At 43.5% G+C, this 142,121-nt stretch overlaps 6 protein-coding genes across 12 annotated transcripts; 3 read left to right on the top strand and 3 right to left on the bottom strand.

The window, feature by feature from the left end:
- Positions 1-3,131: 3,131 nt before the first annotated feature.
- On the bottom strand, positions 3,132-9,533 carry BATF3 (basic leucine zipper ATF-like transcription factor 3). The gene is made up of 3 exons (XM_030557551.1): positions 9,189-9,533; positions 6,262-6,366; positions 3,132-3,777 (listed from the first exon to the last, which is right to left on the bottom strand). Exons 1-3 carry the CDS (start codon positions 9,258-9,260, stop codon positions 3,592-3,594), a joined length of 363 nt encoding a protein of 120 aa, XP_030413411.1. The 5' UTR covers positions 9,261-9,533; the 3' UTR covers positions 3,132-3,591.
- A 20,652-nt stretch (positions 9,534-30,185) lies between these two features.
- NSL1 (NSL1 component of MIS12 kinetochore complex) lies at positions 30,186-50,822 on the bottom strand. Its single transcript, XM_030557547.1, has 6 exons — positions 50,557-50,822; positions 45,280-45,364; positions 39,927-40,057; positions 36,321-36,375; positions 32,584-32,651; positions 30,186-31,880 (listed from the first exon to the last, which is right to left on the bottom strand). The coding sequence occupies exons 1-6, from the start codon at positions 50,788-50,790 to the stop codon at positions 31,605-31,607; spliced, it is 849 nt and encodes a 282-aa protein (XP_030413407.1). The 5' UTR covers positions 50,791-50,822; the 3' UTR covers positions 30,186-31,604.
- Positions 50,823-50,840: 18 nt separating this feature from the next.
- LOC115649042 (putative deoxyribonuclease TATDN3) lies at positions 50,841-64,276 on the top strand. Of its 3 annotated transcripts, none has more exons than XM_030557549.1 (10): positions 50,842-50,972; positions 53,384-53,416; positions 55,899-55,972; positions 57,741-57,825; positions 58,486-58,548; positions 60,572-60,681; positions 61,079-61,134; positions 62,251-62,363; positions 63,429-63,506; positions 63,886-64,276. In XM_030557549.1, the coding sequence occupies exons 1-10, from the start codon at positions 50,913-50,915 to the stop codon at positions 64,027-64,029; spliced, it is 816 nt and encodes a 271-aa protein (XP_030413409.1). In that variant the 5' UTR covers positions 50,842-50,912; the 3' UTR covers positions 64,030-64,276. The 3 variants fall into 3 exon arrangements, with proteins under 3 accessions (XP_030413410.1, XP_030413409.1, XP_030413408.1); XM_030557548.1 differs by having other exon boundaries at positions 63,426-63,506; XM_030557550.1 differs by lacking the exon at positions 63,429-63,506 and having other exon boundaries at positions 50,841-50,972.
- Positions 64,277-69,002: 4,726 nt separating this feature from the next.
- Positions 69,003-96,550, top strand: LOC115649039 (putative deoxyribonuclease tatdn3-A). 2 transcript variants are annotated; one of them, XM_030557545.1, is made up of 10 exons: positions 69,003-69,144; positions 73,914-73,946; positions 77,063-77,136; positions 79,148-79,229; positions 82,352-82,414; positions 83,219-83,328; positions 85,272-85,348; positions 86,747-86,859; positions 90,666-90,751; positions 95,059-96,550. In XM_030557545.1, the coding sequence occupies exons 1-10, from the start codon at positions 69,085-69,087 to the stop codon at positions 95,168-95,170; spliced, it is 810 nt and encodes a 269-aa protein (XP_030413405.1). In that variant the 5' UTR covers positions 69,003-69,084; the 3' UTR covers positions 95,171-96,550. The 2 variants fall into 2 exon arrangements, with proteins under 2 accessions (XP_030413405.1, XP_030413404.1); XM_030557544.1 differs by lacking the exons at positions 69,003-69,144; positions 95,059-96,550 and adding exons at positions 70,267-70,565; positions 92,489-92,816 and having other exon boundaries at positions 85,293-85,348; positions 90,666-90,746.
- On the bottom strand, positions 95,633-99,396 carry SPATA45 (spermatogenesis associated 45). Its single transcript, XM_030557546.1, has 2 exons — positions 97,804-99,396; positions 95,633-95,712 (listed from the first exon to the last, which is right to left on the bottom strand). Exons 1-2 carry the CDS (start codon positions 98,042-98,044, stop codon positions 95,633-95,635), a joined length of 321 nt encoding a protein of 106 aa, XP_030413406.1. The 5' UTR covers positions 98,045-99,396.
- Positions 99,397-109,826: 10,430 nt separating this feature from the next.
- FLVCR1 (feline leukemia virus subgroup C cellular receptor 1) lies at positions 109,827-141,609 on the top strand. Of its 4 annotated transcripts, XR_003999732.1 has the most exons (11): positions 109,827-110,198; positions 125,368-125,512; positions 130,425-130,565; positions 131,887-131,954; positions 132,209-132,312; positions 133,592-133,702; positions 135,770-135,875; positions 136,127-136,238; positions 138,884-138,951; positions 139,783-139,867; positions 140,261-140,351. XR_003999732.1 is itself a non-coding variant. In XM_030557543.1 (10 exons), exons 2-10 carry the CDS (start codon positions 125,437-125,439, stop codon positions 140,333-140,335), a joined length of 861 nt encoding a protein of 286 aa, XP_030413403.1. In that variant the 5' UTR covers positions 112,013-112,142; positions 125,368-125,436; the 3' UTR covers positions 140,336-141,609. The 4 variants fall into 4 exon arrangements, 3 of the variants coding, with proteins under 3 accessions (XP_030413403.1, XP_030413402.1, XP_030413401.1); XM_030557543.1 differs by lacking the exons at positions 109,827-110,198; positions 139,783-139,867 and adding an exon at positions 112,013-112,142 and having other exon boundaries at positions 140,261-141,609; XM_030557542.1 differs by lacking the exons at positions 109,827-110,198; positions 139,783-139,867 and adding an exon at positions 120,607-121,339 and having other exon boundaries at positions 140,261-141,609.
- Positions 141,610-142,121: the final 512 nt, after the last annotated feature.

The raw sequence follows: 142,121 nt of genomic DNA, 5'->3' as shown, positions 1-142,121 counted from the left end.
TAACACTCATATATGCCATACAACTGAAGACAACACAGCTCCCACTTACTACGCATCCCTCACATATACCGTACATCAGAAAAAAAATAGCTCAAATTCAGAAGGAACAAATGAAGTTTTTTGGAAGTTTTTGAAAGCTAAGACATGAGTAGCTAGGACAGGACATTTTAGCACATACACAGATTTAGAATATATATTGCAATGGTGCGTCAGTCTGCTCCAAAGTGGGAGGTTTGGATTTGATAACGATATTTTTGTTGCTTAGTTTACAAAGGAACCTTTTACTTTCTGTTCGTCTTTCTTGTTGTAACAATCCGATTATCCCAGCCTTTAGAATAAACGTCTATTTTTAAATACATTACAACCCTATACCTCACGAACTGTTCATTTGGTTTTTGTAATTGGTGTAGCCCGAATGTTGATCTTTTTATTTATCCCATGTGAGACTCCGCTATATTAGCTCAGCTCCCTTCTTGCCATGTGTGGACTCAAACGTCAAACTAACTATAAACAGACAGCAATGTTGAATTTATTTGTGGAATGTTGATCATTTTAACTAATTATTTTTAAGATGCCCAAAGGCCTTTGAGTATATATTGGTAAGTTACCACTCTATTATTAAATATGAGGATGATGCATCAACACCAATGTCAACAATATCATACACACTTTAGTGACAGAGCTGGAAAAATAGTTCATTTGGTCTGCCACTTATTGTGCCTTTTGCTCTTTACATAATGAACATAGTTCCAAGGAGATTGTGGAATCCCCATCACTGGAGGCTTTTAAGAACAGTTTGGACAAACACCTGTCAGGGACAGTCTAAGTATACTTGGACATGCCTCAGCACATGGGATATTGTGGATGACCTGTTGAGGTCCTTTCCAGCCCTACATTTGTATGAGACCATTATTCTATTTCTGGATTCCATAGTAAAATAAACACCAAAGGAAGCCTAAAATGTTCAATTATAATGCCCTTTTATAAACCTCTCTCCTTTTTGACAGTGTATCAAAGAGAAACAATAAAGCAGCCATTACTACTTCACTGTTATTCAAATTAGCAGAAACAATTCAATAAATGATGCCTTGATCTATTTTGGTGTGTGTGGATGAGCTAGATCCATGGCCTGACTCTTTAATTTGGCTTTTAAAATCAGAGTTCCTGCTTGAACTGGATGATTACTGAACACAAGCTAGTGTTGCTGGGGAGCAAGAGTGGGGGTGGGGCTTTACTCGGGCATAGGGTTACCATATTTCAAGTTCCCAGCTAGAGAACACTGTTGGGGGATGGGGAGGGAAAGGAGGAGCTGGAGGGGGATTTACGAATGCTGGATAGAGCGTGTGTGTACTGGGAGGGGGTATTTGGCGGTGCTGGAGGGGTGTGTTTACTGGGAGGGGGATGAGGGGATGCTGGAGGGGTGTGTTTACTGGGAGGGGGATTTGGGGATGCTGAAGGGTGTATTTAGGAGTGTTGGAGGGGTATGTGTGTACTGAGAGGGAGGGCGCTGGAGGGGTGTGTGTGTTCTGGGACGGGGGATTTGGGGGTGCTGGAGAGATGTATGTGTACTGGGAGGGAGGGTGCTGGAGGGGTGTATGCATATGGGTAGGGGGCGTGGGCAGGTGCTGGAGAGGTGTGTATGTCCTGGGAAGGGTACCTGGGAGATCCTGAAGAGGGTACCTGAGGCCTCACTGTCGAGGTGGGGGGCAGTGTCCTGCTCCCTATCACAGTGGCGGGGAGGCTGGCCCAGGCCTGGGACCTCTCCCCCTCTCTATGACAGGGAACCAAAGCCTGGTCCTGTCACCCCTCCCAGACAGGCTCTGAGGCCCCGTGGCGGGGTAGGTGGCCCGGCTGGGAGGCACTCGGCGGCTCCACTTACCTGGCAGGCTGGGCTAGGGCAGGCAGGATCTGGCGTCTGTGATGCAGGGGATGGACCAGTCGGGGCGTGGAGATGGCTCTCTCTGAGCTGCAACGTCTGCTCCACAACGAAAAATCCTGGACACTGCCTCTTGTTTGAAAAATCTGCCCAGACAGAGGGTGGGCTACCAAAAAAGAGTTCACGTCCAGGAAAACCTGGGCATCAGGCAGCTTCAGCTCTACACCTCTTACTCCTCAGCTGCCAACTCCCTCCCAAGCAGTGCCCTGTTCTAGATACCTGTAATTCTGGTCAGACTGTACAAGAGATCCCCTGCTGGAAGGAGGCTCACATTGCAGCCAGCTGGTTGTTCAGCGGCTGAAAAGTCAGGCAGGTCTCCTTCATCCTGTAGCCAAGCTTTTATCTACCGACCATACCACCAACTTTCCTGTGGAGACAGGAGGCAGTACAGCAGTGATTTGAACCTAGGTCTCCCACATCCTGGGTGAGTGCTCTAACCACTGGGCTACTGGGCAAAAGGGGGACACCACCACCATCTCCTCTGGCATCTTTTGTGCAGGTTTAGGCATGCTATCAGTACACCTATGGGATCAGGCCCCAAAGGCAACAGACAGAGGAATGCCTAGTTGATAAATCCTGCTGGGGCTTAGATGAAAGTTAAGCACCAAGCTGCTGGATGGGGGCAGAATTGAGGCAGCTATGCAAACCAGGTGCCAAAATGTAGGCACCTTGGGGATTTGGTGAATGCTAGTGGCACCTAAATGTTGGGCTTAGGCATCTAAGTCTCCCTGGTGAGTCTAACTCTAGATGTGTAATGGATAATGGGGAAAAGCACAACTAGTAAATTACAAAACATACAAACAAACCACAAAACAAAAAAACCCAAAGGGAATTCCCCCGGTAGAATTCCACTGGCTACAATGGCTTAGCTCCTGGGATGAATCTGGACCCAAACTGCCTGTTCTGCATTTATTCCCTGGAAAGTGGGCACACTTCATGCAAGAATGAGAACAAAACTCTTTGAGGATTGATGCTTTGGACGATTAGGGAAGTAAAGATGATCTACACTCAGTTGTTACACAAGCTTCAGAAGGGAAGCCAATAAAGCTTTCCAAACATCCTGAAGCTGGTGATAAGCAAATATTAAGGCACGCTGAAATCAGGGAGATTAGAATTAGACTTTGGATTTGACAAATGAGCAAATGTAAAGGTGTTTGAAAGGCACTGGATATCGAAGAAGGTGGGGGACACCATAAAGATAAAAAGAGCACATTGATTTTATTAGCCAAACCCCAGTGTAAACAAAAAATGAGCTGCCAGGATATTATATATATAAGATCTATGGATGACAATCTAATAATTCAGAAATAATAGCCAGCAGAGTGTGGGGTAAATCATATTCTAGCCTATACCGCTATTTTTCTCTAGAGTTTCCATCCTGTAAAAGCAGATTGTATCATATTTTGCCATTTATGAAGACGGAACAGTGTATTACAGGTTCTAGAAAATAAATTGTAGCTTAGTCTTGTTCTCCCCACACTGACCTTTTTGATATTCAGAGGATTTAGAGATGTAAAGGCCTATTAGATAAAGTCCATCCCTCTGCAAGAGGGAGGATATACCTGCATTGTGGTGAAAAAAAGAAGCTGGATCTTTAAATCTCTCCCATTTACGTGCAACAATAACCAGCATTTAAAGGCAATAAGGAGGAGCTCTCATCTTGGCAGACAACTGGTGAGGGCATCAGGCCTAGGTATGGTCACAAAGTTCATGGAGCAGTGCAATAAAGGGCAGATCTTTTCATGGTCCTTCAACACCTCGCTCAGGTGTTTCATCTCATCTGTTAGCTTCCCAATCTCTTTTTTCAGGGAGGTATTTTCCTGTTCAAGGCACTCATATTCCTGCAATGAAAAAAGGAAGCCCACTGCTAATAAAAACGTTCCTTTCAGTGCCTTCACCTGTTTTTAATCAAATGATGGCAGAATAAATTGTTGTTTCTGCTTATTTAATGTTTTTGAAATCTAATATAAGAATCAAAATATTGAACTAGCCTAATAAATACAGATGCTTGTAACAATGCAGCTGTTACTATTCACGTTCTTATTGAGCTATAGTTGTGGGCCCAGATCCTGAGCTGTGGCCGTGAAGCATGTAGTTCCACTCAGGAGAGGATTGCGAAGGTAGCATTTAGCCACCTTTGCATTCTCCTGATCCTGGGCTAATCTATGTTGTTCTGGTTCCCCCATCACAAATTGTTGTAGCCTAAGGGTGCTCTAGGTTGTGCTCGCTGGCAATGGCCCAAAGGGACCATTCTGGCAACCAGTGATTGCAAGAGTGTGGGCTGTGACCAGAACACCCAGCTTCTTTCCCCAGCCATGTCCTCTGCACAGGTTGAAGGGATGGGGGTGGTTTAGGAGTTCCACACCATCCAAAGATCCTTCCTTTCAGGATACATCCTCTGCAGACTGCAAAAGGTATTGTATTGCCTAAAAAATCAAAAATTCCCAAGTTAGGCTGGGCAGAGTCCTGGTTTGCTTTGGGAAACATGAGTAGCTGGGCAACTGCCTAAGTGCTAAATCTGTGCCTGGGGTTTCTTTCCTTTCGGGTTGTACAATGACTTATGTGGTCGCAAAGCCCAGATTGGCCGTGTAATACCATGGAAGCTACTGAGCCCAAAGTCTGGCCCTGATAGCAGCTAACTCAACTCTACATCTGCATTTATGTTTCAGAAAGAAACTAAGCACTACTTTCCTTCTGCATTATCTACTAGATGAATTAATGATTACAAAATTGAAAACATTCTGTGAGCCCCTCATTTTCTGCTATCATCTGCTACTCATCTGGAACTTCAGTAACTTGCTAGAGACCTTGTAATATAAACTGAATTGGTATATATGCTGGGGGGCATTATTATTAACTAAATATTATTATTTGTATCAGTATAGCACCTAGGAACCCCACTCATGGACCAGTATCCCCACTATGCTAGGTGTTGTACAGACACACAACACTAACACAGTCCCTACCCCAAAGAGCTTACAACCTAAATATAAGATGAGACAACAGATGGATGCAGACAGATGGGGGAATACAAGGAAACAATGAGATTATATTGATCGGTGTGAAAAGGCTCTGGGACCAGTGTTCCAGTGTAACTTCAGTTATTCTCTGGTTTTCACTTTCAACTGAATGTGGGTTAGCAAACACTTCCACAGAAGTTCCCATCTAGATCAACACACAAGCTGTCCAATCACCATGACCAGTGTGCTTATACAGCAAGAAAATAACCACAATCCAGCAAATGTAACAAACTGTTTCCCTCTGAAGTTATCCTTATTATTCCTCCTTTAAAATGTATTTGAATGTAATGCTCACAAGAGCACTATGAAGAATCAAATATGCAGGCAGGTTCTATGCTGGTTTCTAAACACCGCTCTGCTTTGCACCCACATCAATCCTGACCCACACCTTTGTTATTCCAGTCCTGCTTCTTACCTGAGCAGAGACTGCCTATGGGAATGAATTAACTGAACTGAACTGTAGAAGAGTTTGGAGGCCTTCTGTAGTAGACACCAGGGGAAGAAAAGTGCAGAAATTTGGCATTTCATCACTAGAAGTTGGTATCATGGAACCCAGTTATGGCGACACCATTACAAGTATTTCTTGCACTTCACAGTGTTTTGCAAGGACAAAAGACATCATGAAAAATTGTCTTCTGTGGATACATTTTATTTTCACAATGTAGAAGACAGAGATAATTCTGTGCTGAATTGGGCCCTGAGAGCTGCGTCATTTACATAAAGGTATTAGTAGCATAGTCGTAAATATTTACAGTATGGTGGTGCCCAAAGCCTCAGTCAAGCTAGAGGCCTCATTGTGCTGGCTGCTGTACAAACACAGAAAAGAGACAATGCCTGCCCTGTCAGATTTACAGCTGAACAGACAGTAGGGCTACCATATTATATTATTGATGCTGAGGATTTGTAAATAGGATTTCAAAAAGGATCAGACATTTATATGCACAACCGGAACATCCACAGTTTAAGATAGGATAAAATATATACAACATGTCTAAACCCTCATACTTCAGTGACTTATTGGAGTTAGGAGAAGCTTCCCCATTGGAAGCTTATTCCTTAATTGTTCAGTATAAGGATCTAGCACCACTGGCAAGTTCCAGATGTTTCAATGTAGGCAAAATATTGGACTAGACAGCTCACCAGCATGGTCCAGTATGGTAATTCATATGTTTTTATACCAAACCAAACTTCCTCATGCTGGATTAGTACGAAAACCACCCCATATCTGTTTAAGAAATGCACAGTATTGTTAAATTCTGCACACAACGCTCAAAAGGCAATGCAATATATGAAGTACCCATTCACCTCATGGAGTTTGTCTGCTTTCTGCGTTTGTTTCTTCCGGCTTCTCTGGGCAGCGACTCTGTTTTTTTCTCTCCGTCTTATCTTCCTATCATCCTCTTCAGGACTCTGAAAAAGCAAACCAAACACCTTGTTGTTGTTGTTTTTTAAAGTGCGCTGAGATTCAAAAAGCAAGGAAATAACTTTTAGTGAAAATAAGCAAACAATCTGATGTGTTTCATAATAATAGTATTTCATTCCTACATAATCCTCTCCATCCACAGATCTTAAAGCACTTTGCAAAGGTCAGTAAGTAGCATTACCTCCATTACACAGACAGGGAAACTGAGGCATGGAGAGATTTGTGGCCTGATTTTCAAAAGTGCTGAGCTGCTCCTATTGACATCAAAAGTGCTCCTTCGATTGACATCAGTGGGAGCTGGGGTTGTTAAGCAAGTCAGTGGCACAACAAGGACTAAAAACTAGAGAGGCCTGATTCTCATAGACTCATAGACTCATAGACTCTAGGACTGGAAGGGACCTCGAGAGGTCATCGAGTCCAGTCCCCTGCCCTCATGGCAGGACCAAATACTGTCTAGACCATCCCTGATAGACATTTATCTAACCTACTCTTAAATATCTCCAGCGATGGAGATTCCACAACTTCCCTAGGCAATCTATTCCAGTGTTTAACTACCCTGACAGTTAGGAACTTTTTCCTAATGTCCAACCTAAATGTCCCTTGCTGCAGTTTAAGCCCATTGCTTCTTGTTCTATCATTGGAGGCTAAGGTGAACAAGTTACCCTGCATCAAGGGGGCTGGAACTAGGGGTGCTGAAGGTGCACCCCTGGCTTGAAGTAGTAATAACAACCAAAAGCAGGGTTTCCCCACTACAAAAATTATTCCAGTATCCCTGCCTGTATCTTGTAGCCACTTATACGAGTGTATGAAAAGTAGATATAAAACTCTACCAATCAGAATAATAGTGTTTTATGTCCACTTAATCCAGAAGACCAGGTAGTTTTCCGGAAACAAGCTTGTTGATTACATAAATAGCATATAATAAACATGGCAGGGTATCTTTGAAATTTACACAATCACAGATGGTTTTGGCTTTTTAGAGAAGAAAATCTCCTATATAAAATATCTTAGTAAGAGATCCTATTTTGGATTAACGTTTTCCTGTATTGTTCACACCCAAAATCCACTCACAACCTAGAAAATAACTTTCTGTTTTCATTATGGAGTTTTGATCATGGTTTGTGGAGGCTTTGGGAGGCTTTCCATTATAAATCCAACGATTAACTCTCCCTTGCATACCGGAAAAATTCTCCGTCAGGTCGGAAATGTCATTTGCTTCATCTCAGGCTGGAGCAGAATTTTATATATATTAAAGGAATCGGGGAAATAAGCTTGCCTGCTAGCTAACAATGCCCAGCAACAGTGGTCTGCAGATATAAGTCACATTCGACTTAGACAACAATAAGATTTTTATAGTCCAGAGAAAGCACATTCATCACCAAGCTGCAGCATATTCTGCAGAAGAGTGAGCTGGGATTGGGGAGCAGGGGGAGGAATTCCCTAAGCATGCTGCAAGTATTCCCCCACAGCTCTGTAACAGGACATGATCACTTGCCTTTCATCTTGGTTTGGAAAGAAGACACGAATTCATCCCAGCGTGTCAACGACAGCATTAAGGCTGCTGGCGGTGGCTGCTGTTGCTCCTAGCAATGTTTACTCCGTCAAGTTAACCACTGTTTCCTCTCTTACAAGGAAGATTTATACAACAGAGCAGAAAGTATTTAAAACTGCATGTCCTCGATTGAAGAAGCTGTCCTGGTAGGTGCTGTAATGCACTGCTACCCAGACTGCTGAAGTCTGGGAACTGAACTCATCTCTGAGGTAACACTATTGAAATCAATGGAGTCACATCAGTGATGAATTCCATCCCACGTGTCAGACATGCACAGGAGAGACATATGTCTGTGTGTGGTTTCATGAAAGAAAGGGCTAGAGTGGGCAAAAGGAGCGCCCATGGTAATTAAGATCCATGGAAAGAGGGCATCTCTTCTGCATCTTCTGTTCTCTTCTGCATCTTCCCTACGGGGTTAGAGATTACAGCACAGGCATGTCTAGGCAGGAGTTGGTGTCCCAAGACAAGGTCAGGACAACCAATACCAGCATCAAAGAGATGCTGCTCTTTAGCTTGGGAAGCATGGAAGCAGCCATTTCTCTTAGGGTTGCCAACTCACCAGGATTGTCCTGAAGTCTCCAGGAATTCAAGATTAATCTTGAACTATAGGTTATATCATGTGATGAAACCTCCAGGAATATGTCCAGCCAAAACTGGCAGTTCTGATCATCCTGTCTCCTACCTGTACATCCTGATCCTGGCTCCATGCTGCAAATCTGCCCTGCCAAGAGGAGGAGAAAAGCCTTCTCCGCCTGCACCTCCCACCTGACTCCAGTCACTATGTTATAGGGGACTCAGCATTATGTATTTGTGACCCAATTCCTGCTTGGCCCTAGATCAGGACATGGTCCTGTCAAAAGTGATCTCCATGCTGGACTCCTGATCTACAGTCTCAGGAAGGTAGAGGTGAAGGATGCTATCTATGGCGGTGAGGAAAACATTTCCTTATGTGATGTCATTTGCAGGGAGTCCATAAAGAATAAGCAGCAACTGCTCAAATTAAAATGGAGGGGGGGAGACCCCAGACGAGTCGGTGCCAAATTGAAGACTAGCACTAAGCGCTCACAACGCACTTTGAGGGGCATCGGCGACCTTTGTACAGGAGCGGGAAATGGGATGAGAACAGGGAAAGGCTGCCGAGTTCCCTGCCCACGCCCCGTGCTTCTCCATAGCCTGCTCCTGCCCTGCTGGTGTCCCGCCCCACGCCCCGGCTGCTGCGCCACTCGACCCCTGATTCACCCGGCCCCGGCCCGGTACCTGCGGCTGATTCCCATCGGAAGAGGCGCTTCGCTGCAGAACGCTGCCCGAAGCCGGGACACCGTGCGACATCCCGGGAGCTGCTGAGCGGCCGGGGCCGCGGCGGGAGCCCAAAGAGCAGCCACGCTCCCCGCACCCCGGCCCCTGCCAGCGCACTCCTGTCCCCAGCCTCGCTAGGGGGAAACTCCGGCCCGGGGCATCCCGGCAGCCTGCACCTGGCTGCAGCGGCTCGCGCGCTCTCTGTGCTTCCCCAGCCCCCGGGGAGGAGCCGCCCCCTCTGCCCGGATCTGGCCGCGGCCGCAGCCTCCGGGAGGCAGAGCCTGGGAGTCCCGCACTCGCGGCGGCGGCGGCAGCAGCAGCTCACTTGTCAATTTCATGGAAGTCACGTGGCGCCCTTTGAAACTTAGGAGGGAACTAGTTGCTAAACCGCAAGAGTGGCTGCGTGGGGAAGCGAGAGGGGCTGCGGACCAGGCCAGGCGGGGGGAGGCCAGAGCTCCCTTCCCCCGCACGCCTCGGGGGGCTCGTGAGAGCGATACTCCGAGCCATAGATACCCTAGCACGGGGGCAATTTGGGAAATAAGAACGGAAGGCTACGACGGGCACCTTAAAGCGATTCCTTGGCGATGGGAGCCAAACTCCGCCCCCCTCCCTAGCAAAGAGAGACCATGTCAGAGGGGGCTGGACAGAAGAGTTTAGTTCAGCTCCTTAGAGAGAAAACTCAGGTCCCGCTCTGAGGGGGGGCAGAGATTTAGGGGCTGCTCAGATCCGAGGTTTGGTTTTAGCCCCATTTCTACAATGACATATTTTAAGGGCTAGGAGGAGGAGTGTAAGGAGGAAGAGGAAACAGGATCACAGTCCTTAATACGCTCCCTCCTGCACAGCTATACAATACGGGATTAGATGGATTCTCTTGTGGGACAGTGAAACCAACCATTTCCCGTATTTAAAAAGGGTCTGTCCTACCAACAGGACAGTGATGAGAACAGTATAAATGCTTAGCAAGAAGGATGCTAGCTACTAAAAATCATGGAATAGACACACTGGATTTGTACCTTATTATAAGAATGTACAAGGCACTAACAACCCTCCCAACTGCCTGCCTTCTCCCCCGCTTTCCTTCCCTCTCAGGGGAAGGATGTTAACAGGCCAATTCACTTTGAAGGGGCCCTTGCAATGTGTTAACTACATATACTAAACAATCTGTTCAACTGCGATATTTAGCTGTGACACTTTGAGTTAGGCCTTGTCTAGACTACAAGGTTTTGCTGACAAAAGGCAGCTTTTGTCTACAAAACAGTGAGTGCTTACATACTGCAATATGACTTTTGGTGGCAAAAATGCCCCGTTTTGGTAACAAAATACAACTACCCCAACGAAAGATTAAGGGTATGTCTACACTGCCCACATTACAGTGCAGCCGCAGCAGCACTGTGACATGGGCAGTGTAGTGATGCTTTATTGCTGGGGGGAGAGCTCAGTGATAAAAAATAACCACCCCCACAGCTCCCAGCGTCTATACTGTGCTGTCTATACTGGCACTTTTCAGCACTAAAACTTTTGTCACTCAGGGAGGTATTTTTTCACACCTCTGAACAACCAAAATTTTAGTGCAGAAAGTGGCAGTGTAGACACAGCCTTACATATTTTTCCTCTAAATTTTTGTTGACAAAGTGCCAGTTTAGATATCACATTTAATTTTATCGCTTTAATTGGCTTCCAGGAGGTGTTCCGTAATGCTCATCGGGGTCTGCTCTGGTCAGAAGTTTGAACTCTGCTGTGCTGCAGCCAGGAAAACAACCATCTGCCCCTTCCCCTTAGAAGTCCTGAGAATTTTTGAAATTCCATTTCCTGTTTGCTCAGCCTGGAGAGCTCTCATTGCATCTTCCCAGGTGCCCATGGCCGGTTATCGCAGCAACCGCTCTCCTGCTTCCATTTGGACCACTGCGGAGCTGTTGGATGGGGAGAGGAGCAGTGCAGTCCCAGCTGCACGTGAGCCACAGGAATAGGGATACCTATGTAGGGTGATCCAATGTCCTGATTTTATAGGGGCTTTTTTTCTATAGGCTCCTATTACCCTCCACCTCCGTCCTAATTTTTTCACACTTGCTATCTGGTCACTCTATACCTACGGGCACATTTCTCGAGGCTTGTGTGAAAAGGGCTGGGATTGGGACACGCTGCAGTGCAGAGCGATGATAAAGTTGCTGAGGCAGGCATACCATAAGGCGAGGGAGGCAAACCGTCACTTCGGTACTTCACTTAAGACCTGCCAGTTCTATAAGGCGCTGGACGCTATTCTCGGTGGTGACTCCACCTTCACCGCCAAGAGCCCCATGGATACTTCGGCGGGCCTGGAGGAGGTGGAAAGACAAACTAACCCAGAGAACAAAGTCACTGATGAAGAGAAAAGTTAGATGAGGATGTGGAGCTCCCGGCGAAGTCTGCTGGAGGGGCAGGCAGCCAGGAACTGTTCACCACTCCAGAGGTGTCTAGCCAATCTCAGCAGCTGCTCTCCAGTGAGCAAGAAGCAGGAGAAGAGACACCTGATAAGTGGCTTGGTTTGTGTAGTGCAGAGGTGGTTTCAAGGCATAGAAATGTGAGAGGCTGGCTGTGTTTCCATGAGCTGGACATTTCCCTGTATAGCTAATCAGTATGGCAGAACAGGGTGTTGATGCATGCTGAGATCTCATGGGAATCCTCCAGAGAGATCTCTAGGAAAGTTTCCTGGAGGTACTCAGTAATCTCCTGCCCAAGGTTCCGTGGCAGAGCAGCTTTGTTCCTTCCCCCATTGTAGGAAACTTTCCTGCACTATTCGGCAATCACTTGTGCAGGGACCAAAGTGGCACACTGGTGAGCAACGTAGGGAGCAGGGTGGAAGTCACAAGCATGTAGCAGATGTACCATCCTTTCCCTGCTTACCCTTAGCAGTGAGATATCTGCTAGAATGACCCCTGCTGGTGGAAAAGTGAGAGAAAATTTTAGAATTTTTTCCCTAGTTGGCTGCACCACAACCCCTGCAGAGTGAGTGCTCTTTTCCCCATGTGGAGCACCTCCGCCCACATTCACCATGCTTTGGCTGTTCACAGAGATGTGTGCTTGCCAAGGGTCAGTCAGAAAGTGATTGAATGTTGCAAAAGGTGTATTTTACTGAAATGTTTCAATGTTGTGCATGAATTTAACAATCATGCTTCTGTGCACTGTTCCTTGTGCTTCACCAGATGTGGCCTTCAGGAACATCCCTCCACCCCCGACACACACCGGCCAAGCATCTCCGCTGGATAAGAAAGTGCCCAAGACAGAGTAAAGAAGCCATGTTCCGGCAGGTACTGCAGTCCTCCAATGCAGAGAAAGGGGAACACAAGGAGTGGTGAGAAGCCAAAAGGCAGGACAGAAAAGAAAATGAGGAGTTTGTTAAGGATACTAGTAAGTGGATGATTAAAGTCATGGAGAAGCAAACACAGATGCTGAAGTCCTTAATAATGCTGCAGAGTGAGCAGATCTGTGCCCGCTCTCCCCTGCAGCACATTCAGAATTCTTTTCCATGCCCCCTCCCCCAACTCTTCCCACACAGTCCTTTCCAATTGCTGAGGCTTCTTGGTTTTGCCTTCGCTCCACCCCCTCAGACAACTTTCAGAGCTGTGTGTAGGTCCAACTTTTATTATGAAACTCCGCCCTTCCCTAGTACCTCCTTTGCCACAAAGCATCTTCCTGTGTTTGTGTGTGTTGTTTCTTGTGCAATAAAAGCAAAGTTTTTGAATGGTAACTCATCTTTATTTGTTTTCTACAAAATGAGATAGCAGGCACTTCCAATATATACATGGGCAGTTTATTCATGTGCTTGCTGGACCGTAAGGCCCCAAATGTCACCATTGCTTCCTAGGAAAACTACATGTAATATAACATTACAGCACCAATCAGAGATATACATTACTGGTTTTCATTTTCAAAATGTTACCTCAAAGCCTCTCTGATTTGAATCCCCGCCCCCCACATTTGGGGTCCTCTAACAGCCCTGGTATCTGGCTGCTCAAAATCAGCAGCCAAGCAGTCTGCCTCAATACTCCACCATTGAGCAAACCTTTCACCCTTATCTTCACAAACAGTATGCAACGTACAGCACGTGGCTATGACCATGGGAACATTATCCTCATTAAGGTATAACCTTCCATAAATGCATCACCAACGCAGCTTTAATCTGGAAAAGGCACATTCTCCTGTCATCCGTCCCCTACTCAGCCTGTTGTTGAACCACTCCTTACTGCTGTCCAGGTTTCCTGTGTAAGCTTTCACAAGTCATGGCTGTAGGGTACGCTGAATTTCCCAGGATCACTATGACATTTCAATATCTCTGAATGTAATCTTCTGGTTTGGAAAGAAAGTGCCTGCTTGTAGTTTTCTGTACTGGCTGGTGTTCCTGAAGATACATGCATCATGCACCTTTCCAGAACACCCCATGTTGATGTCAGTGAAACTCTCATGGTGAGCCACAAGCATCCGCAACACCACAGAGAAGCACCCCTTCCTATTGATGTACTGTGTTGCAGGGTGGTCTGGTGCCAAAATTGGAATGTGTGCCATCTATCGCCCCTCCACAGTTAGGGAAATCCATTTCTGCAAAGCCATCCACTGTTTCACACATTTCCCAAAATCATGGTTGTTTGTAGCAGGATGCGATTAATTGCCTTGCACATTGCATTAACACAGCACCAACAGTTGACTTCACGACTCCAAATTGATTCGAGACCAATCAGTAGCAGTCTGGAGTCATCAGCTGTCATAAACAGACAGCTAAGGGTTAATGTCTCTTTCACCTGAAGCACCTGACCAGAGGACCAATCAGGAAACCGGATTTTTTCAACTCTGGGTGGAGGGAAGTTGGTGTCTGAGTCTTTGTTTTTCTGTCTGCCTGCTTTCTCTGAGCTTTGAAGAAGTAGTTCTGTTTTCTAATCTTCTGTTTCTAAGTGTAAGGCAAAGAGATCAGATAGTAAGTTATATGGTTTCTTTTCTTTGGTATTTGCATGAATATAAGTGCTGGAGTGCTTTGATTTGTATTCTTTTTGAATAAGGCTGTTTATTCAATATTCTTTTAAGCAATTAGCCCTGTATTGTATCACCTTAATACAGAGAGACCATTTGTATGTATTTTTCTTTTTATATAAAGCTTTCTTTTAAGACCTGTTGGAGTTTTTCTTTACTTCAGGGAAATTGAGTCTGTACTCACTAGGGAATTGGTGGGAGGAAGGAATCAGGGGAGATCGGTGTGTGTTGAATTTGCTAGCCTGATTTTGCATTTCCTCCGGGTGAATAGGAAAGTGCTTTTGTTTCTAGGACTGGAAACGGAGAGGGGGAGTCACTCTGTTTGGATTCACAGAGCTTGTGTCTGTGTATCTCTCCAGGAGCACCTGGAGGGGGGAAGGGAAAAAGGATTATTTCCCTTTGTTGTGAGACTCAAGGGATTTGGGTCTTGGGGTCCCCAGGGAAGGTTTTTCAGGGGGACCAGAGTGCCCCAAAACACTCTAATTTTTTGGGTGGTGGCAGCAAGTACCAGGTCCAAGCTGGTCATGCTAACCCCCATATTTTGGATGCTAAGGTCCAAATCTGGGACTAAAGTTATGACATCAGCTTCCACACAGTGATTGCCACACGCTTCTCTACTGAGAGGGCAGCTCTCATTCTGGGGTACTTGCGCCACAGTGCTGGGCAGGGCCGGTGCAAGGATATTTCATGCCCTACGTGAAACTTCCACCTTGCGCCCCCGCTCCAGCCCTGGGATCCAGGGCCATCCCTAGCTAGTTTGGTGCCCCACACAAACCCCCCACCCCAGGCCTCCGCGGGGGGTGGGGTAACCCAAGACCTCCACAGGGGACAGGGGCTAGCTACTTCCTGCGGGAAGTGGAGTGACCCGACCCCAGCCTGCTCTGCTCCCCTGGCTCCCAGGCTTCAGGAGAGGAGGGAACCACCCCCCAGCACTCGCCGGCGGCGCAGCTGGGAGCCAGGGGAGCAGATCAGCCTGGGGCTGGGTCGCTCCACTTACCATGTGGTGAATGCAGGATCAGGTCTAGCTGCAGATTTCAGGAGAGTGGGGATGGAGTAGGAGCAGGAGCTGGGCCCCCCGCAGCAACTCCCAGCCTCAGCTCACTTCCGCTCCACCTTCTCCCCTGAGCACGCCGGTGCCGCTCCACTTCTCCCGCCTCTTAGGCTTGCAGCGCTAAACAGCTGTGCAGAGGCAGCGTGCTCAGGGGAGAAGGCGAAGCAGAGGTGAGCTACGGCTGGGAGCGGTTCCCCTGCACACACACCCCTGTTACTTGCTGCAGGCAGCCCTTCCTGTGCCTCCCTGCCCCAGTTCACCTCCAACTCCACCGCCTCCCCTGAGCGTGCTTTTTGGTGCCCCCAACCACTTGGCACCCTAAGCGGCTGCCTCATTGTTGCACCAGCCCTAGTGCTGGGGCAAGCTCCGCACACAGTTCCAGGAAGATGGCTTTCTGCATCCGAAAGTTCTGTAGCCACTGCTCATCATCCCACACCTGCATGATGATATGATCCCACCATTCAGTGCTTGTTTCCCAAGCCCAAAAGCGATGGTGTACCCTATGCAGCTGTTCTGTAAATGCCAAAAGTTGCTCCTATCCATATCACACAGCATGTCAGGCAACTGGGAGTCTTCTTCAGTTAGGAACTTTGCAATTAACTGCACTGCCATCTGCAACATCTTCACGACAGTTAACAGAGCATATGCGGGATCCATCCCTTCTCATAAACATACCCAGGTGCACAGCAAAGAAGAGCCGTTGAAAAATGCTGTGAAAGAATGCCAGAAGCCCATGGGACAGAAAGCAACGAATCACGGGACATTGAGCCCGGTCCCAAGATGTGCCAAGGTCGGCTCTGCCTTCCCACAACACCTAGCGACAGAAGGCATGAAGCTGGACTGTGGGATAGGTACCGATAGTGCATTGCTCACACTGTCAATGATAGTGCCCCAACTATTGATGAGCTGTGCTGACAGAGGGAGTGAGTGTGACTATGATATTCTGATTTTTCTTATGCCGACTTTTGAGCATCAGCATCACTTTTTTCAACAAAACTTGATAGTGTAGACAAGGCCTCAGTTTCCCAGACAAGAAGAGATCAAAAGCTTGTTTCTTGCACCAACAGAACTTGGTCCAATACAAGACACTACCTCTTGCACCTCGTCTAGCTAGAAAGACAAAGATGATGTAGGGACAATCGATATCTTGCTATGCCCAGAAGCTACCTCTGGCCTCATTATTCATAAGGATCTCCTTTCAACACATGCATTGCTATAGCTCCCTGAATGTTTTTCTTGAAAAATTATTAGTACAAGTCAAAACTTCAAGAGGTTAAATTTAACATATCTTCATAGTGACATATATGAAAGTTGATGATATGATACTACAGATGCAAAATGTTCCAATGCCACTTAAAAGGAAGGTACATTGGTTTTACATTCCAAACTCCTCCCTGAACATGTGAGTCAACAGTTTTGCTTCTCTTTTAAAAATAACCAGAAGAAGAATGTTTCTCTGTTTTCCCCAAATTCTTTCCCCCACAAAATACACTGAGCCCAGGCTCAGGATGGGCAATATTAATTCTTGAACTTCTGACAAGTATGAGGTCTGATATTCTGTGATCCCTCAAGTTTACATGGAAGCTTGGTATGACTGAAAGGGAAGATTCTCAGCTTTGCAAAAAGAAACCTACATTTGTTTCTATTTTCAGTAGGTTCAGAGATATATATAGAAAAGCTATTTTAGGACACTTTTAAAGGTTTCCAAAATACATTACTAATTTTCTCATTTCTCAGAGAACAGTGCAGTTAGTCTCATAGTACCTAAGGCAGACTGGCTTTATGAGTGGAGGAATATGAAACAACTCAAATATTTCTAAAGTAGTTTTTCTAAACATGAGGGGTCAATACTGAGGATATGGACATGCAACGTGATATTTACCTTTGTATGGACTGTTATTTGGGATAATCTGAATGATTTACTTGTGGCTTCACCCCTCATGGGTAATACAGCCATTTCAAACTCATCCCAGCTAAACCTCCCATGTTATCACATATTCTCTATGGAGAGGATTCCATTGACATCAGTGAACTTTGGATCAGACCCCCTGTGCATAGTGGAATAAATTCATTCCTGGTGTACCAACACTGATGTCAGAAGTGGAGTGGACTTCAGTGCAGTTATACCAGAGATAAATGTGGGCCAGATACTATGCATGTATTGTCTAAGGATCATGAAGTGAGATGTTTGAAAAGCTATTTTTCACATGCACTAGTCATTGTATTCCTTTATACGAAGTACTTAGCACATTTTTCATTTAGATTCAAATTGAGTCTGATTGCTGAAAACATGCAATCCTTTTGTTTCAAGATTAAAAGGTTAATCCATGTTTATTATCCAAATAATATTTTAACAACATTATGGAGCACTAGTCTTTAACACTTACACTTTTCATCTACAAATTATTTTTCAGACATTAACATATTGATTCTTCCCATACCTCTTTAAACTAGGCAATGGATATTTGTATTGGTTAAAATGTCTATGCACATCCAGTGCACATTTAGATGAAATATCTAAATAGCTTACTAATAGCATACATTATTTTGTTCAGCTGTGAAATTCATAGACTCAAGCCCAAGAAAACACCCAATAAATGCTGCAGTTGTAAAGCATCAGCTAATCTATCATAAATGATCTAATTGGGCATGTCTACATTTTTAATTGGGTACTTCTGCATTTTTCTGGTATTCCCAGATCTTTTCATGTGATTCATACAATTTAAATTAATGTCAAGTAATACAGCTCAGAAATTAATGTAAAATATTAATTCATTTACATGGAATATAAAGCATTAAGGCCAGGGACTTGATCCAGAACTCAGGGAAGTCCATGGGAGTCAGATGAAGGCTGGTCCAGTGGTTAATGCATTAGCCTGGGACCCTGGAAACCCAGACTCAACTCCTTGTTCTACGCAAGTCACTTTGACCCAGTTCCTCAAGAGTATTTAGACACCTAACTAAATTGATTTCAATGGGAGTTAAGTAGACTTTGGGAGAGAAAATTCCTGTGTTCTAGGCCCAGCTCTTACTGTATTGCTCAGGCAAGCATCTTAAACATCCCCTGTCTCATTTTACCCAACTGCAAAATGGGTATTGCAACAGCACATAGCTATATCAAAGAGCCTAAGAGGTGTCACAACATTTGAACCTCAGATGACTGATGCTAGAAGTATTGAGCTGCAGTAGCCAAATGCAAGGTGATGTACAGTAGTTGACACAGAACCAATTTCATTATTTGTTTCTCCCTGTGAACACACAAGTTCCATTGCCATCGCTGGAAGACACAAGAGCATAAGAGGAGAGTAGATGTATCTATAATTGAGAAATTACACACATTTGAGGCTATGTCTGCACTGCAGCTAGAAAGTGTAATTGCCAGCTCAGGTAGACCTACAACCCCAACTATAGTTGACCTAGCACCTAAAATTATCAGAGTGGCCACAACGGCACAAGCGTTGGCTTGGGCTAGCTGTCCAAGTACAACTCCATCTGCGATTCTAGGTACTTGGGAGGCTAGCAGCTAGAGCCACTGTAGCCACACTGCTATTTTTAACATGCTAACTCATGCAGAACTAGGGCACATCTGTCTACCTGAGCTGGGAATTACATGTCCCAGCTGCAGTGCAGACATATCCTTAATTGCACTGAAGAATTTGGTTTGGTTAAATTTGTGGGAAAACTTCTATATCACATACCTAGTACACTGTAAATTCTAGGAGCAATTGTCAATGTAGACATATTCAATCCTCTTTCTTTAGGAGTTCTGGATAAGCACACAAGAATCCCGTGGCTTCGTAAGTCAGTTTAAAACTTCCATTGACCGACCTGAGAGTAGGATCAAGGCCCAAATCATAACAGAAATGCTCCTGAATTATACGGTGCCCAACTATAATCCAGTTCAGATTTATAGTTTCAAATCCCAATTTGAAAATACTTGATTTTATTTTGTAATATTTCAAAATCAAAAACTGAGAAATAAAGATCAGACAAGACCTTCAGATTTCACTTAAAATCATGCAACAGGGGAACTAATTGTGGCTCTAAGAAGGAAAAACAGAAAACCTATTTTAATAATTGTGGAAATCAATGTCGTTCTTCAGAATGACCTTTTAAAAGATTCTTCCACAACGTGGTGGGATATTCTGAATGTCAATGATATGGAACACGTTCATGCTCCCCTAGCTTTACTCAAATGGGCAGAGCTGTTCAGATCTTGCTTATGTACACATTGTATAGAGACTGCAGGCCAATAGCAGATTTGGTGGGCAGGATGGATTTTTTAAATTTGGCTGATAGACTGAAGCAAAGAACCACATTATAGTAATGGAGACAAACTTTGTCGCAGATGTTTACTTGTTAAAAGAGCATCCAGCCCTTTGTAAGCCAACATCAATATAAACACATGGATAGATTAGCAAATGTAGGAAAAAGTTGTGCGTAATGCCGTATGCAGATTGTCATAAAGGCAATTGGCAGCAGGACTGATTTCTCAGCACTGCCAATCTGCTGCTGTTTGCCAAAGAGCTTTACAATTAGCCTTCAAAAAGGATGAGCTAGAGAACATTTGTTTGGTGAGCAGCTAAACACTACATGGATTGCGTTCCTGGTTTGACGTCCAGTGACCTGTTATGGAGATTCTTAACAGTTAAATTACAGGGGGTGGTAAAATGGATTAAACAGTAGTTTTGGGTTTTCTGCAGAAAATATTGGGTGTGGTTCTTTGGCTTGTATGATGCATGTTCTGGACTTAAAATCCATGAATCTAAGATAATCAACGATGCCAACAGTCCTCCTGAGAAGTGTGTTCAACTGTCAATGTTTTACTAGCTTTACTTTTAAAATGCTCATACTTTAGAGAGCACACAAGTAATTATCTCATGCTGATGCAGCCTGCGAGACGATGTGCACTGTAGGATGAAGGGCTCAACGATCTGTAATTGCTGTTTGGGAATTACCAAACCCATGATGAAGGCTGCTTTACTGAATGAAGAGATCAGAGGGTTGACTTTAAAATAATTCTATTCTCACCCCCTGCTCTCCACTGCAACTGCTGCTCGTGAAAGCAAGGGGCTCGTAGTAGACATGAAACATGCTTGTTTCAAGCAAGCAGGGCTTATGCTTCACACATGTAACTGCGTCAATGTACCTTCACAGACATTGGCTATACTAGTGCCATGGTAGTCAGGGACTCCAAGTTTGAGCAGAGAATACCAGCTATGCCAGACTATGACGGTTTTCTGAGCGACAGATACAAGAATGAGATCAAACACACTGAAGCATTATTATAGGTGCACTCGTTTTAGTATTGTCTTAAAACAGAGGACAAACTTATCCCTTCCTTTGAAGAAATCCACATAGGTTATTTGGGCAGAGAACCCTGAGGAGTTTCCATGGGATTGTCCTGGTGTGTGTGCAGGGGGTGGGGGAGAGAGGAGGAATGTGGGGGGGGGAGGGAGGGAATTGGACTCTAATATCTGTGGGTCTGCAGGGGAAAATGCCCCATTTAATGAGGATGCAGAGAAACATTGGACTGCTCCCTCTGTGGAGCTTTCCTGCTTCTCCACCAACACATCTTTTCCAGGAGTTATGCTTTCATTGATTTTGGTCCTCCCTGGGGGGTAGAGATGTAGTTGCAGAGGGGATCCAGCAAAAGTTAGCACTGCACTAATACCCGGTCTGTTTATCAGAGACAATAGTGCTGGGGCATGTGGTGTCAAAATTGCAAGCTATCACTTTAAGTGTAAGTGGTTTCCTGATCCTACTTGCAGGCTAGGGGGCTCAGTAAGAAGTGTGAAGTCTGCATCACTCTTGTGCAGCCAGTCCACAGATAGCCAGCCTAGAGTATGGCGGGGTAAGCTGTTTTGGGGTTCTTATGGGTTAGGGTTCTGAGTTATAAGAAAGAGCAGTGTTATGGTACAAACTTTCAGCAAGAGCCTTTTGTGTGTTTATCTAACCTCTGTGTATATATGCTGTGAACAGGGCCCTCCCTAGGGGCCTGCGGGGCCCAAGGCAGAAGTGACAGATTCGTCTCTTCCGGGACGGACCGCACTGGCCAATCGCACCGGCTCACAGGGTCCCAAAGCGGTTGCCCTGATTTGCCCTACCCAAGGGATGGCTCTAGCTGTGAACATAATAGGGAGAGAAGTTAGTCCCCTGCTACAGCCAACCTATACCAAATCTGGCAGACTACCAATCCTTTGCAGCTCTGACAATGGAGAGTTTCCAAGAGGTTCCAAAAGGACAGACAATACTGCAAGAGACAATCCCCTTGAGCAATCTGGCTACATAAGGTCTCCTTTGTTCACAGTAACAAAGGAAATGAAGGGTGTAAAACTTCCTTAGAGAGCAAGCTTCTGTTTAGTGCGTAAGAAAATACATAAGGAACTTCTGCTGTGGATTGGAAGTATTATTTGAGCAGAAGCACATGTGCATGAGAAATTTTGTCAAAGAGAAATTGAATCCAGAAAGCAAAGACTAGTCATTTGGGTTTACAACACAACATACAAAATTTTGTTGTGAAAGTTTAGCAGCAATTTGTTTATAAAGTTAAATTGCAAACTATTCACGCTACAGTATTCAGAGAGAAATACTGAAGCATCATAGGCAACGCACATGCAACGGTTGCTCTGCAGGGAGGCAGAATTAAGTTGAACATAATTCCATATTTTCAGACTTACTTTTAAAATTACTATAAACTTTGTAAAAAAATTTCAATTTTACACCTTATTTCAAACATCAAAATTCCAGTAATGTTTTTATACTTACATACACACAAAAATTCTATATCTTTATAACCTTAACTTCATTTTAGTGACATGTTTGTTTTGCTATTTTTTAAAGAATGTTTTCAATGAAAAATACTGGTATTCCTGCTATATGAAAGTATTGTTAAGACACCAGAACACCAGATGGCATTGTTAATGGTCTTACAAATTCTTTTTCTAATGACTTGTCTATAAAAGATCCATAATGTATTTGACCTAAAAGTACAGAAAGCATGTTACGGGAGAAATGGTTACTTACTGTAACTGTGGGTCTTTGAGATGTGATGCAAATGTGTGTTCCACTTAGGGGTGTGTGCACTCAGCACATGGAGTTGGGGAATTTTGCCTCTGCATAAACATGCGGTGCTTGTGCCTCATGGCCATATCCCTTCCCCTGGCTATATGGGGCGGCAGTGCCCCGACCCCACTCAGTTCCTTCGCACACTAGAGTCCGATACAGAGGGGATGGAAGGTCATGGAATATGTCTGCATTACATGTCTGCATCACACCACTGTTAAGAAATGGTTACTTACTGTCTTGTTTGAGTAGATGCAGCTATGTATTTCACTTAGGTGACTCACAAGGAATAGACTCTGAGCCCCGCCTCCTTAGGGTATCTACACGGGGATGGCAGAATTGCCCTCCCAAATTTTGCATCAGCTCTGGAAGATGCAGTAATGGCATAGTGGTTTGTAAAAGTACATGGCAGCCCCGGAAATATGCAATATTGAGACGTCACTAAGGAACGCTATTGACGTAGCTTGCGCTCTTGTAGAATGAGCTCGCGCCTGCTGAGGAGGTGTGATTGAGGCTATTTTATATGCAGACTTGATATAGCATGTCATCCATTTAGAGATTGTTTGGGAAGAGACCACTTGTCCCTTCATAAGATCTGCATATGACACAGAGGAGGTAAAGCACAAAATGGTTTAGTCCTGTCCAGATAAGAGGCTAATGCATAAAGACGCTGCTCCTCTGAAGATGAATGTGGCTTTGGAAAGACCACAAGTAAATATACCATCTGGTTCTAATGAAACCCAGACCACTTTAGATACAAATTTTGGGTGTGGCCATAAAGTCACTTTGTACTGAGAGAATTGTGTACCAGGAGGCTCTGCGTTCACAGCCTTCAATTCACAGATTCTCCCAGCAGATGTTATTGCAACCAGGAATGCAGTTTTCTGACATAAAAGCAGAAAGGGACAAGATGACAGAGGCTTGAACGGAGGTCCCATTATTCCAACACTATTAAGATTTCACAGAGGAACTGGTTCTCAGACTAGAAGGTGGAGACAAAGAAGCCCTTTTAAGACTCTTGCTACACTGGCATTGGAAAAGACTGATCTTCCATCAACGGGGAGATGAAATGCTGAAGTTTCTGCCAGATGCACCCTCAATGAGCTAAGTGCAAGGCCCAAAGACTGAAGATGCAACTAGTACTCCAGGATGTCCTGAACAGCGGCCAGTGTCAGTTGAATTCCGCAGGCCGCTGACCAGTAGAAACTGTTGAACGGTCACCAAACAACACACTTCCTCCACCTCATTAAATTATGAAGCAGCCATGCAGCAAGATGCAAGGTGTGATGATGATTCTGCTTAAGTAGGTCAGGAGGGAGAGGAAGGAACATGGGAGGCTGAATCAACAGTGGAAGAAGATTGGAGAACCAGCAAGCCGTCAGTCATGCTGGGGGCAACGAGGATGAGCTTGGCCTGATCCACTTTCAACTTGAGGATGACCCATAGAATAATCAGGATTGGAAGAAATGTATACAGAAGAGTCGACTGCTGGTTGAGATGGAAGGTGTGTGAGGGAGCCCAGACTGAGCACCCCTTGAGAGCAGAACAGATGGCATTTTTGTTCTCTCGCAGAGAACAGGCTGATCATCAGAATGGCCCAAGCTGCAAAGATAACCCACAGGATGCTTGTCTTCAGGGACCACACATGACTCAGGGAAAAATTCCTGCTGAGATGGTCCATGAGATAATTCTGGGCCCCAGGCAAGGGGTCAGCTATTGGAGTGATACTTTCGTCAATGCAGAACTGCCACAACCTGATCACCTCTTGGCGGAGCACCCTGGGGGTGTGCGCCCTCTTGCCTGTTCACATAATACATCACAGTGGTATCATCAGTAAGTATGTGAATCACTCAGCCCCTAATGTGGTTCAGAAAAGCATGACAAAAGCATTGTAAGTGGCCTGAAGCGCCAGCACTTTGATATGCAGTGAGATTGTCTGCTCCGACCACAGACCCTGAACTTTCAGTGACTCCAGATGTGCTTTCCAGCCTATCAGGGAGGCAACAGTGACAACAGACTTGGTTGGTAGGGGCTAGACAAAGGGAACACCCTGACATACAGTTTCCAGAAACATCTATCACTGCAAGGAGTCCAGGACCAACTGAGGGATATGGACCAATCTGTCCAAGGAGTGAAGAATTGGACAGTAAATTGTCCTAAGCCACATTGGAAGGGGGCAAAGCTGCAACCTTGCAAATGGACCACCTGCGTGCAAGTACACGTGGCCCAAGAGCAGTGTCAGATTAGCCACTGGGCCAATGGGGCCCATGCCCAGGGCCCTGGCCAATTGCGGGGCCCTTGGAAAAATGGGCGCTCCTGCCAGGGAGCAGGGTTAGGGCATGGGGGCTTGCCCTGCCCCATCGGCACTCCTGCCAGGGAGTGGAGTCGGGGCATGGGAGCTTGCACTGCTCCACCTTGAGCTCCTGCCAGGGAGCAGGGGAAGCCCCCACAACCCTACCCTGCTCCCACGTAGGAATGCCGGGTGGGCAAGAGAAGCCCCTGCACCCCACCCAGCTCCCCAGCAGGAGCGCCAGACGGGGGGGGGGGCAAGCCCCTGCACCCAGACCTCATTTCCCTGGCAGGAGTGTGGGGTGGGAGGGACTGAAGGTGGAAGTGGGAGGGGCCCCCACTTGTTCTGGCCCAAGGCCCAACAAACCCCTAATCCTCCTCTGCCCAAGAGCCTCAGGCATATCTGAGCTGTCGTGGAATGCTGGACTGCAGATCAAGGCAAAGGTGTCCAATCATCTGAAAATGGTAGGTTGGCAAAAATGCTTTCAAACTTGTAGAGTCTATTAGGGCCCCAATGAACTTGATTTTCTGAGTTTGAACCAACACTGACTTCCCGGTTGTTAGGATGAATCACAGACAGTCAAGTATGCATACTTGAGAAAGAAAGAACTTCCTTTCTGGACCTGTCCCTTAGCAGCCAGTCATCCAGATATGAATACCCTTCTTTCTGAGATCATCACTACAACCATAAGCTTGGTAAAAACCTGGGGGGAGGGGGGGAAAAAAGAGGGCAGAAGGGAGGCCAAAAGGAAGCACTGTGTACTGAAAATAGCACTCTGCCATGACAAACTGGAGTTTTCTGTGGTTCAGCAAACCTGCCACATGAAAATAGGCATTCTGAAAGTCCAGAGCAGCAAACCAGTCGTTCTGAGACGTGGGGAGTCTAGTTGATAGGGTGACCATTCCAAACTTCATGTACCTGACATATTTATTGAGTCTGCACAGGTCGAGAATGGGTCTCATCCCGCCTTTGGATTTGGGGACCAGTAGGTACTGGGAATAGAAGCCCTGATCTTGGTGTTCCAGAGGAACTTCCTCCACCACTCCCAAAGCCAGTAGAGAATGGACATGCTTGAGGAGTAGAATCTTGTGAGAAAGGTTTCTGAAGAGGGGTGGAGAGGGGGAGGAGGAGGAGGAGTAGAGAGGAACTGGATAGCATAGACTGAACTGACGGTGCTTAGGACCCAGCTGTTGGTTGTAACTGAGTCCCAAACATCATGAAAGCAAAGCCATCCTGTCCTTGAATAGAGGTGGGGTAAAGGGAGGGATGGCTGGGACACTGCTCTGAACCAAGGAATCAAAATGGGTGCTTGGGGGACATTGGGGGAGGGCATGTGGACTGTCTAAACCCTTCTCCTCTGGGCCCTATGCCCCTTTCTGGGGTAGTCCCACTGTCTTGGGAGAGGAAAAGGCTGCCCAAAGATGCATTGCAGATGTCATTGCATCTGTTGTTGACCACCATAGTGACGCCTTTGCAGTGACAGTGCATATGCCCCCATGGAAGAGAGGATAGCTCTGGAATCCCTGAAGTAGTACAGTCTCAGTCTTGTCCAAAAAAAGCACCCAGCCATTGAAGGGCAGATATTCTACAGCCTGTGGCACATTGGGAACAATCCCCGAATTCTGCATCCAGGACTTCCTTTTAATGGTCACCATGGAGGCCATAACTCTGGATGAAGGAATTGTGACATCTTTTCCACCAAGCAGCCTTCAGTGATTAACACCCAAAATTCCTCTGTGGAGGTTTCAGGCAGCCTCTCTGCAAACTGAGGCACGGCAGTCCATTTTACGAAGTTGTATTTGGACAAACAGTGCCTGCTGGTTCACAATCTGTATTTGCAGGGAGAAGTGGTGTAAATTTTCCTAACCATTAAGTCCATCTTTTAGACTTCTTGTCTGCTGGGCTCTATCATTCACTGTGGGTACTATCAGGGAATTTGGAACTGGTTGGGAGTAAAAGCCCTCCAATTCCTGCACCAGGACTAAGCAGTGTTTCTTCATGTGCTTCACAATAGGTGGTACTGAAGCTGGCATGCTCCAAAGAACCTTTGCAGGATCTAGGAGCACATCATTTATAGAGAGGGCCACTTTCCCAGGAGCAGACGGCTGCAGAATATCCAACAACTTATGGGTGTTCTGCAGGAACTCTGCTTAAATGCTCAGTGCAGTCTTGGAGATCACTAGGCATAAGGATTCAGGGCCAGAAGGTGCTGGGCCAGGGCCCCCCATCCCAACAGTGAGATGAATGCCAATCCTGGTACCCATTGTGCTCCATAAACAGCTCCTGATGAGGGCCAGGCAGTGGAGAATGAGAGGAAGAGCTCAGCCTCGATGCCAAGTAGTTTTGAGTTTCTGGGGATAATGGTGGAGCCAGCCCTGAAGGGGCAAGTAACTGGTCTGACTATCCGTTCCCCCAAAAGAAGGAGCCCGCTGGCGCTGACAGTGGAAATGGTACTGTCAGCACTGAGTACACTTCCTTTGTTCCCAGTGCTGGGAGTGGCACTGACCCCAAAGTCAGCAGTAGCATCAAGGTATGTTGACGATGCCGAAATGGAGTGTGGGGAGAGTCACCACAGTAATATTAATGATGCCTAATGCAATGGTGCCAAGGCAGTCCCTTGCACCAAGCCCAGCACCAGCTCTGCTTCCAGACTGTGGAAAGTGTACATTGGGGGGTGGTGCCAACAGACCCAAAAGTTCAGCAGCCCATAAAACAATGAGACTATAAACTACGTAGCATTGGCAAAGTCCTGGGCCAAGGGAGAGGTTGGGATGGAAAGGCAAAGATGGCCAGCTAGCATGAAAACAGCCAATGCCAGCATCACTCATTAGTACTGGAATCGGGTTCCCTCCTAACTACATACAACTAGGAAATACACTAAGCAATAGTTCTTAATCTCACAATTTTTCACTGCACAGAGCTTCAACTCCAACCATGAGTGGTAAGAAGGCACTGGGGTCGGGGGGGTCAGGACAGTGCTGCCTCATATAGCCAGGGCAGGGGATATGGCCACTCCTCTATCAGAACTGCTACACAAATTTCTCCAGCTTCAGTGCACACACCTAAGCTGCATCTACTTAAAGAAGAATCTTTACTGTGCTCCAGCAGGACCCACACAATGAATTAGCAGTATGATGTAGATTCACACTCTGGCTTGCCACACACTTCACCATGTAGACAAGCGTTTAGTGTGCAAGCAGTACACAGTCCTTGCAGAAATGCTGTATTGTTAATTTGATGGTATAGGTTTCTTTGGGGGAGCTGTGGCAATCAGCAAGAGTTTGTTCTCTTTCTTATTCTCTCCAACTAGAGTAAATTCTTGGGGAAGTGTTGCTTCTTAGAAACTGGGCATGGAGTAGAGATTTCTGAAAAAGGAATTTACTTACATGCTCTTTGTGATCATCTCTGTTCAAGAACCAGTATATAAAATGTAAATAAAATAAGTTACAACAAAAAGAAACCCAGACTATGCATCACCGATTTCTCCTCCAATGGGAGCGGATCTGTAGAGCCCCAACATCTGCTGCTGCTTGAGAGAGTGGCAACAATGTAAGATATATTACATCTAAAATGAAAAATGTAATGGGTCAAAAATCCAATTTATAATGAAAATGTGGCTGGGAACTTTAACTATCAAGAACAGTCTTTCCTTTATGGAGTAGGCAGCTCTTGCAGAATTCAGAGGCTATATTAAGAACTACCAGACGTCTCCTGACGCAATACCAATTTACGCTGTTAAAAATAAAAGTTTGCCTGCTGTGCCATTTCAGTAAGTGCACACTTCCGACACTTGCTTTGCCGATTTCTATGGAAAGTTCATTGAAGGGGAAAAGTATCTTAGAAAGAAAAACGAAGCGCTTTGCATATTCAGACCAAGAAAGAAAAAAAAACAAAAGAGAGAACGCTTGAGGCCATGCACAAGGAACATTGCAAATGTACATGAAGGGTCACTCTTTGGTTTGCATTAAAAAGCTTTCCATATTTATAAACAGCAACATATGTACCACATAGTTCATCTTACCACATCTGCTCCAAAGAGAAGCCTTTTGGGACGTTCTGCCTGTCATGTTCTCTGCCAGTAGATCTGGTTCATGGTTGTCATCAGATATCCTGAACTTCATAAGAGTGTCCCTGTTCCGACACAGAGCCTACACCAGGGGTCAGCAACTTTTCAGAAGTGGTGTGCTGAATCTTCATTTATTCACTCTAATTTAAGGTTTCGCGTGCCAGTAATAACATTAGTTTTAAATTATAGATTTATAGAAAGACCTTCTAAAAACATTAAACTATTGTTGTATGTAAAATAAATTAGGTTTTAAAAATGTTTAAGAAACTTCATTTAAAATTAAATTAAAATGCAGTGCCCCCTGGACCGGTGGCTAGGACCCGGGTAGTTTGAGTGCCACTGAAAATCAGCTTGTGTGCCGCCTTTGGCACGTGTGCCATAGGTTGCCTATCCATGCCCTATGCATAAGACTTAGTGATATTTTTGTTTCTTACCAAGTTTCCCTTTGACCACTTTGCTTAACCTGGCAGCCTCACCTCTTTTTCCCCTACCACTCAGGTTTGTGTCTTCTTCCATATCACATCCTGTGTTTGGAATGTTCTCCCTGCTGCAGAACACCAAACATCCATACTCACTTCATTCATATCCCTCTTGAAATCCCACCTTTCATGGAGCCTTAAAAAATTGTCAATATGATGCCATCTTCAGCTCTTTATAAAAGTAGCTCCAAGATGTCTTGCTCAGGTTCTATTAAGGTGTTTACCTGATTTTTGCCTTTTGGAATTCTTGTTCCTTGGGTCAGGAGTCAAGTCTGCTGATTTGTACAAATCAAACACACTGTTGGTGCTTAACTACAACTGTTAAGGAAGAAGAGCCAAACGCTCCCTGAAACCAACTAGAGACTTTCTTATGCCATTCTATTAACTTAGGAGATGCTTAGATACTAGTGATAGATGCCAGTAAAAAATCCTAAAACAAATAGCACTCACATATTGGTTTTACAAGTAGAAGAGGAGGAGTTTTATCTGTGGGGTTGAGGGAAAAGGGGCAGAAGGAACTGAGAAGAATGTGTGTGGATCAACATTTGGGTGAAGGAATGGGGTGGTTGGTGTCTTCTCATCCTCACCAATAAAAAAAAAGCACACAACCGTACATAATGCAGGTGGATTGTGTTCTTCCTTCCTATCTATATTCTATATGCTACAATAATCCCACCATTCTGGCAACCCCAATCTTGGGCCTCTCAAGTAGATATTTCTGTTCATACTGAGTTATGCAGTGGTTTGGAGAGGACACATAAGAACCAGAATGGGACCAGTACCTAGGGTATTATTGGGACTGTCCTGACGTTAGGGACTGTGTCTTAGGATCCTATTTTACCCCCTGCACCCATGTCCCACTTTTTCATACTTGCTATCTGGTCACCCTACTAGTACCCAAGAGAACATCTGAAAGTGGTTTCCAAAGGTAACCCACTAGAGTCACTACATATTCCCAGATTAGATAGTTACTCTTGAAGTGGTAAATAAACTAAATTGAGATTTCATATAGTATTTTTTAATTATTTTTATTTGCTTTGTATAACAGCACAAATGTCTATTTACAAATATACAAGTCATAAAACAATATTTATGTACAAATATTCAACATACATATTCTCACTCTGTACTAGTTTATATTTATTAGTCACAATATTTTAAACTAAAATTTGCCACACATTTTTCTTAAAGATTTTCAGTCTCTGAAAGGTTTAAGTGGGACCTATTCTTTCCCTCTTACTGAGTCTTTTTGATCTGTGAAATTCTCCAATAAAGAGTAATTAAAGTTATTCAGTATGAGAAAGCAGTTCACATGTTATAGAGATAAGTTTATATTGCAAGTGTATGTAATCAGAAGCCAGGAAAAAAGATATATTAATAGCTTTGACTTCTGAAACATTTGAAATATAAATTATTGAGGCAAGCTGCTCAATTTAATATTTTGCAATCTTCTAGTTATTCGGTTATAATATGAAGAAACTCAGATGTTGGATAGTTCAGCTTGATATTAAATTAATTTTACTCTATATTGATTTAAAAGTCTAGTCAAAAATATTTTACTTACAGATATATATACACATACAACATTGCCTGGAGATCCTCTAACATGGAGAAGTGTCCTCTAGGGTTGCCAAAGTGGTTGCACTTAGATACTTGTAGTTAGGATGACAAGAAAATGCTGATATGTTATAGATTACAAGCCTGAAAAAGCCTGGTTTTGTTCAAAAACTATACTACAGGTAAATATATAAACATTTTATTAAAATTCCATATTTACATAAAAACATGGACTATAAAAAAAATAAGCCAAATCCACCCAAATTTAGAATAAAAATAATGGTACTAAAAAAGGCCAGTTTTGCAATTGCACACAAATTTCATAAATGAAAACTATATCTGCTATATAGAGACTGACGTGTTTTAAAATTACTTTTCCTCAACAATTAAAGAAACCAACAGCTATCCAGCTAGCTATATTTAAGGGAGCAATATGATAGGTTCATCCTCCAATCCTTTTATACACATGCTTTATGCATGAAAAATCCAATTGAACACAACAGATCTACTCACATGCATAAAGTTGTGCACTTGTGCAAGCAACTGAAGGATCAAAACCAGAGTTTATCCCTACAATAAAAGAATATAGAAAGAATTATAGGCTAATCTATAGAGTTTACTATTTTGAAGGACAGAGAAAAATTTGTTGGGATATATGTGCACTCTGATGATCACTGCTAATGCACATACTTTCACATGACTAGGCTGTAACAGTAAAGAGAAAAAATATAAAAACATTAAAGGCTACACAGCCACTAAATTCTCTTTTTAAAAAACCTGTAATTCACTGTCAGAAAGAACACAGTTAAACTATACTGTGGAAATGGGGAGAGTAGATTTTCAAGCTTGAAAGTAAGCGTAAGAAAAACTTTCATGTATTCAACGTAATTCTTCGTCGCAGCGGGTAGTATTTCATCTGTGGTGAATCTGTGGTTCTCTTTCTTTTCAGGATAGCATTAGAATTTTTACTAGCAGCAGTCTCTGCTGGTGTGACTTCCACTTGCGTTAGAAAGCTTTGGATTTTATTTTCTTCCTTAGCCTCACAGCCAGCAAAGACTTCTTGGCGAAGCTTGCATAGTTCTAAGATGGGCTGCAAAGCTAACGCTTGGGAAAATCCCTCTGCTCTTTCTATCAATGCTGGTAGGGACTACAAAGAAAAAAAAACAGAGCATCTCCAATCCCAAGTTACATAACTAAACTAACATTATCAATATTAATTATGAGTAGAAAAGACATGTTAACTAGAATTTGACATCCATAAAACCCCCACCTAACACAATCTTTTGGAATTATAGTTCTGAGTTACCAATACTAACTCATAGACCAATAGTATCAAGAGTCTGCATTAGCAGCTCATGTAAAGAAATTTCAGTGCAAGTTTAAAGACTAAGCAGAAGAACATATGAACAGTTTATCAAGAATAAATATGGTGGAAATATTACAGCTCATTTCAAATTTCTTACCAAAGTGATAAAATGCCATTTAGTATATAGAGGCAGTACCATTCTTCTAATATGACGGTTTAATCTTCCAAACACTGCACGTACAGAAATCTTTACAACACTGCGGATATTCCAAATTACAAAAATCCTTTACAGGTCTTTCACTGTGAATCTTAAAGAAAACTTAGTCCAAAGCAAGGGTTCTACTGCAATTATGTCTGATAAAGATGCAGAATCAGTAATTTTACAAATAGAGGTGGCAAATTTTTGTACAAAAAGGATATATTGGCTAGTTAGAATATTTGCTTCATACGGCTGTTTTACAGCATTGATGGAAAATGTGTTAAATGTTATGTGACAAAAATCACAATGAAAGATTTCCTCCCAACAGGCACACAGAAATCTTACCTTCATTGCTTCACTAATCTGCTTGGATGTGACCTCTGTTACCTGCCTAAGATTTGCCATGTGAGAAGCTGCAAAGAAACACAAACATCAAAAATTTTAGATTCCCCCAGAATTATGAAGTGATCAAAAAACACTTTTTCTTTTAAAATAAAGAGCAGGAGAATATTATCAACTAAAAATACCCCTAAAAATGATTAGAAAGCAACAAAATCGATATTTAAGGCATTTTGTGATTCAGTATTTTATGCAACAGGAAACTAAAAGAATACACTGATTTGTAAACTGAGTGATTCCCATTAATAATAGTTTGATACTATCCAGTAGTGGGAAAAAAATAAGCAGCCCTCAGGTTTCCTGTCACTTAAAGACTGGGGCAATATATCAAGCCAGTACTGCCTCATGTCATATTATACAACCCATTTTTCTCATTTAGCGTTTATAGAAGAATATTGTTTCCACATTCAAAGGGTTGCCACAAGCCAGTCACAGCTTTATTCACTTAGGAAAAATATACAACAAATGTTTACAAGTAATCTTCCCACAATCCCATGAGCTGTTATTTATATACATTTGCAGATGTTGTAATTGAACTAATTTTGAACTGAACTGAAGATTTTAAGGGCTCTGGTTCTAGGGTCTTTGAATATGAGCATACAAAATGAGAAATATTTTTCTATTTATTGCTCTTTATACTTATTACTCCTATCTGTTCACTTTTTATGCTACTTTATGAGAAATAACCAACACACCCCATGTTCTCAAAGTCTCCTTGACTGAAGCCTCCTAAATATTTTTTAAAAGACCAGAGAAGGCTAAGTAATGGTATGCATCTTAGGATTTCTTGACAAACATGTGTAAGCAAATGTGCTCCATGAAAACACAAAGTCCAGAGGCACTTTCTATTGTTTCTTATTCACCAGTATAGATAGGCTGCTGTTTACCATACATGCAGCACAATACTTGTAAGCAACTTGTATAAAGTTAGACCTACTAACTGAAAATACAGCATGAACTTGCACAAATGTCTTTAAACTCACCTATAGCATAGGCCTTACTCTCTAAAAACCTGGATGTGGATGGTAATTTACCAACTTCCACCCCTAAAATTACGAATCTCTGTGCTAAGTTTTATATGTTGCCATTATTATTCCTAGTCATTTATGTTGCCTAGAGGCCTTATCAAGGTGCAGACAGGAAAAGCAAGATACAAGATCCTTATCCCAAAGGTCTTCAACCTAAGTTAAATAAACACAGGAAACAACAACAACTAGATGGTGAAGGAGGGAAGACAGTTACAACAAACAAAACCTCAAGACTTGTTTATGAAGCTTGAAAGATTTCATTATATAAGACAATAAGATAGGGCAGAAGACAAATGTGAAGAGGACATTAATGGAAAGTTAAACAAAAGCAGCAGGTTTGAGGGAAGGTTTTGTTGTTGATATACAACTGGACTTGCTGCCCTCAGCATTCAGAGTTACAGTTAACCTTTCCCACTCAGCAAAACTGGAGTGATAAGTGTTACTCCAGAAAAATTAAGAACTCACTATAAACAAAATGGGAAGATGTTCTATTAGATCAATTTGGAAAGGAGAGAGAAGTTTGGAAGAAATTACATTGCGCAGTAGATGCAGAATGAAGGAAATACTTTCATTTTACTGTACTGTGGCAATAACAGGATGAGAGTCTCTATGCAAAATTAGTTCTTGTGATCACTTTGATGAGTAGGAAAATTGGGAATAGTTTGCAAGTTAAAATAATAGACCTATTATGCTTCTCATCAAACAGTCTACCAAAAGCAATCCTGCACTTGTCTCCTATAGCAGGAAAATGAGCACTCTGTCCTGGGAAGGGTTTTACTAGTAGAGACCTAATCTGATTTCCTATCCAGGTGTTAGGCAGCATAATTCAGGAATGGCAAAGCATGTTAAAAAGGCAGGATTATTCAGACCTTGGGAGGAAAAATATTTGCACAGCAATCCCTCTAACTAAAGAAAGAGCGGTGGACTATGAATGGACACTCATCCAAAAGGACAGTATATCTGCGATAGGAAGTTTTGATGACAGGATACAAAGTGATGGAAGGCTGAGTAAAGTAAGGACTCCCTCAAATTGTGAGGGAGAAGACAAAAGCAGTTACTTGAGACCCCACTAGGTAATCAGAAACAATGGCACATTGAGTACATTTAACGTCACTATCGGTTAAAGTTTAGGTTTACATGGAGAGCATTATATTCCTCACTGGTCTAGGCTTTCCAAAACATAGGGAAATGAAAAAAGGATATGAAAGGTATTGAGTAATCTAAACATTTTTGGTTTCTGGCCACTGCACTTATTAAACTGGAATGCATTAACTTCCCAGAGACTATGCAAATACTAAAATTCAGCACAAATTATATGCTTTTTGTTAATAACTTGATGTTGTTTTGTTTAAAAAAAGCAACAAAATAAAGACTATGTTCCAAAAGTTAATCTATGCTTAAACCTGCAGATGTGGACACTAACCCCATCACTGAAAAAAACCCTCAACTATCAAGTGAGGTTCTTTACAGCTCCTGCCGGCACCTTAGCTACAAAAGCTGGCATTCCTCAGAGCAGTTTACTCTCAGTTACAGAAAGGAAACATTGCCTAAAGTAAAGTCAGATCAGCAATTTGAGAATTGAAAGCTTCTATCAAAACTTCACCTCAGTTCTATTTAATGTTTCTATTTGTTTAAATATTTTTATATTGTGTGAATGACATTGCGCCGCCAACGTACACCGAGGACCTTGAAACCACAGGGTATGAATTTACTACATTAAAAATGCTAGAAATAAACCAACACCCTTTTAAAATAGGGTAGTGAAGATAATGCATCTTGTAAAGACAAGCTTTGAAAGACTGCATCCTACTCAAGCCCTTAATGTTTTATTTGTTCTTAACTGTAAGATCCTTAGGACAGAGACAGTGTCCTGTTTACAAAGCACCTAGTAAACTTAGCACACTGATTAAATAGTTTCTGCTTTAACAGTTGCAATTTATATATCATGTGTGTCCCATTGATGATGTACTTTAAAAGGTGACATGAGTGCTGATTTTCTTATAAATTATAATAAACTGTGCCACTCCATACTGAATGATAAAGCATGTCCAAAAATGTGTACTTTATGCTTCTTTATCAGGTCAGCCAGTTCTTAGCAATTGCTTGCCTACTGACTGATGTTGAGAATCAAGTGGTATTCTCATAAAACATGATTAGGAACACAGGAATTGCCATAAATGGATGAAGCCAGTGATTCATTGAGTTTGTTATCTTGTCTACAACAGTGGACAGAGCAAGATTCAAGAAACTCTGCCACAGACAGTTATTGGATAACCTGATCCACAGGAAATATTTGCCAACCCCCTATCATTTGTTAGTGGCCGATTTTTGCCCTGAAGCACAGCCTGTAATAACATGAAGGTTTCAGGACAAGAGAACTAGATGTGTGCAAATAAAGCAATGTAACAGTATGCCCAGCTACCTCAAGGTTCTATGTCTGCACAGTTATATCCAGAATAGAAGTGTATTCAAATAACCCAGTTCTCACTTGTATAACTATGCCAACAGAATGAACAGGTTAAAAATCTTTGTCTGAAAGTCACACTTGGAAGAGAACAATTTTATTGGCATTTCTTTAAAAATTTGCGTTCAGTGATTCCGTTAGGTAATGTTATCTCTATACATTTGCATTGTCATGACAAACAAAACACTTACCTTGAGAGGGCTCAGGCTTTATCTCTTTTTGCTTTACAACAGGCTGGTAGAGCTTCTGCATATACAAAAATAAATTCAAAATATTTTTCACTCTGAAATACTTCCTTGGTTTAAGTAGTGTCCTAATCTATGTTTTTCACAGTACCTAGCACAATGGGTTACCACTGTAATAAAAATGGTTAGTGGGATTAGTGCTCTACATCCAATACAGACAACGTCTAGAAAGAGTGACCTAATTAGCTCTGTCAGTCCATTTCTTGTTTAAATGTATATAGATACCATATTAAGCTTTATTTTCCAAAACTCTAAACTCAGTTGTTAGTCCAGAGGAAAGCAAGATTTTTAGCTAAAATCTAGATATTTTGGGAGAAGCATTGCCATCTGCTACATAGATTCATAGACACTAGGACTGGAAGGGACCTCAAGAGGTCATTGAGTCCAGTTCCCTGCCCTCATGGCAGGACCAAATACTGTCTAGACCATCCTTGATAGACATTTATCTAACCTACTCTTAAATATCTCCAGAGATGGAGATTCTACAACCTCCCTAGGCAATTTATTCCAGTGTTTAACCACACTGACAGTTAGGAACTTTTTCCTAATGTCCAACCTAAACCTCCCTTGCTGCAGTTTAAGCCCATTGCTTCTTGTTCTATCCTTAGAGGCTAAGATGAACAACTTTTCTCCTTCCTCCTTATGACGCCCTTTAGATACCTGAAAACTGCTATCACGTCCCCTCTCAGTCCTCTCTTTTCCAAACTAAACAAACCCAATTCTTTAAGCCTTCCTTCATAGGTCATGTTCTCAAGACCTTTAACCATTCTTGTTGCTCTTCTCTGGACCCTCTCCAATTTCTCCACATCTTTCTTGAAATGTGATGCCCAGAACTGGACACAATACTCCAGTTGAGGCCCAATTAGCATAGAGTAGAGCAGAAGAATGACTTCTCATGTCTTGTTTACAACACACTTGTTAATGCATCCCAGAATCATGTTTGCTTTTTTGGCTACAGTATCACACTGCTGACTCATATTTAGCTTGTGGTCCACTATAACCCCTAGATCCGTTTCTGCCGTATGCCTTCCTAGACAGTTTCTTCCCATTCTGTATGTGTGAAACTGAGTGTTACTTCCTAAGTGAGCACTTTGCATTTGTCTTTATTAAACTTCATCCTGTTTACCTCAGACCATTTCTCCAATTTGTCCAGATCATTTTGAATTATGACCCTATCCTCCAAAGCAGTTGCAATCCCTCCCAGTTTGGTATCATCTGCAAACTTAATAAGCGTTCTTTCTATGCCAATATCTAAGTCGTTGTTGAAGATATTGAACAGAGCCAGTCCCAAAACAGACCCATACAGTACCCCACTTGTTATACCTTTCCAGCAGGATTGGGAACCATTAATAACTACTCTCTGAGTATGGTTATCCAGCCAGTTATGCACCCACCTTATAGTAGCCAGTCAGAAACAGATAGTTAAGTTAATGTCTCTTTTACCTGTAAAGGGTTACAAGCAGTGAACCTGGACCACCTGACCAGAGGACCAATCAAAAAACAAAATACTTTCAAATCTCGGTGAAGGGAAGTCTTTGTTTTGTATTGTTTGTTTGTCCGTTGTTCTCTCTGGGTTCTGAGAGTAACCAGATGTACCTACAGGCTCTCTAATTTTCTGTTCAAATAGTGAGTACAAGTACAAAGCAGTTTAGTCTTTTTTGATTGTTTTCTTTATTTGCAAATGTGTATTTTGCTGGAATGATTTTAATGTGTATTTGTGCTGGGGGGAAGGCTCCTCTCTAGTGTCTATAAGGTGAAAGACCCTGTAACATTTACCATCTAAATTACAGAAATCATTTTTTTTTTTTTTTTATTAAAAGTCTTTCTTTTTAAGACCTGATTGATTTTTTTCCCCTTGTTGAGGCTCAAGGGAATTGAGTCTGTACTCACCAGGGAATTGGTGGGAGACAGGGAGAGAAAAGGGAGGGGGGGAAGGTGGAATCCCTCTGTTTTAGATTCACGGAGCTTGAATCTGTATTACCTCTTGGGGAGGGGGAAAGAGGAGGGGGCAAGGTGCACTCCTCTCTGCTTTTAGATTCAAGGAGTTTGAACCACAGGGATCTTCCAGGGTAACCCAGGGAGGGAAAGCTTGGGAGAGGCAATGGTAGGGGAAAGGGTTTACTTTCCTTGTGTAAGATCCAGGAGGTCTGGGTCTTGGGGTCCTCTGAGAAGGTTTTGGGGGGACCAGAGTGTACCAGGCACTGCAAGCCCTGGTTGGTGGCAGCACTACAAGATCTAAGCTGGTAATTAAGCTTAGGGGGATTCATGCTGGTACCCCATCTTTTGGACGCTAAGGTTCAGAGTGGGGATTTATACCATGACACAGCCCCATCTAAGTTGTATTTGCCTAATATCAAATGCCTTACTAAAGTCTAGGTATACCACATCCACTCCTTCTCCCTTATCCACAAGACTTGTTATCTTATCAAAGAAAGCTATCAGATTGGTTTGACATGATTTTTTCTTTACAAATCCATGCTGGCTATTCCCTATCACCTTACCACCTTCCAAGTGTTTGCAGATGATTTCCTTAATTACATGCTCCATTATCTTACCTGGCACAGAAGTGAAACTGGTCTGTAGCTTCCTGGGTTGTTTTTATTTCCCTTTTTGTAGGTGGGCACTATATTTGCCCTTTCCAGGAAAGAAACTTATTTCAATACCAACATCTTCAACAGTTAGAAAATGTTTTTAGTTTTTATAATACAAGGGAAAGGTGAGTAACATTTATATTCAAGTCTGACCCATAAAATATTTTCTCCACTACAAGTCACCTCTCAAATTTGTGAGCAGACCAGGATAAGAGAGTCACTTCTTTCTGTCATTAGTCACTATTGGAACAAAATTCTTGTGGCTCACACAATTTGTTAGCAAGTCTGGAAATACAGAAGGCAACTGTCCCAACTGAGGGAAGTATACAACTTACACTGATCAAGCATTTTTAATGGCTTGAGGAGGCAGCCTTCCTTTGGCAGATGTAGGGAGATTGACACACTTGGGCAGAGCAGGTATAGCTGTTCTTCAGGAGTGTTTTTTGGAGAAAAAAGTGTAAGGAAGCCCTGGAACTTCACTGTTATGGGCTATTATATGAAGCCACTGCCTTGAGAGAGATATATTGAGACAGGGGTGGTATTGGGATTTGTGCTACTCATGAGGACTCCTTACAGCCAAAGATGAGGAAAATATAAAAAACTATTGCTCAAAAGTGACTGAAAGTGATGTATAGTGATGCCACATTTTAACAACTTTGTAATTTTTGCTGAACAATTTAGGTAGAACAGAATAATCTAATTAGTATTACTGCAAAATCTGAAAGGACCATCAGTAACAAAAGCAAGAGAAGAGGTCTCTGGGGAAATTACTTTAGAACTACTGTCAATCATAATTAACATTCACTTTGTAACCTGAAAGTACATTAACTATTGCAAATAAATAAATAAATAAATAAAATCGAACAGTCTTGTCGCACATCTCAACAAAGATTTAATAATAGAGTGTGATAAAGTCTTATTACTACTTCATCTTTACAAAGTGCTAAATAAAGATACTTACCAACATTTCTTGCTCTGCTTTCATGGTTTTGATTACATGTACTAATATCTTTCTGGGACACTGCTTACGCTTTGTAGCTGTCTCTACTATAAGTTCATCAAACTGATCCTCGAGGATTTTGATGTCAGAACCTAAATTCAGAAGAAAAACAAGGTGACATGGTACACACAGTTATTTTAAGAGTGTCTTTAAAAAATACTAAAATTATTACAGGAAACTAAAGAAAAAATAAAGCAAAATTTTGGTCAGTCCTTCCCCCTTAACAGCAGGCATTGACATTTCTCATGACAATTAGTCTCCTTACCCCCTGTTTCAGGGTAGCTGGTGTTATTTGTACGGAACAGTGCTTAGAGAACCCAATCAAGGATCAGGCCCCACTGCACTAGGCACTGTACACATGTAAAATGAAAAGATGATCTCTCTCTCTATCCCAAACTGCTTACAATCGAAGTAAATTTAGTTAGCTGGAGAGAGAGAGGGTGGGGTCAGGTTTGTGTTTCCTGTTTTTTGGAGAAATGAGCATCCATCAGTCTAAATCATGTAAAGTGAGCCTACATGAAGGATGCCCCATCCCCTCATAAATGTACACAATACAGTGAGGCCATACTAAAGTGTAAAGCTGCTAAGAGTACACGTAGTAAGTGCTCAGATTCCACACTGAATATTGCTATTCTTCACTAAATAAGAGATTGATTCACAGACAGACATGACATGGCACTGTCCAAAAGTAACTGCTTTCTAGAACTCCAACACTGAAAGTCAGCTTAATATTATAACTGTATATAGACGAGATCTCACACGATACTAATTTCCTGGATTCCTTGAATCCTTCTGAGCAGCTTCAGATTTATGAAAGCATTGGTTGTTTTTAAGAGATGGGCTACACATTTTAGTTTTATACTAATATAACTATTTCAGTCAAGGCTGGGATTTTATTCGGAAGTAGTTATAGCAAGGCAACCCCTAGTTATTCCCTTTTGTGAGTAAGTTCGCTTAATATAAGCTCCTTTGTACCACTATAATTGTATCTACCTAGGGGGACTGTTCTGCTATAACTATACTAGTATAGTTAACGGTATAACTTCTGTGAGTGGAAAAGTCCTAAGAGGCTAGTTTTCATCAGCTCTCTTCAGCAAAGATAGTATATGTTGGAGCAAACTAGCCATTAGAAGTGACTACTGATCCAAAGCCCATTAAATCAAATGGAAAAACTCCCATGGACTTCACTGGGCACTGAATCAGGCCCTCAAGCTTGACAAGTATTGTGTCAGATCTACTAAACCCCATTACTTTGATATTTGTGGCAGAATTTTCAGACATGGATTCAGCCTGGAGATACATGCTAGACTTCAGACAAACTTTGCACTCCTTGAGAATTAATACAAGGTGTGCCGTAACTATACTATGACTTAGAATACACACTGGCTATTTTGAGACAATGCTCTTCTTCCAGCAGTAATGGCTGCTATTCTTCACTACATAAAAAAAAACAACTACATTTTCTGAGGGAATGAAGAGTGGTAATCCTGACACTGAGCTATGCAATTAAAAATATAAAAATTATATTTTCCCTCTGTATTTATACAGACACCACACACATATGAGTTGATCTTTCTGTAATATATAATTTTTTTTTCTAAGAGCAAATTTTTAAAAGTATCAGACAAAATATGCAAGCCATTTTTCCTTTGGCTGTAAAATAAGGAGAGAAGTATTTTGTGAGTAGTGTTTGCAGTATGTGTGTCCTATAATAAGTTCTTAGCTTCCCAAATATTGCAATTAAACTTGACAATTTTTAAAACTAAATACTATTAGATTTGTCTGGGGTTTCAAACAAACTTTAACCAGCTGTCTATGTTATTTAAAGTCATATAATCTATCATTACATACGATAAAAATTAGAGTTACCCTAACCCCATTTCCTTCTGTTTTGTAACCGTTACAGTCCTGTATTCTAGAATGCATGTGATCCAAAGGCTGAGTACATTTTAGATGTTAGAGTATCAGGGAAAAATGGATATTCAGCACCCTCTACTGGTCAATCTGCGCAGCATCAATGGATGCGGAAGAAATGCCAATAAGCAAAACAATAGAGTTGGGTAGGAAACTGTTTTCCCATTCATGAAAATTTATGAGATTTCAAAATATTTCCTGTTCTGCACCAGGACAAAACCAAGTCCTTCCAAACGTTTTCACAAAATAACCGACACCTCCCCGTCAGGCGAGTGCCCTGACCACCAGGCTGACGACTATTTGGGGTACAAGAGGGAATTCCTCTTTCCAGCTTTCCTGTTGGAACTGTTCTACTTTGGCTATATAATCAGTTTATGTCTGGTACAATAAATATGTACTATTTATACAAAGTGGAATAGCTCTAAATCTGACCCTGAAGTTTTGATTTGTTGAGAGCAACCAATGTTGTGCTCTAACCTTGCATTCCCATCAAAATAATTGGGTTGTTTACACACACACACACACATACACAATTCACAAGACTTATAAAATAATAATTTTTTTAACAGATTTTGCATTACTGTAATGAAAATCAATAGTTTACATTTTAAAATAAATATTTTTCCTAGAAGTGTATTAACTGCAAACTTAAATGCTGACTTGAGTACTTCTGCCATGTTTCCACTGATATTCCAATAAGAAATTAAAATTGACATTAGTTCAAGATGATCCAAAGTGGGTAAGAATTTTACAATTTTTTTTAATTCAAACTTTTTTGTTTTTTTTTAAGACAGGGAAAAAGTTTTCCATAAAGAAAAATGTATTCCAATAAAAAGTGATCCACATTAAAATAGAAACAAAAATATCCTTCCATAAAGAAAGTTCCCAAGATGATGCAAACTTGAAAAATACGTTTTACAATGGCTTAAGTCAGAATCCATTTTCTCAGATTCAAACTTTCTGCCAAGAGGTAGTGATTCTGGAACATAGCTTGGAGTGTTTCCTCAGCCTAGGTCATCAGTTGCAGAGTATATAGAGCTTGCAGACCAAGCAGCAGCTCAGAGAACTCTTCTTCCACATTCAAGTCCATACCTGTGTTTTCAATTTCACTCAACCAAAGGTAGTAGTTGCATGTGAGGAAGAATACCTGACACTCACTAACAGGTATATGCAACCGAACCACACTGACTATTTTCTGTGAACACTAGAGAATACTAAGAATCCCCATTATTACAAATTAAAAGATATTAAAAGCAGTAACTGCATGTGACAGGGTGGACTGGGCCTGAGGGCCCCTGCTGGAGGCCTTGTGATCCTGCCACATCCCACCCTAGAAAAGGGCAGTATTGAGGTCCTCCAAGCTGCCTAGAATGGCTGTGTGGGAAGCTGCCACTCAGGGTCCAACAGGTCAGTATAAGAAGAACTGCAGGGCCACAGCAAAGTTCAGTTCCTTGCTGGAGCTGTAGGAGTGTGGATAGTGTGTGGCTGGCTAATAGAGCTATAGGACCTCAGATGAGGTAGTGCTACAAGAAGCCAGGGAGAGCAAGAAGGAGCCCTGAGCTGATTGCAGGGACTCCATCAGGACAAGATCCTGATGTAAGGGTGAAGATGGCACAGGGCTGTGGGGAAGTGGCCAAGAGAATCAGAGCAGCAACGTGACTTAGGGCAGGACTACACTATGGCCGGGATCCATGCTCTGATATTGATCCACTGGCGGTTGATTTAGCAAGTCTAGTGAAGACCCGTCAAATGGACAGCAGATCGCTCTCCAGTAGACCCCCGTACGCTGTGCCCAATGAGAAGAGTAAGGTAAAGTCAACAGGAGAACTTCTCCCACCAACCCCCTGTGATAACTTGATGTAAGATACATATTCACCTAGCTAGAGTTGCATAGCGTAGGTCGACTTACTGCGGTTGTATAGACATAGCTATCTACAGGATCCCTGGGCTGGGGCCCGGAGTAGTGGACAGCCCCTTCTCGCCCCTCCCAACAGCCACTGGGGGAAGCAGCTTGGACAATGAGGCACTACAGAGGGGGATCTAAACTATAGTGACCCAGCTGGAGAGCTGTAGCCAGGAAGCCCCAAGAGGGTGAACACACTGCCTCCAGGGAAGGAGCCGTGAGGCACTGCTCTATTCTGGAGCAGGGACAAACTGAGAAACATGAGAGGGCACTGAGAGAGGCCCCTGTTGAACATGTACCCCAAAAGGGGTTTGTGTTGCTTTTATCTCACAGACAGAATAGGTATGACCTGGCTGGATGGCTGAGTCAGTGAAGACCCACAATAAACTGAAAGAATGCAGGCTTTTGCACTCTACAAGGGGTGCTTGCAAGAGGTGAGTGCAACACTGTTACACTGCAAAATAAACATTTTTCTGATTCATCTATTCCTTACATCCACTCTTGTGTCTCTGGATATACTCAAGGATGCCAATCCCTGTGATGTAAACATACTTTTCTTACAAGAACTGGCTTGAGATACCACCAAACAACCATCAAGATAGTATAGGAAATTACAGTAGTACTACCTAGCATTAATTTTGCTCATCTAGGATACACAAGGAATTTAACTTGTCATTAATCTTTGGCTGGTGGTTTTGCAGGGGTGGGCCTTTCATTACTTTGCAGCCATTGGAACTCTATTATATGTTAACTGTTACTGTATTCCTCTTTACTATCATTGTGAGGGAGTTACTCATAGGCTGGGGTGCCTTGATTTAAAAAAATTGTGAAATAAAAAAAGGCTGAGAGTTTACTAGGAAGAATATTAGTTTCATTTTTTTGTTAAATCTGATTTATTTCGTATTACAGCTTTAAAAATAATATCCCTTCCATTTGTTCTATTCAATTTAAATAGTAAGAATAAGAGAAGAAAAAAGACTAAGTGAATGGGACTATAATAAGTGATCATGTAAAATTATTCTTTTTTCAAACTAAATCTAATTTTGTAAATATTGCACTAGTCCTTTTGTTATAAACCCTTCTGCAGGATAATTACCCTGGACATTGGTTATATAAACTTCTTTAATTTGAAATGTCATTTACCTATTATTTATAAATCACCCATCCTCTTGATAACTGATTATCGAACAAATCTGAAGTGTCAGAACAAACTGAGTTCTCTCCCACACCCCGTTTGTTTCCAAGTCACAGGGGTATAGGAATTTATATGTTCAAGGATTATTCTTCCTCCTTTAATTTATATATGGAGGTTGTTTTAGGGGAAAGGTTTTATTGAAAAGGTGTAACTCATTAATCTGAACACACACAGGCTTGGGTTCAGTTTGATCTCTTCCTTCAGCACTACATATATTAGCAACAACAGCAGGAACAATTGCTTGATTAGTCTAAGCACTTAACGTATTAAAATGAAGACATTATTAAAAACCAAACACACACCATTCTGAAGCTCAGCTTCATCTGAAGTTTCCTGCCACGGGTGTCCATTAATGGTAATATTCTCTTGAACTGCTGTTTCAAAGTTCTGTAAAAAATTCAGAACAATCAAAATATTTGAAATAATATGCTTACTAGCCGACCAATGTAATATAACACAGCTGACAACTGAATTTAAATAACTTGTTCAGCATTTTCATTCAGGCAAGGACTCCATCCATGTTCCCTTGAGTTATTTTGTGTGTGTGACACACACCCATGTGGTACCTTAACACAAGTTTAAAACATATGAATGTGGTCTCTTGGTTTAGGATGGTCATTTGTTCCAAACATCCAGGAAGAGGGGACTGGCAAGAAAAAAATAGAAAGTAGAAGGAAAGGATAATGGGAAAGGAAATATGAGACCATGCTGTAGCCCATCCCCATGTCTGGCAGGGGCAGAAGCTGCTGCAGAGTAAGGAGAAGTGCTGGCCTCCTCTTCTGGACTTAGTGAGGATAAGGAGGAAGCTATGCAGCTACTTTTGTCTACAGGAGGGGTTCTCAAACTGGGGGTCGGGATCCCTCAAGGGGTAGTGAGATTAATACATAGGGTGTCACAAACGGTCAACCTCCACCCCAAACTCCGCTTTGCCTCCAGCATTTATAATGGTGTTAAATATATAAAAAAGTGTTTTTAATTTATAAGGGGGGGGGTCATACTCAGTTGCTTGCTATGTGAAAGGGGTCACCAGTACAAAAGTTTCAGAACCACTGGTCTATAGGTTATCCTACACTTCCCATTACAAGATCCTCTTTTCAGTTGCATATAAGTTTGTCAAACAAGCTGTCTGGAATGAAAATTTTCATTCCAGGTGTCTGACTCAGGCTGAATTTTTTTTATATGTTTCAGCTAAAATGGCTCAGCCATTTCCAAGAACAAGGTTAGGGAAAAACATATGCTTTGTCCATTTAAAAAAAAAGTACCACAACTGTTTTGTTGAGCTTTGGCACAGAATATTGGTAGGTAGGTAACCATGGTGTCAAGGACATATCTTTTGCTATTCCTGTGAAAACCCAATCAAATCCAGCCAAATTACAGCTTGTGCAACCTTAAATCAGCCTACTTGTGCATATGCGTTATGATACAGCCATTAGGTACAGGATCCCCTACTTTACACAGAGCCCATCTCTTTCACTGCACAGAATGGATGGTGCATACTAAATGGGTAGCTTTTCAATACTTTTGTTTTTAATCTTCATCATTCAAAGTGTGCCCCCCAACCTTATTTACTGCACACCATCCAAACACTGAATACAGAATAAATTAATGTCCTCTTGAGCTTTTCTATGGTGCTCTCACTATAGTAATTTAACTATTCACATACATCTTAACACAGTATTATCATCCCCTTTTTACATCTATCAGTCTCAGGTACAAAAATTAAAGCCCAAGGGATCAACTAATTTTGGGTGCCCAAACTGAGACACCTAGGACCTAATTTTTATAGCACTTCATATGGTCAGAACAGAACTTCCACTGATTTCGGTGGTAGTTCTGAGTGCTTGATACTACTTCAAATCCAACTCTTGATGTCTCAAGTTGGGTGTCCAGAAAATGAGGAGCAACAAATTAGTGCCCACCTGTGAAAAGTTTCGTTTAAGTGTCTTGCCCTGTATGATGTAGGAACTATGTGACAGACATAGGGGGTTCACAGGACTCTCCTTTCTCTTCCTGCAGCCCTCTGCCACATTCACTACACACTTTACAATTTCTGCAACAAATAGGGGATGAGGTGTCATTCGTTATGCAAACCTGATTCATTCCCAGAGCATAGTCCATCCCATGCACTGAATGAGATAGGGTCCTATAGAAAAATTAGTATATGTTTGTATGATAGACTGTATCATAATGTGTATACACAAGACTAGAGCCCTACAACAGGACCCAATAAGTGTCAGGTCTGGGTCTAGCTGGGTAAGAAAAAAACAGACCCTTTTGGACTCAGGCCAGGTTGGCTCTCCTCCTGCCAGTGGGGCTGGTACATAGGCAGCAGCATGTCCTGCTCTTGCTGCCACATCCCTGCACAGCATATGCTGCAGAGTGAGTATGCCGAGGAGTTGCAACCCCTCATGTTCTGCTGCACAGCAGGGAGTGGTGGACAGCAGAAGCAGGGCACACCGCTGTGCTGACCCCACAGGCAGAAGTGGGAAGTGATGACACTGTTGACCTGGATATGGAGGGGAAGAGTTGGGGTCAGGTCAGAAAACTATTTGACCTTCTTGGGTTCAGGTTGGCTGGGCTTGGGTCCAATTTTTAAGCCTGAGCAGAAGTCTACACAAAGAGGGCTGAAGCAGAGAGAGGAAAGATGGTCAACAGGTGCTAGCCTCAGACCAAGCAAGCATGATGGGCTGCACAGGCAACCTTAATTTAGCATTACCTAATTTCTGAGCACTTGACTTTGTTATCTTAATGTTCTTTTAATGTAGTGTTATTAATGAGCCACAGAAGATCAGTATGAAGAAGCTCATTCAGAACCCATACAAATTCAACAATGAAGCCAGGTTTTCTTTTCCATGTGAGACAATTACAAATTCACATGAGAATATTGCTTCTGTTGTGGAGCTGGGTACTCGACACTTCTTTATGGTCTATGACAGTGGTTGTCAACTGGGGTCCACGAGCCCTTTCAAAAGGGAAGCGGGGCCCCACCACTGACTCAGGGGGCACCCCCACACAGGGCTGAAGCTGGGAGCAGCACAGGGCTGGAACCCCGAGCTCTCCTCTCCCCACACCTGAAGTCAGAGCAGCAGGGAGCTGAAACCTCAAGCTCTGCCCCCTCCCCCGCTGAGGCCAGGAGCAGCGCGGCTGAAGCCCTGATGCAGGCAGAAGCCCTGAGCCCATGGGCAGAGTTGAAGGGGCACGAGTGTGTTTCCCTTCCCCCCCCCCCCCCGAAACTGTAGTGCCTTACCCAGAGTGGGGCAGTCCTGGGAGCAGCTCTCTCAGCCCCCTTTTTGTCAGCCCCCTTTTTGTCAGCTCCCCTCAGGCCCCACCTTCTGGCCAGATCCTGGGCAGGAAGCCAGAGCCAAGCAGTGTGGGGAAGCTGCTCTTCTGGCTGGTGGTGTCATGGAGTGGGCAGCTGTGGCATTTCCCCGTCTGCTGCTGGTGCCCAGGGTTGCGGCTGCTCCTCAGCTCCCAGCCCTCTTTGTCTGCTTACACAGCTGGTCAGAGCTGCCCAGGTGGGGAGCCAGCTCCAGGGCCGGCAGAGCGCTTGGGGAGCAGCCACCTGCACACAGACCCAGACAGGTGGGTGGTCTGCTGAGGTGAGTCAGGGTGTGGGGGTGGTGTTCCCTTCACGGACCTCACTGTGCGGAGCTGGCCCAAGCCCTGCCGGCCCTTGCCTCCCCAAAACAGAAGTCAAACACCACCTATGCCCATGGGTCCCACCCCAGCCCAGAGCCTTGAGTCCTCTCTTCCCCCCAACATGCTATAAAAACTCCAGGGCCTGGGGGAGGGAGGTCTCTGAAAGAAAAAGGTTGAGAACCCCTGGTCTATGACATTTTTCAGAACATGAAAACCCACAAAAATAAAAAAAGCTGGATGTTTTTTCTGTTTCATTAACCTATTTAAGGGGATACCAACAATGTAGACTAGAGTTTAAAAAAAAAAGTGAGTTCAATTAGTTTCAGGTACTAGATGTTCCCCTGTATTCTTCTGACAAGTTTTTAGGGACTTACAATCACATTCTCCTTTTTTATTTGTTCTTCTCCTGACCCTGCATGAAAGACCCATAGAAGCAATAGGGGAAACAAGACCAATCCTGAAATGTGAGCCACACAGGCATATTCCCAAGCATGTTTGGAGCCACAAAGAAGTCAATTGTCTGTGTGCACACAGCTGGTTGGATGGCAGGATCAGGGCCTGACTGCACAAGAACAACAGTGACACTGACTATATACAAAGCACACTAAAATGTACAAGACAAAGGCTGAAACACAGAGACATTTCCCCCTCTAGTCTTTAAAAGCAGCTGAGATCAAGGGATGCAAAGCACTGAAGCAGTGCCTAGTATCATCATTCTTAGATTAGAATTCAAAATGGAGTTGACAAATTTAAGATTTGGTCCAAAATCAACAAGATGAAATAGTCAAGACACGTGCAACAATGTCAAGCAGTTGCAAAAAAGGCTAATATTCTGAGGTGCATTATAATAGGAGTGCTGTATGGAAGGGTAGGTCTACACTATCGCTTAAGTCAACCCAATGTATGTCGCTCAGGGGTGTGAAAAAGACACCACAAGTAATGCAAGTTACAGCAACCTAAACACTGTTCATATGGGTGCTATGTTAGCAGGAGACACTCTCCCACCGACATAGTTTTCACCTCTTGCAGAGGTGGAGTAATTATGCTGATAGGAGAGCGCTCTCCTGTCAGCGCAGAGCGTCTTCACCAGACACGCTACTCTGGAGTCTCTCTGGTTTGTGTATACCTTTCCTGAGAGACAGAAGTTAATTGTAGCGCTCTACTTGGCACTGGGGAGGCATCAGCTAGAGTACTGTGTCCAGTTCTGGACTCCACACTTCAGGAAAGATGTACACAAACCAGAGAGACTCCAGAGAAGAGCAATAAAAATGATAAAAGGTATAGAAAACCTGACCTGTGGGAAAACATTGCAGAAAACCTTATGTTTAAGTCCTGAGAAAAGAAGACTGAGAAAGAACCTGCTAAGTTTTCAAATACCTCAAGGGCTGTTCTAAAGAGGACTGAAAACAATTGTTCTCCAGGGCCACTCAAGGCAGAGCAAAAAGTAATGGGCGTAATCTGCTGCAAGGAAGATTTAGATTAAATGGTAGGAACAACTTTGTAACTATAAGGGTAGTTAAACTCTGCAACAGGCTTCCAAGGGAGGTTGTGGAATCCACATCCTTGTCCCAACCTGTTCTTATAAACCTCCCCACCCCTGTCAGGGATGGGCCAGGGTATATCTGGCGCTGCCTCAGCGCAGGGGCCCGGACTAGGCGGTCGCTGGAGTCCCTTCCAAGGCTCCATGTCTGTGACTCTATGGCTGCTCTCACCAACTCGTCCCCCAGGTCGGAGGCGGCTCGCACAGAGATGGACTCTAATTGCGGGACTGTGGCCTTCGGGGCTGGCTGAGGCCTGGGCCTCCCCAGGGGCATCTGCCCGCCGCTTGGCTTTGCCCGAGGGGACGGGACGGGGCGGGGCTCCAGTCTCTACGCCAGGGGTCGGGGCCGTCCCAGCCCCCCAAGCAGGCGGCTCCCGTTCACCCCCGCGGCGGCTCTTACCCACAGCGCGTCCCGCAGCGCCTGCTCCCGGCTCTCGGCCCCGAGCTCGCCGGGCTGCCCGTCGGCCAGCGCCCGCACGTAGGGGGCGCACAGCCCCAGCACCTCGCCCACCCAGCGCTTCGAGCAGCAGCGGACGCGCGTTTCCTGGAGGGCCGGGGATGGCGATAGCGGCGGCGGTTCCGGCTCCTTCGCCGCCGCCTCCATCGCTCCGGGCCGGGCCGGATTCGCCGCCATTTCCCGCTTTCCAAACCGCCGGAAGCGGAACCCGTCCGAGCCCTGCGTGAACCGGCGCCTCAGGTCACGTGTCCGGGCGGAAACCCGGCACCACTCGGCCGGGCTGGCCTGGGGCGCTCGGGATGGAGGCCGCGGGGCCGGTGGATTGTCACTGCCACCTCGCGGCGCCGGACTTTGAGCGGGTGCGGCCTTTGCTCACCCCCGCCTCATCGGGACCCCCTCCCGCCCCTGCGTCACCCGCTGCCTGCCCCGCCGGACCCTGCCCCTTGGTCACCCCTTCCCCACTCCACCAGCACCCCGCGCCCCTATGTCACCCGCTCCCTGCCCCATCGCGCCCTGCCCCTTGGTCACCCCCTCCCCACTCCACCCGCTGCCTGCCCCACCGCACCCTGCCCCTTGGTCACCCCACCCACTCCCCGCGCCCCTACGTCACCCGCTGCCTGCCCCGCCGGACCCTGCCCCTTGGTCACCCCCTCCCCACTGCACCCGCTCCCTGCCCCACCGGACCCTGCCCCTTGGCCACCCCCCCCCTCCACCAGCACCCCGCGCCCCTGCGTCACCCGCTCCCTGCCCCTTGGTCACCCCCCCCCTCCACCAGAACCCCGCGCCCCTGCGTCACCCGCTCCCTGCCCCACCGGACCCTGCCCCTTGGCCACCCCCCTCCACTCCACCAGCACCCCGCGCCCCTGCGTCACCCGCTCCCTGCCCCTTGGTCACCCCCCCCCTCCACCAGAACCCCGCGCCCCTGCGTCACCCGCTCCCTGCCCCACCGGACCCTGCCCCTTGGCCACCCCCCTCCACTCCACCAGCACCCCGCGCCCCTGCGTCACCCGCTCCCTGCCCCTTGGTCACCCCCCCCCCTCCACCAGCACCCCGCGCCCCTGCGTCACCCGCTCCCTGCCCCACCGCACCCTGCCCCTTGGTCACCCCCTCCCCACCCCACCAGCACCCCGCGCCCCTGCGTCACCCGCTCCCTGCCCCTTGGTCACCCCCTTCCCACTCCACCAGCACCCCGCGCCCCTGCGTCACCCGCTCCCTGCCCCACCGGACCCTGCCCCTTGGTCACCCCCTTCCCACTCCACCAGCACCCCGCGCCCCTGCCGCACCGGACCCTGCCCCTTGGTCACCCCTTCCCCACTCCACCAGCACCCCGCGCCCCTATGTCACCCGCTCCGTGCCCCACCGGACCCTGTACCTTGGTCACCCCCTCCCCACTGCACCAGCACCCCGCGCCCCTACGTCACCTGCTCCGTGCCCCACCGGACCCTGTACCTTGGTCACCCCCTCCCCACTCCACCAGCATCCTGTGCCCCTACGTCACCTGCTCCGTGCCCCACCTGACCCTGTACCTTGGTCACCCCCTCCCCACTCCACCAGCACCCCGCGCCCCTGCGTCACCCGCTCCGTGCCCCACCGGACCCTGCCCCTTGGTCACCCCCTCCCCACTCCACCAGCACCCTGTGCCCCTACGTCACCCGCACCGTGCCCCACTGAACCCTGCGCCTTGTTCACCCCAGGACCGGCGCTAGGGGTTTAAGCGCCCTAGGCGCACGGCAATTTCGCTGCCCCACGCGCTGGTCCCGTGGCTCCGGTGGAGCTGCCGCAGTTGTGGCTGCGGACGGTCAGACGGTCAGCTGCTCTGTGGCTCTGGTGGAGCTGCCGCAGTCGTGCCTGCAGGAGGTCCACCGGAGCCGCGCGACCAGCCGACCGTCCGCCCGCCCGCAGGCATGACTGCGGTAGGTCCACCAGAGCTGCCTGCCGCCCCCTCCGGCAAAACGCAGCCCACCAATAATTCTGGCGCCCTAGGCGATTGCCTAGGCCGCCTAAATGGAAGCACCGGCCCTGGGTCAGCCACTCCACCAGCACCCTGTGCCCCTACGTCACCCGCTCTGTGCCCCACTGGACCCTGCCCCTTGGTCACCCCCTCCCCACTCCACCAGCACCCCGCGCCCCAACGTCACCCACTCCGTGCCCCACTGGACCCTGCCCCTTGGTCACCCCCTCCCCACTCCACCAGCACCCTGCGCCCCTACGTCACCCGCTCTGTGCCCCACTGGACCATGCACCTTGGTCACCCCCTCCTCACTCCACCAGCACCCTGCACCCCTACGTCACCCGCTCTGTGCCCCACCGGACCCTGTACCCTGGTCACCCGTGCCCCTACGTCACCCCCCCCGCCCCTTGATCACCCCCGTCCCCATTCTACCAGCACCCCCCATCCCATAGCGACCCTCTCTCCTGCCTCTTGGTCACCTTCCCTTTGTGCCCTTTTGGGACCCCGCCCCATCAGCCCCCTTGTCCTGCCCCTTGGTCACCCCTTCCACCTTGCTCCCCACCCCCAGTGCTTTACACCAGGGACCCTTGCTTTGGGGTTGAGGGGCTGGTCAGGGACTGCTTTTCCCTCAAGTGGAAGTTTTGCACTGACAGATGGGTGTTTTCCAGCCCTGTGGCATCACTGTGTGACTTTTCCACTGTAGCCCTTCAGCTCTCACTCTATTTGCAGATCCCTTAAAAGAGTAGACACTTGTCATTTTAAAAGTCTTGTTCCCCTCTCTGATTCAGGTTTCCAGTAAAATATTATAATCTCTTTCAGGATATTGAGGCTGTATTGAAAGAAGCAAAGAAGGTGGGTAACTATACTATTTACTAAACATTGGTCTTGCTCCTGTCAACACTTACACACATGCTTAAGTTTAGGCATATGAATGGCCTCATTGAGGTCAATAAGGCTACCCCCATTTCTAAAGTTATGCATGAGCTTGTGTGTTTGCAGGAACTGGGTCTTATACTGAAAAAAGTTCAATTCTGCTAATGTTGCACATTTCCTGTTAGCTGGGCACAAAGTTTTATACTTTAAAATACAGGATTGCAACACAAGATTTAGTTAAATGTGGAATTTATATGAAGCCTAATGAAGCCTGAATATTCAGCACTTTCAAACTCTGTACAAACATGAAGTAATCTTCACAATAAGAGTCCGTGTTAGAACTGAGATTAGAATTTGGGAGATTCTGACTTACAGATGTGTGCTTACATCACAGCTCTCAAGTCATCTGTGACAGTGACTGTGTTGTCTGACAAGGACAAGCTAGACAACAGCCTGGCTTAGGGACTGTTAGGAATAAAGTAAAAACCTCCCCTGGCTGTGCTTTGTCCAGGAACTTTAGTGACTTGGGGACTGATCCTGCAAACTGCACAGCTGGGCCACTGTACCCCCATAGAGCCCCACTGACTTCTCTACTATTCTTTGTGGGCCAACTCATGCCTGAATGGAGCCCTATAATTGCATGTATTCACTTCAAGGTTTCCCCCTCATGTCTGGATGATGGGAGACTGGGGTCTTCATCTCTAGCACCTCCTGGTGATCACTTCCTTGGCCCCACCCTTTTGGGGTAACAGGAGGTCCAATTCAGTCCATATAAATATTTTCACTAATAATACTTTGCACCTCTTAGGTTACACTGAAGTTCTCTGCCTTTTTGCCACTATTCCTGGGCCCTACAGAGTTTCTCCTATATTACATCTCAGCAGGCTTCCTCACACTGCCTTGCATTGTTAGATATTCTGGCAGCGCCAGGACATCTCAGGAATCTCCCTGCTCTTTACAGGCCCTATCCAAGGGCCTCTGCTCACCCCCACAAGAGCCTGACCTACTTCCTGTAGATCTTTTCCAGCTTGACTTCCCCAGAGAGGAAATCCCTTTTCCTCCTCTCCAGACTGAGTTCCCAGATCTAAGTAGTCCTCTCTCTGGTTCCCCTCCTTCCTTGCAGCTCAGCTTAGTCATAATTAAGTCTCCATCACACTCATCTTGAGGATAGTTGTTTGGTTAGAGGCAAGGCTGAGCCCAGCTTGCCTTAAAGGACCACTCAGTTTGTACCCAGCCCCAGTGAAGTTAACCGACTCTGGGCAGGTGCAGTGGTTTCTCCATCTGAAGCAGCTTGCAGGATCAAGGTCTAGTCTTTTGCAGACAGAGTCTTTTGCAGACAGGGGTTATATTTTGAGAAAGACAAATCTGGTTGAATACATTATATTTTTCTGAAGCCATAAATCTGCATGTAGCATATGGTTCTTAAAGGAACTATTTATGGTTAAGCTACTTTTGCTACCATTATATGGACAGGAAAATCAGCTGTCATTTCTGTTTCTTCATGGATCCTATGAAAAAATCCTTATTAGAAGGGCAGGGTTTCTAATTCACCTATTTTTTCTTATTTCATTCTCTTATTAGTCAATATTGTGTTTCATTTAATAATGGTTTTCTAATATCATTAATATAAATGTTGGTACAGGTTGCTTTCGTGCTAGTGTAGTAAACTGAAATCCTTTATCACAGAAGAGTTACAGTAGGAGCAGCAACCATGCAAACTTCCCTGTAGTATGATGCTAGCATTTCTCATCCTGACTTCAGAGCTGCCAATTCTTGGAGCAATATGGTACTTCAGTTTCCATGGCTATTCAGTCCTTGGTGCTGAGATTGCCACAAGGCTGTAAATAAGTAATAAATGTGTTGGTTTACTTGTCCATTTGGCTATTCCGTAGACCACAATGAAAGCCATCAGATAGAATAAACTTTCACTTACTGTTGACCTAGCTCTTATTGACATAAACTGGAGTCTTTTCATCGACTTTACGGGCATGATTTTGCTTCCATCTAGTTGTATTTGAGACAGTGGTGTAGAGTTGAAATGTTCCATAGCCCATTACCAAAACTTGGAGATGTCACGTCCCTCCTGTTTAACCTACACTAGATGTGCCAAAAAGCATAAGGCTCATTGATTTGTTTTGGACTCTTAAATACCTAACCTACCCTATCCTTTAAAAATGCCCTGTTGTCTTAAAAAAAATTCTGAATTCATTGACATTTCTGAAAACTATTCTGATTATTTTTTTCAAGACTTGTACCAGGAGGTGGCACAGGGCTGGTTGCTAGACACACATGGAATTTAAACCTTCCCTCCCAAATCCCACCCCAGCACTAGGCTTTCCAGAGAAGGGTTCATTGTACATGAAATGTCCCCACCTAATTTTTATCAATTAAATGCAGAAGTTAACCTAGGGTTTCCATTTGTTCCTCTATGCTACAGGAATTTTATTTCCTGTTGTTTCAGGCTAAAGTTTTGGCCCTTGTGGCAGTTGCTGAACACTCAGGAGAATTTGAAAAAATTATCCAGCTTTCGGAAAGGTATTGTTTATTCCAACGATGTTGTCTTCTTTGCATGTGATTAAAACAATAGTTATTTTTAAATGACCGCAGAGCAGTTTGATAAGATTAGTGCCGTGCGATTCAAAACATCAAGGAAAGCATGTTCTGTGGAAAAGGATAAAAAGAAAACACAGGTTGCATGGGCAGTACCCAAAGGACAGAGGAGGATTAAGGGCTGTTCAAGGGATTCAACAAGGCCTGACTTAGACTGTAAGTTCCTTTGGGGCGGGGACTGTCTTCTGGTTCTGTGTTTGAACTGTGCGTTGCACAGTGGGATTGTGGTATGTGACTGGAGCTCCTAGGTGCTACTGCAATACAAATAAATAATAATTAATAAATGAGACCTTGGTGAATCAATAATAATAATATTTTTTCACTTTTCCAGTGCCTTTCATCCAAAAATTCCTAAGGGTTTTGCAAGCATGAATTAAGGTTCTTGTTAGAGAGCTAGGATATGCAACTTTACAGGTACATTGAGGAACAGAGAAGTTAAGTGAGTAGCCCAAGGTACATGGTGAGTCAGGGCAGAATGTGAATAGAATCTAGAAATCCTGACTCCTGTCTTCTGAACTAACCATTAGCCACACTGCCTCTGAGTCAATAGTATTGTACTAAGCATTTTTTCTATATGACTCTTCTGTGCATAATCAAATGTAGCGTGTTTGAGTAGGGAGCTCTCTGCAATATCTAAAATCTTTCTGCGCTCTTTCCTCTCTACTGGTATTAGAGCTGTGACAAAACCCAAAAAACTCAAGCACAAAAAAGCATCTTAAGCTGGAATCCTGCTGGTATTTATTAGGTTTGCTTTTAGTGTCTTTATTTTGTATTATCTTGTTTACTTGGATTTCTACATGCATAAAAAGTGCATCTCCAAAACTAGTCACAAGATTAAACTTGTAATTGAAAGGTAGCAGTATTTTTATGAGAGAATAATATGCTTTTCACTTCTGTAGTAAACTTCACAACACCCTTGTGAAGGAGGTATTTCCCCACATCTTACAGAGGGAGGGAAGTTGGCACACAGATGTTGAGGCTACAATTTTCAGAGACACTATTGATTTCAGTTGCTTCAATTTCTTCGTATCCAGTACTCATGGTCTGATTTTCAGACGTGGTCAGCACCCAAATATATGTAAATTGTGAGTCATCAACACCTTAGAAAATCAGGCACTACATGTGTCAGGTTGGACATCCAAAAATCAGAGTGAACTGTTGAAAGCCTGGCTGTGACTTGCTCAAGGTATGGCTACACTTGAAACCTCAAAGCGCTGCCGCGGCAGCGCTTTGAAGTGTGAGTGTGGTCACAGCACCAGCGCTGGGAGAGAGCTCTCCCAGCACTGCACGTACTCCACATCCTCTACGGGTGTAGCTTGTAGCGCTGGGAGCCGCTCTCCCAGTGCTGCAACACTGTTTACACTGAGGCTTTGCAGCGCTCGGGGGTGTTTTTTTCACACCCCTTAGCGCGAAAGTTGCGGCGCTGTAAAGCGCCAGTGTAGCCATGGCCTCAGTGTCAGAGAGCAAGTCCAATCAGAGGCAAGAATAGAACCCAGGTACTCTTACTTTCATTCTCTGGCACTAGGCATAAGGTGTGCTGCTGCTCAAGTGGATTGCTGGTTATTGGGATGACAAGGAATGTACTGTAGCCTTAATTGATTAGTTAATACTTTTTTTCTCTAGCTCTTTACAATAGTCATGATGTTGCATGCTTTGTGATGTTTCCCACTGCTAATGTATTTCTCATTTCTAGATACCCAGGGTTTGTCTTGCCATGTTTGGGAGTTCATCCAGTTCAAGGTATTCCACCAGAGGAACAATGCAGTGTTACTTTAAAGGTATAAATAAACTCTTAATTGCCACATGTCCAGATAGGGCCAAGCAGCAGGCATTCAGAATTGACTCATTTAACATTTAAAATAAATCCAGCCAATATTGTACATGTTGCCATAATACAGAAAACACTGTGGATCAAATCCTGAGGTCCTTACTCATCTTTGATTCTGTTAATACTCAAGCAAAATGCTACTGAAGTAATTTGGCTCTCTGTTTTACAGAGGGCTACAGTGGAGTGGATGATCTGCTTACAGTCAACATAATGAACGTGCACATTTAGCTGTCCCTCCACTTCCATGGGGAGTGGAAGACTAAAGAGAGATGTATACATCTGTGTCCATGCTCTGACCATATTTGGTGACTGTTTGCACTCAGACTAACAGCTGGCTTGTTCAGGATATTAATAGATCTTGTCTTGAAGAGGTAATTACATGTTCCACTCATCTGAAAAATAAACTTTAAGGCAGAATGGCCTTGCAGGATCTTAAAACCTGCCTGTCCTCTTTCTTCCCAACCTACTGTAGGAGCAGGTTTCAAGGTACACAGATGACAGATTAAGTGGTTCTGCATCACAGTGGAACTGTGGAACTGAATTCATCCTGCTCTTGCTTTGCAAGGATAGAGGGTTGTTTCTTTAATTTCTTTTTTCTCTCTTCTTGCAGGACCTGGATGCTGCATTGCCACTTATAGAACTCTATAAAGATAGATTGTTGGCAATCGGAGAGGTAAGTCAAAGTTCTGTGTTTTGTTTAAATCTTCTTTTTTTTGCCAGCATAGGTCCTCTGAGTTACAAGCACTTAGCACATCATCAGCTCTGTATAAACAAAAAGTAATCCTAATAATCTGAGCAGCTGGAGAACCTGACCTGTCATTCCAGCACTGAAAATATTTTCCTTCATATACTTCCCTGATGCATCTCCCCGGTCATCTCCCTCCCCCTGTTGCCCCCCAGCTGCTACTTACTTTGCAATACTAATTTTTCATCTGAACAAGAATTTTTTTTGTCTACTTATGAATCTGCTATTAATGCCCTTCAAATAAATAAATTGGCAATGGGAATTACCATTCACACAGCAGTAGGGGAATAGCCTGAAAAAAAAATAGAAGAAAAATACAGTAATAGCATTTTTTATCTTCCTTCTCCCCTGCCCCCAATCTTTCCAGTTTCCCCACTTTTTCTCTCAATTTTTTTCAATTGTACTTTTCATTTTTAGAGTTTCCTGACCCATCCTACTCCTTGCAGCTGCCCTTTCCTGCTAAGAATAACTCAATATTTTGATTTCAACCCAATGGGAAAGTGCCAGTGGAACTTGACAGTACAGGCTGAATGAAAAGGAGGAGGTTTTAAAAGCTATTAGCTACTTTTTATTTTATGTTTAGTAAATAGTATGGACTTGGTATGAAGTATCTTAGATATACATACTACCTTTATCCTGCAGCCATGCCAACTTGTGCGGTGATCTTGAGAGCAAAGTTTGGTCAAGCTGGGTCAGTACTTGGATGGGAGATCTCCACTGACCATTTAGAGGCTATGGAAAGCAGTGTCCGTGATTCAGTTGCTGATCTCTTACCTTTGACTCAGTACTGAACTGAGGTGTGGTGCAGGGACACTGCTGCTGAAGGGGCTGTTTTTAGGATGAGATATAAAACCAAGTCCTGATGACTTTGGTTCATTAAAGATCCCGCTGCAGTTTTGTTTGGCTGGGATTCTCCTTTACTTCCTGTCCTAAACTATGGTATGGTTTTATATGCTGTTGTGGTTTGAGGCTTGCTTAATTAATATTAGTAAAGCTGTTATTACTTCCTCTCAGTGGATTCCACAGCGCTTCAGAAATCATGTATGTATGAATATATTGACATAAAACTAAAATGTCAATTTATTGACTCTTAAAACACAATGTAATAGGTAGGGAATTCATAGTGTTCACTTGAATCGCCACTGAAATTCAGGGTGGAATGCAGCCGAGCATTATTAGAGCACAGCTAATGCTACATGGCAGTTTATTACAGGACATGAAGGAGAATAGCTGTACAGTGGCTTGATTGACTGGTGATTGGTGTCTGAGCCCACTTCCTGCAGGACACGTGGTCATATCTCAAAACACTACAACAAATGACAATTTTGCCTGAAGTCTTAGCAGAGAGAAATAAGTATGAAGTATCCTCTTACACCTGGATGCCCTCTGGTTTACCCTCTGACTGTGCAGGGTTGAGTCACACTGACATGTCATTATAGGTAAATTTGGTATACTGCACCTGTTCTGTAGATAAGTCAAGGACTTCGGTTGGTACAGCTATGAACCTTTCACAAACTTAAAAATCAACTGAAAATATTTAATTCCAAAACTATACAGCTGGCCGACTTCATTAGAAATGGGCTTGAGCTACAGATTCAGATCTGAATCTGAACTTCCCTTGGAATTCAGAGGACTCTGGGTATGGGGCTTTAGTTTGGAAATCATTGTTAAACAATGATTATAACTGCGCAAAAGTCATATATAGGTTAAAATGTTGGATAAAGTTATTGGGTCTCTCAAACACTTTCGGAGTTGAAAATAAATTGAATGTTGAATCTAAGCTGGTAACAGACCATTTCCTATAAATCCCATTTTAATGGCAATCCTTCCGAAATGTATACATTTAAAATTGACTGGCAGGACTGAAAAAATATTTCTTTACTGAACTGCAGACTAGTATGTAAAGGAATCAGGTTGATGAAACTTTCTTATGTCTCCTCTTGTGCTGTAGGTTGGACTAGATTTCACTCCCAGATTTGCCAGCACTGATGAACAGAAGCAAGAGCAAAGACAAGTCTTGACCAAACAGATTCAATTAGCAAAAAGACTGGATTTGCCTTTGTAGGTCTTGTTTATACTGACAGGTTATTGTTTCTCAGAAGAGATCTAAAATCAAATTCCTCCATATCTGTAGTTATTAAAGAGCCCAGAGCACTTAGAAAAGTAAGGATATTGACTTCATTGTCTTGGCCAAATTACAACATGGTAGTTACATTGTGCCTACTTGGGATAACCCCTGTAGTTTCAATTGCATACTGTAGTCTTCTTCTCTTCTTGTCCTAGACTGTTGCTACTGTATTTTCATGATGGCTGAAGTGATTTCTTTATACATGTTTGTAAAGTTCTTAGGGAATCTTTCTTGGTGAATGGTGCTATAAAAATTGCTATCAAATCAGTTACTTATTAAAAAAAATACTCTGCTTAATTTCCTAATACTAGTTTTTCTTTTCTTCACTAGAAACGTCCATTCTCGTTCAGCTGGAAGACCAACCATTAGCCTCCTAAAAGAACAAGGTACTTTTTGGGTCACTTCTTGCTATTAAAAATTCATTCTTTTTCAGCAGCCTTTCTTTGGTTTTACCATTTCTCCTTATCATGCATGTCCGTTTGCATACACAAAGCTGGATGGGTACAGATATGGAGGTCCTTCTCAAAGTATTGTAATTTTAATTTATGGGATTTACTGTTTGTTTGAGGAACTGTTCAGATTGCCTTAGCCACTAGCAGTTAGTCAGTTCAAATACACCTTCTGACAGATACAGATCCATGCTCAGCATCTGTTCAGAATATCACACTCTCCAGGTTGGCATTTGAAATTATACTTTTTTTTATTTTTAAAAGGCGGACATTTTAAATATTTCAAAGAGTGTTACAGGCAACTGATACGATACTTGTATAGCTTAAGTCTTGGAGCTCATGAAGTGGAATCATGGCGTTATTAAAATAGTTTGATAAAAAAAATTAAGGCTCTGGTGTCTCTTATCTTTTGAACTAAGATCAAGTGTTATATCAGTTTAATATCAAATACTCACACTCCTGGGGGATGGTATCCTGCACTGGTAGGGGAATGGACTCAGTGATTTAATAGGTCTTCTTTTTCCTCTCTTCATTATTGCCCGATTTGCCTTACTTAATGGGGGGAAACCTGTAAAAATAAGAAAGGAAGGAAAGTGAATATAATTTCTCTCTGTCTCTATTATGTTAGAATGATGATGTCAGCTCCTGACAGAAACTCCTTGGTCCAACTGTGCTTTCCTCAGACTGTAATGCTTTCAAGAGAAGGAGATTAGAATTGTTCCCATGGTGCTATCTATCTCCTTCCCTCCCCAGACTGTCTCTGCTTGCAATCCCAATCATATCTCCCAACATGGCTCCTCTCATAACAGCTCTTCTTCTCCACGTCCCGCCCCTCTACCTGATCTATTCTATAACCTATCTGTCTGACACCGTAAGCACCAACTGCGCTGGCATCGCAACTGTGCTGGCATCACAGGAGCAGTTCTGACTCTGCTCCTCTCCAGAGCACTGTAATCCTAGAATACAGCAAGACCAAGCGTTCTAGTACTAGGAGGTGACATCATAGTTCTGCCACCAATATAGTTACTTCTTAATTGGTTTGGCTGTCTGTAGGTGCTGAAAGGGTATTGCTCCATGCGTTTGATGGGAGGCCATCTGTGGCGATGGAAGGAGTGAAGGCTGGATATTTCTTCTCCATTCCTCCTTCCATTATAAGAAGTGAACAGGTAAAGTTCAAAGGGACTAGTTCTATCTCAGTATTTGGGGATTGCAGCCTGTAACCCTCAGTTTATCACAAAGAAAATATTACTTTCTGTTGGCTGATTTTTTTTTTTTGTTTTGTTTTTTAAAAAAACCCTATAATATATAAACTTCTGGTGACCTTTTCTTTGGAAAGCTCTAGTGCTTCCTCGCTTTGGAGTAGGGACTCAGAATTTGGCAGAGGGAGACTTTGGTGGCAGGAATGAGCCTTATGCTGTTCCTGTGAAAATCCACTCTAATTTGCCCAAGTTATACGTCCACGAAAAACTGCAGTTTGCACATGCTCAGCAGAGACTTTAAATTTTAGCAGCTGTATTCTTCAACGATCCCATCCGCATTGGGCACACAACAGCCACAGGCCAAGCAGGACTTTTCCTGCATTGCCGTGGGCTGTGCTGGGTTTAGGCACCTGAAATGAGAGCAGGGAGCTTGCCTGTCCTGTACTCTGGTAACTCCCTGCTGGGCCCAGGCAGTTGGAGGAGGAAGCAGCTGCCTGATCTGAATGCAGAAGGGACAAGAGCCAGACTGGGATGCTGGAATAGATTGGGACAAGAACCCTGGGGATGGGAGGTGGTACAAGATTGGAGGAGAAAAAATAGTATGTGAGCATGTAATTAAATATTGTATCATAAGACATACGCACAAAGAGGATGAAGTAGGGTTGCACAGACAACTTTGATTCTGGTATATCTGAGTTTTTGGGTGCTTTACATTGCAACCCTAATGTAGGTTTTTTTGTTTGTTTGTTTTTTAATGTGCAATAATATATCTTAATTTAATAGATAATAATGGGTTTTACTAGGGGTGGCATTGTGTATTTTATGGAGACTTTATTAAAAAGTAGTTCATGTATTCTTGACCATTTTTACGACTTCCTAAATTGTGCAATTAGCAAAATATATATTTACAAGATCCTCACGTGTATTACTGCCATGCCTTTAACATGAAACATACCTCTCTCTTTCTCTCTGCTTTTTTTCCTCATTTGAGTGAATGAGCCATTTAATAGCTTTCTTGTTTCCTTTAAGAAGCAGAAGCTTGTGAAACAGTTGCCCTTAGAATGTATGTGCTTAGAAACCGACTCTCCTGCACTAGGTCCTGAAAAACAGGTAAATTGTTAGTTTCTCCATTTCTAAAAATGTAGCTTACTGAGGACAGTAACAGAGGGCAAAAATTGAATAGGCAGAGACAAGGAAGGAAAGACATTGTCTGATGAAATTGGAAAAGAGATAGCAGGTTGATAAGGCAGACTGATACAAGGAGCCGGTTCCCAAAGGCAGGGACTACACAGGAGAAGACTCTTGTCAATTGCAGGAATAGATTGAGAGGAGGCTGGTGGAGGATGAGCAAATATAACAGAAATTACATTTAAGGCCCTATCAGTGGTATATTTGAAACCGTTTGCAACAACTGGTTCTGAAGATAAATTGAATCTGACACTAATGTAATTTCAGATTCTTTAATTTATTCTGTTTTTGTACATTGCAGGTGAGAAATGAACCAAAGAATATTTTCATTGCTGCTGAGTATATTGCCAAAATGAAAGGAATCCCAGTGGAAGACGTTATAGAAGTGACGACGCAGAATGCACTGAAACTGTTTCCCAAACTTCAGAAATTTCTCTGGAAATAGACCCAGAAATGTTTAAAATTTGCAATTACATTATGTCCCAACAGCTAACGTGCAATAAAAAAATCTGTCTTGTCCTAACTGCAGGATTTTACTATCAAATAATTCAGCAAATATACATGCTTTTTAAATGAAAGTTATGAGTATGATGGGATCTGTCTTATATCTTGTTACCCATTCATCCTCCTGATATCTGGTCCAGATATAGATTCATAATAGTCGCCTAAATAAATATGGAAGAAGAGTCTCATATAGGTGATTTAATATTATAGCTGCCTGACTTAACTAAACACTATGTAAAATCATGGCCCTATTGAAGTCAATGGCCAAATTCCCATAAACTTCAACAGGCCCAGGATGTCGTCCCAATAGTCAGAGAAATTATCTTCATAGTACCCTAATCATTACTCCTCAGGCCCGGCCGAGAAAGGGGGCATATTGTGGAGTCTCTGTGGAGTTACTGTGTTAAAACAGGACAGCGAGTGAGAATCTGTTCTCCTATCCCAGTCTATAGCCACTATAAACTTCTACACCAGAGCTGGACCTGACCTGAACCAAAACCCTGTATCCGAATGCTCCAAACTCTGGCAAGTTCAAATCTGCATCCCAGGGTTGTGGTCTGGGCCCGTGTATCAAATGTTTGTACTGTTTTAAAACCTAAGACTTGTCTACAGGGTGCGTCTGTTTGAAATGGACATTAACACACAGTAGGGGACTTTTTTAGCATATGCCAGCAGGGTCCAGATGGGCCAGTTAATGTGTTGAATGCGCGTGTGTGCATTAGAATTTACACCCGTCTAATGTGGACTAATGCACCCTGAAGACAAGTCAAATCTTGTCTCCCTTAATATATACAGTTTTTTTAACTGCCTTTTTAAAAATTATTATTATTATGCAAGATCTCTTACAAAACACGGTTCCGAACTCCTATTTGACATCCTTGGCTTTTTGTGAACCAGCGTTGGATATCAGATTGTAAATTGTAGACATGGTGCCAATGGAGTAGAGACAGCCTGTTGCCTTTGAACTCTGTAGAAGTTTTGCTGTTTGTTGTTCAGTGAGAGATGGATTGAGTCCTAAGTAAGATAAAACGTAAGCAGCTTATTTCCAGGTCATGTGGAAGGTAACTGCTGTCCACCTTAAGTGCTTGTTTTCCCTCACATTTTCATCCCTATGATTACTTTCTGCATCACCATTGGGGGAGGTTAGCTTTACTTGTTCCTCAGATAGTGGCAGTGTTAAGGTAAGTTGCACCTAATTAGCTTATCAGGTTAAGAAAATGTCTGTCTTTTTCTGTCTTCAGAAAACACCTGAATTTGAATCATTCATATATATATTGCAATGTGTATTATGGTTTTAAAAGACACGAAATAGAAGGAAGAACTGCAAATAGGTAAACATTTGGGTCTAAGTGGGAACCCTGATTAAGGATAATTAATGACATAAAGCCACCTGCATGCACAGCTTCCACTGTATCACTATCAGGATTTTCTGGGCATAGATCAAGAGTAGTGTATAGCTCAAGATACATCTAGGGAACTTTGAAATGGATGTACGCTACCCATTGCGGATCTGTCAGTTTCCATTTTTTGCTTCTGTTCAAACCATGGACTTAGACCTGCTTAAATGATTAAGAGTAAACCCTCAACTTAAAAGTCATGCCTCTGTGTGCAAATATTTTATCTCCCGTTATTACAAGTAACACCAATATGATAATTGGAAAAGATTAGAGATAGACTTTTTCTCTATTTTGTCCAGTGTGTGTGTTAGTTTGACATTTTATGGAAATCAATTTCCCTCATCTAGTCAGACCCTGATCCCATAAAACAGTTCACACAGGTGCCCTCTTGGCCTGTGCTGCATGGAGAATCATTGGCTTCAGTGGAGCTACATGCAGGTGCAGGGGTCTGTTCTTCAGGCTCTGATTGCAGAATCAAGGCGGTAGTCAGTTTTTTCTGCTATTTGCATGGGTCTTTCCCCTCTTGCTGAGTGGAAAAACATAGATTATCCTCTTTGTTGATGTAGGTGACTGCAAAACCGCAGATTGACACAAGGCCTTGAGGGCAGGGATTGTAACTGCAACTGGTATAAATACGGTTTATTTATTTTTTAAGTTGGCTACATTTAAGTTGAGGGTACCTACAGACCATTGCCATTGAAACTGACCCTAGGCAATGGTGAACCCCCTCAACTTCCATTGAACTCCATGGATGTCAAGGGTCTACACAATTGGGCCTTTTATTAATGGAGCATCTGAAAACAAGACTTAAAAAATTAACAATTTTTAACCATCCTTAATGGGATGAAATTTCATTTAACATTTTAAACATGTTTTTGAGGTAATTAAAAACTAAAAACAACAGCCTCCCCCTTGCTGTCTTTGTATGTTTCCCTATAGATAGGTAAACATGTGGGTGAGGGTGGAGACCCACCATTTAATTCACCTGTGCAGTGCTATATGCACTTACACACGATAAATATCTTACAGTTGATGTCATTACTGTCCAATGTTGCAAACAAATGTCAGTATTGCAAACAAATGTCAGTAAGTGTTTGAAGGAGTGGGCCCTATGTGTTCTCAGGTAACTTCAGACTTCATTACGCTTACAATGATACAGGCAACATAGAAGAACTGGGAATGGGACATTGACAATAAACTAAAAATACACCACCAAGTCTGTTATCAGTGTCTAAGCCAGGGATCAGCAATCTTTCAGAAGTGGTGTGCCGAGTCTTCATTTATTCACTCTGATTTAAGGTTTCTTGTGCCAGTAATACATTTTAAGGTTTTTAGAAGGTCTCTTTCTCTTAAGTCTATAATATATAACTAAACTATTGTTGTATGTAAAGTAAATAAGGTTTTTAAAATGTTTAAGAAGCTTCATTTAAAATTAAAATGCAGAGCCCCCTGGACCAGTGGCCAGGACCCGGGCAGTGTGACTGCCATTGAGAATCAGCTCGCATGTTGCCTTCGTCACCTGTGCCATAGGTTGCCTACCCCTGGTCTAAGCAGAAAGTAACACAGAAAAACATCTTAGTTAAGGAATGGTAAATTACATTTTAAAACTCATCCAGGGTTGATTAGCTCGTGTTATTTTTAGTCATATAAAAGGATTTATTAAAAATTTTATAATACTTTGAAGTAATTGCAGACTATACATGGTAGGCTATGTCTACACACAGAAGTTGTAATGATACAGTATAATTAAAGTGATATAACTCCCCCTCAGTGTGCATGCAGCTATACCAGTCCAAAAGTGCCTAATGTGTGTAGAAAGAGGAATAAGCCATACTGGTAAAATGCACCTTGTATGACTGCAGCCACAATATGGATTGCACCAATTAAACTATTTTAGTTAAAAAGAAAATTTACTCCAACGGCCCTGGTATAAAAACTGTGTACAGCAGGCCTTACTCTAACAAGAAAGATTTTATTAAAAAAACAAGAAAAGTAAAGTTAAATCTAAACAAAGAATAAAACACTCAACACATTGCTGTAGGTGATACTGAAAACATAGCATGACATCAAATTATATAAGCTGCAGAGTTCTATGGGCCTGCGGTGCCTGGGCACTGGGAATGTTCCTAGCCCAGGGCAGGCTCCAGCACTGTTTGAGGCCTGGTCTCTCCCTCCGCCCTGCCTTCCGCCCCCAGGTGCTCCCTCCCATATGTCCCCTGGGCAATTTAAAACAGCCCCAGGGCCTTCACCCAATATTGGCAGTGTAGTGGGGCTGAAAAGTTTTCACCTGCTCACTTCATGTGGCTGCTAGCCCCTCTCTGCACCCCCTGGGTGGAGTGGGTCTGTGTCTGTGTCTGTGCATGTGCATGCTGCTCCTGTCCCAAGTGCCCCTGTGACCAATAGGAAGCTGTGGGTAGCAGGGTGTGGAGGCCCCCTGGCTAGGAGCCCCAGGTAAGTGCCACACTCCCCCAACCCCTCCTGGAGCTTACACCCCTCACCCCTTTCCCACACATCTCCTCCTGCCCCCGACTCCCTCCCAGAGCCTTCACCCACACCCCACCTGAGAGCCTGCACCCAAACTCCATCCCAGAGCCTGTATCCCTCAACCCCTTCTGCACCCACAGCCTGAAGCCTGCACCCCTCACTAACTCCTCCTCCACCCCCACCTCCTGCCCTAGCCCAGAGCCTGCACCCCCTCCCTCCACACCTCCTCCCCTCCCCAAATTCCCTTCTCCTGTACTCCCCACCCTCTGCCCCAGCCCAGAGCCTGCACCCAGCACCCAATCTCGCTCCCAGAGCCTGTACCCTTTCTGCACCTCAATCCCCTGCCCTGGCCCTGCACCCCAGACCTCCTCCCCCCCACCCAAACTCCCTCCCAGAGCCTTAGGCAGGTGGGGGTGGGTTCTGGGACCACCAAAATTTCTACAGGCTGGGCCCTGATCCTGAAAAGGCTTCAGTATGTCTGGTAAATATTCATCAATGGTCTCACTAATGTCAACAAGTCTCCTCCCATGAGCACAGGTATGCACATGTTTAAGGGTTTGCAGGACTAAAGCTGTAATTATTAGACTCTATAAAATGCAGAAGAAATTCCTAATTCTACAACTGCGGGTATAAAAGAAATGTGTAATCTACTCAAAATCTTCAGCTTCCATCGTTTGACTGAGAAGATTACAGCAAGATTCGCTGCTTCTGGACTTTCCTAGCCTCCTCGAAACGGATTGTGGTAAGAAACGTGATTTCTAAACTGCCACTGTCCCTTTAAACACGTTTCGCTGAGGCTTCAGTAAATGGTAATCGTTTGGAAAGAGACTTCGGGGGGAGACACAACAGGGCTCGCCCCCCCCTCAATCGTCCCGTTTGTAAATACTCCTGCAGTGCAGAGCTGGGGCTGGAGCGTCCTGCCTTGATGCTGCAAAGCTGCTGTAACCAGGCTGCTGTGTGCTCTGGCTCGGCTGGGCGGCTTGTCAGCGTGGAAGTGGGAGGGGTTGTATTCGCTGCCCTGGGAAGAGCGATAGTCTCTTTCTGCTGTCTGTCAGAGTCGTAAGAGGAGGAGCCCAGGCCTTGCCGCCTCAGGGTGCCTGCGGCAGCCTTTGCAAATGCAGAAGGGCTGGTTCATCGATTGCCACTGCCACCTCACAGCCGAGGAGTTCAGGCAGGTAGGACTGAAGGCTCCAGTCAGCAGATGCACTCTGTACACAGGCCCTGTGCTGGGGCTGCTGTTATTGGATTTACAGTCCTGGGTATGCGAAGTATTATTGTAACAGTAGCTGTTTCCAGGCTAGTGACTGAATTTCCTCTACCTGCTTGTAGTCACCAAGCCTGGAGTGTGCTCTGTAGACGCTCCTGATCCCATTAGAGTCAGTGGCAGAACCCCCATTTATAGCACAGCGGTGATGGATACACTTCAGGGAGCTTTTTGGTGGATTAAGAGCAGGGTTCCTTGTGCTCTACTCTGCAGTTCATAAACTTGCTTGTGAGACAAGGTGGGTGAGGTAATAGCTTTTATTGGACCGACTTCCCTTGATGAGCAAGACAAGCTTTCAAGCTACACAGAGCTCTTCCTCCGGTCTTGCTTGTGTCATGACACTGGTGTGATCGCAAGATGATGACACTTTAGGAGTCTGAAATAACTCATGGGATGGTGCAATTGCTTCCAGGGGGCTGTGTGGTCCTAACTAAATCCAGACAGTCCTGTAAAATGTGGGAGGTGATAAACCCGAAAGAGCCATCCAGGCTGGGCTAAGATAGGAAGGGTAGGCGTGCCTTTCTAGGTTAACATTAAACACAACCAGCTAAAACCAGACATTTTGAAAACTTGTTACGCAAGTGCAGTCTCCCAAGGTATATCCAATAGAACTTTAGAGTTACAAACACCCTGCCAATGGAGGTTGTTCATAACTTGGAAATATCTGTAACCCTGAACAGAATGTTATGGTTGATCTTTCATAAGTTTACAACTGAACATTGACTTTATACAGTTTTGAAACTTTACTATGCAGAAGAAAATTGCTGTTTTTAACTATCTTAATTTAAATGAAACAAGCACAGAAAGTTTCCTTACCTTGTCAAATTTTTTTAAAACTTTCCCTTTATAATTTTAGTACTTTACGTTTAATACTAGTGTACTGTACTGGGCTTTTTAAAATAATGTTTGCTGCTGGCTGATTGCATACTTCCAGTTCCAAATGAGGTGTGTGGTTGACCGGTCAGTTGATAATTCTGGTGTTTGTAACTCTGAAGTTCTACTCTATGCCAGTACACAAGATCTGATAACTAATTTAGCAGATACAATTAGCTGTGTCCGATGAAGAACAAAATAACCTGGCAATTGTCATTCTCCCCAATGACCAGAATATTAAAAACTGTGTCATGGCATGAATGACCTCACACCTCCAAGGACAAAGTAAATACATATATATGATGCATCCATTGTGCAATCTAGGTCCTATTGAAATAGAAGTATGATTAGGAAGAAATGATTACACCTAGCCTTTTTGTTAATCTTTTTGGTCTGTTTCTCATGTCTGCTACATCCTCTATGGGGGACCACAGTCTGTGCTTGCAGGGGATGAACTTGGTGAGCTAACATGAATGTCATATTGTTGTGCAATTATATTTAACTCTGAAAAAGCATTGTGTTAACCTGAAAATTGCTGCTGCCATTAGAGGCAAATGAAGGGGGTGTGTGTGTGTGACACCAAGCTAGAACGTGCTATGGTTTGGTAGTCACTGCTGTGTCCCTGTATTAAAAGGATCACTACCACTGCCTAAGAAGCTACAGAATTAACCAAATAGAGGGAGAATCTGGGCCTTTCCTTCCTTTGCTTGTCAGTGATACTACTAGCATCAGGGATCTTGCTTTGGAAGGCTGAAGTAATTGAGGTGGGTGTTCCTTGAAGAAATAGTGTTCTTTAAACAAGCCAGGCAAGCAAATCTCATGAAACCATATACCCACTCTGATGGGGTGCAGCCTGGAACTAGGGTACCACTGAGTCCTCTGTCTTACCAAACTAGGCTCCCTCTCACACACTGTGGTGCTGTGATTAGCTGCAAATCTCTCCAGGTACTGCACTTAACACAGACATCCACAGGCAGGATACACTCACTGGGTTACATGAATGCTTTTGCCAGCCACTCACAGAGGCTCAAGCCAATTCCCCACAGCTCCCCAGCCTAGGACCCCAGAGCTATACCATCTTGCCCTGGTCAGAAGCCTGACCAGTGCCCTTCCCTCAGTGTGGAAAGGACATGCATCAGTTTTTGTTCCTGAGCAGATTCCCCAAGTACTTCAAGCAAAACACGTTGTTTAGGTAAAGTATAAAACAGATTTATTAACTACAGAAAGGTAGATTTTAAGTGATTATAAGTAGTAAGCGCACAGATCAGGGTTTGTTATCTAAGAAATAAAAAGTAAAATAACAATCTGAGTTCTGTAAACTAGACAGGATTGGAATCAAGCAGTGTCTCACCTTGATAGACAATACAAGTAGGTCTCAGATCTTCCATACACAGGCTGGAAATCCCCTTCAGCCTGGGACCGCTTCCCCAGTTCAGTCTTTGTTCTCCAAATGTGTTTCCAGGTGTTAAGTTGTGGGGGGAATGAGGACAAACGATGTCACTTCCCTTCCTTTATAGGTTCTTCCAGCTTTCTGGAAAGATCTTTTGCTATGGTGAGTGAAGTAGTATCCATTGTTTATGTGCTCCCTCTGAGAGGTCTCCACAGTTCTTGGGGTAGTCCTTGTGAGTGTGTATTCCCCTTCATGGGTCGTCATCACCAGTATCTGGCTGCCCCATTGTTGTACCTGAAAGGCTGGTTGTGGGTATTCCCAACATTACAACATACTTCAGTAACACACATGGCAAACTTCATAACTTCACATACAATGAGAGCACACACAATCCAACTGAATACTGATTTTCAACAGATCAAGACTTATCATGATACCTCACAAGGCATACTTTGTAGAAAACATAACATAATTATATCACTGGTAAATATGGGGGTGCCAGAGTGTTGCTTTGGGGTACAAAGTATCACCCCCCCCATAATAGTTGTTCTCTGTAGCTGAATCTGAACTCAGCTCCAGTACCTCCATTTGAATTTCTGCACTCAGGGCTACACATTGGCTGCCCCAGGCTCCTTCTAGTGTGAGATTAGGATTTGAAATGCCCCAGAATCTGAGCAAGATAATGCACAAAAGTGTCGGGGGAAGTACTAGGGGTTGGAGGCCAGTACAGATGTAGCTGGGTTCCATGTTTACTTTCAAGAAGGTTGGGAGAGGAAGGAAGGATGTCTGTGCTGTCTGAAGACCTGGCTTCTCTTCCTGAGTCTGCTACCAAATTCTTGTGAAATAATAAAATAACAATGATGAGGCTTTGAACTCATCAAGCATCTTCCACCCCAGGACTTGAAAAATATTTTACAATTATTAATAATTTAGTTTTACAACCCCCCTGTCAGCTAGGCAAACTTTGTCATTGCCATTTTATGTATGGTGAACTGAGTCCATGTCAATGTTTAAACGACTTACCCAAAGTGATACAGGAAGTCTGTGACAGAGCCACTAATGAACCTTAGATGTCCTGAGTCCCAGCCTGGTATCTTCAACACAAGGCCATCCTGTGACATGGCACCCCATGTTCTTCACAGAGATATGATTATGGCATAATGTATTTTATGCAAGATAAGTCATGTGAGTTGTCATTGGAAAGGTTATGATTTACTGGATATGATTATCTCATTTGTCTGCATGTATCATTTTCATATCTGAAGTTAGGAATATTGACTATGTATCTGTATTACAAATGTGTTTACATTTGGGGAACGCCTTCTAGGCAAAAGGCTCTCAGTCTAGATGGCTGGCTGGGAAAGGCCCATTCAGGTTAATGAGCCATTAGGAGAAAACAATAGGCCTTGGAAGAAGTGTATCTCCCATTGGGTAACCTTCCTGAGGATGCTGCAGACAGCCTACAACTCATGGCTGCAGTGATACTACAGGGACATGTGACCAGGTCACCTGGTGCTGGACTCCATCTTGGAATATCAGTGTTTTTTCCACTGACCGGTGTGGGAACCAAGCTTTGAAACAAAAGGTTCCCACCATATGCAAAGGCTGTTTAAGGCAGGGGAGTGACATCATTGAGGTTCTTCACTGACTCCCCACCCAAAGAGACACCTGGAAACACCTGAGGAACAAAGACTGAACTGGGGGAAATGCTGGACTCAGGCTAAAGGGAGTTTAGCCTGGGAGATTCAAAGCTATAAGCAAATGCAGCTTGCCCCTTAAGAATCTGCGGCCTGCTGGTATCCTCACTTAGGGTGAGGATTTGCTATTCATATCCTATCTGTGTAGTTTATTAAGCTTAGTTTGCATTTTTGTGTATTTGCTAGGAGATCTGTTTGCTATGCCTTAGATTTTAAGTGATTATATCTTTTTTAGTTACTAAACTTGGTTTTGCTTTGTCTAAAACCAGTGTGTGGGAGTCATAACTTGGGGCAGAAAGCTGTTGTATATTCTTCTCCACATTGAGGGAGGGGGCAAATTTCCTGAGCTTACGCTGTACAGTTCCCTGTGCAGCGCAAGATGGTATAATTTTGGTATACACCCTAGAGCCGGGTGCGTGCCTGTGTAGCTGGAAAGTTCCTTAACTAGAGCCTTCTCATGCAGAGCTGATCACAGCGTCTGCATATAACTGCAGCTGCGTGTGTCCCTGTCTGTATGTGTGCTGGTGAAAGTGCAGGCTGGTCACAGCAGTACAGTGTAAAGGGAACCCAGGTTGGTGGGGTGGGGGGTGGCTTAGTGGTACCTCAGTTCCAGGTGGCACCCCGGGATGGGGGGGGGGGGGCTGTTACACATTCCTCACTTAAATGTAACAAAATCAGGTCTCTCAGTGCTTTGCATAATAACTGATGTATGTCTTGCAGGACATAAATGATGTGATTGAAAAATCAAGAAAGGTTAGTGACTTATTTTAAATTATTACTTTTTCCCCACCAGAATTCTTCATTCATTACTCAGGGCATTATTAGGATTTATTTATTAAGTATGACAGGAGCACCTTGAAGCCTCAACTAAATTAGTGCCCCCTTGTGCTAGGTTCTATATAAGCGTGTAGTAAAAGACATCTCCTGTGCCAAACAGCTTACAATTGTAGGCCCCGATCCTGCAGTATAGTCAATGGGATTCTATACAATTGCAGAGGGCTGCAGATGGAGCAGGAACCTAGGTCAAGACAAGATGTAACTTGTGGCAGGAGCAGCGCCATGGTTTCTGACGCCCTAGGCGGACGGCCATTTTGCCACCCTCCGCGGGTCATATGGACCTACCGCAGTCATACTGGCGGACGGTCAGCTGCTGGAAAGGCTCCGGTGGAGCTGCCGCAGTGATGCCAGTGGGCAGTCCGCTGGTCTAAAAGCTCCAGTGGACCTGCCGCAGGCATGACTGTGGTAGGTCCGCCGGAGCCTTTAGACCAGCGCACCGTCCGCTGAAATGACTGCGGCAGCTCCACCGGGGCCTTTCCAGCTGCGGACTGTCTGCCGGCATGACTGCGGAGGGTCCACCGGACCCGCGTACCGCCCCCCTAGCAAAATAGAGCCCCCCAAAATTCTGGCACCCTAGGCCATTGCCTGGTCGCCTAAATGGTAGCGCCGGCCCTGTTTGTGGGTAGAGCAAGCAGGCAGGTGATGGCATGAGGATGGGCTAGCACTAACATGAGCATGTTAGGCCTGGGCTACTACTAGTCTGTTATTTTGGAATTAGCCGAGTTAATTCTAAAAAAAAAAAAAAAGATTCCATCCACATGACCAAACTGGCTTTTTTGATTTAAAGGGCTCTTTAATCCAATTTCTGTACTCCACCTTGGAAAGTGGAGTAGCGCTTAAATCGAGATCGCAATCCCAGGTTAAATGTATTGGGGATGCAATTCGATGTTGTTGGCCTCCGGGAGCTATCCCAGAATGCTCCCTTGTGACTGCTCTGGACAACACTCTCAACTCCACTGCACTAGCCAGGTGGGCAGCAAAAGCCCTGAGAACTTTTAATTTCATTTCCTGTTTGGTCACCATCAGCACAGGTGACTGTCAGCACAGTCCACCATCACAAGAGATCACGCAGTCCTGGATTCGCAGATACTGCACATACTGCTGGATAATGCGCGAGGTATTTACGATGGTCAAAACCGCAGCAGAGATCTGAGCGGGCTCCATGCTTGCCGCGCTATGGCACCTGTGTGTGTAATCCTGGAAAAAGGGCGTGAAATGAGTTGTTCAGTTCAAGATGGCCAGTAAAAGGCAGCAAATGGTTGTCTTCTGTAGCTCTCACGAAGTTAGGAAGCTTGTTAGAGCTGCAAGAGTGGGAGAGCAGAGTCTGCGGCGGAAACATGAGCAGAGTTTGTGGCGGAAGCTGTTCACGATGGCCAAAAAATGGTGGGGAATTGTTGCTGTCTGTAGCTTCCACGGGAGCCCAGGACTGACAACAGGGAAAAAGTGGTGGAAGCTGTGCGGCTCTGTTCACGATGGCTGAAAAAAGGCAGGAAATGGTTAGATGAAAGAGTAGATAGAAAGACAAGAGGACATACAAGGTGGATTCATAGTACCAGGAGACAGGCAGTGCACCGTGCTGCACCGTCTGCTGGTAGTATGGCCTCTGCCGTAGCTTTCACAGGGGGAGGAGTGAGTGACGGCACACACCCAGAAACATCCACGAGAATGATTTTGCCCTGTCATGCACTGGGAGCTTAATCCACAATTCCAATGGGCGGCAGAGACTGCGGGAGCTGTGGGATAGCTTCCCACAGTACACCGCACCGCCCCAACATTCAATGTTAGCCTCGGTACTGTGGATGCACTCCGCCAAATTCATGCACTTTAGTGGGGACATACAACGCTGAATGTATAAAATTGCTTCCGAAAATTTGAATAAAATAAGTTGGAATTAATTTCGTACTGTAGACATACCCTTACACTATCTGTAGGCACAATTTGTAAGTATAGACTTTTTTTTATCTGTTTATGTGTTAGTGGAGCCAAATGAGCAGATCAGTATGTACTTTACACTTGTGCATATGAAATGCCCACTGAACTTTATTCCATCATGCCACACCTCCCACTAATGGGCAGAAAGGGTCATTAGAAGGGCTCTGGAAGAAGTCTGAATTGCAGAGTCTTGGCTGACTGTCATTATCAGTAATCCCATCCCATCCAGCTGGACCAGTTTGATTGCTTGACTCAAATTGGACAAGACTGCGGTAATACTGAGTGGTGAAGCAACTGAAAGGCGTGTGAGGAGGGTGTGTGTGTGAAGCAACTGGAAGGAGGGTGAGTGTGTGAAGCAATGGAAGGATTAGCATAGATCATTTGGGCTCCCCAAATTCTGGGTGCAGAAACAGCAGTCAAGAGTGCTTTATTTTATCAGGGCTTGGGAGAGGGGCCTGCCATCAGGGTGTTCTCATTAAGGGGCCCTTGTCTCTGGAGCTTGCTTTCTTCCGTGGCCCAACAGAGCTTTGGGGTTTATCTTCTCTACCATGTTAAATCAGCCATCACTGCATTGATGCTGCAGTGTTGATTTTAGCGCATCTGGTGAAGATGCGCTAACTTGATGGAAGAGCGTCTCCCATTGACATAGCGTGGTGTAGGCACAACTTTAAGTCAATGTAAGTTATGTCGCTTGGGGGTGTTTTTTTCACACCCCTAACAATTTAACTTACATTGACTTAAGTGGTAGTTTAGACAATACTTGAATCTGTGGAACTTCAGGGCAAATTAAGGATTAGCTCTTCCCTCAGGATTTTGAGATGGGGTTGGACTAGGAGGGGCAGTGTGGCTAATATATTGTTCAATCCTGCATGGTTGAATTGATAAGTCATTTATTTTGGTAGTACTTTACGTTTTTTCCTCAGCTCAGTTAATAAGGTATTTAACTAAAGTGAGTTTAGTCAACGTGCTCCTAGAACAGTTCTTAGCTAGGTCCTTTATAAACTGAAATATGTACATAAAACAGGAGGGAAGTGTAACATTCACCAGTAACAAATACAGTTTTTTTTTGTTTGTTTAATTTGTTTCTTTTTTCAATCCAGGCTGGAGTTCAAGCTTTTGTTTCCGTTACAGAGCAGCAAAGTGAATTTGAGGAGGTTATTGATCTAGCAGAAAGGTTTGTTATTTCACTGCATGCTTTGTGTCAGTACAAAGACGTCTTTTAGATCAAAGAAATAACACCCTGCTTAACACTTGCCATAGCACTTGTCATATCTAGATCTCCAGATTCTGGACAGAGGTGACTGGGTCTCATTATCCTCGTTTTACTGACAGAAAAACTCAAACACAGAGAGATTAATTGAATTGGCCATGATCATGCTGTTGGGCCTGGTTCTCCACTGCCTCGAGCTCTGCATAGTCATTTACATCTGTGCATAGTCAGTGTAAATCTACTGTTCTGGTCTGGTAGCATTTCACACCCACTTGGTGCATGTGTAAATGACAACACAGGGAGCTAGGGTACTGGGGAACCAGAGCTAGTGATTCCATCTCAGAGCTAAGGATAAAACCCATGCCCATGAACTCGCAATCCTGTGCCCTAGCAACTGGGTTATAGGGATCTCTCTGCATAAGGTCTTGGGAATGGTGTTCTTAGAATCAAGTGCAACTTTTGTGCATCTCATTTAAAAAAGAATATCTAGATTACAGGGCGAGTACCGAGGAAGGCAATAAGAACGAATTGTGGCTTTGCGTGTGTGTCTGCTGACGAATATGTAAACATGTTTAGCCTGAAAAGGAAGAAACAAAGAGGTGATCTTGTCATGGTCTTCAGGTGTCGAAAGGTGTATGCGGATGCGCGAGGTAATCCTTCACCCCTCCAAGGTAGCAGCTTGTTTCAAAATTGTAACATTTGGGCTAGATATTATGAAAGTGTCATCACATAGAGTTGCTGAAGTGTGGAATGTCAGCCATATGATGAGTGAAGTGATGGCTAAAGGAGTTTAAGGCAAAATTGACTATATAGTTGAAATTAAGAATATACTGTACAGGACTTTCCCTGGGAGCTGCACACATGCATATAAGAGCAGGATTCTGCCTTTAATTGGAGGGGTATGTGCTAAATAGCAAGCTGTTTCTGTTGTAAGGCAGGGGAATGGACCATATACCCTACTGAGGTGAGAACCTAAAATCAAGATACATTTATTCTTCCACGAGTGCTTTGTGGGGAGGGGAAGTAACATGTCTAAATTCTCTCCCCTTCTAAGGGAGAATGGGCTGGAATATGGCCTCTTTAAACAGGGCTACTGCATACAAATGAGCCTGAGGGTTGTTTTTGACTTATCACAGCAGAGAACTGGAGAACTGGAACAGGCTAACAAAGAGTATATTTTGCTTTATAAAAATAGTGTTTGCGCATGTGTGTGGGGGAGAGAGAGAGATATGTTGACTTTACAGGCAATTGTAGGCAAAGGGTGAGATTGTATTTTTCTTTGTTTTTAAAAAAAAGCAAAATGTAAAACATGGAAATATCAAGAGATCAAATATTCATTGTTAAACGTTATTGATCACCTGCATATTTGTGAGAGTGTGCAAAGGAGCAGCCCTGGAGACATCTGTTTCCCCTAAGAATGGGCAAAGCATGGAGGTGGCATTGTAGATGCCCTTATGCTGCCTCACCAAAGTGCCTCAGCCCCACCTTGTCTACACACACAAGTTGCACCATTCTGATTATATTGCTGTAGTCAAAGTGGTGCAGCCCCACAAGGGTGGATGTATTTGTGTGGGTATGAAGGAGCTTTATACCACTGTAGCTGTTCTCATACATGAAGGGGAGTAAGTGCTACTGGTATAAGGCACTTTTATATCAGTGTAACTATGCCCACAGCAGGGGTTGTCCTGGCATAATGGTATCACTAACTAATCACACTCCTAACTCACATAGTTATACCAGGCCTTTGAGAGACCATCTCTAGTGGTGAAAGGGTATTTCAGTCTTCCCGATCTGTTCAGTCCTTGGTGTTTCTGCTAAGAATGACAACTCAGTGCTGATTGTGATGTGTATTCCCTGAGCGAGGACACCTCTCTGCTAGAAACTTGGCTGTAACCGCTAACTTATTGCCCACAGTCCATCAAACAGCCACTGGATGATGTTACTGTCCCATTGACGTGTTTTCCCCCTCCTAAAGGTATCCAGAGTCTGTCATGGCATGTTTTGGGATTCATCCGATTCAGGGCAGTGCAGATGGACATCGCAGTGTTACTGTTCAGGTGACTTGCCTAGCTTTCCCACGCCTTTATTTTGCTAAATCAAATGAATTTCTTCATGTGGGTATTATTTGTAACTCCACTCATGTAGCTCTTCAAGTCTCTGGGGCAGAAATCTGTCACGGTAGCAGTTGTGTCGACAGCTGTCACATGGGTGAATATGGACACTTCTCTTCTGTGCCCAACTTTAATAAAGATAATGTAATTATCACCAATTTATTGGGGGGGAAAAACTGGCTAGTGTGTATGTCTAATGCTGCTCTCTGTTGGATCTGTTCATCTGTGCATCATAGGCCCTACTTAGTTAACAGCTGGAGGGCACTCTCCTTTAAGTAGTAAAGATCTGTCCTTTCAGAGCAGGAAGGTTGGAGTTCCTTGCTTGTGAAGTTGGGAGTGCCCTTGCTGTGCAACATAGTGACAACTATGAAGTTGCGGCTGGCCACAAAGTTATTAATTTTTTTTTGTTTTTTGCTTTTTTTGGAGATGAAGCAACAAGTAAGAAAATGAGCAAATATGGTGAGATCTTGGAAATGTTAGGTGCAGGACATGAAGCAGATAATAAAAGCTATTTAAGGAGATTTCATAAAATAAATATGTCCTTGCCTGATTTTATCCTGTTTTCCTTCCTTGGTGCATGACTTAGTACGGCTAAGAATCCGTGACTTCCATAGACCTCGGCGACATTTTCCACTTCAGCCCCGGGGCAGCGGGACTGGAGCTGTCAGTTGGGAGGGGTCCCGCAGCTCCCAGCTGTTGCTGGTGGCAGGCCCCCCTACAGCTTCAAGGCACCAGGCTGCGGGGAGAACCCCGGAGCCCTAGCAGCCGTAGGTGCTAGACCCTCCTTCGTTCCCATTTTGTCAGTTATTTTTAGTAAAAGTAAGGGACAGGTCATGGGCAATAAACAAAAATCCACGGAAGCCCATGACCTGCCTGTGACTTTTACTAAAAATAACTGTGACAAAAGCTTAGCCTTATGCATAAGCCATCACTACAGCACTTTGTCAATAGACTTGAAGGCAGTTCCTTCCATGGCCTCCAGAGGGTGCTGTGTGATCATGATGGTCATAGTTCCCCTGTGCAGCGCAATCTTAGCCATGTCTGTCACAAAGGGGCTGTAGTGCAGCAGTGTGTCCACACGGGAAGTTACTGTGGAGCATCCAGGGTGGATTTGATTTAAATCAATTTGATTTAAATCACTAGTCAGGAATACTTGGTTTAATCATGGTTTTCTACATAAAAGTGCATTCTTGTTGGTTGTTATAACCTTAATACATATTCTTCACAACTCGGAGATAGATGTAGGTTTCATTTTTAGAAGGTACATGCTATACATTTTTAAGCAGTGATTTATATTTTGAAAACTTTTCAGATTAGTTTTACAGCTATATCAGAAAATGAATAACAAGGAGTTCAGCTGCACCTTAAAGACTAACAGATTTATTTGGGCTTAAGCTTTCGTGGGTAAAAAGCCTCACTTCTAAATCACATCTGAAGAAGTGGATTTTTTTTACTCACGAAAGCTTATGCCCAAATAGATCTATTAGTCTTTAAGGTGCCACTGGACTCCTTGTTGTTTTTGTGGATGCAGACTAACACGGCTACCTCCTGATACAGAAAACAAATTATTGTTTGGTTCTTTCATTTACCTAAGGTAATGGAAGCAGGTATTTATGAAGTCATTGGGAGGTGAACTATCTCGAATTCAACAGGTTAATCATTAATATTTGGAGGATTTTCTTGCCATGCTCTATTAGGAGGAGACCATCACCAGACAGACATTTAAATTGTTTTAGTTAACTAAAACAACAATGTTAAGTATTCTGGATTTTTTTCTTCAACAGCAAACATAATATTTTAACAAAACAAGCATATGTCCCTCGCTTCTCACATTTATCTCCAGACTTCTCCTTGTCCAGATCTCTTCCACTCCCAACAATCTTCTATTCATTGAACTTTTTGAAACTTTGCACTTTTAGAGAGAGGTAAGGGATTGACTCTGTGTACACAAATTTGCAGAGGGACAATAGGGTTGAGGTCTGTTATTTCTCACCGTTATATATTTATTTTAAAATATTTTTGCTGTTAACAGGCATGTTACCTCTGGAGAGGCAAATCCCAGTTTGAGAACTGCAAAACTAAGCATCTCTGATGGTATCTTTTAGACTGAGCACTGAGTCCCACTGGGTAGATAGAAAGATTAACCTAAATCATCTATACAGAAGCCTGTGGAACCTCATAAGATTGGGTCCCTAATCCATGAACTATTGGAACTCATTTACAAAACTTTTCTTAAACATTACATGAATATGTTGTCTCATACTATAGAATTAGAAATTATAATCCCTATTCATGATGAGAGATCTTTGAGCTATAATGTATCTTAATTAAAACTATCTTTAGATACGCTTTTTGAGGAAAAAAAACTTTTATCAAAAAATCTGTTTTTTGGTTTTTTTTTAAATCATTGATTTTTATCCACCCTGGTAAATTCACACCAGAGCTTACACACACTAAGTTCCATGTAGACAAGCTCTATGTGATGACAATGATGCCTTTTTATTTACATAGCTGCTTTGGCACTTTGCAAACTGTGGCGTTGACTGATCTCTGCTGGCCCAGGGGATCCAGACTGCAGCAGGAGAGGTTACATACTGGGGCATTCATCCTCAGGGGAGGACCCATGCTATTCCCACTGCTGTCCCTGTTGGGGATTCCATCCGTGGAGGGCAGCTTTACACTTCTCCCAGGACTCCATAGGAGCCCTGCCATCTGAGGCTGCCTTGAAGATATGCTGAATCAACACATCTTCTGGCCATTATGGCCAAGCCCCATCCCAAGCCTGTACTCTCCACAGTAGTGCGGCTGTGTGGCTGACTCTGGGCAGCCCAGGAGAACGATTGGGCTTTCTTTTCATTTTTAATTGTAGTCGTATTTGCAGTCGTACCCAACTTAAAACATTCAGTAGCTGTTAGACAATTCAGTATAATTTTAATACCTGCCTTATACTGCTGTCCTCACCATGGTATACTAATGCCTGTTTCTGCAATTTCATTAACATGCCAGGACCTCTTCTTACCCCACTGTTGTTTTAACAAAGCATGTGAGCTGTTGCTGGTTTATTACAGGACTTGGAACCTGCCCTTCCATTCTTTGAGAAGCACAAAGATAAGCTGGTGGCTATTGGAGAGGTAGAGTGCTTTGTTTGTTTAATTTCATTAGTATCGGGGGTTTTCTTGACTCAGCCATTGCTCTGGTAGGCCTGTGCAATATATTGCAATCTGTGGTTTATTGGGGTTAAGTTTCTTTTTATAGACAAATCATATTTGCTATTAAAAAAACAACAACCCCCAAAACACCCAACTCCTCTCTTGGTGTAAGACTAGAATCAGGCCCCAGATGATCATTTTAAGAATAACTGTTAGAGATGGGCCACATAGATATGTTAGAATCCGGCAGCTAGGACAGGAGTAGAGAGACTAGATGAGCTGCTATAGATTTTTTTCTAGTGAAGCGTTTTAATATTATCTTATATATAATATAGCTTATTCTGGATCAAAGTACTACTGTACCCCCGGGTACAATACCTTATATAGAGATTGTAGTGCCTTCTAATCTTGTCTGTTATAGTGGCTTGTCTCAGTCAGTCATAGTAGCCTACAGCAGGGGTTCTTAAACTGGGGGTTGGGACCCCTCAAGGGATCGCAAGGTTATTACATGGGGGGTCGTGAGCTGTCAGCCCCCACCCCAGACCCTGCTTTGCATCCAGCATTTATAATGGTGTTAAATATATTTAAGTGTTTTTAATTTATAAGGGTAGAGGGGTCACATTCAGAGGCTTGCTATGTGAGAGGGGTCACCAGTACAAAAGTTTGAGAATCACTGGCCTGCAGCATTTGAAGTTTAATGGACTGAAAGCATTAATCCTCCATGCATTTTGAAGTTTACTTAAGATTTCACAAACTGTATCATCCCCTAACTCATTCTCATTGCAGATCGGTCTAGACTTCACTCCATGGTTTGTGTCCACATCCCAGCAACGTGAGGAGCAGCAAAAGGTCTTTGCATTACAGCTGGATATAGCTAAACAACTAGACCTGCCAGTGTGAGTCAGAACCCCTCCACGTCTTCCTCATATATCAAATCTTAACTAAGCTCAGCACCTGTTTCCTAAGTCACAGCTCCTGGAGTGCAGGAGGGGTGGTAAAGCATATCAGTAATGTTTTGACTAAAAATAATCCAAATATGCAATGGTTTAAGTTTTAAAAAGAAAAATAACAATAATAAAAAGCGATTTACAACTGGGAAGCCAGTATCAGGAAATTAGGGTTGATAAATGTTCCTCTCTAACTGAGTCATCATTAAAACTGTGGGAGATTTGCTGCCATTTCTTCTGGAAGAATTGTTGTTGAAAGGGAGTGTATTTTCCATCTGTACACATTTCATCTTTTGGGTAAGAACTGAGCTATGCTCCTCAAATAAAACTTAATGGAGGTTAGACTTGTATTATTTCAAGGCGTCATTTTATGTCCCACTTCTGCACAAATGAAGTCAGAGGATGACATTCTGACCCCTTGAAATGAATGGCAGAACTCCACCGCAATTCGTTAAGGCCAAGATTTCAACCAGAGAGAGATTTGCCACAGACTTCAATGAGAGCAGGTTTAGGCACATGCACCCACCACAGCAGAAAGAGACCCTCTTATCTAAACTCCTTGTTGCTCAGATTTAGCTTTCCTCCCTCTATGTATGTCATTTACATCGGGAAAACTCCTCCCCTTAACCAGAACTTTTATTGGAATAACTTCTGTGGCTCAGATTCTGATCTCTGTTATGCAGGTATAACTCCAGGAGTTACACTGGCATAAATGAAATCAGCATTTCTCCCAAAACTCTCTATTCCACTAGATAGGTGGTTTTCCATTGTACTTGGTAAGTGAACATTTAGGGGGGAAATAAGAGTATTTATAAAAATAAACTGAGATTTTGTATTTAATTTGTTGCTATCAAGTTCAGCATCAGGAAACGGGAAGACAAAGACCGTAATACTTTATTCTCTTCTCCCTATATGTGTAACTCTCCTAACTATCAGCACGTATTCAGCATGCCAACTTGACCCCCTTGCAGCTGACTTAGCAGATAAAAGGGGGCATGGCTGGAGAAAGGAGTGGGGAGAGAAGTTCATAGATTCATAGACTTGCCTCGGTGCCATGCTTATCCTAGACTACTGTTTTTTGCCCCTTATAGCTTTTCAGCTTAGGGATAATGACCTGGACAGAGCAGCACCAGCAATGGGGCAGTGCAAAGGAGAACTTTAAACCACCTGTATCGCTAACCTCATTTTGCCCCAAAACGTTAGGAACTTTAAGAAGTGGGGATGGAGAATAAAATCTCTTAGTTTGTAATTCTTTTTGTTTCAGTGAAAGTAACTTTGGCATGGCAGGGTGCTGTGTGTGTTTTCTCCCAGTGATTTCCAGAACAAATGTGTTCCATTTACCAATGAAAAAGATGTTGGGTTTTTTTCCTAATTGCCAGCCCTCAGATTCAGCCCCTGACTTGAAAACCAAGCTGGGTTCTTTTCTTCATTGCATCATCTCCAGTAATAAAAATTCTGCAGGTCACATGATGCCCTCAGTGACTGTGCAGTGTCAGTCTTCATTCAGTTTATGTTGGTGAAACTCGTTGGTACTAAGTAAACAATTCTGATGATTATGATGCAGTAGAAGGAAAGGAATCCAGCTCGCTCTCCCTTAGCTGTGTTGGCACTGCATGGCAAACAAGGGTTACACCTTACTTTTGTCACTAAATTCAGCAGATCTGACTCTAAATACACACAAGGAGCAGACCTGGTGAGGAAGAAGGTGCCATTTTTCTGTAGTTGCTTTTTCAGAATAGAACCATATCTCTTCCCTTTGCCAGCAATGTCAGTTGTAACCCTTGTTTTCCTGAACAGTAACGTTTTCTCCTTGATAGAGAGATCTTATTTTCTAAAAAGAAATCACTTTATATTAAAAAAAAAATCACCAGTGATTCTCTGCTTCTCTAAAGTTTGTGTTTTGTAATGAACAGAAACGTTCATTCTCGTTCGGCTGGGAGACAAGCTATTGCTTTTCTTAAGGAGCAGGGTAAGTTTCGCTATCCATTCTGATCAAACTCTTAGAACCAGTTCTGATTATTGTTGCAAGAAGAAATCCTTAACTGCTCTCTGAGCGTGTTTCTGTACTTACACAAGTTATACGCTGGTGGACAGTAATTTAATTGATTTACTTCTATAACTGGGAAGAAAATTGAGTCCTTTACCTCAGTTTATCTGTTTGTAAAATGGAGCTAATTAGGTTTCCCTTCCTCATGTTTATGTCATAGAACTCCATTCATTGAAGTCTGGAAACTGAGTGGAAGATGCTCTAGAGCCAGGGGCGGCTCCAGGCCCCAGCATGCCAAACGCGTGCTTGGGGTGGCATGTCGCAGGGGGCGCTTTGCCAGTTGCCAGGAGGGCGGCAGGCAGGGCTCCGGTGGACCTCCTGCAGGCATGCCTGCGGAGGGTCCGCTGGTCCCGCAGCTTTGCTGGAGCTGCGGGACCAGCGGACCCTCCACAGGCACGCCTGCGGGAGGTCCACCAGAGCTGCGGGACCGGCCACCGGCAGAGCGCCCCCCGTGGCATGCCGCCGTGCTTGAGGCGGCGAAATGGCAGCTCTAGACAGGGGCGGCTCTAGACAAGTTTATGTATTATGCTCAAGGAGTGACAGTTTCTGCAGAGTGGAAAACCTCTGATGAAACATAGAATTGTTTCTTTTTTTTTTTATTGTAACTTTTCTGGGGAGTGAGTGAAGCAAAGCAACCTCTGTCTCAGCATCAACTTCCACCACGCTCTTTTGAACAGAAGCAAGAAGAGTATGGTTTCCGGATAACTTTATTTCTCTTTGATTTGTTTCCAGCAGATCTGTAGATTGCAAATTTGGCCTATTTTGTGAAGAAAGATACAATTAAAATATGTTTAAATATTTACTTATCTACATCTCTGTGCATATTACAAACACAGTTAGTGACAGCAGGACAGAAATAAACTGCTGGAGGACAGAAAGGCTGCGGAGGTAGGTAATCAGCTGTGGAGCCTTTCACCACTAATTACAAGTTCTAGTCTGGCCCTGGCAGATGCCAACTGAAAATTGTTACCACTGACAGCTCCCTGGTGCTGATATGAAGTGAATTTGGTGGTCTTGGTCCAGTGCCCAGTAGATACATGGGAATCAGAGTCCGCACCTTTATTGGCAGGCCTAACAGAGAGGTCACAGGTGGAATTAATTATGTTCTCACTCCTCAGGGAGGGATCCTAAAAAGGTTGATGCACATTTTGCCTGTGGATAAATAAAGGACTTCAGGACTGAGAACCGGCACTAAATTCTCTTACAATTAAAATAGGAAAAAAAAAAAGTGTGAGACAAATCTTTACTGTGGTGCTGTTAAACTCTTGCAGCCTGGTTTTCGTATCTTTAGGTTTTTTGAGTTTCTTCTATGTGGTGCAGGTATTCAGAACGCACTGCTTCATAACTTTGCTGGCAGACCCTCTGTTGCCCTGGAAGGAGTACAAGCTGGCTTTTGTTTTTCTTTTCCTCCAGCTGTCACAAGGAATGATCAGGTAAATCCCTGGAAAGTTCACAGAATCTGCTTCAGCATAGTTTTTAATTAGACTGCATGAGAACTGATGTTCTGCATTGGCTCAGATTTTGGGAGGGTAGGGTGAGGCAGAGGGCAAGAATGACCATAAGGGACATGCATACAATGATCTGAATTCTCATGCCCACCAAGGTCTCTTTATGCCACTCTGGCAGTAAATTGCCTTTGTACATTATACCCACTTTAGGGCACATTTACTCCTCCAGAGCAATGTAGATGGGCCTTAGTGTAAAAGAGAATCGGGCCCAACGTGTGTAATAGGCCCATGTGATACCCATACTTCCTAAGAGACACTTTCTATTATATATATATCACAGCAGAATTAAAGCCAAATGAAGAATGTCAGGTCTGTGCTCCAGGAAGTTTACAGTCTAAATCACACATAGCTCAGCAAGGGATGGGGAGGAACATATGTGGCCTTTTAGTTCTTGTTGGGGTTTTTTTAAATGAGGATTAATTAACTTTAATATATTGCCATGTGGCGCAATGATGAGGCTACAGCTAGAGTAGAACACTTAGCTGGGGAATGATGGTTGGGACATGATGATGGAGCTAGAGCTGGTGTTCGGGGTTAATGGCATTAATAATCTTTACACATTGATGTTTTAAATCCCTGACATTTGGGTTTGGTTAACTAACTGCTGTGAGTTTGGAAGAGAGGTTAGAATAAGGAGGAGAGCGATGTGGTGTGGTGCAGGGATGGGATCAGGGGTGGAGAGTGGCAAGAGAAAATGTGCACTGGTGATTCTGCAAGAAGGACACAGACGATTCCCTTTTTGCCTACGTGGATGTAAATCAGGAGTGAGTCCACTGAAACCAGTGAAGGTCCATGAGTGTGTAGCCAGTGTAAGGGAGATCAAAATCTGGCCCAAAGGCAGAATCACAGTGAGCTAAATTGGTAGTGGTATTATCTGTGTTGCAGTAGTGCTCCTAAGCACCAGTTAGAGGCTTTGCTGTGCTAGGCGTAATGCCAACAGACCCTGGTCGTCAGTGGGCGGGATTGAACCTGGGGCTTCTGGAGCTTAGAGCATGAGCCTCTGCCTCATGAGCTAAAAGCCAACTGGCTGTAGAGCAAACTCATTTTATCTCTCTCTGGTCTCGGTGCCACTAGATGAGACAGCACACCACACCCAGAAGGTGTGTGGGTTACATAAGCGCTGTACAAATACATAGTGGGAGACAGTCCCTGCTGCCAGGAGCTTTGCAATCAAAGGCCATGTCTGTAGCACTCGTTACTAAGATCAGTTGAACTCTACCAGTGTTGCCAGTCCCAGCGGCTGTTTTTAACATGAGCAAAAGACCCTGCTCAGTATCTGATGGCCCATCTACACTAGGGCATGCAGTGTTGCTAACACCAGTGGAACTGAACCAGTGTTAACATCGGTGAAAGATTTTCAGAGAATTACTCTGGCATAGATATGGCCTAAGGCTTGGGTCTTAGGCATTGTGAGGCTGAGTGTTGCAGTGCATAACTCTTAGGTGCCTAGGAAATCACAGGAACGACACTGCGATTCACAAAGTCGAGTTAGTCGCCTAGACTCCCTGTACACTGACTGGGGAGAGACAAGTGCTTTAGACTGGGATCCACAAAAGCCAGCACACAAGGTTGGGAGCTGCCAAAGCTAGCCAATGAGGATGCCTAGGGTGTGTCCTAAGACCTGCCCCTCTCGCAGGGATAGGCATATCCTTGCAACTGGACTTAGGTGCCTATCTCTGCTAGCCATCCACAACTGGGACCCTCTCTCCTGGAGTCAGGTGGCTTAGGGCCTGTGAGAGGGTGTAACAATCACACTGGAGCTGAAGAGGTTAATGGGAGCCTATGGATGCACTCAACCTTACCCCGCTACACCTGCAATAGGTGTCAAGCCTGGAGGGAGGAATTAAAAGGCCTGAACATGGCTCAGTTGGGGGCTGGCTAGGAAAGAGAGCAGATCAGCAGGAGAAGGCTGGCCTGCTGAAGGACTAACTGGGGAAAAGGGACTAGCTGAAGGAGAAGGTGGCTGAGGCCCTGCAGTGGGCTTAAGCTACAAATCCAGCTCCAAGAAGGAGAGCTGGGGGGACTCCTGTCATAAGGAAGGAGATGGGAAAGACTGTTTAGCAGCAGCTGGGCTGTATTTCACAGGCTGGGAGCAACTTTGAAGAAGCTCCTTAGTAGCTAGCTGGGAAGAAGCTGTGGGGAGCCACAAATTCATGGCAGTATTCCCAGGTCTATGGAAGGTGTTGACAAGTAAGGAAAGGTAGAGGCAACACAGAGTAGTGGTGAGGGATTAAATAACAAGCCCTTAACCACCTAAACAGGGTCCCTGGGCTGGAAACCAGAGGAGAGGCTGGATTCCCCTACGTCTCCCCCAGACTTGGCATAGAGACCACAAGACTTTGTGCTTTCCTGTTTTGAGGGACTATTGGTTTAGTCTAGAAGGCGTGGGAGTCTATGTGACTCAGCTGGAGGGCTGAGTCGCAAGAAGAAGCAGACTGCTGCAGAGCCAGACTGGTTGTCAGCCGGGGCCATTGAAGCTTGAGAGCCTTCTACACCATGCCCTGCCACCGGGGTTCCAGCTGGTGACTTAGGTGCTTACAGCACTTAAGTCATTTCTTGTGAGAATGTGTTAGGTGCCTGCCTCGATCCATGCAAAGTCTGGGGCACCCTCAAGCTCACCTTATAACTTTTAGCCCAGTGGTTAAAGCACCCACTTGGATTGTGGCAGACCTGGGTTCAATTCCCTCCTCCGCTAGAGGGGAGAAAGGTGGGGCAACCTCTATTCAGATCCTCTCAGGTGAGTGCTCTAACCCCTGAACTATGGTATAGTCTGATGCGCACCTCCCCCAACGTTCCAGAGTTTCCGTGCCCATGGGGTGTGATGGGAGTTTTGTGGAGCATAAAACTGAGACTGGGGTGCCTACATCAGGGGATTAGGTGCCTATGCACCTTTGTGAATCTGGTAGGTGATCAATCAGATCAATCGGATTGATCATGGTTGTGAGCATGATCGATCACCTACCAGTGTTAACTGACTGAGTCACGCCAGTGCATCTCAGCCGGATGATTGGGCCCAAACAGCTAAGGAATCACAAGACTGATCACTTTTTGATTCCTACACCAAATGACCAATTCTTGTGTTGAGAGACTGGGCCCTCCTGCATTCAAGCTACCATCTGCCCCATTGTCCTTTCTCTGATCTTCTGGTGGAGTGAATCCCTTTACCTTCCACACCAGCACTGAGAGTGGCTCAGGTACCATGGCAGTGAGCATGCTATAACTACCTAGATAAAGAGAGAAAACACAACCCACCCCATCTACCTAAAGTCATTAGTTTAATGGTTATGAGAACAGGAGTCCACAGGATGTTCTTAACTGTGGGTCTCCTACACTACCAGCCCAGCACCCTGCTGGCTGTTGTACTGTCTTTCCCAACACAGTACCGTGTCATTCGGTGAGTGGATGTACTTAATAGACTGTTCAAGACAGCTTGCATTTAGAAAAGATTAACAGACATTTGGGGGGGGGGTGAATATTCACAATCCTTGTAGTATGGTAGATGCTCTGATGGCCCAGGACACTGCTTAACCTTTGTGTTTGCAGCTCACTGGAGGCATAGGATTATCCCCAGTGGCTCAAACAGCCTACTGAATGCCAATAAGGCAGACTTGTTACCCATGAATTGATTGTGTGTGCAAAATATATAGTGTGCGCCTTTCTGTATTGATTAGTGTGATGGGAATGGACTCTTACCTGTGTTTTATTTCTTGTTTTATTCTCCTGTCTACAAGCGAGCAAAGTTAATAAGACAGATTCCACTAGAGAACATTTGCCTGGAGACCGACTCACCCTCTCTTGGCCCAAAGAAAGAGGTACAGTAAGTAAAGTATGTAGCTTACCAGTTTAAATCCTAAACCCTTCCAACCTGCATTTCAGAAATGAAGTGACTGATTCTTAGGGTTCATAGACTATAATGCATTAGGGGCTCATGCTCTTTAATGCCCTATTAACCATATGCAAGATGCAAAGAGAGGTCCCACCTTCTCTTATTTAAACAAGAAAAGCCAAAAGAAGTTGTCAGGAGAGAAAAATAATTCTTGGTGCACATACTATAGGATTAATTTTTGCTTCTCACTGGATTTACATTGCTGTCGCTCCATTGACACACACTAACAAATACACAGTTTAACCTAGAGCTCAAACACCACGCCCAGGTACCTCTGAGATCAAAGGGGCACTGTCATGTGAAATCAGATCATTAAAATAAATGTTGTTACCACCACCAGAGGTAATTAACACTACAAATCTTAGAAACTGATTGTGTCATCATTAATGCTCTCTGTACCTTTGGCACTACATTTAGCTTGGAAAATAGATTAGTCAGTTTCTCATTTTGCCATTTTGTGCTAATGCATGAGAGCCAGTGTCCAGGGTACCAAACTGCACAGGAATGTTTTCATCCAAACTAACCCCCCCATTTTAGTTGGAATTTTTTAAATGTATTTTAAATCAATGTGAACATGTCTCTTTAATAGATTAGAGCCTGCAAGGTGCTGAACAATGCTTGAACCTTTTGTGTGTCATCAGTCCTTGTTGACTTCAGTGGCACTTGAGATGTTAGGTACTGAGGGGGGCTTCTTACCAGAAGCATATGACTCCAGGATCTGCACTGGCTGTCTGTTGGTCTCCGGGTGGAGTTTAAGGTGTCGGTTATGACCTATAAAGCCATTAATGGTCTGGGACAGGCGTACTTGAAGGACTAGGTCTCTCTCTGTGCCATACTCAATAGCTGTGGTCAGCAGGGGCGTTCGAGATGGATGTCCCCTCATTATAAAAGAAAGAGCATCTATCTGAGAGCTCCAGGACTCTGGAACTAGCTCCCCTAAATAGTCCAAAGTAGGTGACGTTCTGGCCAGGCTTCAAAAGACGTCTGTTTGATACGGTTTTTGGAGAGGGTTGGGGTTTTGCTTCCTGCAACAATAAAAGGGTGGAAAGGAGTTTCTGAACTCTGACTGCCTGAGTTCCAGTGCAAGGATTTCTTAATGCTGCTGGGATTTTATTGTCGCATCATTGATGTCAGACTGCCTCAAGCCTTGGTTAGCTATCGGGTTTATTACTTTAAATAAATAAATAAATAAATAACTCCCCTGGGTTTTAGTGAGGCTCTCGACATCTTGCAGGGTCTAGGCTGATATATATATATATATATATAAAACTTCAAAGAAAGCAGATTTCTTCTTGCTGTAACCTCCACAGAGAAGTTTCAGGAACTTCAAACTGTTGCTGAATATTTATTCTTTCCCAGCAATAAAGGAAGTAGCATTTCTGGAGCTTGATCCAGCTGTTGTCTTTAAAATGTAGTGAAATTCCCATAGAACTGTCAGATCCAAAACTGCACAGTATCAGTCTGAGTCTTCCATCTAACTTATCTCAGATGCTAACACCATAGAGCCTAGTTGTGGTTTAAGATTTGTAAATGCCGGTGGTGACTTTTTTTTTTCTTCTTAAGTGATTTAATGGAAGGGAGGGACTCAGTCCATTGGGCCCTGGGTAAGCCAGGCTGATCGCACTTGATTTCTTGTATAGTGTAACCTTGTCGGCAATTCTCTTTTAGGAGAGAAATGAACTAGAGCAGATCAGGATTTCTTGTCAGTACATTGCTGCAGTGAAAGGCCTATCAGTAGAAACAGTCTGTGAAGTAACAACACATAATGCCCTGAAGCTGTTCCCCAAAGTTCACCAGCGGTTGAAACAACAATAAAAAGAGAGCATCTGAAACACAGCTCTGCTCTGTAGTTCGTGGTTTGGGGCTTTATTTTATATTATTTTTTTTTACAGTGTACAAAGTATGAAATATGTATATGTATGATATCATCACAGGTATATGTGGAATTTTTGTATTACCAAAATGACATCGTAAAGAATAAAAGCCCAATAAAGTTTTACCTATTGTATTCATACAGGCAGGCTATTTTACAGTTGATGAGGTGAAAATCAGTTACGATTAATAATTTTAGAGCAGACTGATGGAAAATAAGATAGCAACAAGACTGCAACTTCCCATGCCTTTTACATAGATCAAAAAGTCCAGCAATGCTTATTTTCATTGGTATTTAAAAAGGAATCTTCTGAACCTGGACTCGCGTCTTATAATACTGCACTTTTCTCTACTACTTGAGCCAAACTTTTGCATCATATTGGCATATTGAGACCACAACATTCTCCTAGCTGGTGCTTTCCAGAGCCAAAGAGGGTTGCTTTCAGAATTCTTTGTTTGCCAATTAGTGTTGATAAGAAAATGCAATGGGCCTAATTTCTGACCTCCCATCAGTTTTGTACCAGGCCATGTCTACCCTGCAGCCGTACCACTGTAACGTAGATGCTTCCCCTGAGCTGCGGGTGGACCACTGTGTCCATCGGAGGACTGCAGTGTTTTTACAGCACATGTCTTTTGGAGGCAGTGCAGTCCAGTAGGTCCAGCAGTGGACTGGGAGAAGAGCTGAGTGCTATTCCCAGCTCTGCCACTGACCAGCTGGGTGACCTGGGCAAGTCACGTCATGTTTCTGTATCTCCATTTCCCAATTTGTAAAATGGGATATTGATATTTATCTATGGATGACGTGCTACATATGAACTAAGTAGTTTTAGAGAGAACTGGCTGACAACTCCGCCCCCTCCTCCAGTGATTACCTCACTCTACATCTTGTGAATTTAGACAACTGCCTTGAACCCCCAACACTTGCCCACTCCCCCCTGTTCAATGACTTATGCTCCAAACACCCCTCCAGAAGAGGTTGGAAGTGATCAGTGACCAGATGAGTAGTGTGGAGGCTGGGCAATCAACATCCTGATCAGGGGAGAAGTGGGAGGAAGAGGGAGGATTACATCCATCAGCAATCTGTTCCCCACCCACCCTTAGTCCAGGATATTGTACAAATTCTCTGGCTCTTCGCTACACTTTTGTCACTTTTTTAAAATAAGTGTGGCAGAAAACTGATTTTTAGCTTATATGAAATTTCAGGGGGTTTGTTTTAAAGCTATTCTGCTGCCCAAATTTGTTGTCAAATTTTAAAGCGATAGAGGGATCTAGCTGTCCAATGCATTTGTGCTGCTTAGATTTTTCCTGTGCTATGTGAGAGTATCCTATGCACTGAAAACCGTAATGGGGAGTTAAATGTGGACTAACATGCTTTGGAAATTAATTTTAAAATTTTAACCTCTAGGTACTGAAATGTACAGCTTGAAATGCACATAAAATAAACTGGAAATTGAATCTGCACAGCACACACACGTTATAATTTTAATTCAGTTTAGAAATAAACAGTAGGTTTCATGGTCAAAATTTTACTGTCTTAGACACAGTTCCAGTGAATCAACTTTTGTTCATTTCTGAGTCTTGTCCTGAGGTTCAAGTTTCATGAAGAGAGAGAAAAGGACACTTTGTTGTTTTTTAAATGTACTTTAGAGTGTTAGTAATGAGTTTAATTGGGAACTGAGCTACTGTTGAAACAGCTTCTAGCAGTATTAGGTATCCAAACTCATTTTAAAAGCAGCCCTGTAATATTGAGTTTCTCCTTATTTTGTGAAATGTCCTGAGCTCAAACAAGAAGGAAGCTTTTAAGTGGTGCTTCATCCAAAAATGGCATTATCTGCAAGATAAAAGTAAAGTTTGAGAATAGTTATGAAAACCAATTCCTCTTTTAGTAATATATATTTATATTACAGGAGGAGGAGCAGTAGCAGTAGCTGAATGTATAAGGTTGCCGTTTCAGTTGCTTTCGAACTCTGGCAAACTTGAACTGTTTGGAGTTAAAATTTCGGTGTTTGGTCTTTGAGATTCAGTTGTTTGGGATTTTTTAAGATTGCGCAAAAACAGTTCAGCAAAAAATAGGTTGTTTGGAAAAAAATCAAAAAATTAACATTTTAAAACATCTCTAGTACTTGTGGTCTGGCACAGGAACCTGACATTTAGCTGAGGGCTAGTTCTGAGCTTAGAGGTGCCTTTTGCTGTCCCAATGAAAATCCATTGGAATGTGGCCAACTTATAAGCATTAGGGGAAAAAAGGTTGCTTGAACATGTATGCTGGAACTTGTTCAGCTCTTGTCCCTTCAAACCCTGACCGCTCCAAATGCACTTCACATGCACTTAACTCCAACTAAGCCTCCTCTCTTGTTCTGAAACAGAGCCTCACCCACAACTGAAGCACCATATGGGACACAGACAAAAGGAACAGGAGGACCCGTGTGTTCCCCCATCAAAATCCACTTTGTCCTTGGAGAAAGTGCCCTGAACTAAGAACCAGGAGACCATGAGTTCTAGTCTTACATTGTCTGTAGTTGACTAGTGTTAATAAGAACTGCCTGACTATGTAGTATTAGATAACTTTAATATAAGTGGTGTTATCATTCCACCTGTTGTTCCTGATCTGGCAATAGCTGCTGAGAATGATTCAGTAAAGGGTGTTACCAGAACTAAAGTAGACACGAGGAATGACTAAAAGAATGTGCCATTGTCTTGTGTTCCACAGATCTTCACTACATCATTTATCTGCATGCACTCCAACTGCCATTCATTGTTAGCTGTGGCTGTGCTGAATGGCAGAAAGGTTACTTGGAGCAGGTTGCCAGAGCTGTCACTGTGATATGAGGAGTACCCTGTACATGTACCTTGAAGGATCAAACATGCATCATTTCAATGCTGAGTTGTGTAGCTTGTATTAGTAGAAGTGCACAAAATGTCTGCTTGCCATGGAGATTGTCAGCAATCTGGTGGCATGCATGACAGCAGTGTCTGGGGCTTAGTGAGGGGTAAGCGAAGGCAATGGCTCAGAAGGAATCCTTAGGCAAGGGTGAACCGACAGTAACATATTGCAAGTCTGGAGTCATCTGTGTTGTGTAGACTTAATATTTGGGTATAGACCAAGTGTAGGAAACTCCTGTTTGCTAAACCAGGCCCAACTTGAGTTTTGCCTTAACAAACAGGTGTAAGACAGGTTGTATATGCTCTGTTGTATAGTGCTGTTCCCAAAGCATTTTTGAGCACCTGTAAGGGTAGAGTGCTAGTGTGTGTGATCCTGGTGTGTTGAGACATTGCTTGATGACAGAGGTAAGATTGGGGGTGGTGGTGGTGTGTACCAGACCTCATTATTTCCCAGTTTTCAGAGATTTAAGTGTAGGTGCTCTTGATCGTTCTGGAAGGGACGAGCACTGTCAGTCAATCTCAACTCTGTGTTAATGAAATGTACGGGCAGTGAATAACCAATAGGCTTTGTTCTCCTCCACCTGAGAAAAGGAAAATATTACTTGTGGTGTGATCATTTATGGAACACCACCCATTTCATCCCAAAGAATCGTAAATAGTAACATAAAAGTTACTGTCCATAGTGTAGCAGTGAACTAAAATCAGTTAACCAGGCACTGAAATACTTCCGCCTTGGGGGTGACATGAGGAGAGAACACCCACAATATCACCACTGCACGCTGGGGTGTTGTGAAGCTTAGCTCACTCATATTTGTAAAATACTTTGAGTTCTTGGAACGTCTTACAGAAGAGCAAAGTATAATACTGTTTACACACACAGGCCCTGATTCCATAGGTGCTGGATCTAGGAGTGTGGCGGGGGTGGGTGGGGGGGTGTGCTGCAGCACCCCCTGGCTTGAAGTGGCTTCCATTGTATACAGGGTTTACAGTCTGGGCCAGTGGCTCTCAGCACCTCCACTATACAAATTGTTCCAGCGCTCATGTCAGATTCTGGTCTGTATGACTGACACCCATGCAAGCTGAGGCAGAATTTAGCCCAAAGACAGTAAGTAGCTTTGCTTTTTCAAAAACACAACTTGAATTTAAACTTGGTATACAAATCTTCTATCTGTGACTTAGGGTGACCAGACAGCAAGTGTGAAAAATCAGGATGGGGGTGGAGGCTGTATAAGACAAAGCCCCGAATATTTGGCAGTTCCCATAAAATCAGGACATCTGGTCACCCTACTATGGCCTTAAAAAAAAAAAAAAAAAGCCAATGCAGTGCTGTGGAAATCAGGGGCTTATGATATCCTATAAATAAAATTATGTAATAAAGTTTCTTATTGGATAACAGCCTCCTGCTCTGAAATAAATTTCTTGGGTCTGATTCTCATTTCATGCTGTTGTAAATAAGTAGTAACTCCATTTCAGTAAGTGTAATTAGACAGGTTGAACCTCTCTAGTCCAGCACCCTTGAGACCTGGCCGGTACCATACCACGGGAGGTCAATGCAGCGTGCCAGCAGGTCTCCATAGGCACGGGAAGTAGGGGTGCAGGGGATACTGCAGCACCCCCAGACTTTGCTCCCAGAGTAGCCCCCCGCCGGGGGGCTCCAATGCTGGCCCCAGGTCCAAGCCACTGGTCCCTCACCCAGGGTCCCAGCTGCTAGCCCAGGTCCTCCCACTCCCTCCCAGAGCTTGAACGCTGCAAATCAGCTGTTTGCATCACTCTGGAGGCACTGGGGAGGAAGAGGAGGGGTTTGTAGGTGTGGAGGGAAGGGGCAGAGCGCAGAGCTTGGTGCTGGTGGAGGCTCCGCACCCACTAATTTTTCCCTGTGGGTGCTCCAGCCATGGAGCACCCATGGAGTCGGTGCCTATGCAGGACCAAGAATGTTGCTGGACCAGAGACTGCTGGATTAGAGAGGTTCAACCCGTATCAGTGTAAAACTGGTGCAAGGTCAGAATCAAGGCCCTTGTCTTATCTTGCCTTGGCATAATTAGATAAATGGTCCTGCTTTTTCCATCATTGTTTAGGAAGTGGCTGAAGACATTTATCCTGTAACCTCATATTCCATTGGTCACAGTGGGTCAAATTAATCTCTGGTCTAAATTCACTGAGGTCAATGGAGCTACACCAGGGAAGAATTTGGCCCCAGGTGTTTCTTCTCTGTAATTCATATAACTTACTTCTTTCTGGAAAGTGCCTCCTCTCCTTGTGGTGAAGAGGAGTGAGTGCTGTCCAGGAGCTCCTGCCAGTGTCGAGCTCAGGCTCTTTTTCTCTGTAGCTCTCTAGTGAACTTCGATTACTTTGAGGGAAGTGTCTCCTCTGAGGTCTGAGCCAGGTTGAGTCACTTTTTCCTTCCACCATACACAAGGATTCTCTTGTCATGTTCAGTTCAATCAGGCGCTTTTTCTCTGCGTCGCCCATTGTATCTAGGTGGGTGTCTTTCTTATAAGCAGAATTCCTAATAAAAAAGCAAACAAATCCTCATGTAAACAGAGTATTTGGCTCTGTTCGCTTGCCCTGGGAGTGAAACTTAAGATGTGTCCACAGTGACAAACAGCCTGATTCTGACTTTGCTGGTGTAAATCAGGAGTAACTCTGAAGTCAGTGGAGTAACAATGATGAAAAGCCAATCAGAGCAGAATCAGGTCTCATATTTTCTTGAGCTCTAAAGATTTTGTCCTTGTGTTAACGTAGGGGACTCCCCAAACTTCAGTGAGAACCACACACAGAAATTCAAGGGTGGAATTTGGCTAAATCAGATTAAAATATGTGAGTAAAATTTTCATGAGTTTAAGTGATTTAGGAGCCTATGGCTTACAAGTTTTGCTGGCATAGCTATGTCTGTTATTAGTGTGGTAAAAAATCATACCCTGGCCGACATTGCTATGCCACCAAAAGCCCTACTGCAGATGCAGTTATACCAGTAAAAATGTCCATTTGCCAGTATAGCTTATATTATTCAGGAAACTGGTATAAGCTGTATTGGCAAAAGCACGCTTTTGGCTATATAAGCTACGTCTCCACTAGAAGCATTTTCCGTTATAGCTTGCAAGTGAAGACAAGACCTAAGGCCTTCTGTCAGTATATGCTGCATCTACTCTAGGAGGCTATGTTGGCATAGCTATACTGACATACATAGGCTCTGTAGGGTAGATATTGCCTGTGAGTGCTTTGCTGATGAAGGTATACTAGTATGGTATACCCTCAAAGCACTCCCAATGTGGACGCAGCTTATACTGGCAAAAGTGTCTTTGATTTGAAAATGGGGCTTAGACTCCTAAGTTACTTAGGCACATTTGAAACATTTACCCTGTATCTCTTTTTTACAGATAAAAATAGAAATAAACTATTCAACTACATATTTTCATATCCTAGGAATGAACAACAAAAAATACAAGATGCCTGATTCTAATATAATTTACACTGGAGTAATTCAAGAAGATCTTCACTGAAGTCAGTGGAGTTAGACTGGTGTAAAACCAGAGTGAGTTTAGAATCAAGCCTTAGAAGTCTAACAACATATTAATAATACTTTAAAATCTTCGGATGGAGTCTCATAAATCCAAAAAGGTCAATTTAAACTGCAGGGAAAACTTAGGCAGAATATAGTTCCTAGAGTTGGACAAATTGTTAGTGTTGAATCATTTATTTAGTTAATTTTCCCTCTTCTGAATTGTTGGTGAGCAGGTTAATCATTGAATAAATTTGAGAAAATCTTAACATTAAAAAATTCTTGGCTTGTAACTTATTTACAAGCAATTTGTATTTTATATTTGTAGGGGACCCCGGAAGACTTTGTCACAGCCTAGTTAGGGCTATGCGCTTTCTCAAGGAGAGGTTATTAGCGGATACAGTATGCTAGCAGCTGCTGCTTCTAACTGGTTGGAACTGACCTGTGTGGGAAGCCGCGGTGTTTAGGAGGAACTGCAGAAAGCCCCTGGCCATAGGCCAAGGGGGGCAGCCATTGCTGTTGGAAAGCCTCGAATTGCATATGCATGTGTTACTTTGCATGGGATTAACATGATGCTATAATTGCTGTGGGCCATTGATTGTGCAGTTGGACTTCGCACCAGGCCGAGCTTTTTCGTGCGCTGGGTTCCCCATCCCAGTGACAGCAACGCTTGGAGTCCCCATTGCGGGTGTGTCACTTAACCTTCAATAAAGCCAATTAATTCACCGAGTGTGTGGACCTCGTCCTTGCAGAGCATCCAGGCACGCAACAATATTCAAAAAATATTTAAGGATTGATTGGACACATAGGTCACATGGTATTTTTTTCTGCTCCATGATTGGATGACCATAATCTTTAAAGGTTTCTGATGCATACCTGTTTTCTATGAATTCATAATTCCCTTCCTCTGGATATTTTCCAATATTCACTAAAAAGGCATGGAGTCAGCAAACATCCATGCCAGAACTAGTTTGTTAGAGTATTTTGGAAAAGCAAATGTAGCCAGAGGGTTAACTTTTTTTAATGCAGTATATATTCATAGAATTATTCTAGCTGTAATAATTACCTACATTTAAATAGTTCCAAAAAACCAAGGCTCAAATCCTTGATCTTATCAAAACTGCCAGTGCATAAAATGTGAGAACTTAAAGGACATTTGTTGCAAAGAACATAGTTTCTTGTCTAAAACAGAATGTTACTATTAGACCCATCTAAAAAGCTCATAGGTAGCTTACAGAATATTATTTGATTAAAATGCCTTCTGTGATCTCTCTGAAAAGCGCTTATCTAAAATTTCTAACATTACTCAAGCTTGGTTTAAAAAAAAACAAAACACCCTAACTTTCCCTAAGCATCTCGGGGTAAGGTTTGTTTTTTAAATCTGTGTTTGTATAGTGCCTGTTCCACTGGGATCCTGGTCTAGGACAATACAAATAAATAATAATGGGGCTGGAAGTGAAAGCCTCCTAACAAGATATATATCTTATCAATAATAATATCTTAACAATATAAAAACACTACACACCTGAGCCTCAGCAGTGCTGTATTTTCTGGGGAGGGGGATCTATATGTGTGATGCCCAAGCCAAATTTCAGTGGTAGAGAGAAAAAACAAAGAAATGTTTGCCCAAGGACTTTGGAACAAGGGGCAGTTGGTGAAGATCCATATTACCTAGCAACTGACAATTCAACTGGTCTTGGTTCCATCGCAACTGATGTCTCCCATCTATGCCTTAAATTACCAGGTAGGACCAGCTTTTCTCACTTCTGCATGGCAGCTACTATGAACCAAATCCTGTAACTCCAATAAAGGCCAATGAATTTCACTACACTGAGGTAGGCAGCATCGGAGTCCATGCACCTTGCATAATCCAGTTTGTGCTCCATGGGGGAATTCACAGCGTGAAGGGGTGATGGGGTTAGAAGGTGTCAATAACCTGGTCCCAGATTTGGACCTTAGCGTCCAAAATATGGGGGTTAGCATGAAAACCTCCAAGCTTAGTTAGCAGCTTGAACCTGGTACTGCTGCCACCACCCAAAAAATTAGAGTGTTTTGGGGCACTCTGGTCCCCCCCCAGAACCTTCCCTGGGGACCCCAAGACCCAAATACCTTGAGTCTCACAACAAAGGGAAATAGACCCTTTCCCTTCCCCCCTCCAGGTGCTCCTGGAGAGATACACAGAAGCAACCTCCGTGAATCTAAGCAGAGGGAGTCCACTCTCTCTAATTCCAGTCCTGGAAACAAAAGCACTTCCCTCTTCACCCAGAGGGAATGCAAAGTCAGGCTAGTAAATCTAACACACACAGACCTCCCCCTGACTTCTTCCTCCCACCAATTCCCTGGTGAGCTGCAGACCCAATTCCCTGAAGTTCCCCACTAAAGAAAAACTCCAACAGGTCTTAAAAGAAAGCTTTATATAAAAAGAAAGAAAAATACATACAAATGGTCTCTCTGTATTAAGGTGACAAATACAGGGTCAATTGCTTAAAAGAATATTGAATAAACAGCCTTATTCAAAAAGAATACAATTCAAAGCACTCCAGCAACTATAGACACGTAAATACAAAAACAACAAACCCTTTTTGTACTCACAACTTGGAAACAGAAGATTAGAAAGCAGGAAATAGAAAAATCCTTCCCATAGCTGAGAAAGAGTCAGACAGGCAGAAGACCCAAGAACAAAGGACTCACACACAACAAACCCTCCACCCAGATTTGAAAAAGTCTTGTTTCCTGATTGGTCCTCTGGTCAGGTGGTTCAGATTACTTCTTTCCAGGTGAAAGAGACGTTATCCCTTAGCTATCTGTTTATGACAGAAGGTCAGTGAGTACAGATCCAAGAACCACACCCTACCAGCATGGGTAGCTGCTCAAGAGCACTGAGGTTACAGTGATGCTTCTGCTGAGGTTATGTGCGGGTTGTAGGCAACATTCCCCAGCAGGGGTGGCCCTAGATGAGCTGCCAGCAACTGGCACCTTAGGCGAACCATGCAATCAGCACCACCCACCCCCAAGGGCAGATCTGGGCTGAAGTTTTTGGTAAACTGGGAAACATTTTGCCCCTTTTTTCTTTTTAATTTTTTTTTAAACAGAAGCTTAATTATTCAGTTTGCGTGTCCTTCCATCTCTCCAACCAATGTTTCTGAGATCAGATAAAATAGAAACATGAAATTTTCAGAATAGATTTGTACATGACAGCTAGATGATATTTCAGTCTGATTTCAAATAAAAATGCATTACAATATTAATTATAATTTTTATTATTACAAATCCAAATACATCCATTACTCTATTCTGCTTTAACTGCCATTACCACCACATCCAATATAGAAAGAAATAAGAAAACTCTTCAATGAACTTTAACCTGTATTTACAAAATACTCTGAATAAGAAATACTCTGTGCTCTTAAAACATGACTTTTCTTTCTTTAAGTTTTGAAAGTTCAGTCACTAGTTCTTTTATATCAATTTTCCCAGCTATTTCATGCTCTGTTGACATTGTGGCAAGTCCAACAAGTCTCTCTTGCACCATTGTTGAACACAGATACGTTTTTATCAATTTTAACTTTGAGAAGCTATGTTCCTCCCTAGCTACGGAAACTGGCAAAGTTAAAAGAATGCGTAGAGCTATAAAAATGTTTGGAAAACTGTATGTGAGTTTATTTTCACAAACTTCAGTACTTCTTCAGGAGTGGAATGTTTCTTAAGTCATTTTGAAAAAGCCTGAAGCTCACTACACAAATGTGTAGCATCAATGTCTTTTGAATTTTCATTAGTCAATGCCGACTCCAATTTTATACAAAATTCTCCTATCTGTTTTGCTGTTTTCTTTTGCAATCTGTGGAGATCATATAGAAAACCAAATACTGATTCTAGCTGCTGCATCTGTTGGAATCGAGTGAATAGCAGTATCAAGGACTACGAAGTAGAAATTCACTTTGAACCTTTGTTTCGGGTTCTGAATGGGTGTGCCTTGTCCTTCATATGAAAACTGTTGTTTCTTTTGCCGAATGCGAACTGGCTCCGGTTCAAATTCTGTCGGAAAGTCTATTTCTTCAGTAAGCTTGAGAGAATCTACCAAACCTTTCAAACCCTTTATCACTTCCGAATTCCTCCAGAATATTTTTAGTTTGCTGCAGTTTTTGAATAGCAGAATGTATGTTCAAGTTCTTTTCCTGAAGCTGCTTACTGGTGAGGTTAATCTCTAAAAAGATACCATAAAATGAGTGAAGTAAAAAATTTGAACTTAGAAAGGACATTTGCAAGAGCTTCTGCATGTGAACGTGCCATATTGCCAGATGATCCAGTAAAGGCAGTATCATCAGAAATTTCAATTAGGGTATCTTAAATGTTTCCAAGTTCATAGTGAAGAGGCTTCAAAGCATCAATGCGACTCTCCCATCTTGTCTGACTAAGCAGTTTGACAGTTAGAGAATTCACATGGCGAGTCAGAATCTCCCAACGGTGTGTTGAGCCGGAGAAAAACACATAAACACGTTGCACCAGGTCAAAGAAACTGCTTGCCTCCAAAGAGCATCTAGCAGCATCATTGACAACCAAATTCAGAGAATGTGCACTGCAAAGAACAAAAAAGGCCCTAGGATTGATTTCCATCATTTTTCTTTGCACACCTTTGCCTTTACCCTTCATATTACTCCCATTATCATAGCCTTGGCCATGTAAGTTTTCAACAGATAATGACATTGTTTCAAGCTCTTGTAGAATAGTTTGAGTGATAAATGCTCCAGTCATTGCCTTCAGTGATATGAAACCCCAAAAATGTTCCTTTATGAGCACTTCAGCATTATCATCATCTGCAGGCTTTTCCATAGCCACAAAATTAATGATCATCATTTGTTCAACATGACTCACATCTGGTGTACAGTCCAGTATTATTGAAAAGTATTATGCAGAATGGGCAGCTTCTACAATTTTCTTTTTAATGGCATTTGCTAGGATTTGAATCAGTTCATTCTGCATATTTTTTCCTAAGTAATGAACCTGCGTTTCATGATCAGTTATTTTACGTAGATGCTCCTTCATGACTGGATCAAACAAAGCTAGGTATTCAACAAATTTTAAAAAGTTTCCATTACCTTCAGTGTATAATTTTTCATTTCTACAGCGGCCGTGGAATGCTAAATTTTGCCCACCAAGAACTCTCACTAAAGCAATCAGATGCTCTAATATTTGTTGCTGATATTCTTCTTTTTCCTTGATCACACATAGATTTTTTTCATCGATAGTTTTTCCTTTTTTCAATTGTAATTCAAGTTCTTTCCAATTTTGAAAACATTCCAAATGTTCTGTATTTCTTTCATGTGAAGAGAGAATTGAAGATGTTTTTCCAGTCCTTCGAACCATTTTCAGTAAGTGATGTACCAATTGCTTGATTTCTAATCAACTTGCAGCAAAAGCAAAACACAGAGTCCTTCAACACTGAATATTATAACCAGTTTCGATGAATTTCTTCCCTATTAATGAGTTTCCTCTTGTAATGCTGAGCAGACAATTTTCTTTTACTTCCATCCTTAGGGAAGGGAAATTAATGAACTTGTTCAGGTCCATCTTCCACGAGAACTTGCCGCACGTTGTCATCACATCTGGGCCATGAATCTGGGTCCCCATACTGTAACGTGTTTGTAACTTCCTCATCCTTTTTTTCTTCTACTTCATTTACTTCCAGAGGCGTAGCGAGCACCCCCTGTACCCTCCGACCGGAGGGGGCCCCGCAAGGAAGGGGGCCCCTAAAAGTGGCAAAAAAAATGTAAGGTATAACTAGATAAGTGACATTTATTGACGCTATTGCACAATCCATGTCGGTTTTACTGACAAAACCGTGAAGTCATTATGATACATCATAATGCTATTGGCTACATCAGTTGTCTGTCGGTCAGTTTCGAATTTTAGTTGGACCCATTCAAAGAATGTGTATTTGCGTTCATAATGGCTGTCGGCGGATAAATGTTATTAATTTAGTTGTTTAGTTTTTTATCGTTTCTGCATTGTAAGGGGCCCCGGACATATGTTCGGAGGGGGCCATGTTCTTTGTTGCTACGGCCCTGTTTACTTCAATTTCTGCATGTGTCCCTGAAGGTGAATAAATTTGTCCATGCTGTGAGCTGCCTTCATCTAGAAGTAAGCTTCAATCTTGAGTTTCCAAACTGCTTTTTTGTGGATGTGAGCTACCCTCATCTCGAAGTAATATACCTTCATCTTGATGTTCCAAACTGCTTCCATGTGGATGTGAGCTAACCTCCTCTCCAAGTAAAATTCCTTCATCTGGATAGTGTGAACTGAATCTTTATTTGGATTAAAGATAAGATATTTCAGGAAGGATACCTGCTGTTTTTCTTGGTCCTTTTCCTTCTCAGCCTTCCATTTACGATACTCAGTTCCTGAGGGTTTTCTTTTTCCTGTACTCCTGGCTGCAAGCATTATAGCGTTAAGGATGGCTGACACACCACATGGTTGGCAATTTAAACCACATTGCAGCCATCCCAACATGTCTTTTCACTGCTTAAAGGTTCAGTGATTAGTAACATATACTCACTTACCTATTGAAACAGTTAGTTACAGTATTTACACAAAAGCAAAATGACCTTTTTTGATGTTATAACCCGACACCAGTTGTTTGGAAAGTAATCCCCTTCCTCACGGTTACCCTCTTGGAGTGTGACATCATCACTTCCATACTCTATTAAGCATTAACGCTGTTACTTTTCTTTTATTTATTTATTACATGTGAACCAGTTATAACAAAGAAAAGTTCATAATTATATAGCCCGATAATAATGCTAAGGTTTAATAATGCTTAAATATACTCACATTTTGGATTTATAATGCTGAAAGACATTATTTTTTATTCTTTGGCATCAAGAAACACAATTTTCCACAGTATTCGCTTGATTCTTAACCATCTACCGGCAATGTGTGTTAAAATGACTATTTGACATGTATCAACTCATGATATCTCCACTCTACATGAATTTCTGGCTATGCGATCGTGATGTATATTCAAGTTAGGTGTCACTAGCATTGCAGCTCTTGCTGCTGGCGGATGTGTTTCACTGTGGTTGAGTTATTGCTTATCAAAACTGTGGAGAGGGTCATCTTGACCCTACATTGCAAATTGGAAAAAAATTGCTAAAATATTATTTATTTTTGCAGTAAATAAAAGATTTGACATATTAATAAATTCTTAGAAATGTAGATGAATTGTAATTCATATTCCCTCTGTACACACACAGGAATTGAAATAATGACATTATAGTTATTTTATTTGTATTTTTTTACCTTTTTCATTTTTTTCATTTTTTATTTGATTTTTTTCCTCGAATTTGGCGCCCCATTTAACTTGGCATCCTTGGCGACTGCCTAGTTCACCTATATGGATGGGCCATCTCTGTTCCCCAGACTTTTGCCAGTCATCCCCATGCACAGCTCATATAGGCCCTGTTTAGACCAGGAAAAAAGGAGTTGTTTTTAAAACATTAGCTAGCATGTTTGAAGTCACACTTTTAAAAATACCACTTAGTGTCTAATAGACAGGAATTAACAGGTTTACAAATGTTTAAACACTGGGTGTTCAATATGAGGATTCTCTCTAAAAACTCTCTTTCCTAGACATGCCCATGGAGGATTCTCTGAAGACCCAGCAGCAGGGACTGGAGCGAACAATGTCTCTAGAACTTTCCATCACAGTTCCAGCAGGATGGCCAGGGCATTCTCTGGCTACATTGTCACTTTTTCTGTGTCACTAGCAGGGCAGACAGCTCTCCCTGTTCAAGAGAGTTCTTTGGAAGGTGGAGAAGTTGACTTCTTTCCCCTTTCCTCCTGTGCTCTAGCGCCAGCTGTAGGTTAGGAGCCCTGTGACACGGTTGCTGAAGCATTGTCAATGATGGATATAAACTAAATATCCAACCTGTTTACCTTAAGGAGTGAGCTTGAGATCAATATGGGTGGCATTCGATCTGCAAGGAAGCTGCATCACTTTGGGATTTCCATGATGATGTGTGGTTGGTTTAGAGTGACCAGAGAGAAAGTGTGAAAAATCGGGATGGGGTGGGGGGTAAGAGGTGCCATTATAAGAAAAAGCCCCAAATATCGGGACTATCCCTATACAATCGGGACCTCTAGTCACCCTAGGTTGGCTTTGCATATTTTTTAAATTTCCCATTTGTTGTCATTGAACTTGTGAACTTTTCCTTATAAAAAATGGCTGCTGTTTTCCACTTGTTCAACTAGGGCTAAAGCCAAAAGGCCCTCAGTCAAAATGGCCACCATTTATCTTTGCATGAGGGAATTGAGGCTGCTCATATTAACGATGGCCACCAACTCCCACTGTTTTCAGTAACAATGAAATCAGGTTGCACTCAGGAAAGAAGGCAGTGACTGTGTGAGGAGGGGGAAGAGACTGGAATGTTGGCTTGGCAATTACAGATAAATAGGGGACATAGAAAGAAGGGTGTAGGGAAATGAGTGGCAAACAGGGAAAATCTGTAAAAATAGGGAACTGTAAGAGGAGGAAAAGTCTGAGGCCTGGTAAATAGAGAGAGCAGGTGTGGGACAGTCCTGTCTGGGAAAATGGGAGGAGAATGTGAATGAAGGCAAAGAGGGAGGTAGGGAAGGGAGACAAGAGAAAGACAAGGGAGAGGAATGGCAAAGGCTGGCCCTACCAAGGTTTAGAGAAGTAAACAGCATTCTGCTCTGAGCAGCCAGCACAGTGGCTTGCATGTATGTGTTGTTAAGGTTGTATTTTGAATGTGAAATTATCACATACACTTTGGGGATGGGAAACTTCTTGCTAAAGGCTTTTGAAAAAAATTTTTTTCTGAGGGCTTGTCTACACGGTGCATTAGTCCACATAGCTAGAGCCCTGCAAATCCGCAAATAGCCACTTTATATCCCTGGATAGCTGCATCTGCAGATGCATTGTTTACCATCTTTGCTGATCACTGATCCAAATTTTTGTATCCCTGCAAGGCTCTAACAGTGAGATTGAGATAAGGATGCTGGTGCATATAAAAAGTGGAGTGCAGATCGCAGGTCAGACACAAGTTAATTATCTCAGATGCGGATCCAAATTTTTTTTTAATCTGTGCAGGGCTCTATGCATAGCTGGGAGGGATATAAATTCTAATGCACACCAATATGTTGTGCACTAACATTCATGTGGACCCTGCTGGTGCACACTGAAAGTTCTGTGGTGTGCATTAATGTAATCCTGTTTCAAACTGTACTACGTTAACATGCAGTAGGGCTTTTTCAGTGAGTGCCAGCAGGGTCCATGTGGGCTAGTACACATTGGGAGTTTACAACCTAATTAGTGTGGCACCATGGAGATGAGCCCTGACTCATGGTTTTTGAAAGCTTGGGATTGGTAATACTAGTGTGAAGGAATGAGGCTGTCTCCTCCTGCAGGGAAGGGTGCTGTAAAACAATGGGTGTGGTTCCTCGCTTTTTGACCTCTGGCTCTGCGTCTTGGGGAAATCATCTTGCAGGACTATCCTATGTCTCTCTAGCTGGGCTCTGGCTCAGTGTATAGGGGGAATGCTTTCTCTCATCTTTGGGGCTCTAGTTCCCCAAAGGGAGCAAGAGGGCAGAGGGGTAGACCCTGAACCAGTCTTCCCTGATGGGAGAGGGTTCCTGCAGGGGCCAAAGGCTTGGATTCTCTCCATCACTACTGCAATCTTCCTGGATGGAGCAGGGAGGCTGAGAAAGCCTGTGGGCTGGACTTTCTTCACTCCTAGTCAGGCAGGATATACACTACAGTTTGAAACAGGATTACATTAATGCACACCAAAGAACTTTCAGTGTGCACCAGCAGGGTCCACACGACTCGGAAGCAGGATCTGTTGGTGTCGTTGCACCGGCAGGCAAGCAGGGTTGGCACTTTCCCCCATCCCCATCTGGGCTCTCCCCCAATTCAGAGGGTGTTCAGCAGCGAAAGGCTCCTGGCTCCTCTCTCAACATTTTCTGGGCTCTGGCTTCCTCTAGAGAAGTGGTCGTTGGGGGGGGGGTGAGGAGCTGGATCCTCTCCCCTCCACTTCCATCTTCCCCATGGGGCACAGACTGAGAGCACGCGGGGAGGGGCTCCTTTCTTTGGGGAGTCCTCCTGCTGCCAGGGTAGGGCGGCTCGATCCTCCCCTTGTCCTGTCGGGGGCAGGATCCTACCTCCTCGCCGGGCTCCCGGCTTCCCCACGTGGGGAGCCCCTCTTCCCAGGGCCCGGCCCCGGGCACCTGAGCGAGCACACGTGGCCTCCGGGAGTGGAAGTGGGAGCGCAAAAGGATGGCGCAGGAGCTCCGCCCCTCTCCTGTGATTGGGCAGTCAGCTTCCGGGAGCCTGTCGGGCTGCGGAGGAGTCGCGTGCGCCAGGACCGGTGTAGGGACTGGCCCCGGCGGGCATCTGTGCCCACTTCCCCTGCAAGCCGGCGGCTGCGGCTGGGGCCGGAGCGGCGCGGGAAGCTGGGCGGGGAGGGCGCGGCCATGGCTGGGGACGGGGCAGAGGAGGAAGATGAGGAGGGGTCAATGCTGGCGGGGCCGCCGCCGCAGCCCAATGGGTTCCTTCCGGGGAAGGAGGCCGAGCGCGGCAGCCCCGCGGCCGGGGCGGATGCAAGGGCGCTCCCGGAGGCGCAGGCCATGCTGCCTGCCCCGGACTCGGGCCCGGGCGTGGCGCGGGCGCCCATCCGGCTCTCCTGGCGCAGGCTGGCGGTGCTGGCCGTGTTCAGCCTCTACTCGCTGGTGAACGCCTTCCAGTGGATCCACTACAGCATCCTGAGCAGCGTCTTCGTGCGCTTCTACCGCGCCTCCTACACCCGCGTGGACTGGCTCTCCATGGTCTACATGGTGGCCTACGTGCCGCTCATCCTGCCGGCCACCTGGCTGCTGGACACCCGCGGCCTGCGCCTCACCGCCCTGCTGGGCTCCGGCCTCAACTGCCTGGGCGCCTGGCTGAAGTGTGCCAGCGTCCGGCAGGACCTCTACCCGGTCACCCTGCTGGCCCAGACCGTGTGTGCGGTGGCCCAGGTCTTCATCCTGGGGCTGCCCTCCCGCATCGCCGCTGTCTGGTTTGGGCCCAAGGAGGTGTCCACTGCCTGCGCTGTGGCCGTGCTGGGCAACCAGGTGAGCGGAGGGGAGGACCTGGGGCAAAGGGGAGGGGAGAGAGCGAATGGGGAAAGGGAGCAAAATATCCAGGGGGGGGCGGATGGGCTGTGTAAGAAGGTGGGAGTCAGGTTTGCGCCCTTCTTGTTAAAAAAGAAATGCCAGGTTGAGTCGTGGGGGAGGAGGGGTAGATCAGTGTTCATCAGTGCAGTAGCCACAAATCCATGGTTTAGAGAGGAGAAATCAAGGTTAAGAAAGAGGGGAAGGAAATCCAGACAGAAGGAGGAGAAGAGAAGTATCTGGTTGAAATTGGGGAAAATCTCAGAAGACGCCGATAGGAGGGAGGGGGACGGGACACTCTTGGATGATGTATTTTTGCGTGCTTGCTTTTGCAATATAGCAGATAGAGTTGATGTTGTTTGAGGAAATTTAAGACCCAAGAGAGATTTTTCCATTGATACACACACAGCAAAATCCTTTATCACAAGAAAGCGAGATTTAAAATCCAGTGCTTTTTTGTGCAGAGCCATAACTGGGTATTTTTGAGCCTGAGGCAAAAATATAAAATTGTGCCCTCCCCCAAGGCCAGCTCTTCGGCTGCAATTCCTCGGTGGGTCCGTCAGTCCCTCTCCGAGGGGAGGGCCTGCCGCCGAATTGTCGCTGGAGAATGAATGAAGCGGCGGCGGTAGAGTCTGTGATTTTGGGGGGTCAACTCCTGATTTTTGATTGCTTGGGCTGGTAATGTTGCTTCCAAGATGGTCTTTGGTTCCAGTCCAGTTCCAATCCAGAGAGGGACTCACAGGTTAAGAGAGGAGGGAGGTGCTGGATATCAGCAGTGGCCACTAGGGATCAGCATGTGTCCTGAGAATGCTGGGAGTTCAGGTTTGCAGGGCAGGATCAGGGGTGGCAGGTTTGTAGCAATTTTGGTGGTGCCCAGAACCTGCCCCTGCCCAAACTCCACCCTCTCACCCACCCAAGTAGGAGTGTGAGGGGTGAGGGCTGGGAATGGGAATGGGAGGGGCTCAGGGCTGGGGCAGAGGGTTGGAGTGTGGGAGGTGAGGTCTCTGGTTGGAACTGGGGATGAGGTGTTTGGGGTGCTGAAGGGGCTCAGGGCTTGGGCAGAGGATTGAGGGTGCGGTGGGGGGGTAAAAGCTTTGACTAGGGGTGTGGGCTCTGGGGTGGGGCAGGGCTGGGGATGAGTTTGGGGTGCAGGCAGGCTGCTCCGGGACAGGGGCCAGAGAGAAGGACTCCCCCCAGCCCTTTCCCTGCTGGCAGCGGCAAGCTCTGGGGGAAGAGCCCCCCTTTCCTGCCCCCCCCAGCAGCACATTCACCCCCACCACTGTCACTACGTTGGCTCCTACGGCCCCTCTCAGGTCCAGACATCTCCCTCGCTTTCCTCATGGTGGGTGCCGGGAGGTGCTGTGTGCGTCTCCTCCCCTGCTGTTGCCCCTGACTGTAGCCTCACTGGGGGTGAGGGATGGGGCTACCTTCTTGCCCAGCATGGGGCAGGAGTGGTGACTGTGGGAGGGGGGCCCCCTTTGCTGCTGGATGGTCCCACTGGAAAATGAAAGGGTCTGAGGGGGAAGGGTAGGCTCAGTTAGTCTGCCCTGGCAGTGGAATTCGGGGGCACTAGGACCCTGTGGCAGCAGTGGCTGCAGGGAGGCAGCATGGAGCTGCTCTGCTCTGGGGCTGGGAAGTGTGGAGGGAGGGAACAAGTCAGGGCCGGTGAGACACTTGGGGGAGGCGCGGGGGGTGGCAGGTGAGGTCGGGGGCGGGGAGGGGGAGATCACCCAGGTTATAAATATCTTCATGCCAGCGGCTTTTTTTTTTTTTTTTTGGTCCCTCCACTGCTTTCTGCGCCCCTCGGCTTTGTGTGCCTGAGGCAAGTGCGTCACTCCTCTTGCCCTTGTTATGACACTGTTTTTGTGCGTCCTCTCCACAAACTAATGAGGTTTTTCCTTGCAGGTGAGTGTGGCAGGCCTACTTAGGGGAAAATCTAAATTAGTTATTAATTTCAATGCTGGCATTGTGTCAGAAACCTGACTGCGCTGATCCAGCATCTCTTCTGAAGCTTTCAAGGGCATATGGGTGTTCGAGGCTCATTATAATTTAATGGAGGCTTTGATTGATGTATGTCTTTTAAACTAAATAAATGTTATAGAAGCTAAGGGTATGTCTACATCTACAATTTTGCAGCGCTGGTTGTTACAGCTGTATTAGTACAGCTGTATAGGGCCAGCGCTGCAGAGTGGCCACACTTACAGCAACCAGCGCTGCAAGTGGTGTTAGATGTGGCCACGCTGCAGCGCTGTTGCACACCGCGGGGAAGGAGACCTGCTTGGAGGGGGGGTCGGGGAACGACAGAGCACACCGCGGGGCTGGATACCTGCTTGGAGGGGGGGTCGGGGAACGCCAGAGCACACCGCGGGGAAGGAGACCTGCTTGGAGGGGGGGTCGGGGAACGACAGAGCACACCGCGGGGCTGGATACCTGCTTGGAGGGGGGGTCGGGGAACGCCAGAGCACACCGCGGGGAAGGAGACCTGCTTGGAGGGGGGGTCGGGGAACGCCAGAGCACACTGCGGGGAAGGAGACCTGCTTGGAGGGGGGGTCGGGGAACGCCAGAGCACACTGCGGGGAAGGAGACCTGCTTGGAAGGGGGGTCGGGGAACGCCAGAGCACACCGCGGGGAAGGAGACCTGCTTGGAGGGCAGTGGAGTTTGCTTAATTACCAGAGAGGCTTCCTCAGGTATGCTGGGATACCTGCTTATTCCATGGAGGTCAACAAAAACGCTGGTGAGTGTCTACACCTGATGACCAGCGCTGGTGATCCAGCGCTGGATCCTCTACACCCGAGGCACAACCGGGTGTACGGCCAGCGCTGCAAACAGGGAGTTGCAGCGCTGGTAATGCCCTGCAGGTGTGTACACATCCTAAGCTGCAGCGCTGTAACCCCCTCACCAGCGCTGCAACTTTGTAGTGTAGACAAGGCCTAAGTTATCTGTCCCTTATAATCTAATATGGCAAGTATTTAAACAAACCACATCAAAGAACAAAACTGAGGTAACATCACCAAATAACTTACAGAGACTCGTTTCAAATATGTACAGCATGGTTCCATTTTTAATAGAGTTTTTCACTAATCCAGTGAAAGTTAGGTAAGCATTGAAGAAAAGTAATGGAGAAACAAGCTTTAGTTGATACTTGTAATGGAGTGAAAAGTCTGGTTAGCTTTATGTTAAATAACTGTGATTAACATTTTCCCAAACAAAAAGCAGAGAAAATAAACACTATAACAAATACAACTATAATACTGCAGCATCAGGGATTGGGGGTGGGGGAAAGAAGATGGTGGGGGATGAGTCATATGGAGATGTAGGCAGGGCTTGTGGTCTGAGCATGAGCCTGGGGCAAACTGTCATCTCTTCCTGAGTCGAGCCATCCTTGCATCAAGGCTCGCCTTCGTGTGCTAGTCTACTTAGGTATTAGCTCTGTGAAATCCCTTTAAGAACTGATTACCCCCATTCCCTGCGCACATCCGTGACTCCCCATCTCAAACCGTCATGTGTTGTTTCTGTGGGGGACGCCATATGGAGGTGGGATGCTCGGGGTAGGCAAGAGGGTCTGCCCCATTCATGCTCCTAAACTCAAGTAGAAGTCTTCATTCTCACCAGCTGTAGTCCTGGTCTGATGAACCAGTTCAGGACAAACAGACTGGGATTGTACTTTGATGAGCCTCAGAAGTCTTGCCAGGATGACTGGATAATTCATGAGAGGAGCTGGTAATTTCAGTCTTGTGGAAATTCAACTGAAAGTCTTCTTACCCCACCATAAGAGTTAGTTCGTTAGTACTAATGCTACGTTTTAGTCACAGGTATTTTTAGTAAAAGTCATGGACAGGTCACAGGCAGTAAACAAAAATTCATGGCCTTTGACCTGTCCATAACTTGTACTATATTCCCCTAACTAATACTTGGGCTGGGGGACCATGGGTGCTCTGGGGTGGTGGTCAGGGGGGCACTGCAGGGACTGGGTGTGGTCTGGAACCCCCTCTAGTGCTGGGTGGGGGGAAGGTTTGGCAGAGCTGGCAAGCTCCCTACTCGGCTCCAGGTGTCCCTGCAGCTTCTAGGGGGAGGGAAGGCCAGGGAGGCTCCCTGCATTGCCCCTGCCATGAGCTCTGGCTTTGCAGCTCCCATTGGCTGGGAACCACAGCCAGTGGGAGCTCTGGTGGTGGCACCTGCAAGCATGTGTAGCATACGGAGCCCCCTGGCTCCTCCACTTAGGAGCTGCAGGGACATGCCAGCAGCTTCTATGGAGCTTCCCCGAGGTTGGAGCTTCCCCGCACCCCAACCTCCTGCCCCAGCCCTGAGCCTCCTCCCACACCCAAACTGCCTCAGCAGTGGCCAGTGCTGCTTGCCCAGGGGCTGCCTGATGTGCTTGGGCAGCCCTGGAGCCAGCTGTACTGGTCGCTGCAGAAGTCACAGAGGTCACGTGACCTCTGTGACAGACATGCAGCCTCAGGATATGTCTACACTACGAGATTATTCCGATGTTACATAAACTGGTTTTATAAAACAGATTGTATAAAGTCGAGTGCACGCTGCCACACTAAGCACATTAATTCGGTGGTGTGCGTCCATGGTCCAAGGCTAGCGTCTATTTCCGGAGCATTTCACTGTGGATAGCCGTCCCGTAGCTATCCCATAGTTCCCGCAGTCTCCCCCACCCATTGGAATTCTGGGTTGAGATCTCAGTGCATGATGGTGCAAAAACAGTGTCGCGGGTGATTCTGGGTAAATGTCATCACTCAATCCTTCCTCTGTGAAAGCAACAGCAGATAATCATTTCGCGCCCTTTTTCCCTGGATTGCCCTGGCAGACGCCATAGCATGGCAACCATGGAGCCTGTTTTGCCTTTTGTCACTGTCAGAGGCTGACAGAGGTGGTACTGCAGCGCTACACAGCAGCATTCATTTGCCTTTGCAAGGTAGCAGAGATGGTTACCATCCCTATTGCACCGTCCGCCATTGTAAACTGGCGATGAGATGACGGTTATCAATCATTTTGTACCGTCTGCTGCTGTCATGGGTGCTCCTGGCTGGCCTTGTTGAGATTGACCGAGGGTGCATGGACAAAAATGGGAATGACTCCCCAGGTCATCCCCTTCTTTATGTTTTGTCTAAAAATAGTCCTGCCTAGAATATGGGGCAAGTCTACTCGAGAGCCAGAGAGCACAGCTGCTCCGGGTCAGAGCCCCAGGGATCCCACAGAAATGATGAGCTGCATGCCATTCTAGGGGGTGACCCTGCAACAGCCCCACTCATTGCTTCCCTCCTCCCACACCCCTCCTGGGCTACCGTGGCTGTGTCCCTCCATTTGTGTGATGAAGTAATAAAGAATGCAGGAATAAGAAACACTGACTTTTTCGAGAGATAAAATGAGGGGGAGGCAACCTCCAGCTGCTATGATAGTCCAGGGAGTACAGAATCTTTTCTTTAGACATGAAAGGGGCGGGGGGGGAGGAGAGGGCTGATGAAGCTCAGGCTCCAGCTGCTATGATGAGGATGGTTACCCAGCATTTTGCACCATCTGCCAAAAATGACAGGGAGTCATTCCCATTTTTTACCCAGGCGCCCCCGGCCGACCTCACTGAGGCCAGCCAGGAGCTCTCACGGGATGGTGACGGTTTTCCACCATTTTGTCCCGTCTGCCATCAGGAAAGGAAGGGGAGGGGATGCTGCTGTTCAGCACCGCAGACATACAGTGACATTGAAAAATGGCAAGAAACGATTTTTTTCCCTTTTGTTTCACCGGGGGGGAGGGGGGAGTTGGTAAATTGACGAGATATACCCTGAAACACCAGGGACAATGTTTTTGACCCTACAGGCATTGGGAGCTAAGCCAAGAATGCAAATGCTTTTCGGAAACTGCGGGGACTGTGGGATAACTGGAGTCCTCAGTCGCCCCTCCCTCCCTCCATGAGTGTCCATTTGATTCTTTGGCTTTCCGTTACGCTTGTCATTCAGCACTGTGCTGAGTCCCTGCTGTGGCCTCTGTCTATCATAGCCTGGAGATTTTTTCAAATGCTTTGTCATTTCGTCTTCTGTAACGGAGCTCTGATAGAACAGATTTGTCTCCCCATACAGTGATCAGAACCAGTATATCTCGTACGGTCCATGCTGGAGCTCTTTTTGGATTTGGGACTGCATGGCCACTTGTGCTGATCAGAGCTCCACGCTGGGCAAACAGGAAGTGAAATTCAAAAGTTCGTGGGGCTTTTCCTGTCTACCTGGCCAGTGCATCCGAGATCAGGTTGCTTTCCAGAGCAGTCACAATGGTGCATTGTGGGATACCGCCCGGAGGCCAATACCATCGATTTGCAGCCACGCTAACCCTAATCTGACATGACAATACTGATTTCAGCGCTACTCGTCTTGTCGGGAAGGAATACAGAAACTGGTTTAAAGAGCCCTTTATATCGATATAAAGGGCCTCATTGTGTGGACGGGTGCAGGGTTAAATTGGTTTAATGCTGCTAAATTTGGTATAAACGCGTAGTGTAGACCAGGCCTTAGTACGCATTATGTCTCCGGCGTTTAAGGCAGTGAGGAAGCTCCTCCACTCCTGTCTGTTTCTGGCAAGTCTTTCAGTGGTGCCCCAGCTGTGCCCCAAGTTTTTCAGCTCAACTTCCACATCTCTTTGCTGTTTTGGGGCAGCCTCATTTTTGCTTACCTTCAGGTGTCCATCTTATAGCTATTCTGGTGGTGGAATCAATTTCCATCCGAAGCGCATGGCCAATCCATCTCCAGTGCCTCCTGGTAATGATGATACTCATATCTTCTTTGCTTCACTGTGTGAATAGGATTACTTGTACTCCTGTTCTTTTTGTGGATACAGACTAACACGGCTGCTAGTCTGAAACCTGTGTGAATAGGTCTCCCAGTGTGTGGGGGATGGAGAGGTAAAGATCGCAGGATGTAGACTTCCCCTGTAGCCTTGCTCCTCTGCATCCCCACTGTGTTTTGTGTGTGGCCACAAAATGATAACACTCCCATCACCTTCAATGGTGTGGGCTCAGGCCCTTGGTGAATTTGACAAAGGTAACAGGGTTTTAAAATATTTTCCCTTCCAGTGGCTCATAGAGACCTAAATTAGATATGCATTCTAGGTTATTACAAGGTGAGATGGTATCAGTGTTTATAGTTAAGATTGTGTAAGACTTTCCATGATAAGACTTTCTTCATTTGCTTATAAGTTTTTAGTTTTTTATTTTGTTTAAAATTTTCTGGGAATTTATCAATGTTTATAACAAAAAATAAAAAACAGATGAAAATCATTCCCCAGAAAACTGCGAAGTTAATTTCCTGCAAATATTAGGGGACCGGGGTGGGGGTGGGGGAATAGAAAGGCAACAAATAAAGAAAAGTAAGAGTGTTGAAAGCAAAAGAGTGGAGAAAGCTTCTAGAGGAGAGGCTAGTCTAGATTTGGTTTTGACAGATAAGGAAGAACTGGTTGAGAATTTGAAAGTGGAGGCAACTTGGGTGAAAGTGACCATGAAATGGTAGAGTTCACGATTCTAAGGAATGGTAGGAGGGAGAACAGCACAATACAGACAATGGATTTAAGAAGGCAGACTTTAGCAAACTCAGAGAGTTGGTAGGTAAAATCCCATGGGAAGCAAGTCTTAAGGGGAAAAACAATTGAAGACAGTTGGCAGTTTTTCAAAGAGACATTATTAAGGGCACAAGAGCAAACTATCCCACTGCATAGGAAAGATAGGAAATATGGCAAGAGACCACCCTGTCTTAACCAAGATATCTTCAATGATCTAAAACTCGAAAAAGAGTCCTACAAAAAGTGGAAACTCGGCCAGATTATAAGGGATGAATATAAACAAATAAGTATGTAGGGACAAAATTAGAAAAGCCAAGGCACGAAACGAGATCAAACTAGCTAGGGACATAAAAGGAAACAAAAAATTCTACAAATACATTAGAAGCAAAAGAAAGACCAAGTACAGAGTAGTCCTGTTACTCAATGAGAGGGGAAAGACAATAACAGAAAATGTGGAAATGGCAGAGGTGTTTAATGACTTCTTTGTTTCGGTTTTCATCAAGAAGGTTGGTGGCGATGGGACGTCTGATATAATGAATGCCAGTGAAAGTGAGGTAGGATCAGAGTCTAAAATAGGGAAAGAACAAGTCAAAAATTACTTAGACAAGTTAGATGTCTTCAGATCACCAGGGCCTGATGAAATGCATCCTAGAATATTCAAGGAGTTGACTGAGGAGTTATCTGAGCCTTTAGCAATTATCTTTGAAAAGTCATGGAAGACAGGAGACATTCCAGAAGACTGGAAAAGGGCAAATATAGTGCCCATCTATAGAAAGGGAAATAAGGACAACCTGGGGAATTACAGACCAGACAGCTTACCCTCTGTACCTGGAAAGATAAGGGAGCAAATAATTAAGCAATCAATTTGCAAACGCCTAGAAGATAAGGTGATAAATGACAGCATGGATTTGTTAAGAACAAATCATATCAGACCAACCTGATAGCTTTCTTTGACAGTGTAAGAAGCCTTGTGGATGGGAGGGAAGCAGTAGATGTGGTATATCTTGACTTTTGTAAGGCTTTTGATACTGTCTCAGGTGACCTCATAAACAAACTAGGAAAATACAACCTAGGTGGAGCTACTGTAAGGTGGGTGCAGACTGGTTGGAAAATTGTTCCCAGAGAGTAGTTATCAATGGTTCACAGTCATGCTGGAAGGGCATAACGAGTGGGGTCCCACAGTCGGTTCTGGGTCTGATTCTGTTCAATATCTTCATCAGTGATTTAGATAATGGCATAGAGAGTACACTTACAAAGTTTGCTGACGATACCAAGCTGGGAGGGGTTGCAAGCCCTCTGGAGTATAGGATTAAAATTCAAAATTATCTGGACAAAGTGGAGAAATGATCTGAAGTAAACAGGATGAAATTCAATAAGGACAAATGCAAAGTATTCCACTTAGGAAGGAACAGTCACTTGCAAACATACAAAATGGGAAATGACTACCTAGGAAGGAGTACTGTAGAAAGGGATCTGGGGGTCATAGTGGATCACAAGCTAAATATGAATCAACAGTATAACTCTGTTGCAAAAAAAGCAAACATCATTCTAGGATGTATTAGTAGGAGTATTGTAAGCAAGACATGAGAAATAATTCTTCCACTCTACTCTGCACTGATTAGGCCTCAACTGGAGTATTGTGGCCCGTTCTGGGCACCACATTTCAGGAAAGATGTGGACAAATTGGAGAAAGTCCAGAGAAGAGCAACAAAAATTGTTAAAGGTCTAGAAAACATGACCTATGAGAGAAGATTGAAAAACTTTGGTTTGTTTAGTCTGCAGAAGAGAAAAGTCAGAGGGGACATAACAGTTTTCAAGTAGATTAAAATGTTGTTACAAGGAGGAGGGAGAAAAATTGTTGTTCTTAAACTCTCAGGATAGGACAAGATGCAATGGGCTTAAATTGCGGCAAGGGCAGTTTAGGTTGGACATTAGGAAAAACTTCCTAACTGTCTGAGTGGTTAAGCACTGGAATAAATTGCCTAGGGATGTGGTGGAATCTCAATCAGAGGGGCCTTTTAAGAGCAGGTTGGACAGACACCTGTCAGGGATGGTCTAGATAATACTTAGTTCTGCCTTGACTGCAGGGGACTGGACTAGATGACCTCTTGAGGTCCCTTCCAGTTCTGATTCTAAAAGCAGTTAATGCTGCAGTTTATTTCATGACCTGTACATTAACAGTATGTACATGTGTATATCTTCCACTGCATTGGCTTGCTTTGACACCCTTGTGTTTACACTTAGATGTGTTTATGTTAATTAGTCTACCTAATTTATTGTGTTTTCTTAACATAGTAAATATTCTTGTGTACTTGTGTGGTCCAAAGTTCATGTGAAAATCAGTAAAAACCAAATAGCTTTTGTAAAACCTAGGAATTTTTCAGTAAAAGTCAGTAATATTTGGGGAAGCACTGAAATGTCTCCTGCCACTGTGAGTGCCTTGTTATGGTGACACAGCAAAACCATCTTCTCTAATGGTGTGGAGCTGAGGTAGACATTGTATGACCTGTGTTGACCCTAACATGGGTTGGCAACCTTTCAGAAGTGGTGTGCCAGGTCTTCATTTATTCACTCTAATTTAAGGTTTCGCGTGCCAGTAATACATTTTAACATTTTTAGAAGGTCTCTTTCTATAAGTCTATAATATATAACTAAACTATTGTTGTATGTAAAGTAAATAAGGTTACTAAAAAGTTTAAGAAGCTTCATTTAAAATTAAATTAAAATGCAGAACCCCCCAGACCAGGACCCGGGCAGTGTGAGTGCCACTGAAAATCAGCTCATGTGCCGTCTTTGGCACCCTTGCCATAGGTTGCCTACCCGTGCCCTAACAGTTCTTCAGCTGTCCCACAATGTCCCATTCCCTGCAACAGCAACCACTCTGGTCACAATTGTGAACTCTACGGCCTAGGGTTCCTGGAGACCAGAAGCCACTATCCACCTTAAAATCCCTCACTTATTTTTGAAGTTTCTTTTCCTGATTGCCCAGCTTGGCGAGCACATTTAGAACGCTCTCTTGTTGTGTGCAGCTGCCCAACCAACCATGCTGGCTCCACACACTAGATGCATTCCTGCCTGGAAAAGACAGGAGGTATTGGATCTCCTGCGCTTGTGGGGAGTAGGGGCTGTGCAAGCACAGCCATAGATGAGGTATAGAAACATGGACATATACAAGCAGATTACATGGGGGATGCAGGCAAAGGAGTGTGATGAGAGGGATCAGCAGTAGCACCATGGGAAAGTGAAGGAACTGTGGCAAGTGTCCCACAAAGCCAGTCAATCTGGTTCTGAGCTGCATATCTACCACTTTGCAAACGAGCTGCATGCCGTATTTGGTGAACACCCCACCAGCACCCTGCACAACATCATGGACACCTTGGCGGAGACCCCGCCATAAGCAGCGAAGAGAAAGAAGTGGGTGGTGGTGGGGAGATGCGGATGAGGGCTTCAGCCATGCCATGAGCCAGGATCTGCTCGAGACTCCACCGCAGTCTGTCCAGTCCTGCCAACTGAGCATAGCTGAGCCCCAGTGAAGTGGAAGGGACCTCAGGTAAGTGTGTGTATATATTTTTTTCTTTATAATCTTTAAAGAGGGCACCTGCCCCAAGCTAACAAGACACACACATTAACTTTTCATTGTTTAATTTGCATGAGAAGAGGTAGGTGTAGTTTGCATGTGCTTTTTTGTTTTCCCATAGGGCTAGGTGGCGGGTATTGCTGTGCAAAACACTTTATGTACACAAAATGTCCCTTGTATCCTCCTGAGAGATCTCAATGGAGGTTTTGATGGAGATACTCAGCAATTCTCTCCTGAAGGTTTCTGGGGATGGCTGCCTTGTTTTTGTCTCTGCAGTAGGCTATATTTCCCTGCCACTCTGCAATTAGTTTGTCTGGCACCATTGCAGTAAACTGACTAGTGACATACGGGCCTGGGCAACTTCAGGACACCAGTAGCAACTATGCTTTCTGTGCCTTTGTCATTCTCAAGAGTGAATATCAGCAAATCCACTACTGCTTGTGGAAAATAATGCCAATATTCAGTGCCATTGCCCTATACTCACACCCATGGAATAGGGACCAAAAATTTATTATTTCATACAGCTGAATTTCCCCCCTCCTCCTGGACATATTCACCATAGCTGGGGCTGGAGAGCGGTGCTGTGCAGAGACACTCCAAAGCTGAAGTGTCAGTAAGCATTCCTTATTAAGGGTTTTTCTCAGAATGAGGGAAGGAAGTTTTGAAACTTGTCTTTTTGTTATGACTGTGTAGCCAGTGTTACATCTGTCTGTTTTATATGTAGCTTCTGCTATTATAGCCTTTAGTGGTGCCCCCCCAGGCCCATAGAATGTCTCACCCAGATAGGGAGGAGGAAGAAGACTGGTGGAAGACCTGTTCAGTGAGATCTTATAAACCAGTGCTGCATTGGACTGTGAAGAGAGGGGGCCAGTGTGGCAGATGGCACAGAGAAGGAGCGAGTAGACAGGAAGAAATCTCAACAGGAAAAGGAGAGGAAGATGCACAGGGACACAATGGGTCTCCTCAGGTAGCAAATCTAAATGCTGCAGACCCTGGTTGACCTGGAAGTCTACAAATCTCAGACTCCCCACCCTTTGCAGTCTTAGAGAACTCCATGGTTAACCGCTCCCTATATCCCCCAGCATATCACATGGCATCTCATGCTGCATCCTATCCGTACCACTGCATGCCAGGGGATAGCAAGGAAAACTGCAGTTTCACATACACTAATCATGGTTCTCAGGGGTTAGTGTTTGTGAAGTCACAACGAACTGTGTTTTTGTGAACTGAAAGCAACAGAAATTGTAATTTGTAATTTGTGTTTGTAATTGGAAAGGCGGCAAAGTTTCATTCTGTTAGTTTATGTTTTCAAGATTGTATTGCATTGCTTGTATTTTTTCACATTGTTTTTCTGCACTGTTTTTGACACTTAATTTTATTCTCCAAAAATAGAAATTTATTATCATCTTTAGTAGTTCTCAGCACACATTGAAGAATGCCTATCGGTATTCAAAACGCATGACACTGTAAGTGGATAGCAAGCACCACACATTTCCTAGCAGCAGCCAAAGCTTACTCCTGGGGGGGAGGTTCTGTGCAAGTGCAGAATTAATGCTCCCTGCAGATTCCTCGTCGCAGGCAGAATAATTGATTCTGATGGAGAGGTGAAGGGAAGCCGTGAGGGGGTCATTCTGCAATTACATCTTTCATCCACCCATCTGATGTGGCACCAGAAGAGAGAGCAGCTGGCGCAAGGATGGGATCAGTCAGCTGTGGAGAGAGAGGGGCCAAAGACGGCCTTCATTACAGCACTCTGCCCATGGGGCCAGGTGAAGCATGGGATATGTGAGGGGGGGGAGGGAATGACATAGTGCAGGGCACACAGAGCTGCTGGGGGAATCACACAGATGGGGGTTCAGAAAGGTTGGGGGGCAGACTGGGGTGTAGGCACAGGAGCTAAGGGGTGACAACATTGAGGCAGGAGCTGAATGGGAGTAGTGGTGCAGGGAGACGAGCATCTATGCCTGACTGAGTCACAGTCCTGCATAGCAGGAGGAGATTAACGTCCTACGCACTTGCATGATAATGGCTCCCACTGTGGTTTTTCCAAAATTATTTCCATTACCAGTTTCCTGAGTGCGATCGCTGCTTTCGTCACTGTCAATGCAGCTATCATTCTGGAGTCCCTATGCTGGACAGTTGTGGTGAGCTTAGCGCACAGATCCAGGAATGGAGCTGTTTGCGTCTGAAAGTTTCAGAGCCATTGCTCGTCTAAAATCTGAATTATGTGATTCCACTGGTTAGTGCTCATTTCTCAAGCCCAGAAGCAGTGCTCCACCATCTGCAGCTGCTTGGTGAACGGCACCAACAACCTTAAATTGTTTTGCGTTATGTCCCTCAGCAGACTGTCCTTGGGGAAATCATCATGTTGTGGTACTTCCTCTAGGTCTCCATGTACAAGAGGTTCAAGTGTCCTGTATTGGCAACATTCATGAGAATAGTGTAGAGCTCTGTGGGCTCCAGGCTTCTGTCAGAGATAGTGGACAGCAAAAAGTGCTGTGTGGGTTGGTGAGGTTTTAAAATACGGTGCTAAAATTATGGGATACGCATGGTACCATAAGATGAAGAATGTTGCATATTGGGAACTTGATCTCTAGCTCCCAGAGTTCTCTGGGTGAGTCATTCTATCCCATAGCACATGGCAAAAAATTCCCAAAAGGCATTGCACCAGATGGCAGTGCAGGGCACAGTGGGATACCCCCCTTTGGTGCACCAGTTTTGCCTCACCATAAGCACTCCTTGTGAGTACGTGCTGTGTTGACATAAGTAGTCGAGTATGCATGTGCATGAGCAACATACTAATTCTGGCAGCTGTACACTGATATAAATTCTGGGGATAAAAGTTTGTAGTGTAGACCTGGTCCTAGGGTACTACAGTAAGAACAATATTAAAAAGGTCCACGAAGAAATTAATAATTCTGTATTCAAGGCAGGTCTTGTGGAAAAAGTAACATATGAGCATATAATTAAAGACTGTATCATAATGTATATGAACATGGGGGCTGTAATTAAGATTGTACAAGGAACCTTAATTCTGACATTTCTTAACTTGAGTGCTTGACTCTGAATCCTTAGCATTTTTCTTTTTTACAAAGTTTTTCGGACATAATTATAGAAATTAAACTACTTGAAATAGTCACTGGGGTTTCTAGCGTGATGGAGAGTGTTTCACTTTTTACTGAAAAAGAAAAATGGTTTTGTCTCATTACTATAGCAAAAATAAACTAAGAGAAATTTAAAGAAACTGTGCTATGCTTACGCCTGCAAAAATTTTAAAATGTTTTACATATCAGGAGCCAAATTTTAAGTCACAGCCTTCTATTTTTCTTGAATTAGAGGCTGAATTGAAACTGGCCCAAAACATAAACCTGCTACTTTTGTATTTTATGGCACTTCTTATCAGGCTTAATAGTAACTGAAAATGTGTTTCTACAAAGGCATTCCTATCCCTGCTTCCCTTCTCTTCCTGATTAATCCTGCAGTGAAAATATAATGCTGAACTTCCCTTTTATAACATCAGGCCGTGAAGTCAAATGCAGGATTATGATCAAGAATGAGGGAAGACTGGTCTGTAAGAGAAATGTATGTCTTATCTAGATGTACTGTACGGTCAGTCACAGAATGACAGGCCAAGTAAACGTGTGTGCATAAAGCAGTGTTCTCGTATGAAATTTCCTCCGTAAAGAAGGACTTCCATAATTATTATTATTATTATTATTATTTTTTGTCTGTGTAACATTCCGACTGTAGCATTGCAATGAAGAGGAGGAAAACTGGTTTATGGAAATATTGGCTGTGGGTTGTCAGTCAGATTGACAGATGAATAACTACTGCCCTTCAGTACAATGCAGGAACACTTTTTTCCTGTGTAATTCTTATTAATCACTTTCTGTGCTAGAATATAAGCTCTGTATTGCACAGTGTAGGACTTTTTGTCTTTGTTCTTTTGATTGCTTTTGTTCACAGGAAAATGTAATTGTTTTTTGTTTGTCTTTTTACAGCTTGGCACGGCAATTGGCTTCTTGTTACCACCAGTTCTGGTTCCAAACACAGTTGATGATACTGATCTAATGGGGCATAATATCAGCATCATGTTCTATGGAACAGCAGCAGTATCCACACTTTTATTCTTATTAACAGGAGTTGGTAAGTGAAACATTTCATATAGTGACTGTGAGCAGAGGAATCTAATAGTGACTCTAAATTCCATGAACTTCATCTTTTAGACCAAATTGCAAACCCTACCTCTCTGACTTAGCTTTCCTTGGAATAAACTTATCAGTGTCTCACACCAAACATCTGCTTTCTGTCGAGATACTCTTAGCAAGTGGTGAATTAAATTTGCTTGGTTTTTGTTCTTGGGAGGTGCTGCTTACTATAACGGTAAGGGCTGCATAAGTGTCTAGATAGGTTGAATTAATTTGTAAGTTTTATTTTGGCTAAAATAGTGTTTGCCTGCGTTTAACCATACTATGCCATGTTGTTGTGTGTTGGCCCTGAGCTGTAGAAAAAGACCTAAATAGATTTAGGCTAGTCTGCACTAAAAAAGGTTTGCAGGAATAGCTGTATTGGCAAACTCTCCTAGTATAGATGCAGCTTATACCCAAAAGTGCTTTTGTCAGGATAGCGAATACCATTTCCCTAAATTATATGGGCTGTACCTGCAAAAGTACTTTTTTTTTTTTTTGCCAGTATAACTGCATCTAAGCTAGAGCTTTTGCTGGTATAAAACGTTATTTAAAAAGAAAAATCACAACCCTAATTGACGTTTCTACACTGGCAGATGTTTTAAGAGTAGATTTAGCCTCAGTTTCCTGTTTTAACTTTAAACCAGTTGAAATGCCATTGGAGCAAAAAAATTGAGAATAAGCTTCTATAAATTGTACACTGATACTTGAGGTGGTTTCTGCATGTTACCTCTTGTGGGATGTGCCCTAAGATGTTGCTGAGCTTTGGGAACTTGCTCAAAAAGCAGTGGGTGTTGGGATTGCACAAGCATACCCTCAAGGCACTGAATGTTCACAGGTGAGATTGTAAGAGCTTGGCCCCAGTTGCTTCAGTATCTTCCTTTTCTGTGGCTAGCTGCAGGCGTAGCAATGCAAAGCTCCCTCAGTTTTGCTTCAGATCAGAGATCGATGGAAACGCATTTAGAGATGTGTTCTTGTTGGGACTGGGGCAGAATTCTCCTATTCTGTGGATTTGTATGTACATTGGTGATCAGACAGGACAAGCCCTGTGTCATTCTGATCCCTCCTGTTTGGGCCAAGTAGTATAGCTATGTGCATCTTCTGGATCTGTCATGGTTGTCTTCGGTATCTTCAGAATGCCTAGCCCAAGAAGACAGCCTTGTTCTGCATCCTCAGGCCAAAGTCTCTTCATCTTGCAGCTTGGATTACGAGACATCAGCTTCTGATCTAGCGTGTCCAGCAAAGTTGCATTTTATACTACAATCCATAAAACCCTCCAGTATTACTACCAGATATGGACAAGGTTATCTGTGTTGGCAGCAGATAACGTCTTCATGCCCTGCTCCCTCTTAGTCTATTTTTGGACTTCTTGTTGTAACTGAAGTCTCTCGATTTTCTGCCATTCCTTCGGTTGACAACTGTAAAAACTTCAGCCATCCCAACATCAGGAGATTCCCTAAATGACTGATGTCGGTTCAAAGAAGTGTTCAGAAACAGGATCTCTGCTTAATGCTGCCAGAGTTAGAGTACTCCTTTTGAACCCTGGGGATAGTGTTCTTTATTCCGCTGGTTGCTAAAAACCAGCGCACAACAGCAGCATCCACAGGATGCAGGCTGTGTGTAGCATGCTAGTGCGCAGCAGATTTACATCTATGATTAATGAAAGAGTTGCAGGCTTTCATAGTTGATATACTCCCTTTGCTTTATTTCACATGGACAAATATGTCCATGTTTCTCATGTATAACTTTTGATTTCGTCCTACACCAGATATTTCATATGTCTTTATGTGCTTTGTTTTAGTGGTTCCACCTACAGTGAAAAAGGAGAAATGCTAAATTGTCAAATATAGCTGAATGGCACTTGGACAATTATTGACACTGTTTTTATATCCGCAGGATATTGAGCTAGTACGGTATGACTATGTCTTTAGAGATATGCACAAAGGTCAGAAAGATTTTAATGAGTTCATTGGCCTGTTTGTATCCAAAAGATCCCTAAAGAAACTCCGGAGCCAATGGTATATTTACAGAAATCCAACTTTTAATACTGTAAATAAAAGAAGTTATACTACAGACTGTTAAGGGTCTCATACAAACTCATACCAAAGCATGTAAATTCAGGTACCATTGAAACTCTGTTCTTGCCCTATTCTCTTGTGTTGTAGAATCTTTAAGGATTGGGAAATTCACCCTTCTGTAGAGGGTCTGCATGAAGACTCTGTACTATTTAAGCCTTTTAAAATGGTACATAAACAGTATAGAGGTCCTTGGCAGGTCGTCTGTACAAAGTTGTGATTTTTTTTTTCTTTCCATCTTCTGACCTTTATGTCACAAATGTTGTAATACTGAGATATAATGGAGTTAGCATAGCAATGCACTTTCAGCCTTATAACTAGATAAGGGAGCTAGACTGACCCTCATTTTGCCACTGTCAGCAGAACATCTAAATACTTAAGGGCTAGGTGATCTGATTAATGTGATCCCGTGTCATTCCAAAGTGGATTGGTTTTAATCATGATATAAATCAGCAAGCAGAAAACCTTGATTTAAATAATCACTTCTAATCTTGTTTTGCTTTTGTACTTTTTAGTTATTTTCCTAAATAATAGCTGATTCTCATTGGTTGGTAACAATTGAAATATGTTGATTTGCTATTAAATATAGCCAATACACTAAGTTTTTGGTGCTACTTTTTACTAAACTATATCTAGTCACATTTATTTTAGCAGTTTTATACTTTAACATACATTCAGATTGTCTTCATTTTTATATTTTTATTGAATTAGAAAATGAAGAATGACACATTCCTTGTTTGTTAGATGATTTTTTTTATTTGTTTTTAACTTGTGATTTATGGCAAATTGAATTTGAATGGAAATTGAAATTCAGTTAAATACACAAGAACAGCATTTTAAAATTGCTTTTATTAAACTACTTTAAATATTCTGGATACATACAAAAACAAATAAGTTAATCAAAACATGTTTTGCATTCAAACTGATTTATTAATCAAAGAAAGTACTGTCTGTAGAGAGTGATTTGAAGTAATTGTTTCTTGTCTGCATGTCCTTCAAGATTTCAGGGCTAGTCGATTTCTGACATCTTGTTTTTATTCAGTCATTGGAAGAGGAAAACAAGCTTTCCTGCTTTTTCAGCTCCCAGTCAGTTGCTTATCTTTTGAATTGACTAGTCATTGAACTGAACTAGTGGAATGAACTGAAATGAAGAAAATATTCTCTCTGCATCTGCAGAAGAAGCTACTGCAGTCAAAAGCTGGTTTAGCACTTCAACAAACGCTGGTTCCAGGTACTTAGCCAGTGACTTCCATCAGTTGAATGGGTTGACTCTAAAACATAGGCGGCAAATGTACTGATGAAAAATATATATATTTAAATGATTTTAATAGATTATCGTATGTTTAGGCCTTAATATAGGTTGTCATAGATTGTGTTAGCAATGTTAGCCAAAAAGAATATCTCCCATCTAACTAGGATTCAAAGACGCTTTCAAGGAGGGTCAGCTGACTTCCTCTTTAGTACAAGGACAAGATAGAGCATGAGACGGAGCAATCAGCAGTTTAACACTGTTCCCTTTTTTGCCAGTCCTCTAATGCAGTGGTTATTTAAGCAGTCTGCAAAAGACTGTTGTTACTATATAACAGTGGTTTTCAACCTGTGGTCTGTGGACCTGGGGGTCCGCAGACTATGCCTAAGATTTCCAAAGGGGTCCACATCTCCATTCAAAACTTTTTTGGGGTCCGCAAATGAGAAAAGGTTGAAAATCACAGTTTTAATGTAAGGGGCAATGACACAAATCAGAATTTTCTCAAGTTTTATTCTTCAGTTATCTGTGGGGCCAATCAGAAAGAAAAGAACTGAGTTACTCTAACTTGACAAGTTTCCAGTGAAACAAAATGGTCTCCCTTGAAGTATATCCAGATAAAGAACTCTTAGGGCTTATTTACATGAACATTTAGTTCGCAGGAGGCAGGGGTGTAAATATCCTAACCTACCTTGCTGTGGATTAACTGTGCATGTGGACCCTGCTGACACACTGTACCAGTTCATTAATGTGTTTTGATCTAGTCCCATCTCAGAGAGGACTAGATCAAAGAGTGCTAACGAATTGTTTATGTGCAGAGCAGGGTCCACGTGGGCATTTAGTTCACAGCAGGCTATTGTGGGGTAGATTCAAACCCCAGCTACTGCAGGCTAATTATTCGTGTACACAAGCCCTTAATCTTGGTCCTTTACTCTCAACCAGGAGGAAAATAAGCTCTTTAAAAAGAAATGATGGTGGAGGCTTACCAATATTAATGCTTCGGTTTCAGGATTTGAACGGTTGCATCTTCTTTCTGAACTGAAGTTATCTCAAGGTGTATTTAGGGACGTGCTGACGCACTGGCTTGTTTACTTGTGGGACTTCAACTACAAACTGGGCCAGGTCCAAGTAGAGTGGAATATGTTGACCCTGGTGTGGGTAAGCTGTTCAGTCATGTTGAAAAGAGAGAGACATAGTGCTCTGAATAGTGTGCCAATTAATTTGTGCCAATTACTTTATGCCACAGCATGACTAAATTAGCATGGGACAGATGAAAAATGTTTCTAGAGTATGTTTGTCAGTAGCGCTCCAACCAGAGTGAATGGAAGAGTGAATGGAGGGGGCATGTTCAGACTGGCTAGCTCTCATTGGAGGATAAAGTTAGAATGGAAGATGTTTGTTTACGCTTTCATAAAAACCTGCTTTACAATGTTCCTTAAACCGAAAAATTTTGTATTCACGTAAAATCCCAAGCCATTACTCAAGGCAAACTGGTAAAGATTAGTAGGGTGAAAAATTCTATTAATTTTGTTCTTTTGTGTTTGTTCTAGTGTTTGATGAAAAGCCTAAATATCCTCCAAGCCAGGCTCAAGCAGTTCTCCAGGACGTTCCTCCTGAAGATTACTCTTATAAACAATCAATAATTAACCTGTTCAGAAATATTCCTTTTGTGCTTTTGCTGATCAGTTATGGTGAGCGTTGCCTTCTGTCTTTAAGCTGATAATAAAGGCTAGATATGTTCCTAGAGTCCATCTGATCTTTGCAATGCCATCACTCATTTAGCAACTTGAGACCAAAAACTGTGGGTGGCCTGTGGTCTTCTCAAAAACTGTGAGCAGAATTCAGTGCATCATGGTACTTTTGGATGGAGCAGGTAGATGAATGGCTGTCATTAGCTCTACTCCTGACATCCTTCACCCGCTATAGTAGAAGGACTACTTACACTAATTGTACTAGCACTTCTGGCATTCAAATTGGGCCTGGAATGACTGAAGCTTAATTGATGTGAAGCCTTGACATCATAGTCTTTATAGCTGCTAAATGATTGAGAGAGTAGTTCTGGGAGGACAAATGTCACTTACAGTGTAGATGCAGTCTGGGAGAGCAAGACTTGCTGAGGAAAGTAGGTTTATTGCTTATTGCAGGGTCGGCAGCCTTTTGGCACATGGCTCACTAGGGTAAGCACCCTGGCGGGCTTGGCCAGTTTACCTACCTGCCGCGTCCACAGGTTCGGCCGATCGTGGCTCCCACTGGCTATGGTTTGCCGCTCCTGGCCAATGGGGGCTGCTGGAAGTGGTGGCCAGCACATCCCTCAGCCCGCACCGCATCTCGCAGCCTCCATTGGCCTGGAGCAGCGAACTGCGGCCACTGGGAGTCACAATCGGCGGAACCTGTGGACACAGCAGGTAAATAAACCAGCCCGACCCGCCAGGGTGCTTACTCTGGCGAGCCACGTGTCAAAGGTGCCTGCCCCTGGCTTGTTGCTTTGTTTTTCTCTGTGTGGAAGACCTAGGGAAACAAACTGTGGGAACAATGAAGCTGATGGTGTACAAAATGCTTTTAAATGCACAAAGCAAACCCACTGAGGAAAACATAAATATATCTTCTGTAATATCTTTAAGTTATTGTTATCTTAATTATCATTTTTAAGCATAAGTAAAATACATTCAGACACGTATGTCTTTTTTTTTAATTTACATGCCTCCTTTTAAGGAATAGCTAACATAGACCCCTAAAGTTGTCGTTCTAATTCTCCTCATCCAGACAGATGGTGGCTTGAATGCTAGCCCTGAGAGTCTGGGCACAGATTATAGGGGGAGGGTGGGGGCGCTTTAGGATACAGAGAAACCCTTAAAAAAAAAAAAAAGTGCAATAAGTAGACATCTTGCTGGTGACTTAATGAATTTCCTGGTGGGGAACATTGCTTCTTTCAATGTAAACGTTTGATTATTATTGACACTTAGGATATGGTTAATGATATGGAGGGTACATCATGTTGTTTTGCTATTGCAGGTATGATGACTGGGGCATTTTATTCTGTCTCCACATTATTGAACCAAATGATAGTAACACAGTATCTGGTAAGTTTCTCTTGAAGCCTTTGCTTTTTCATTTGTATATCTGTAGAGTTAGTGTCCCAGATGTTTTGTAGGCATTTTTGTGTGATCAAGGATTCAGAGTCTCATTTGTAGTCCCTTTAAAATTGCATGCTCCATACAGTTATGGAGATGATAAGTACTAGTGTTTGTGCTTATAACCGTCATGAGGCCCGAGAGTCTGACGCCTTGAGTGGAAGTGAGTTATTAATAAAAACCATATAAATATTTGTTGAAAGGGAGAAGAAGTGAATGCTGGGAGGATTGGCTTGACACTGGTGGTAGCAGGAATGGTGGGTTCCATTATTTGTGGTTTGTGGCTGGATTACACCAAAACTTACAAGTAAGTGAGTGGAGTTGGGACGGGCAGAGGTAGGTGGATGTGCAATTGTGTTAAAGGGAAAAAAGTCTTCTATGAAAATGTAAAGATTCAAGTGCCCCTTTGTGGAAGGGAGAAGGGAAATGATTAAAAAAAATCAGTATGTCCATGATTTTTCTTTGTCCTTGAGGGAGTGCCATGGCTGAGACTGTGGTAAGAGTCTTAGACTCAATCTCATTGGTTTCTGGCCAGGATGAAGTTGGGGCAAGGTTGGGCTGAGTCCACTATGGTGTGATGTGAATTTGTAGGGGTTTCTGTCTGTCCCTGTGGCTGTAGAATGCATGCATGATGTTAGCAAAATAGGAAAGGCATCTTGGGCTTCCACCACTCTCCATTTTATCTTGCTCCAGTTCTTACCCATCAAGTTCCTCCTTTGGTGGAGCATGCTGGCTTCACCACATTGCCATATTGTAAATTAGGAGTTTAATTTATTTATTTAAATGTTTGCACCCTCTAGTGGATCTTTAAATAAGCATAAACACATCCTTTAATCCAGGCCAGGTCCGTGGAGCAGAACACTATTACAGGCTCTGTAGTATGCACATGCTGTGGCATTTAGCAAACATGTACAAGGGAAATAAGGGATGTTGATTTTCAAAACAGGAACTCTCAGTCTTAGATTGAAGTTCTTATTTCAGTGACTGTTTCTTTAATGTAAATTACATGCAATAACTTTAATAACCCTAGTGAATGGTAATGCAGTAGGATGGTTGCTCTGCTTCATATGATTGGCTAATAAAACAAGCATGTGCCTCAGTTGCTCAGCCTGTAATACAATTTGTAAAATGAATAATTCATTCTAATCAGATTAGGTTTCTTTTTGTCTGACTCTTCACTTTTATTGGAAATAGTGTTCAATTTGGCTGCTTGAGATTTGATGTAGTATAGCATGTAATCCCGTAGTATCACTCAGAGAATACAATAGAACAGGCAACTACAAAGGGCTTGACTTCATCTTCTGGTGTAACTGCTTGTCCTCTGAGTCTGAGCAAGTCATTCCTCTCCACTGTGGCTTGAATAAAGCAGCCATATAACTAAGGGAATGAGGAGAATGGGGATGGACAGAGCCTCACTGAAATGCATGATATATCTGAGTTGGAATTACCTGAAGCAGATTTTTAAAACTAATATTTCAGTTGTAGCAAAGAGAATATATAGTATTTACATGACTGTTCCATGTTTGACAATATGTATTGTCTTCTCAGGTTTACAATGGGTATTTTCTCTTGGGTTTTGTTTGCAGACAGACTACTTTAATCGTTTACATTCTCTCATTTGTTGGAATGACCATATTTACTTTCACCCTGGACATTGGAAACCTTGTAATAGTGTTTGTGACTGGAGGAGTGCTTGGGTAAGGAATCAAAGGGGAAAGGAACACATTGTAATTCTAGTTTAAAAACTGTATTTAAAGGTTTGTAAGGGTTTTTTTTAAACTAAAAGACTATACCTGTAAAACTCCCTTTCCCTACATACAACCTATCTTCTGCTACAGGTACAATGGGTGAGTGGACTAAATTCTGGTCTCTGCTGAAGTCAGTAGATTTACTCTCAATTTTAGCTAGTGTGATGAAGATCAGAATTTAGCTTTCTCCTGAGAGCCTGGTCCAAAGCCCATTGAAACAAATGAGTCTTCACATTGACTTCAGTGGGCATTGGATCAGGCCCCTAAATAAACAAAAGTATGGGGTTGGGCATTTGAGCTCACTAATACTAATTGCTAATATGTACAATTTATATTTTCCTAGCATCCAAAATAGCTAGGCACATCCCAAATGCAGAGGAAGATGCAGTCCTTGCCCCCAAGAGCGTATAATCTAAAAAAACCAGAGAGGTGAGGAAAGGGATATGCAAGCAAAGCAATTGTGGTGATGATAGGCATTAAGTCTAAGTTTTATAATTTGTAAAAAGTAAGTACGTTGGATTCCCATCTGCCCTCCATCATTCAGTTTGCCCAATTTCCACAGCAATCCCCAGGTACAGTTTTAGTGTCTCTATTGATGGTCAGTCCCATTCCTCCACATAAATGAATAGCTGACTCCTTAAATAGATTAGGTGACTAAATTGTCTAAGTCCTGCACTTTTAAGAAATTGGCCTTTTAGTAGAGGGGTTTTAGTGAAGAGAGGGTAGTGGCTTTGGGAAGGGAGCTCTGTATATAGAGGTTAGCATGGAACAAAACATAGAGATGGTTATGGGGGAACATAAGAGAGGCCATACTGGATCAGACCAAAAGTCCATCTAGCCCAGTATCCAGTGACCAGTGCCAGGTGCCCCAGAGGGAATGAGCAGAATAGATAATTATTAAGTGATCCATCCCCTGTCACCCATTCCCAGCTTCTGGAAAACAGGGGCTAGGGACAGCATCCTTACCCATCCTGGCTAATAGCCATTGATGGACCTAACCTCCATGAACTTACCTAGCTTTTTTGAGCTGTTAAAGTCTTTGCCTTCACAGCATCCTGTGGCAAGGAGTTCCACAGGTTGACTGTGCATTCTGTGAAAAAATACTTACTTTTTTTAAGTTTTAAACTTGCTGCCTATTATTTACTTTCTCCACATCAGTCATGATTTTATAGACTCTATCATATCCCCTCTTAGTTGTCTCTTTTTCAAGCTGAAAAGTCCCAGTCTTTTTAATCTCTCCTCATATGGCAGCCATTCCATACCCCTAATAATTTTTGTTGCCCTTTTCTGAACCTTTTCCAATTCCAGTATATCTTTTATTGAGATGGGGTAACCACATCTGCACTCAGTATTCAAAATGTGAGCGTACTATGGATTTATATAGAGGCCATATGATATTTTCTGTCTTATTATCTATCCCTTTCTTAATGATTCCCAACATTCTGTTCACTTTTTGGACTGCTGCTACACATTGAGTGGATGTTTTCAGAGAACTATCCACAATGACTCCAAGATTTTTCTTGAGTGATAACAGCTAATTTAGACCCCATCATTTTATATGTATAGTTGGGATTGTGTTTTCCAGTGTGCGTTACTTTGCATTTATCAACATTGAATTTCATCTGCCATTTTTGTTGCCCAGTCACCCAATGAGATCCTTTTGTAGCTCTTGGCAGTCTGCTTGGGACTTAACTATCTTGATACAAAATTATTCATCTGCAAATTTTGCTGCCTCATTGTTTACCCCTTTTTTCCAGATCATTTATGAATGAGAACAAGACAAAAGTGTCAGGACTGGAATCCATAGGTGGAAGGATATGAGAATGAAATTGTAAGACAAGGGCAGATAACTAGGGAGGGCCAGATGAAGCCCTAAACTATATAAATTATTGAAATCGAGCACATGACACTGTAAACTGATACTTTAAAATTACCTTTCTTCAGGTTTGATTTTCTTATTCATAACTGGATTAGAGCCACACTTAAGATACTCTTGTCCTTCCCCCCCCTCTTCAGCTTCTTCATGACAGGTTATCTCCCACTTGGCTTTGAGTTTGCTGCGGAAATTACATACCCAGAATCTGAAGGCACTTCATCAGGACTCCTTAATGCTTCAGCACAGGTTATTGCAGGCTTATTCTTGTATGTGAGGGTAACATTTAATAAAGCCTCTCTGCCTGAATTTTTGGGGAAACAGTCCTACATTTGGCTACTGGCATTTTATTGCGCTCCTATAGTGTGTGTTTGTTTACCAGTCTCTAGACTGGTAGATAAACTGCAATACACTGATGTGGATTTTTATAAACTGAATTAGAAGAGATTTACTAAGTGAGTCTAATAAAATCTAAAATGTTTTATGATGATTGATTACAGATATTTGGGATTCTCTTTACGCTGGTTCAAGGAAAGCTTATAACAGATTATGACCCTCGTGCAGGAAATCTTTTCCTCTGTGCGTGGATGTTTGTAGGCATTATTTTAACAGGTAACTAATCACATTTGCTATTTATCTTTATTTATGTGGGTATTTTTGTTCTTTGTTGTTGAGTCAGTGTCTCCAACAAAGCAATAGAGTTTAAACACACAGTTTTCTTATCTATGTCAAAGGATGGAAAATTATTCCTTGATTAAAGAATTGTTATTAATATTTACTGCATGCATACCTCATTCTAAGGACAACACAGCAACTACATATACGGTCATGTTCTTGGCTGCATCTCTACAATGTCTTCATAAATTTAGAACATTTGACTATTTTCGAAGTGTTGCAAAACATCTTAGTAAACATAAATGAGAAAAACGTACATTAGTTAAAAAGAGTACATTAAACTGGATTTATTTTTAAACCCAAAGTATGAAAAATCACACTTAAGGTGTAGAGATTTTTGGATAGATTTGGTTAAATGGATTTACAGGGTGTAATGTCTGTCTATTTACGAGCCAGAGTGATTATTTAAATATGTGGGGTTTTTTTAGATCCAATCAAATACATTGCTCAGCAAATAACTGCAAATTAGGCTGGAAATAACAATGAGAGTAATATGAACAGCTTACTAAGGGTCATGGTCAATTCTCAATCACTGACAATTTTTAAATCAAGATTGGATGTTTTTTCTTAAAGATACCTTAGAATTATTTTGGCCTTGTGTGTATGGCCTGTGTTATACAGGATGTCAGACTAAATGATCACAATGGTCCTTTCTGGCCTATGAAAAACTCCAGGTTTTTTAGCAATTGCTTTTAATATTTTTGGAGTGAATGACTGTCTCTAGTAGTTGCCTGGGGTGATCACTCTTCTAAAATAGAATGATCCAGTAGTTGTACAAACAGACAACACTAAGCTTTATTTTGTGAAAAAGAGGGTTCTTTGTATGAACTTGATCTGCCAGTTTGGAGGTGAAACCACAAATTCCTTCCAGCTGCCATAAGAAAAGGGATGGAATTGCCTAGTTACACTATTAGCCGTCAGTGATGGCAACTCTCTCATTCTCTGGGGATTTGACTGCTAGAGGGGTGGTATTATTTACAAAATTATGAGAATAAGGAGTTGGCTAAAATCTGTAAAAACTAATCCTCTGGAAATCTACCACTAGCAACTAATGTGTCGTTGGGCTTTGCTCAAACCTGATGGCACAAGAGATCTCAAAGTTTTGTGGGCCCAATCACTATAGTGTTGAATTGTACATATCCACATGTGCACTGGTGTGTGTACTGGGGGATGGGGCTCTTGTGCATATTGGTGTTTGAGTGGGATAAGAGATTTTTGCTTGTAGGTTTTACTGAAAAGCTTGCAAGAGCTGTCTTATAAGATCTCGTGTTATCTAACGCCTTATATATATGGGGCATAAGCAATTCTACTAGTAATTGTCCTACAGATTACTTACTTTTTAAAAAAAGGTTTTTAACAGTATGCTGTTAATGTGCAAACCTTTCATGTCATCTTGTAGCTGGCTTTTGAGAACTGATTAGGCATTCACATGTCAGTTGGCTAGTGAGGAAATAATGGCATTTTATGTGTATGTGAAAGTTTTTTCCCTCACTAGCTTGAGTTTGATTCCTTGGCTTATGGACCTTTTTTTAAAGGTAAATTATCCAATGAAGAACTAGAAATTTGGTTGTTACTGTAAATAGGCCTATAAAGCTTTATCAGCTCATAAAAATGAATAAGCACTGCTTCAGTTTTGTAGTAATCCAGAACATTTTTTATACTGTAATAACCCTAGTTCTTATATAACGTGGTGCAAAGAAACTGAAGCAAATCTCACTTGTTTTATAGACAGGAGCTTATCTATACCTCAGATAAAGTGGCTTGCTCAATGTGCCACAGCAAGTCAAATTCATGGTTAGAGTGTGGGATTTTTTTATCTCGGGCCTGTGCTTGGTTCACTAGACCATACTTGTAATTTAATGCATTTGAATGTCAAAGTATGTTGCTTTGAAGAGAGGAATGGACTTGCAGGAATCTTATCTGAGAGTGATTCCTGGAGTACTGCGTCTGACTCACATGCTTTCATTCCCCAGTGGTGGCATGATAGCATTCTTCTCTGGTGGGCTGATATTTAGTAAGAAATCCCTGGACATTGTGCACTGAGAGGGAACATGGAAGAGGTGCTGGAGCATGATAGTAGATGCTTTCCCTCTAGAAATAAAACTGTTCTGTTGTTCTTTGATAAAAGAGATTCTGTACATAGGTCTTCTATTCTGAGGGCCACCTTCTGAGGGGATTTAGAGACATGCAAACAGCCTGACAAGAAGAGGGCAGCTCTAACATTCTCAGACTAGAGAAATTGTTTGGTTCACAAATTTATACTTGGGACTTACTTCCCGGTACACATGTAAACAGCTGAGTATGTGCCAAAAATGTCAACTTTCACCACACCCTTATCGATGGCTTAATGTGGCTAAGAAAATGTCATATGTAAAAACTGTTGTTAAATGATTTCTGTGAGGGGCAAGTTTAAAATTTGTGAATACTATGGGTAGGTGAATAAGTCAGAGTGCAAATAAAGAAATCTTTTGTGAACAAGTGATAAAGTAACTGCCACATCTGTGCCATAATGGTACAGTCAGACTCCTGGAATGGTTGTGTTATGGGAAAGTTGGGACTTACAAATGTTTTCTTTGTTTCAGCCTTAATCAAATCTGATTTGCGGAGACACACTGTAAATTCTGGGATTTTGAACACAGACATTAAAGCTGTAAGTGATTTAACCTTTTTTATTTCGGTTGTATTATTGCACTTAAATATTTGACTTGTAATTTCATGAGTATTTAACATCAAAATACAATATGTGACTGCTTCCTAATTCAGCTAGAGCAACTGATACATTTCAGGACATGCCCTCAGTTATCTGATTAGTTCTCTATGTAACCGATATGTGTATATCTCTTAGCAGGAGTACGTGGCTTAGGAGTATATGCTGTACATTTGGCATTTCAGTGATATAATGGTCTTCCCAAAAAGTGCGGTCCACGTGTGTCTAAAAGAAAGGCATCAGAGAATTTCATGCCATGATGAATTTATTGAGTGTGGTTTTGGTGTATCCTAGGGATTGTCAACCTTTTGGCATGCTGCCCGTCAGGAAGATCTGCTGGCGGGCCGGGATGGTTTGTTTACCTGCAGCGTCAGCAGTGTTGGCTGATCGCAGCTCCCACTAGCTGTGGTTCTCCATTTCAGGCCAATGGGGGCTGTGGGAAGTGGCGTGGTGCAGACCAAGGGATGTGCTGGCTACCGCTTCCTGCAGCCCCCATTGGCCTGAAATGGAGAACTGCAGCTAGTAGGAGCTGCGATCAGCCGACACTGCGGACGCTGCAGGTAAACAAACTGTCCCGGCCCGCCAGTGGATTTCCCTGACAGGCTGCCAATCCCTTTGTTCCTTTTGAAGTGAGGGAAAGTTGAGCAATAAGCATTACTTTAGGTTCTTCAGTAGATCACAAGATGTGCACCCCAGCTGTTAGCTTTGCAATATATTATGTAGTCACTAGTTGTTTAAATGAGGGTAAACCATTGAAATCTTTCCATCCTGTAGTTTTCTTGACCTTCAAGGAAATGAAGATGCCTTTGTGAAGTCTTACTGTAACAGCATCTATCACACAGTTTTCTGCCTACTTTAGGTAATTCACATGTACCTATAAGTTACAGCAGGATTTCCTTATTTTCAAGATTCTCCTCTATTGTATTTAAATACACTGGGGATGAACTGAATGTTAATCTCCACGTCAACACTCTACCTGTAATATAGATGGGAAAATTATGTAATTTATAGGAGATCTAAATTCCGTATAACTTTTAATCAAAAATTGGAGGGGAAAGGGAATCTGTTTTTTATGCCTTTCTATTATCGTCTAACTCAGACTAATTATTCACCAAATCTAGTTTCTAAAACAGTAATGTAGTCTAACTGGCTATATTAGAATTTAGTGATTAGACTAAATTGTTCACAGGCAAACTGAAGACAGGGATAGCTTCATTTATATAACTACTTAATCCCTTAATTCTTTCTGCAGGTACCAGTTGACAGTCCTACAGAGCATGAAAAGAATAACACTATGTTAAAAAGCCAGTCAGAATCAGCCGTGTGAGGCAGATGGAAAATACTCTAGAAATGCACAAATTTCATGTAATAGCGAACTGCACTGATTAGCATAATCACTGGATTTGTATGTATGAGTAGTACGAATTTTGTTAGACTATTGGTGTGAGTCGTGCAGTATTACTGAATGAAGATGCACAATTCATTTTGCCTGAGGCATAAACAGTTTTAACTTTATATTGAATATTTATCATAGCGTTTTTTAAATTGGTAGTCTCATTGGTAAAGGTTTCTATGAATGTTGTCCACCCTCCTGAAAGCAGTGCATGCTTAGAACCTTATGGTAAAGAACTTGCATCTCAAAATATAAATGTCATAACAAATGGCCAGTAAGTTTTTAATGAAGTCAATACATTTGGTTAATTCATTTGCCCAAAGTCATACTTTCCTGATGCACAATCCATTACTGGGGAGAGAGGGACTGAGCAGACACACAACTGAAAGGGATTGATATTTTAACAGTATTTTTAATACAAATGTGTTGCAAATTTTAAACCAGTCCTTCTGTTTGAGGGATTCTGTCTTTAGCACAATACATAGAACAAAAAAATAAATACAAATTTACAGGCATGAATGTGTCAGTGAGTGAAATCTGAAGCTTTAATTGCCTTGGGGAAAACCACAGTATATGAAACTTGCTGTTCCCCAATATAGGCAAGAGGAAAGACTTTCTGCATAAATTCATCATAATACTTACAATGGAGACCTAATAGTGATCTATTGAATATTGAAACTCTTTTACAAAGGTAAAGTGTTCATAGGCAATGGAGTGCTATGACTTGATATACCTCCGTCAAATGCTTTGAATGCTACTTTTAGATAGCTGATGTGAGATGAGTACATGTTTACAAAAAGATTGTGCCTTTATTGCTGAACGTTGTAAACAAGAGCTTTGGCTCCATCTAAGTTATATCTGTGTGTCTTATGTTGTTGTGGAAATTCCATTGTACATGTTTAAACACCTCCTCTGTGTATTTGCTGACTTAACAGAAAATGTCTTCCATCCTTACCATGTCTCTGCATCATGAACTGTAATGATAGTCTCTAGTTAAATGCTTGTGTTTATCATGTAACTTGCAAACAACTTGCTTAGAAGTAAAACACATTTGTCCTTCAGCTTTAAACAAATTGTGAAAGGGAAGTGCTTCACGGCATCAGCTGGAGCATCTGCTCTTTGTACTGTGGGTCAGAAATAAGGCGGATTTTTGTCACAGTGATCATGGAAATCATGAATTTTGAATAAAGTCTGTGAAATCTTGGAAATGGTTGTAAAATGTATTTGATTATGCCCCCAAGCAGAGTGGCCTTGCAACCTGGTGCACAGGGTCACAGCGCAACTCAGGTTTGGCCCATCTGCCTTTCTTTCTCCATTTACAGAGGGGCAGGTGAACCATAGCTAATTAGTGCATTTAGCTCACAGCACGAAGTCACAACAGTTGGCCTGAGGAACTGCTGCTGTGGGGTGAGCTCACTCTGTAACTTCCCCAGGCCTCACCTTTCAGCGCCCCTCACTATGCTCTTGCATGTGTTGATGTAACAAAAATTATTTTGATTAACTTTCTGTGATTTATCACTTTTTTGCCCACACCTTTTCTGTGAAATTTGCTTAGTATTTCCATACCCAAGTTATAGTATTGACCATAAATATTAAGGGGAATTAGGTGTTGCAATGCCTAACTAATAGGTGCCCTGCTGCCAGTGGAAATAACAGCCCCTGAGTGAATTGCCCAGGCTCCCTATGTATTGTATTGGGAGAGTTAAATCCCTAAGAAAGG

The sequence above is a fragment of the Gopherus evgoodei genome, chromosome 3 (assembly GCF_007399415.2).
Source record: "Gopherus evgoodei ecotype Sinaloan lineage chromosome 3, rGopEvg1_v1.p, whole genome shotgun sequence".
NCBI lineage: Eukaryota > Metazoa > Chordata > Testudines > Testudinidae > Gopherus > Gopherus evgoodei.
Note: the sequence above shows the minus strand (reverse complement) of the source record. Positions and strands in the feature narration are given on the sequence as shown.

What these genes read in the sequence shown, in the direction of transcription:
- BATF3 (XM_030557551.1), bottom strand. Translation starts at nt 9,260, where the DNA reads ATGTCGCACGGTGTCCCGGCTTCGGGCAGCGTTCTGCAGCGAAGCGCC. An exon ending in CCGATGGGAATCAGCCGCAG is followed by an intron (nt 6,367 to 9,188) that starts GTACCGGGCCGG and finishes TTGCTTTTTCAG; the next exon opens with AGTCCTGAAGAGGATGATAG. An exon ending in AAGCAGACAAACTCCATGAG is followed by an intron (nt 3,778 to 6,261) that starts GTGAATGGGTAC and finishes TTTTCATTGCAG; the next exon opens with GAATATGAGTGCCTTGAACA.
- NSL1 (XM_030557547.1), bottom strand. Translation starts at nt 50,790, where the DNA reads ATGGCGGCGAATCCGGCCCGGCCCGGAGCGATGGAGGCGGCGGCGAAG. An exon ending in CGCTGCGGGACGCGCTGTGG is followed by an intron (nt 45,365 to 50,556) that starts GTAAGAGCCGCC and finishes AATTTTTTACAG; the next exon opens with AACTTTGAAACAGCAGTTCA. An exon ending in AAGCAGAGCAAGAAATGTTG is followed by an intron (nt 36,376 to 39,926) that starts GTAAGTATCTTT and finishes TTGTATATGCAG; the next exon opens with AAGCTCTACCAGCCTGTTGT.
- LOC115649042 (XM_030557548.1), top strand. Translation starts at nt 50,913, where the DNA reads ATGGAGGCCGCGGGGCCGGTGGATTGTCACTGCCACCTCGCGGCGCCG. An exon ending in TATTGAAAGAAGCAAAGAAG is followed by an intron (nt 53,417 to 55,898) that starts GTGGGTAACTAT and finishes CTGTTGTTTCAG; the next exon opens with GCTAAAGTTTTGGCCCTTGT. An exon ending in GATTGTTGGCAATCGGAGAG is followed by an intron (nt 58,549 to 60,571) that starts GTAAGTCAAAGT and finishes CTTGTGCTGTAG; the next exon opens with GTTGGACTAGATTTCACTCC.
- LOC115649039 (XM_030557544.1), top strand. Translation starts at nt 70,464, where the DNA reads ATGATTACACCTAGCCTTTTTGTTAATCTTTTTGGTCTGTTTCTCATG. An exon ending in GTTATTGATCTAGCAGAAAG is followed by an intron (nt 77,137 to 79,147) that starts GTTTGTTATTTC and finishes CCCCTCCTAAAG; the next exon opens with GTATCCAGAGTCTGTCATGG. An exon ending in AGCTGGTGGCTATTGGAGAG is followed by an intron (nt 82,415 to 83,218) that starts GTAGAGTGCTTT and finishes TTCTCATTGCAG; the next exon opens with ATCGGTCTAGACTTCACTCC.
- SPATA45 (XM_030557546.1), bottom strand. Translation starts at nt 98,044, where the DNA reads ATGGGCGACGCAGAGAAAAAGCGCCTGATTGAACTGAACATGACAAGA. An exon ending in GAGGCACTTTCCAGAAAGAA is followed by an intron (nt 95,713 to 97,803) that starts GTAAGTTATATG and finishes CCCTTGCCTAAG; the next exon opens with GATTCCTTCTGAGCCATTGC.
- FLVCR1 (XM_030557541.1), top strand. Translation starts at nt 123,028, where the DNA reads ATGTGGCACCAGAAGAGAGAGCAGCTGGCGCAAGGATGGGATCAGTCA. An exon ending in CACTCTGCCCATGGGGCCAG is followed by an intron (nt 123,136 to 125,367) that starts GTGAAGCATGGG and finishes GTCTTTTTACAG; the next exon opens with CTTGGCACGGCAATTGGCTT. An exon ending in GTGACTGGAGGAGTGCTTGG is followed by an intron (nt 133,703 to 135,769) that starts GTAAGGAATCAA and finishes CCCCCTCTTCAG; the next exon opens with CTTCTTCATGACAGGTTATC.